Source organism: Mesoplodon densirostris, chromosome 3, assembly GCF_025265405.1.
Source record: "Mesoplodon densirostris isolate mMesDen1 chromosome 3, mMesDen1 primary haplotype, whole genome shotgun sequence".
Taxonomy (NCBI): Eukaryota; Metazoa; Chordata; class Mammalia; order Artiodactyla; family Ziphiidae; genus Mesoplodon; species Mesoplodon densirostris.
This window is the reverse complement of record NC_082663.1, coordinates 22,115,436-22,259,614: the sequence shown is the minus strand read 5'-3', so window position 1 is coordinate 22,259,614 and position 144,179 is coordinate 22,115,436.

The window sequence follows — 144,179 nt, the reverse complement described above, 5'->3', positions numbered from 1 at the left end:
GTTACCATAAAAAACTGTCAACACACAAAATTCTGCCACTGTACTACCTACAGAAACAGGGCCCTTGGTACATGATTGTATAGAAATAATAGACACAGTCGATTACAGTTGCCCTGACCCAGGAATTGAGCCTCTCCTGAACGCTGAAGAGGAATGGCTTATAGATAGGAGTAGTTTTATGAGGAAAGGGAAAAGGTTGGTGGGATACTCATTAAGCTCCCTCAGTAAGTTCCCAGGCTCAAGTCATAGAAGCAAGAAGATACCCCCAGGGGCTTCTAGGAGCTGATAATCCTCACCCAAGCCTTAGAGCTCAGGACAGGAAAGATATTAAATGTTTATACAGATTCCCAGTATGCATATGCCATCACACACACACACACACACACACACACACACACACAGAGCTATTTGGAAGGAAAGATGTATGATTACTGCAGAGAATAAACAGGTGAAACATGGCTTAAGCATATTGAAGACTGCTTCTAAAAAAGGGGCAGTGATTCATTGCAGTGGTAATCAAAAGGGGGAATGCAGAGATAATAAAAGGAAACAGCTGCCAAAAGAGTGACTCTAGAACCAGTAATTTGTCAAGTAAACCCCAATAACCAAGGAGGAAGCACCACCATCAGACATATTTAAGAGGAAATACCACCTCCTCCCAGCAGGTGATAAACTGTAAACAAATTGAAGTCTTAGCTGGTCCCAGTTGTGACACTTATGGACCAACAGCACCAACAATATGTGAATAAGGTAGTCCAATGAGGGAAGACACGGTTGAGTTTGGCACACGAGTGCCCCAATAGGACTCTAAATATACTTATGTGGATGAAAAACCAGAGCACCAACCCACTGAGGACTCAAGCCAATGGTACAAGGCCCATGTATTTGCAAAGAGGGTACATGTTCTTGGGTATGGCCCTAAACTCAGTGAGGGAGGGGCTGGGCATCCTAGTGTTTAGAATTGTCCTAGATTATCTATTAGCTGATCAAGGAGAGGTTTGTGGGCTTGTCAGTATGTCATGTTGCTTTCATGTCAGTGCAGGTGGCCTGACTGAGGAAAGTGCAGACAGGCTACTAGGAAAAGCAACTCAACTAACAGAAGCCAACCAGCCTCATCTGGCCAAACAAATTCACAATGGGATAAAACAGACCCTCCCCAGCGCTGCTTGGTTTCTATCTTTTCTGAGCTCCTTAATAGCCATTGCTCTCTGGCTAATATTTGGGAATCCATAAAACTTCAAATGGTGGTCACTCAGGGATATGAAAAATTTGGGCTAAGTAAGGCCTGGTGACAATGAAAATATCTAAATGTAGTTAGGGAAAAGTTCTTCTCAACATCTTTGGATGTTGTGTTATGACAGCATCCAAATTTGTCAGAAAGCAGTTACAGAAGAAAGACAATTACCCCTCAGCAGGGTAAAGAATAAGGAGCAGGACAAAAGACAGGAGGGATGTGTTAGTGGCAAAGCCCACTGGGGTCCCTGGGGGGAAAAATAAGATGATAGGTGATAAGGTCTAATCTCTTCTTTTGTGCTTAGTCTAGATTTACTTGCCGATTATAGGGGGCTGTGTGCAGAGACCTTGCACCTAACATGTAGGATTAGAGTTCCCAGTGCAGAACCACTGCACCCAACACACCAACTTGGCAGACTGTGTGTAGAAGAGCTGCACACAACACCTCAGTTCAAGATGTTGACCTGTAAGAACTGCACCCCTCCCTCCCCATTGATGAGAACCCTATAAAGCAACCCTGTCAATGGCCTGTTGGTGAAAGTGTGTACTCTAGAGCAAGAGCTCGCACCTCTCCATTCTTTAATCAAAGGATAAAACTTTCCTTTGCTTCTGAACCAAACTCCTTCTATTGACATGAGTGACACTGGGCAGGAGAACCCTTTTTGGAGCCCGACTTTAAAGGGTCAGTAACAGAAAGTAGAGTCTGAGGATCTACCTGTATGATAAATGTATGAAACAACTTCATTGCCTGGGATTGGAGAAAAAGGTGCTGACCTAAGTAACTTTGGAAATAAATGGAATCTTTTGGACTAAGAACAAAAGAAACTTCCCATCATCATTCTATCTAGTTGATAAAGTTGCTTCCCATGGAGTATGGGTCAGCATTTCTTATGCTGCTATACATGTATGCTGAAATTAAATAAATGGCTGGTGAATAATGGAAGCCATGTTTCTCACTCTTGTGGTGGAACTTTATAGATAAGCAAGGGGGGATGCTAGAGTGATTCATTTGGTTGGTAATGGATTAGAGTTGAAGTCATTAGTATGAACTCATGTTTAGGAGTACCAGAGTAGGAATACCTGAACTGTAATTGCTGAATTGCTAGCATCTCAATGGACAAGTCTGAGAGTTAAAAACTTCAGGGGGACACAGAGACTTCTCTGAGACTTACCTCCAGGAGCATGACCAGGTTCCCGCAGCAAATATTAGAGAAATGTTCCCTCCTAATTACTAAGAAGGCTGAGGGGAACGGGAACCATTTTGAAATAAGCCAGAGCGTTCAGCTCTTCTTAACAAGCTTGTCCTCAGGGGAAACTAGTTAACAAGAAGCCTAACCTGCTGGGGTTTTATCAGAGCCTAATTCACCTGGGTGAAAGGAAATAGCCAGCTCCAGTCACTGCCAGCCTTCCATAGAGAAGGGAAGTATGCAACTTCAACCACTTCTAGCCATCCTGTCCCACCTAAGAAGGGAGAAGAAAAATAAAATCACTTGTGACGTTCACAGTCCATAGGCATAGACTCACTAAAAAAAGTGAGACCTAATCATAGGACTATAGAAAGTGTCCCCTCATCCCATGCCTCACCACCACATTACTAAAGGCTTATTTGCAGCCATTCGTTTTATGTAGTACATCATGTCTGGTTATCAAGAAAAAAAAATAAAAATATTACCAAAAGGTAAAAGGTACAATTTGGAAAAACAGAGCAAGCATCAGAACAAACATGGCAGGGATGTTAGAATTATCAGACTGGGTATTTAAAACAACTATGATTAATATGCTAAGGGCCCTGATGGAGGAAGTAGACAGTATATAAGAACAAATGGGCCATGTAAGCAAAGAGGTGAAAATCCTAAAAAAAAAAAAAAAAAAAAAAAAGACACATTAAAAAAATGCTACAGATCAAAACCATTGTAACACAAATAAAGGGTGCCTTTGATAGGTTTTCAGAAGACAGGACACAGTTGTGGAAAGAATCTCTGAGGTGGAGGATATATCAACAGAATTCTTAAAAACTGAAAAGCAAAGAGAACAGACTGAAAAAAACAACAAACAAGCCAAAAAAAAAAAAAAAACAGAACAGAATATCCAGGGACTGTGGGACAACAACAGAAGTTGTAGCATATTCATAATGAGAATACCAAAAGGAGAAGCAATAGAGAAAGGGACAGAAGAGATATTTTGAAAGAATAATAATGGAGGATATCCCCAAATTAATATCAGACATCAAACCAGAGATCTAGGAAGCTCAGAGAACATCCAGCAGGATAAATTCCAAAAACAAACAAACCAACCAAAAAACACTACAGCTAGACATAATCATTTTTAAGCTATAACAAATCAAAGATAAAGAAAAAAATCCTGAAGGAAGCCCAGGGGCTGGGGGAATACATTACCTACAAAGGAGCAAAGAAGAATTACATCTCCTTCTCTTCAAAAACCATATAAGAAGAAGAGAGTAGAGTGAAATATTTAATATGTTGATAGAAAAAAAAAACACATCACCCTAGAATTCTGCACTTTGTGAAATTATCCTTCAAAAGTGAAGGAGAAATAAGGACTTTCTCAGACAAACATTGAGGAAATTTGTTTCCAGTAGAACTGCCCTGCAAAAAATTCTTAAACAAAGTTCTTTAGAGAGTGAGAAAATAATATAACTCAGAAACTCAGATCTATGTAAAGAAAGGAAGAACATAAAAATGAATAAGTTAAAAGAAAAACCTTTAATTTCTTATTTTTATTCTGAATTGAACTAATGGACAATAGTTTGTTCAAAATAATAATACAATCTAGATCTCAAAGAAGAAGTCTGGGTTGATTATGTGTGTGTATATATATATACATATTTATATATTTATATTTGAAATATTCCAACATGTATATGGTATTCAAAATCATTAAAAATGATAATACCAATAATATATTTGTTTATGGAGATATATACATAAATTTCAGAAACAGAGACCTGATTGAAATAAAAAGGCATTTATTTGGGTTTTTTTAGGACTGCAGCCTAGGAGACATAGATTCCAGAACACTTGCATTGTGTTCCCATGAGCTAGAAAATGCGGGAGGCTTATAAAGGTTACTGCAAGGTTACATTAAGTTGTTTGTCAAGAACTAGAACTGGAGCTGGCAAGAAGTAAAGGTGCTGGTTAAGCCAGGATTGGTTGGGGTTTGAAATTATTACAGAGTTGTGAAGCAGGGAGAACTTTGAAACTACAAGGTTGCAGCTAGCAGCTGCTTGCAGGTACTGTTTTGAACGTGGCTAGTGGTGTCCTTGAGTGTGATACAGTTCTCAGTGGTGCAGGGGTGTGTCTGAGGCTAGATCCTCAGTGAATGCCTGACTCCATTTTTGTATGCCTGAACAATAATTACTTCATTATAATTTCACTTGTCATATATATATATATGTATATATGTACATATACCTATATCTATCTGCCTATCTATCTATATATGTACATGCTTACATATATGATTACACATGCTTAATTATAAGTGAAATGATTGACAACAATGATACAAAGGATGAGAAGGAAGAATTGGTATCATTTTGTTATGTAAGGTACTCACATTACCTGTGAAGTAGTGCAGTGTTACTTGAAAGTGGACATGGATTAGTCGTAAAGGTATATTGCAAATTCTAGGGCAGCAAGTCAAAAAAAAATAGAAAGAAGTATAACTGATATTGTAAGAAAATAGAAAAAAAACAGAATTATATAAAATGCTCAATTAAAAGCACAAAAAAGAAGAAAGAGTGAAAGACAACTAGGAAGAAAGAAAAAGAGTAACAAATGGAAAAGAGTAACAAATATGGTAGATATTAATCAAACTATACCAATAATCATTTTGAATGTCAATGTTTTAAATGCACCAATTAAAAGAGATTGTCAAGAGCGGATTGAAAACAAAGACCCAATTAAATGTTGACTACAGGAAACCCACTTTAAATATAAATACACCTATAAAGAGAATTTTTTTTTAAAAGTAAAATATTTCATTCTTTTTTATGGCTAAGTAATATTCCATTGTATATAAGTACCACATCTTCTTTATCCATTCATCTGTCAATAGACATTTAGGTAGCTTCCATGTCTTGGCTATTGTAAATAGTGCTGCTGTGAATATTGGGGTGCATGTTCCTTTTTGAATTAGAGTTTTCTCTGGATATATGCTCAGGAGTGGGATTGCTGGATCGTGTGATAGTTCTATTGGATGGACCTAGAAATTATCATATTAAGTGAAGTAAGTCAGAGAGAGAAAGACAAATATCATATGATATTGTTTATATGTGGAATCAAAAAAATGATACAAATAAACATATTTACAAAACAGAAATAGAGTAAAAGGTGTAGAAAACACACTTGTGGTTACCAGGGGGAAAGAGGGGGGAGGGAGATTGGGATTGAAATATACACACTACTATATATAAAATAGAAAACTAATAAGGACCTACTGTATAGCACAGGGAATTCTACTCAATACTGTGTAATGACCTGTATGTGAAAATAATCTAAAAAAGAACGGATATATACATATGTATAACTGATTCACTTTGCTATACAGCAGAAACTAACACAACATTGTAAATAACTATACTCTAAAAAATAAATAAAATAAATATAAATACATAAAGGTATACCATGTTTATAATAATCAAAAGAAAGAGGAGTAACTATGTTAATTTCAGACAGAGCAGACCTCAAGGTGAGGAAACTTATCAGGGATAAAATATAATGGAATATCTCTAATACCTTAGTAAATGTTGAATAAAGTATCCACTACCATGCTGCTTGTGAATTGTAAGACTGTAAGTTAAACACTTCATGTAAAACATGTTTACTTATTTATTTTTAGTTAATTTAATTTAATTTAATTTACTTATTTTTGGTTGCATTGGGTCTTCGCTGCTGCACGTGGGCTTTTCTCTAGTTGCAGAGAGCAGGGGCTACTCTTTGTTGCAGTGTGTGGGCTTCTCATTGAGGTGGCTTCTCTTGTTGTGGAGCACAGGCTTTAGGTGCACGGGCTTCAGTAGTTGTGGGATGCAGGCTCAGTAGTTATGGCTCACAGGCTCTAGAGCACAGGCTCAGTAGTTGTGGCACACGGGCTTAGTTGCTCCACAGCATGTGTGATCTTCCCAGACCAGGGCTCGAACCCGTGTTCCTTGCATTGGCAGGCGGATTCTTAACAACTGCACCACCAATATGTATGCATGTGGATGTGTTTGTATGTGTTTGCATGTGTCGACTGCACATTTCCAACATAGGTAGCAAACTAAGTAGCTTGTTACATCTCATCATTTTGACTGGGCAGTTTGTAAGAGAATTAGGCTTATTAGTCAATCAATCTTGTGGGTTTTTTTTTTTTGTTTGTTTTGTTTTGTTTTTTTTGCGGTACGCGGGCCTCTCACTGTTGTGGCCTCTTCCGTTGCGGAACACAGGCTCTGGACGCGCAGGCTCAGCGGCCATGGCTCACGGGCCCAGCTGCTCTGCAGCACGTGGGATCTTCCCAGACCGGGGCACAAACCCGTGTCCCCTGCATCAGCAGGCAGAGTCTCAACCACTGCGCCACCAGGGAAGCCCTTGTGTATGTTTTTAACTCATCCTAATCATGCATTATTTTTACAATAGTAATTAGTTTCAATAATAGTCAATAACTAATAAAAATAGTTCCTAGACGTTTACAAATACTATGAAAATTATGAAATGGCTTTCAAAGCAGGTTAGAGCAGAGAGAAATGAGATTAGAAACATTTAGAATAAAAGGAAACTGTGAAGAATAAGAAGAATAGAAAATTAAAGAATTAACAGTGGTTACTCCATGGACTGAAATTACATCGTGATGCTTTGGAAGTTTTATTCTGTATCAACCAGGAAGTGATAGACTCACTGTGAAGTTTAGCTTCTGAGTCTTTGACTTCCGGAGAATTGAATACAGAGATTATCCCCTGCACTTTTTCAGGTTGAATATATGACTAACTGATTTGTAATCTGAAGTGTCTTATATAGCAAATTAAAAACGTCATGTCTGTTCATTATAATTTACCTACCACGTGCCAATGCCTTCCACACTCACTATTCCACTGCAAAGTCCGTCCTGTGTTTACCTGAATTTACTAGAGTTTTCTTGTTGAACATATTATTTTTCATATAATATCACCACCTCCTGTTTTATTGAAAGACTACACTTCACAGTTTTTTTCTATCTCTATTTTTCAACCTTTTTAACATACTTATTCTTATCTCATGTATTTTATTAGATGTTCCTTTTTTTATGTTTTATAGAATAAAACAAGCAATTCTAAATTAAACTGTTCTGCATCTTATGCAGCAATCACATGTCTATGCTTACCTATGTAGCCAACTTCTTCAAACAGTTGGTAAAAGTTGCCATACCTATTTTTTAATCACTCATTTTTCACCTCACTGTAATTTGGACTTCCTCCATCCCATTCCCTAAAATATATTTTGCTAAGATCAATAGTGATTATATGACACTAAATCCTACAGCTGTTTATATTGCTGACCACTCTCTTCTTGAAACTCTCACCTTTTTTGGTTTCTTTGATTTTTTTTTTAACACTGGCCTCTTGATCTTCTCCCCCCAGCCCCACATCCTTTTTTGAATTTCTTCAAATCTTTTTTTGTAGAACATCACTCTCCTTATTTCAGTTTTTCCCCAATAAAAAATATTCGTGTCTGTGAATTCAATTGCCACTTTTATCAGATTTTTTTCACATTAATACTTTTAGCCGAAATCTGTCCTCTGAGCTTCCTACCTATGTATTTATATTCCTCTGTGACAGCTTTCTTTGAAGTCTCAATTCACCTTAAAAAGAAGATGTTTGAAATAAAACCCATGAACTCTCCTTCCACAATTTTATATTCTAGTAGGTTTCCTTATTTTAATACATGACACCACTATAAATTTTAAACTTGAAAACCTAGGAACCAAATTCAACATTTTCCAATATGTTTTAGTCATTTTATTACTTAAATATCCCTTGAATCTATCAGCTTTTCTTCTTTACTATCTAGCAATTTTCAGCTACCATAATCCTTAGTGGGAAATATTGCACATACCCAATGGGATAATTCAGTCTATCTCAGTATATACAAAGCTGATTCTAACAAAGCCATTTCCTATGTGACAAGTAGAATCCTCCTATCGAAATTCAGATCTGATTATATTGCCCTCTGCTTAAAATATCTCAATTATTTTCATTTGTTCTTAGATAAAAGGCAAAATGTATTAAAATAGAAAACAAGACTAGATATTCTGACCCTACCTACCTGTCTACCTTCATCTAAACATATTCCCATCTTGATCATGGTGCTCCAGATACACTACAATTATTTTATTTGTTATGTACTCCATGTTTGCTCCAGCACAAGGCCTTTGCTTTGCTTATACTCTCTTCTTTCAGCCTAGAACATTTCCATTCATTCCTCCATTTTCCATGTTAATTTCAATTCTGTCTTCAACTTCAGCTCTATCATTTCATTAGATAATCCTTTGCTAACCTCCCTAACTATAAATTTTCTTCATGATGCATTTTCATAACACCAAGCGTCTATTTAGCACTTTATAAATAACTTTTAATTTTATATTTATTTGTGTGATTCATTAATATCTGTCCCTTAGTAGATTCTGTGCTAAAGAATTTGTCTTTTCATTTTTCTTTCATTATTTTATTCCCAGTGTCTAGAAAAAACCGGATAGATGGAAGGTGTCCCTTATATATATGTAAAATGGATTAATAGGTAATGTATGAATAAAATAAGTTCCATGATTTTTACTAAATATCTTATTATTCTCATATATATGTTATTATGACATGAATTTTCATGGTATTCTTATAGAGTGTGAAGTGGTTTTGTATTTTGGAAAATAAAATATCTGTCAGACTTTCCTATTATATTACAAACACTTAATCCCAAGCATTATCCATACCAACTCTATAGGAATTTGGGAAGGGGACATAGATCTGAAAGCTCTTTATTTGTAGTTAGATACCCAGATGAATAGACTAGTCTAGATTTTTCCAGAAACAGAGCTCCTTCATGGAACCACACACTCAGTATTAGTTTAGTAGGGAAATTGTGACTTTTGATTTAATTTATACCTAGTGGTTCACTCAGTTAAAATGGTATTTGCATAATGTATACCCTTCCAATATTCATAATCAGCATAGGTAAAAAATTAAAATGTCAAAAGGTCAAAAGAAACTCTATAACTGACTGTATTGCTACTCAGTTAAAAGACATCTGGGGACATTAGTCAGTAGGACCAACCACAGAATAAATTAGTGGATTAAAAATGGATATGGTTATTCAGGGAATTGTCTGAGATGATAATAAAATACCTGGGAAGGTTTAATGATGAAAATTTCCCTAAGGAAAACTGCTGAACAATCATTAAAAGTATACTCTAACATCTTTTATATTTTTTATCATTCCTCCCAGTGATTCAAACGTTAATAATCACATTTCTAAAAAGGCATGTAATGATATCTATAATAGAAACTGTAGGAGTAGTTATGCCTGAAAAGACATAGGTGGCATTTTAAGAGTCCTGCAAAGAGCAACCCTTTTTGAATTAAAAAGCATGCTACCTTATAATGTAATATTGATTAAATCTAACAATTAATGAATGCAGATTATGCTCCATACATTCTCTTAGGAGCTATCTTGTTTAATTTTTATAATAACATTCTTTTAACTTATTCATAATTCACAAAAAGGAAACTGAGGCTCAGTGGAATAGAATGCATTTGTGAGTTTTTGTAGCCGAGATGAGGCTGAGCCAAGGTATAATTAATTGACTCCAAACTCTAGGTATGTTTCATTATGCCATATGATCCTTAGAATGCCAAGGCATTTTTCCCCTTAGAGAAAGATAAAATGTTAATACCCACAAGATTGTATCTCTGTTCTACACTGTGCATAATAACTAATAAAACTGCTTACATTTTAAATTATTCTCTGTCACAATGTTACCACTTAACCTGAGAAGAACACACTAATTTACATTCCAAAGGCAGTTTGTGATTTGAATTAAACATGAGTATACATAAGAAAGGCATCCTATGATGTCTTCCAGGAAGTTAACTTCTAAGCACTCATTAACTAATATATTTCCTTGGCAGATAAGTGGTAAACTAAAATATATTGTGCTGTCAGTGGAAAGACACTGAACTGAGGGCTATTCTGCCTTCTAGTCTCAGCTATGGCAATAACTTGTATGACCTTGGAGAAGTCGTCATTTCATGTTTCTGGGTCATATTCTTTTTTTTACTTTTAATATGAGGGAATTGACTAGATAATCTATATGCTTATTTTGAGCCTTAAAATATATATTTTTTAATTTAATTAATTAATTAATCTATTTATTTTTGGCTGTGTTGCGTCTTCTTTTCTGTGCGAGGGCTTTCTCTAGTTGCGGTGAGCGGGGGCCACTCTTCATCGTGGTGCAAGGGCCTCTCACTTTCGCGGCCTCTCTTGTTGTGGAGCACAAGCTCCAGATGTGTAGGCTCAGTAGTTGTGGCACACGGGCCTAGTTGCTCTGCAGCATGTGGGATCTTCCCAGACCAGGGCTCGAACCCGTGCCCCCTGCATTGGCAGGCAGATTCTCAACCACTGCACCACCAGGGAAGCCCCTAAAATAATTTTTTAAAAATAAAATGATTATAGAACCCTTCCTACAAAGTTGACAATCCTCCTAGTTCCCGCATCTTAATCAATCCACTTGGACTGTCTTCAAACCAGAAAACATTTTCACTTCATTCCTTTCCCTTATCTCCAATGGAATAATGAGACATAAGCACAAAGAAGGTTCCTATCACATGGACATATTGCAGATTGTTCTTCCATAAAGCCTTCCTATCCCACTGCTGCCCAGCATTTTTCATAACAGATGTGTGAAGGCGGTGGATTTTGTTAGCATTCCAATGACCTGGCATACAGGATGGGGTCATTGGGACCTTGGGTGCCAGCTGCTTAGCGAGATACACGCAGCTCTGTACAAAGTAGCTACCAAGCAGAGTTGCATATTAGTGCCTGTTCCTCTACAGCACCCTACCACAACTGGGGGAGGTGAAGCTACCTGGGTATTTAGGAAGTGGGTTGACTTTGTGGCTTTTTATGCTGTAACTTCATGTATTTACACTTACCGAAAGTTTTTTGTTTTACACTTCCAAAATTTGGCCTGAATTTGATCACTTCTCTTCATATCTACAACTGTCACTCCAATCAAAGCCTACCTGATCATGAATACAATTTTGTTAATTGCTCCTTGGTATCATTCTTCATCTGATATGATCCATTTTCTTTATAAGGCAAAAATATTGATGCCAATTCATCCTTTCTGACTCCGACCATCCACATACTACATTGCAATGCTAAATCCGCCTTTAACACCAGCTCCTTTGCCCGTTCTGAATTAGCTACTGTCGACTTGAAAAAAATGCACAACATGAGAGTTGCGAGTTAAGTTTTACTTGGGGCAAAATGAGGACTGCAGCCCGGGAGACAGCATTTCAGATAGCTCTGACAATCAGCTCCAAAGAGGTAGGGGGGAAGGTCAGTAAATATGTGATTTTGGTGAAGGAGAAATACATGCAATCAAGCACATATTTTTTTACAGAAGGTCTCTGCTAGTCTCGTGCAGGTTACTGCTAGTCACGAGAAGCAGACGTCACCATGAAGGATTTTTTCTAGATATGAGGAGATACAAGAATTTAGCTCATAAAATTGGCTCCTGAAAATATCGACTATCTGAAGACCTATTCTGCCAGTTTTTACCAGAGCACAGAGGGCCTCATTTCTGCCCTTCACCTGAACTCTTTTCAGGGGGTGTTGAAAGTCAGCAGCTGCAACAGCACATGACTTAATCCTTGTAGAGGTAAATAGCAAGTGCCAAAGGGAAAATGCCAATTTGTAGTTGACACCACACTACCTTCTATGTGTTCCCAGATTAAGTTAAACCAGTTCTCACCTTAGTTTTTGGGCCCTGCTCATTCTCTTTTACCCCACATTTTACATGGTTACCTCCTGTAATTTTTCATGCCTCAGCTTTCAGAAAATCCTTCTTGAATACCTGTTTAATATTTCCCAACTCTCTGCCCCTCCCTAATTATCACTCTGTTTTATTTTATTAATTTTACTAGTCACTCTCATATTATTACTTTTGTGTGTGTGTGTGTGTGTGGTATGCGGGCCTCTCACTGTTGTGGCCTCTCCCATTGCGGAGCACAGGCTCCAGATGCGCAGGCCCAGTGGCCATGGCTCACGGGCCCAGCCGCTCCACAGCATGTGGGATTTTCCCGGACCAGGGCACGAACCCGTGTCCCCTGCATCGGCAGGTGGACTCTCAACCACTGCGCCACCAGGGAAGCCCTATTACTTATTTTTTAACATTAATATTTTTTCTATTAGGTTGTATCCTTCATGAGAACACAAGATTGTCTTGTTTAATTGTGAATTCCTAGCAAAATCATTTTAATATATATTAGATTATATAATAAAGAAAATGAGAGGCAGTAAGAGGTAAATGAGTACAGGAGTAAAGACACACCAAAGTACAGCTAGAGATTTCTGTGGCACTTGGGACACAGCATTCTTCTTGCATGTGTTCATTGCATGTTTTCCTATTCATGTGTGATGTACATCTGATTTAAATTGTATGATCTCTATGATCTCTTCCCACTGTAATATGCTTTATGTATATTCATATATAGTTAAAAATCCTACCTTCAGAAGAAAATAATCTCATCAGAGTCAACATTATGAAAAAGTATAAAACACTGAATGCTGAACTTGTTCCTTTTAGATTAATATTTGCTTAATAAGAAGGTGAAAATTTCATATTTCCTTAAAATGCTACAGTTCTTCTACTTAGATAAAAATACTCAGATACTTAGATCTGGATTTACTTTATTATTAAACAAAAAGTTTTAGATAAGATAGTCTAGCTTGCCATGTTTTACACATCACAAGTAGTTTATTTGCTGATGCAAGTTGATTTGGATTTTTTGTAACTTTATTTTTTGCTATAAAATAAAATATTGGAACTTGGCTTGTGAGTAGCAGAAATTCTTTAGAATTGTTCCCTCAAGAGAATGAGTCCTCGGGCCTCCCTGGTGGCGCAGTGGTTGAGAGTCTGCCTGCCGATGCAGGGGATACGGGTTCGTGCCCCGGTCTGGGAGGATCCCATATGCCGCGGAGCGGCTGGGCCCGTGAGCCATGGCCGCTGGGCCTGCGCATCCGGAGCCTGTGCTCCGCAACGGGAGAGGCCACAACAGTGAGAGGCCCGCATACCGCAAAAAGAAAAAAGAATAATAATAAAAAAGAGAATGAGTCCTCAATAGAATGTTGTTCTGAAAAGATGAATAGTATTGCTGGAACATAGAAATCTTTATTGAGATATATTTTTGTTTTGTTGTATTGTAGTGTTATTCTTTTTCTCCAAGCATCATTTGGAATATTAGTTTAAAAATTATTCTGAAACTTAGTTGAAATAAAGACAGAAAGAAGAAAAGCAAGGTAACAATGATAAAGTTCCAAAGACAGAAACTAAAAGTAGTCAAGGGGGAAAGATTAACTAAAATTGCTAAAATAAATAAATAAATGGATAAAAGAAATGTCACTTTAAGACATCAGAATAAAATGAAAGACAGATAGATTCAATTTAACGACTACTTGGTGGCTTATATGAAATGGATTGATTTTCCCAGTCTAACATTTAATAGAAAATCATCTATATTCCAAGATAAGGCTAAAATTTGAGTTAAAGAAAACTTTATGCATTAAAGACTTCACATGATGTTTTCCACTGAAACAGCTATGAAAACTTCTTAGAAAATATTTTAAAAGGCTAGAAGAAAATTCTAGGTTTTATTTGATAATTTTTATTGTTCTCAGCTCTAGATGAAACTTTATGCATCAAAACCTATTAATGAAATTACCTGTATTTGTCTACAACATGTTTAAACATTTTTGACTCATTTTATGATTGTTATAATTTAAGTCACTGGTAATGATGTCACCATTCATTACAAAAGAAATCTAATTTAAATTCATCTTACTTTAAAAAAGATATTCTTAGTAGTGGTATAATTGTGTTGGCCATAGTTTCAGAAAACTAGATAGAAGATGTCAAAACTTAAAGTATTGTTATGATAATCTTTTCAAAAATGATGATAAAAATTTATTTAGTAATAACTTGCTTTCTTGACCAGTATTCACAGCTTTTCCACCACTAATCAATTTTAACATTTTTAAACCGATTCATTTTCATCAGCTTTATCAATATGAATTTTTTGGAGGGCTTAAAATTTATCTATGCTATGTGTCTTAAATGCTAATGAACATATAGAATCAGTGTTCTTATAATAAGGTAATATTTTAAGTTAAAAGCAAAGGCACATCTTTTATTAACTTAAATGACTTTGTTTTATGTATACTATAGAATTTCATTTTAGAAACTAATTCAGATATAGTGGGTTATCTGATAATCTTATATCCCATAAAACTAATGTTTTTAAAGTGATATTAATTATAAGGACACCAATGACATTGAATTTAGGACCCACTCTGGCCCAATATATCTTATCTTAATTAGTTACATCTGTAGAAGACACTATTTCCAAACAAAAACACTTTCTAAGGTACCATTAGACATAAATTTTTGAGCACACTCCTCAACTCACTGCACACGGTGTAAGGAGAAAGAAAAGATCCACACAACTTGTATTAAACCTAAAAATTTTACAAGCCAGTTTTAATAATCTTCAAGAAACAGATATTGTCTTATAGAAACTCAAGGGTCTAGAACAGGAAATTTACTCACCTTATATGAGACCCATATAACACTGCTCCAAAGTGGGGAAGAACACCACTGCAAAGGAAAAGGAGATCTATATGTATATGTATATACCTATACATATAGATATCTATCTATATCTATATCTATATATCTATATAATTATGTAAATAAATTACTTATGTAAATATATTATATATATGTAAATATTAGGTTAATGAACAGCAATGCATTAAATATATATCTGTCAATATCAGGGAAAGTATATCTTAGAAGAATTCCTTATATAACTCAATACATTAACAGATTAAAGGAGATGAAGCCTATGCTTCTTTTAGTTGAAGTTAAAAAATTCTAACTTGATAAAAATTCATCATCTATTCATAATAGTTTTATTCAAGCAACCAACTATAGAGGAGACATTTCTCAATATGATGCTAGGTATATAGGGAAATATAAGCTTTAAAATGAAATAAAAGCTTTAACTTGAAGGCATATATCTAGCCAGCATCCATTTATTACCTTTTATTTTTCAAGAGACACTTAAGCAAGTGTCTAGATGTTTTCTGTCTAGAAAGAGAAGATGTGTAATTTTATTATGGTGGAGTAATCAATGTAAGTTTATGTTTAATAAGTTACCCATCAAAAGCAGAGATGTCCTATGAATGATTCACATAAATTTCCCCTAATAAGCATCCTTGCAAACACTATTGACTACAGCAAATTTGAAATTAAACACTGAAATAATTTTACCCTTGCAGGTGATGTCTGTTTTCCATAGGATCTTTCTGTACATTTTTTGTAACTAATTGCAGAATATCACATGGAAGCTATTTTTTTTCCTGGAAAGAAACATCTTAAATGCAATTTAATTAGAACAATTACAGAACATATGTAAATTTAACACAAGATATTCATCTCATTTACAGTTACCCTTATGTAACCATCTTCTTACATTCTCCCCTACTTTTGCATCCAAGCACAGTAATTAATCTGACACTTTTTATATTCAAAATATTGTGTAAACAATTTTATTTCCTCCCATGTTTTGCCATTAAATGCAAAAGAGATTTGTGGTCTCTGGTTTCTTTTCATTTTAATCAAGAATGAATGAGGATATTTCAGTCTTATCATTTTCTAATTCCATTTTTCAGTTCTAGTGCTTCCTTTGAACCAATTTGCTTCATGATCAAATGTTTTGAGTAGAAGCATTCTCCTGATTATGTCAGTCTTGTAGCCTAGGTAGCATTTTATCACCATTTCTGCCACATTTAAGACAGAGATATAATATACCATGCAATTTACATTTTAATTTCCCTTATAATTTAAGGGACACAAGGACACAATCCTACCTTCTAATCTGGTGAGATATTGCCCTTCCCTTTCTAACAAAATTAGTAAACAATTTTGGATAATTTCTGAATTATCAGGAATGTATTTTAACTGGTCTTTAAGAAAGAGGACATACTCCTTCATTATTCAACTGAATAATACCAAGAGATTAAGAATTATCAACCATATATTTTATTTTAATTATGTCCTGAGAGTTAGATTTGTTAATACTAAATTCCTTTAAATTGTTGCCCTTTCTTTCCTCCAAAGAGATCACACAATCCATATGTTGGGAGTGCCTGTATTTTTCGAAAGTTCCATGAGCCAGAAAATCTCATGATATCCACAAATAGGTATATATCCTAGGAAACAAATACATTCCCTTATGAGTTGCTATACCTTCTTTTTTGGAGCACATGAACTAGGATTAGTTCAGTCAAGTGGGGAAAAGGCTTATTATCGTTAAGGTGGCTCTATGACGGAGGTATGAATATAGTTAATTAGGAGAAGAAAATGCCTTTCCCCTTATTTGTGGCAAAGATAAGCATTCTGGGAGTGTTAAGCCTTGTATTTGTACTAGGTACATGAAAATTCATTATGTAATAATTAGCATCACATGAAAGACAGTTAACAAGTCACTTCCACAAGGCATCAATTGCACAAAGATATTGAACAAAATAATATGATATATGATCTACAGCATTGCTTGATACAAAACTAGTTTTTTGATACAGTGTTTAAAACATTCAACAGATAATACGTCTCCAAAAATACTAGCCTTCCTGACAGGTGGATTGCGCAGTCTATTTTGGAAAATCAAAAAGAAAACAAACCAAAACAAAACAAAAAGCTAATAATTAGGAGCAAGTGAAAACACCTCTAACTCTCAGGATATAATTTAAAATGATCACTAATAATAAGCAAAAAATAATAGTAAATTATATGACAATATAATGAAAATTTCTTTTTATCATTATCTCAATAATTTATCATTATCTCAATTATCTCAATTTCAAACATTTATCTCAATGTTTTTTCCCATATGAAGTTTTAAGCATATGGGAAAAAACATTGAGAAATATCTAGTTGAGAACATTCTTGCAGCCTTTTAATAGCTCATCAAAATGATCTTTATGAGAAAGAGTCTTTCTAGGATTGAGAAAATTCTCCTCGTGTTATGAGGGAAGACAATTCCTAAATCAAGTACATATTATTCTGAAATTCTATAGTCATGTATCTGTTTTTAATAAGTTACTTCTGTCAATATTGGGGTTTCAAAATCTCAATTAATTGGATACTCCTTAGGGATATTTTTATAGACCAAATTAAAATATACTAACTCAAATAATCAGCTTCCTATAAAACAAAATGAATATATTTATAGTAGAAAATTAGATGCTACAGTAGTACATATATGTTTCCTAATGTTAACCCTACAAAATATAAATAGAATACATTTAAAGATTATTTAAATATATATCAAGATTCACATATTTCCACAAGTGTAGTATCAAATATTCAATACATTTGCTATCAAATTTGTAATAAAGTGTTAAGGATATTACTATTTCTTTCCTTGAATGCATAGTGAGGATTAAAAGATACTGGCTCTAATTAACAAAGCATCCGTGTATGTACATTACTCAAGAAAGACCTTTGAAGAGCCTCGTGTTAACTTTTAAAAACACGTTTCTGTTGCAAACAAAAGACAGAAACTTCAGAATCTTTTCCTATCTTAAGAAGGTACTGCCCTTATCTACTTTATACCAGGATGGAGGAAAGATTATTCACATTTTTGGAAAAAAAAAATTGCACCCTATTATATAGCCTGAGACCAATCATCTGATCTGAAATTGATTCCTCATGTGACATTTTTCATATATTAAATACATCCACAATGAAAATATGTGCCCTGATATTTAAATCCAACTCTTTTCTGCACTTCCCTACCTCACTAGACCTCCGAATGCTTGAAGCCCATCTGTGCAAGGTCACCATTTAACGTGTCTTTGTGTCATAATTTCCATTCACATCAATACTCACGGTATTCAGTGTGCAACATAAATTACTTAAATAGTGTTAATCCAAGTCCATACACTGTGTATGCTGTAGAAAGTATGCACTTAATTTTTTTTTTCAATAAAGGGCTAACTTGTTAGATAATACACATTTTCTGATTTGAGGTTTGGCATCATCATTTTTGAAAGTCCATGGAAATGCAGAAGAGAATTGACAGAGTGCTCCTGTCAAAATGCCTTCTAAAACTTTATTGAAAGTATAACAAAATTATAGAAAGTATTATATATCAAAGGGGAAATAAGTCAAGTATAGACCTTTTATACATTTAAAAAAAATGTTTCTCCAAGGAAACAATTTTTTGATTAAACTGTGTTTGGTTCTGATTCTTATTAGGTTATTATTTGTACTATAGTTATAAAAAACATGCTATTTAAATACTTGGTATATTATTATGGCTAACTAAACTCACAAGGGATTCCTGTCAAAACCCATGATTTTATATGTTTTTGTAAATATTTCTAGGGACCTGGTAACTCTGTGTTGTTCAATCTACTAACAGCTAAAAATATATAAAATTGATTTTATATTTAAACAAAAAAGTAATTAGTCATAATCACTCAAAATACAAGTTACTTATATGTATAATGCTAAATATTGTTAAAAAATAAAAACACAACTGTATTTATTTATTCTAGTACCCTAAGTTAGGTATGACCTCTAAACCTTTTCTTCTTTTAAATCTCATATGCTTTCATATGTTTAGTGTTTCATATTACACTCAGTTCATGAAGGAGAAATTAATGCAAAGCTGCATGCATGTTTAGTGTTACTTCAAAAAATGCTTTTTGAAGAAAATTGTTTTCTTATCCATGAACATCCCAATAAGGCACAAAAATCATTGTGAATCTACCTTAGATTTAAATTTTATTACAATGTTATTGATTACACCCTTTACATTTACATTATATTTGGCAAACCCAGTATATGTTCTGTGATTTTTAAGGATTTCTGATACAACATATAAAGGACTATCAAAAACTCTTCCAGGGCTTCCCCGGTGGTGCAGTGGTTGAGAGTCTGCCTGCTGATGCAGGGGACACGAATTCGTGCTCCGGTCTGGGAAGATCCCACATGCCACAGAGCGGCTGGGCCCGTGAGCCATGTCTGCTGAGCCTGCGCGTCCGGAGCCTGTGCTCCGCAATGGGAGAGGCCACAACAGTGAGAGGCCTGCGTACCGCAAAAAAAAAAAAAGGAAAAGAAAAGAAAAAAAAGAAACCTCTTCCAGATCAAAGCCCTCTAGCAGAATTAGATATCACTAGCAGTATAATAGAAGTGTTCCTTTATGCAAACATCACATTAAAATGAGATAAGTGCAAGAAATGGTCACATAGGCACATGTGTAAATATCACATGGCGAACTAATTTGAAGTAGGTATTAAGTACTCTGAGAAACTGTCGCTCTAAGGAAAACCAGATTTTACAAAAGCCACATTCTTTGAGGTGATGATGGTTACCCAAATGGTAGGGAAGTGCCAAATGCCTCTTCATGGTAATGTTAAATACTATAGTTAGAGCTGGGAGCACCAAGAATCAAGCAGCAGGCAAACTTCTGGGAAGGGGAAACGTGAGTCTCCTTGAGGGAAAACGTTAATAGAACACCAAGAGAAGCAGGGACATCTGATACAAAACTTACAGAAGTAGTAAAGTGAAATCCCTGAGCCTGGATCTCTGGTTCTCCACTCTCTGTCTGTCTGTCTCTCTCTTTCTTCCTCACCCACCACACTCACTGAGCCAGGTCATCCATTGCATCCAAGAAATCCCCAGTTTGATGTTGCTTCTGGTTGCAATCCAAAGCCGAGGCAGATTTTCTATGGAGGAAAATGTTCCCATTTTAAGTTCATAGGACAAATATTGAAGGAATGAGTGCATGTGCAGAGATTATCAAACCCAGAAAAAGCAAACTACTTTAAGTCTGGATTATCAGAAACATACAAAGAAAGCAAATAATGACAAAACAAATCTAGATCCTTGAAGACTGTAGACTTAAGTATCAATATCTATATTAGTTAGGGTTCTCCAGAAAAACACAACCAATAGGAGATTTTATACATATGTTAAGTAACGTGTTGGCTCACACAATTATGTAGGCTAAATCCCCACAATCTGCCATCTGCAAGATGGAGACTGTGGTGTAGTCCGAAGGCCTGAGAGCCAGAGCCAATGGAAGGTGTTTATGGTGCCTGGATCAGCTGCTATGATGAAAGCCAACATACAAGAAAGGACAGAGTCAAGAAAACCACAAAGAAATTGTAGTAGTGCTTCCTTAACACCAGACTTGATATCTTTTGATTCATAAATTTCCTTCATTGTTTAAGACAGTTTGAGTAAGTTTTCACCTCTTTGATATACAATATTTCTAATGAATAGATGTTAAATTAGCTCTCTTGTGTATAAATAATTTTATAACAAAAATTAACACCATATTTGTATAAGACTATACACTATGTGTTATATTAGCTACTCATTCCTTGAGAATTATATGAATATAGCAGCAAAATATGCTTTCTTCACCACGAAAGTTTATAAAAGGACAATGTAGGATTGATCTTAATCAGTTAATTTTATATACTTGTGTACAAAATGGAAACAAGATATTCAGAAAACCATGATAGATTCCTCCTTTCTGAGTCTCTCTAAGGAAAACATCTAGTCCAATAGGCGAAGGGCATTATCACAAGCCCTTTAGATATTAGTAACTAAGAAACTTTAGAAAACTGATAGCCATTCTTTACAAGTGCACACATAAGGAGATTAGAGATGACTGCTGAATCAGCATAGTATTATGAACTGACAATCAGCCTGAAGAAGACAGCTCATTAGCAACCTAAACCATGAAAACACACCACAGAGAACTAAAGATCTCCATGGGTGACATGGAGCTGAAAGCTGTCAGTGAATACTGCTTCTTCTTCAGCACAATTGCCTTTAAAAGGAAAGTTAATGGGAAAAAATAGCAAACCAGATCAATAAGATCAGCATGACCTTCAAGATGGCAGGAGGCAGAGCAGTTATCCAACCAAGTTAATGGTTTCCCGAGAAGAGACTCCACTTATTTTGAGGATTTTGTTATTTGTATCTGACTTGAATATTATACACAACTTTGAAACATAATTACTTAAAAATTGACCAAATGTTCTATATTTGACAGGTAATCACAAGGAACCATCATTACGGCCATATAAAGATTAAAAAGGCAGAGCATATTTGAAGCAGTTTTACAGAAGTATCAAATAAAACAAGAATTTTTAATGAAAGAAAAAGAATAGGTGGGGTATCTGTATAGTTTGTGTTAGAAAAATAAAGAAAGGGGAGTATTTGTTCAAAAGCATAGATATAATTGGCAAGTTCACAAAGAGGAAAATGTCAAATAACTGAGAAATAGTTATGCTTTATGATTAAAATGACTATATAAAACCAATAAGTAATTTCAGACTGTAATAATCTCTATGATATAATTCTACATTTTCTTTGAGTTTGTAAAATTTAAACACAAGTGAAGAGTACAAATATAATCAGTAGTCATTAAGGTATAAATACATATATATAAAAGAAAGATATATATAGAAACATATTTGTGTAGATATAAAAACATCTAAGTTTTGTGAGTAAAATTAACACATATATACACATATACATATAGATAAAAGGAACATTATATATAGATATGCACATATAAAGCATGTCTGTGTCTATATATATGTTTATATATATATATATATATATATATATATATGATATAAATAATATATCATTGGTTACTATACTTAAATATAAAATAGAATTTCTGTTAGCAGGGAAGTAAAAATGTTACCTTAAATCTAAATCACAAATCTCAGAATAAGTATTACTTTTTAATCATTGTGCATCATAACAATTGACATACATTTATTTGAACAAAAATAATAAATAAGTTAAAAAATAAGTTCAAAATGCCACAAATAGACTTACAGTAACACTTTGACACAAAAGCCTTGTAGGCTTAGAAAAGAAAAATTACTGTTAAAAACAATATTTCATTTTATAGAAAGGAAAATGAAACAAAATTGAGATCTATGCTAATATTCTAAAGATGCATAAATGTATTTCATACTTTGGCTTTTCAAGGTAATGCTACAAATAAAATATAATATGGCAATTAGACAATATACAGTTGCAGAGTATAGCAGTTATTTTCATAGGAAAAGTGCATACTCATAAGAATATTATACACTTCAAAAATCACCATGTTTTCAAACTTTTTCTAAAATTAGAGTGAATTTCTTTGTTGAAACCTATTGCAAATCCTAAATCTCTTTTTTTTTAATGAATGTAGAAACAGATTATAGGCAAATGACAGATACTTGAATCAAAAGTAGCTTGAAACAAGTGATCCGCAGATGATTCATATTTGTAGGAAACAGTCTATCATTAGGCATTAAGAGAAAAGAAAGGCTGCATTGTTGAAAAAAATAATTCTTCAAGTCAGTTGGCTGGGGAGAAATAAAGACTAAAACTTTTTAAATAGGGAAGTTCTCAATTAGTCAGGAATCTTGCTCTAGCCTCTCTACAACACAAACTTCCCTCAAATAAGTGGTCCAGAAAAAAAAAAAACTTACCTCCTATAAATATTAATAACTTAAAAATGAGTCATATAAATTTAAAAAATAAAAAGGAAATGAAAGAAGTGAAATATGAAGTACACTTATTAAGAAAAATAATATTGTTTGAGGTGCTGCATTAATGTTTTGAACAAATATTATTATTCAAAAATCATAAATCTGTATCCTACATAAAGGGTTTAAAAATGTAAACCACAGTATATCAGGACAGAGAGTGATAATACATGGAGAAGATGAAACTTGCATTGGCAGAATTAAGAAAAGAGAAAAAGAAGAATAGATTGTCCAAAAATAAATGAAGGCAAGGTCTTCCCAGGTGGCGCAGTGGTTGAGAGTCCGCCTGCCGATGCAGAGGACGCGGGTTTGTGCCCCGGTCCGGGAAGATCCCACATGCCGCGGAGCAGCTGGGCCCGTGAGCCATGGCCTCTGAGCCTGCACATCTGGAGCCTGTGCTCCACAACGGGAGAGGCCACAACAGTGAGAGGCCTGCGTACCGCAAAAAAAAAAAAAAAAAAAAAAAAATGAAGGCAAGCCTCAAAAGATCCAATGGAAGAAGAGATTCCAAAAGAAAATCCATTCTAGGCTATGTTACTAAAACAGACACCATCTTTGGCTTCCAGGTCTAAAGGTTTTAATTATAAGACAGTGTTTCTTAAACTTTTTCATCTCAGAAATCTTTTACTTTCTTAAAAACCACTGAGAATCTGAAAAAGCTTTTGATGATGTGGGATATAGGCAATAATATTTACCATATTTGAAATTAAAACTGAGATATTTATATTTATTAAGTGATATTAAAATAATCTTAATAAGCCCAATTTATGTTAACATGAATAGCATATTTTTATTTATAACACATTTTCATTATAAAAATTGTCAAAAGAATAGCATCATTTACATTGCTGTCTCCCTTAATTGAAGACAGGTGGATTCTCATATCTGCTTCTGCATTCAATATGTTATACCATGTTATTTTGTTGAATGGCATTTTAAAAAAATCTATCCTCACAGAAATATGTAGTTGGAAAAGGGTAAACATTTTTAAAAGACTTTTCAGATAATTGTGGATATTCTTCTTTGATACTACAGCAAACATGGTGTGGACTCTAATCAATAATAAAATCCATTGGTCTATCTTGTACTTTGAATGCATCTTTAATCAAATATGATTTTGTTTTTGTTATTGTATTTTCTTATCACCCATCTTTCCTAATCCTTAAGACTTACGTTACATACTTGTGGTGTGACTGAGTGGGTATGATGCCTAGTCACTATCACATGAGTGGATAGTGTAGTGATATGACATTGATGTCATAGGAATTATTTCTACCCAAAACTGAGATGCTAGGTCTGGGTAAAATAGCTCACCATATAGAGATTTTTGAAAATATCTATATAAGAAGATTATCCTGGAATTACTTGGGTATGTGGCTAGGCTACAAGAAGTCTGAAAAGCTCGGCCCCAACCTGAGATTGTGGACTCCACCCTACTCATGCTGGCAACCATTGGCAAACAGAGTGACTGCTCATAAAACTAAGGAGTAAGGAGACACAGCAATGTATGTTCATGAATATTCCTCAGGCTGAAACCTATGAATAATAAAAGTAACGTTTATTTTGTGCACATTTTGTGTGTGTGTTGGGATGTCTATTTTTGCCAGTCCTTAAATCCACTTCTCTATGGAACTGATTCACATCGTAAGGGATGGCACGGTAAAATTACAATCCAAGGAGGAAAGACACTTATGATGTAAAACCTAAGTGTGTACCTCTCTTAAATTTCTTATAAACATTGATATATGACATTGGGAATATTTTTTGAAACAGCATAAAACTTTTTATGAAATCTGTCAGGGTGTATACATGGGAAGAGTTATCGCCACCGTTCTATAATATGACAGTTTTGTAATTATTTAGAAAAGTAAATCAAAAAGTTATTTATGCCTTTTAAAATCCACTCATAGCTTAATAACAGTAAACACTGCTACTGCTTTTCTCCCTCAGATGTGATTTTATCTGTTTATAAATATATAAACTAGATAAAATATACGGGAAATGCAGTTTCTTCTAGAGAAAATTCTAAAACCTCTTTCTTGGGTTGGAAATTCAAATAGGTAGTTAGTGATAGTCAATATTCTGGGATATTATTATAAATAATAATCTAAAAGATACAGTGAAATTGAATTTTGACCTCTTATTCACCTCTGGGTAAAAACGATAGAAGTCCACAGGGACTAGGGAATTTAAACTGAAGGGAAAAAAAATCAATAAAATTAAGTAGACTTTCCTTAGTAGCCTGGAGTGTATTTTTATGTCTGTGCTAAACTGCATTTAAAATTGTTTTTTTCTTTTTGCTTTGACAAAAAGCTCTTTACGGTATTGTAGAAATTAAAACCTTTCATAGCCATTTCAGGTTAATATCTTTAAAGGAAATTATTTAGCTTTCCAAAGTTTTTGCTCTGTTTTTTAGTTTAAGTCACTTCAATAATTCTTGAAATAATTAAAGAAAAATTATACTTTAAGAAAGAATTTTTATTTGTTATTTTCTAATCTAGTTCAAAAAATTTCTTTTCATGGGTCTTAGTGATTGTTTATTTTTTCAGATTTCTTAAACATTCCAGTTGCTTATTTCTCCATGTCAGAAACATTGGTATGAATATTCTTAAACAACTTGCTACAGTCACTTCAAACTAAAGCAGTTCTCATTTTTGATGCTCTTTATTATATCCTAGGTCATTGAACATATATGTGTATATACACATTAATATGCAACATATGCATTTTTGCACATTAAACATGCATATTTCAATTTGAAAACTATATGTGCTTAAATTTTGAAGACTGAATTTGATGTGTAAACGAGAATAAGTTATAAAAACATGCCGTCCAAATGACACTGTAGCTCAAAAAGTCATATTCGCTCATGAGCTGTCTTCATTTCATGTGTATATTTTGTTTGATTTAGTTATTAACATTTTAAAGGTTTTTTGTTTTGTTTTGTTTTGTTTTGTTGCGGTACACGGGCCTCTCACTGTTGTGGCCTCTCCGGTTGTGGAGCACAGACTCCGGACACTCAGGCTCAGCAGCCATGGCTCACGGGCCCAGCCGCTCTGCGACATGTGGGATCTTCCTGGACAGGGGCACGAACCCGTGTCCCCTGCATCGGCAGGCAGACTCTCAACCACTGTGCCACCAGGGAAGATTTTATTGGTATACCCCATAGGCTGAATTTTTGACTTTTGTTCTCCTACGGCTCATTGATGAGAAAAGTTGAGGAGGTGGGGAAGAAGTAGTTCTCACATTATTAAAAAATTAAATATTTCAATGTGTCAGTATGAGATAGGTTGGGACCTTGGACTCTTTGCTGCAGTGCTGCAATGCTTGTACCTGGACAAACATCTCCTGGAGCAACAAAATACTAAGAAACTATATGGAACTAAAAACAACTGCATGCATGTGCAGTTGGGGCAAATTCTGGACCAAAGATACAAAAGACCAATAAAAAACTCAACTGCTGCTTCTGAAAAGCTGGGGGAGCAAAAACTGGGTGTTGGGAGCAAAAGTAGGGTACTGCACATGCTCCCTGCACACACCACCACCTAAGGGATGGGCAAACCACCTAAGTCACACTTCCAGCCTGACCCCTAGACACACCACTACCCTCACCCCATATAAAGGACAATGTTGCCCCCACTGACCTAGTGGGCAAACAAGGGAACCTGTTGTTTGTTCTCACTCCTCCCTGCTGTAGCAGGGATATCAGTAAAGCCTTGTCTGAATTTGTTGTCTGACCTCTGATCAATTTCTATAGATTAAAGAGGCCAAGAGCCCTAGCCAGCAACAAGTAGAGAAAGTTTCCATATGGAATTCATGGCTGTTAAAAAAAAAAAAAAAAAAAAAAAAGCTTAAGAATTGTTATATACCTCTCTTAGCTCATGCTGCTGTATATTATAGAGTGTTTGGCTTAAACAACAGACATTTATTTCTCACAATTCTGGAGGTTGGGAAGTCCAAGATCAAGGGGCAGGCCAAATCATTTCCTGGTGAGAACTCTCTTCCTGACTTGCGCAGGACAGTCTTCTTGATGAGTCTTCACATCCCAGAAAGATCTCTCATATCTTTTCTTGTCAGGATATTAATTCCATTCTGGGGACTCTACCTTGATGACTTCATCTAACCGTAATGACCTTCCACTTCCCAATACCGTCACATTGTGGATTAGGGCTTCAACATATAAATTTGGGGGGCACACATTCAGTCCATAGCAATACCCATAAAAACCTACCTCTTTTTCTCTCTTTTAATATAAAGGCAATATAAAAGGATTTTCTAATAAACCTTCAGAATAGGAGATTCTTAATACCACTCAAAATGACTGTGAAGATGTGATCTTATATAAAACAACTTATTTAGAACATTGAAATTTCCTCTTACCTTCTCTGCAGTTCTGTATGTTATATAGAATCAATGAGCACAATATCACCCTCTAAATCAGGTTTAAAAATAAAGTAAGCTAGGGAATGAAAAGTAACTGAAGTCAGATTTCACTAAGTGCAGAATTACAAAAGTGAGAGGTAAAGGAAAATGGCCCCCCTAAATTGAATGATTTACAATTACCATATTTTTCTAAGATGGTATAAATTCTAATCCCTCCCAGCAAGGAAGGATTAGAAATCAACATCTTATTTCCATATTATTCCAAAGTTTAGCTGCTTCTAAACTTGGAGGAAATTATAGAATCTGCTCTCCCTGTCATTTATCAGTTTGTTCTTTGGAGAAAAAGCTGGTATGGAGCACTGCCAGGAATGGTGTCAGAAGAGAGTCTTCACACTTGCCCCACCTTACTTCACCCCCCATAGTGCATTCAGAATGAGAATTCTTATAAAATCTCATCTCATTATGTTGAGCCTACACATTGCTCTGAGTAAAGAAGAGATTCTTCTGCTGACCCTACCAATATTCCATAGATTCTCCTATGGAGTTGGCATCATTTTGTATGTCACATATTGTCACTAACTTGGCAAGGCCCAGAAATCACTTGCATCAAGAAGCAGAAGCAGGAAAGAACATTTGTAAACGCACATAGTCACACTGGTTTTTGGAAAGTCATTTTCATTTGCTGAAATTACATTTAAAACTATTTTACCCATATTAGAGACTATGCTTCTGAGAAATAGCCAGATGGTAAATCCCTGTGACTTTACCAAATGTCACACTATAGAGGGTAGGATTACAGAAGCAGCAATAAATAACATAAACACTTGAAAAACATTTTATATGTACAATCTGATTTAATCTTCTCAACCAGTTTGTAAACTGAAAATTAGATTCTCCTTTTTCAAGGATGAAAACTGAGACTTTATGGTTATGTAAGTAACTTCAACAGGAGTATGAATCTAGTAAGGGCTGAGATAAAAATCCAGTTTTATTTCATTTCAAAAGCATACTCTCTTAGTGACTTTACTATTCTTCTTTCTAGAAAATGCAGAGTTGATGATACAGAATCACATATGTAATCATTCACAATCCTTCTTTCATTTCCCCACAATGACCTGTCTAAAAATAAAACAAAAAACAGAAACACACATAAACAAACATATCTGTATTTCAGAATCTCTCTATTTCACCTCACTCTATTAAACTAGAATCAGAATAAGAATCAGAAATCTATATTTCTCTTCATCTTCAGGTGTGATGATTTATTTATATTGCCTCATATATAGCTAACTATTTTATGTATAATTAGAAATTTGTCATTTTAAATCATAATTTACCATTTCCAAATTTGTATCTTAAACAGTATTTTAAGGTGATGCTAAAACATTGTCTTTCAGGAACAAAGTATTTCATTTCTACATGAATTAATTTAAAACATTTTTACATTCCTGGGACCATCATAATATGCAGCCAAAATAGAGAATGACTGATACCTCAAGTGACCAGAAAGAGCAATTTATCTGAAGCCTTATTCCTAAGTGGCTCGTATCTTTCTTTGATAACAGAAAAGTACCTAGGTTTTCTGATACTCATTTCCTTCAAGCTGTGCCATTCATATATAAAACAAAACTCTCATTTAGCCCAAATCTCTACCATTCCACCTCTATAAGAAGAGAGGAAATTGAGAGTTTAAACCAAATGTCTCCCTCCACAAAGCTAAAAGGTTTTTCTTAAATTGTACCACAAAAAGTTAGTGTGGTAGAAGGAGATTTATATGGAAATCCGATTCTCACATCTCACCATCTTCTTTTCCTTATAACTCTAACCTTGAAATGAAGCACGTCTGGATTGGGAATAGTTTTGAAAATAGTGCATATGTATAGGGATTTTTCCTTAGTAATTTATCTGTATTAAATTGGAAGCCAATAAACTGTGATAGAGCTAAGTCCATCTCATCACCTGTTTCCTTCCCCTCATCTATGTTACCCATGGGTACCTGAGTGAGATATAGTTGGCCTGACTAGATGTTTAAGTAAAAGCATAAAATACTTTTACAATCATTAAGATGCATAGAATTAATACTTAAAATCCAATTTCCAGAGGTTTGTACTTAGACTTCTGCAAAATTTTGTGTATCAGTACTTTCTTATTATTACTATTTTATCACTGAGTCTCATAAAAAATAGAGTGTCTAAAACTCTGCATAAGTACATTCTTGCCAATCTTTTCTAATAACTGTAATATCATTCAATCAAAACTCTAAATGGCTTTATTCAAATGAATGTTAACTTGCCTTATTATAAAATAGTTGGGATTAACTAATGTGCAATTATTATAATGACAAACACAGCTAACATTAATAAAGTTTTAATAACAAAGACTTCAGTAACAAAGTAGCAAGCCTTCAGCAAATATTAAAAGTCATCGACTCGTAAAAGCAAAATGTAATGTGAGATCCTAAATAAGATCATGAAACAGAAAAAAGAATTCAGTGGAAAAAGGAGGTGACTTCTAAATAAAATCTGTAGTTTAGTTCGTAATATTATATCAATATTACTTATTTATTTATTTTTAGTTTTGATCATTATACTGTAGTTATGTAAAATGTTAACATTAGGAAATCTGGGTGAAGAATGTGTGCAACTCTGTACATTTTTGCAACTTCTTCCATAAATTGAAATTATTTCACACTAACAAGTTAAACAAAAATGTCATCACAGTTTGATTCTATTTTTGGACAGTTCTAAAAGTAAAGAAATAGAATTTTTATACTGAGCCATTATTTGTCTTCCTGAAGCTTCCACCTGTACAGTCTAACCTTATCTCTTGAGAAACTATAAAACACAGTTAATCTCTTATCTGTGACGGATAGTTTCAGATATTTGAATGGACTTAACCACATCACCAAAATGTTAACTTTTCCACGTTAAACACTCTCTAGTCCTTCAGCTTTATATCATGTAAAAGGTTTTTTTTTTTTTTTTTTTTGCTGTACGCGGGCCTCTCACTGCTGTGGCCCCTCCCGTCGCGGAGCACAGGCCCCGGACACACAGGCTCCGCGGCCATGGCTCGCGGGCCCAGCCGCTCCGCGGCATGTGGGATCCTCCGGGACCGGGGCACGAACCCGTGTCCCCTGCATCGGCAGGCGGACTCTCAACCACTGCACCACCAGGGAGGCCCCATGTAAAAGGTTTTTAATACCTTCACCATCCAGTTACTTTCTCTCTAAAAGTGAAGGTACAGGATCTGCCTTGTCCTCAGGGCTGTGCTAACAGCAGTGCCTCTTGGCAGATGAAGACACACTTGACAGAAACATTTCCTGATGCAGACCCTCAATAGCTAGGCCTACCAGCAGTGTCTCCCTCAGCTGTCAAACCATCCTAGAGACAGGAGTTCCTGGCTGCTTGTGAAACTAACAGTGACAGTTCTTGTTAATGTTAGCTAGTAATGTAAGTAGCAATTTATAGCAGTATTCAGGGCTTTTCAAAATTTCCTTGGGGTGATTGGTATTTTTGAAGAGTCCTTCTACTCGTCACCATAGCTATATTATATCTAGTCAGAGGCTTCTTGGATACCAGGGGAGGGGATTCATGTGGCTATAAAGCTCATTGTTTTATCTTACTCAGGCAGCCTTAACAAAATACTATAGACTGGGTGGCTTAAACAACAAATTAATTTCTCACAGTACTGGAGACTAGGAAGTCCAGGGTCAAGGTGCCAGCCAGTTCAGTTTCTGGTGATAGCTCTCTTCCTGCCTTGTAGATGGCTGCCTTCTTTATGGTGTTCTCACATGGCCTTTCCTCGGTCCTTGCACATGGAAAGAGAGCTCAGGTGTCTCTTTGTCTTAGTAAAAGTACAGTTCTATCAGATTAGGGCTCCAATTTATGACCTCACCTGAATCACCTCTTTAAATCCCTAATCTCCAGTAAGGTTCATGGGGGTCTGGGGAGGAGGGAGGGCTACAACATATGAATCTGGATGGAGTGGGGCGGGGCACCACAATTCAGTCCATAGCATTCTTACCCTGAACCACCAAAATTCAGGTCCTTCTGGCATTCCATCCTAACGTCTCCAAAAGTTTTAACTCATTCCAGCATCAACTCTAAAATGTGTCATCTAAATCTAAGTATGATTTGTCCTGAGGAAAAATTTCTCTCCAGCTGTGAACCTGTGAAACCAGACAAGTTATGTGCTTCTAAAATACAATGGTGGACATGTGTAAGATAGACCTTCTCAGTCAAGAGGAAGGGGTGATGAGTCCCCTGCAAGTCCAAATCCTAGCAAGGCAAATTCCATTAGATTTAAGGCTTGAGAATAATCCTCTTGAGTTCAATACTTTGCCCTCCAGGCTTAGGGCAGTGCAAAGTCACCCCTAGGGCTCTGTGGGTGGTGTTGACCCTTCAGCTCTTACAAGGGCAGTCCTACCGATGAGGCGCTGGGCAGGATCATCCTGGCTCCTTGAAACGACAGAGGTAGCCCTACGCTCTGATCCAAGCAAGGAAAAGACCTTGCCCACTAGGCCAATGGGGAGAGTGCAGATATGATGTTCTCTGAATCACCTTCTGGGTCATTCTTCCCTTTCCTTGAAGAATAACACACATTTGTAGAAAAATAGCTCTATGATCTGGTCCTGCAGGATTCAAGAGGTCCAACAGCCTTCCTTAACTTCATCCTGATTTTTCTGCCTCCTATAATTCAAACTCTCTGTGTCCCTGTTGGTATAACCTCATTTTTATTCCTGATTTCTGCAGAGATTGCTAAGTAAGTTCATAATTCATACCCCTGATCTGTTAATCAAATGGTTATTCAGCCACAACCATAGTAAAGAACAAGCTTTTCATTTTTTTCCAATATGGATTGGATGAGAATTTTCCAAAATTTCAAGCTGTATTTACTTTTTGCTTAATAATTCCTTATTAAATTTTCTCTCTTTTTGCATTTTACTATAAACAGGAAGAACCAAGCCACTCCTTCAGCATTTTATTTACAAATCTCCTAAGATAAATTTCAAATTTCATCATACACAAGTTCTAACTTCCACAAAACACTAGAACACAGTTTAGCCAAGTTCTTTGCCACTTAATAACAAGAATTACCTTTCCCCCAGTTTCCAAATAAGATGTTCCTCATTTCTGTGTGAGACCTCACTAGAATTGTCTTTAGTGTCCATATTCCTAACATGCATCTCAAAATTCTTTTAGCCGCTACCTATTACCCAGTTCCAAAGCTGCTCCCGTATTTTTAGGTATTGCACCCCACTTCTCAGCTCCAAAATTAATGTTAGTCAGGATTCTCCAGAGAAACCTTCCCAATGTAATATGCTTATATGTACACACACACACACACACACACACACACATTTATTTATTTATTATAAAGAAGTGGCTCATGTGATCATGGGGAGATCTCATTTGGCAAGCTGAAGACCCAAAACGCTAATGATATAAATTCAAATGTGAAAGCTGGCAGCCTTAAAATCCAAGAAGAACCAGTATTTTGGTTTGACTCCAAAGGCAGGAGAACACTAATGTCCCATCTCAAACAGTTAGGCAGGAGTTCCCTCTTATTTTTAGGAGGACCAGCCTTTTTTTTTCCTATTCAGACCTTCAGCTGATTCCATGAAGGCCAACCATATTAGGGAGGGAAATCTGCTTTACTCAGTCTGTGAATTCAAATGTTAATCTCACCCCAAAACACTTTCACAGACACTCTCAGAATAATGTTTGATCAAGTATCTGGATATCTCATGGCCCAGTCAAGTTGAAACATAAAATTAACCATCACGCTCACGTAGTCAAAATTCTGCTTATAAGATACATATTTCTTTAGATAGAATGGCTGTGGTTTACCATTAGCTCTTTCTCAGAAAAAAAAAAAACACACAAATATTACAAAAAACTTGTAAATGGCTCCAATTTAAAAGGCTCCTTTCAGTAGAGTTCCTGCTGTGTTTTCTAGTGGCAACCACAGTGTGGCTCATTTGTTTCTCAGAAATTGCATTAGGAAAGCAATGTTCTCTGTATAACAGAATCTTAGCTGCCATTTAAGTATTCTTTGAAAGGGATCATTGAATCACTCTGGGCTCAGCTGAGCAAGTGTTCCCAAATTGGTGCCCTTCTAAAATTTGTAGTACAGTATATTTAAAACTCTCATGGGGAGTTTGAACTCAGGTAACTAAAGGAATTGGTAGGAATCCCATTTTCTTTCTACATGGTTGCTTCTAAATAAAAAGAATTACATTTAAGCATTAAATCATATTCTAAATAACATTTCAGGGCATATTATTGTTCTCCAATTTAGATACACAAACTGTCACAGAGTAATCCTGTGTTTCATAGTTGTTAAAAATAATATTTTTCATAATTTTGCCACATTTGAAAATAACTTTTATTTTTATTTTATAATCAGTACATATCCATTATAGAATATTTCAAAATGAAAAAAATAGAAGGTAGAAAAAAAATTTCCTGCCACCAGAGACAGGAAGTACTAACAACATTTTGTGTTATGTTCTTACACACACATGCACACACACACAATCTAATGTAATTCTTTTTTTTTTTAATTAATCAATTATTTATTTATTTGGCTGCTCCGGGTCTTAGTTGCAGCACACGGGATTGTTAGTTGCTGTGGCATGCGGGATCTAGTTCCCTGGCCAGGGATCAAACCCAGGGCCCCTGGCATTGGGAGTGCAGTGCCTTAACCACTGGACCACCATGGAAGTCCATTCTGATGTAATTATTTAAAAAACATTTAATTCTTTCAACTGAGTAATTTTTTCTGCGTCGTGTGTATTACTCATGCCATTTAATGATTCCTTTTAATTTTAGGTGCTTCACTAATTTCCTTTAAATACATTATAAAACATTTTAGGCTTATAAAAAGTTGTAAAGAAGAGGGTAATAAGTACCCAACACTGATTATTTCTGTAAAATTTTTTAAAAAATATAAAATAGTTGATTATCACTCTTCAATCATATCACTTTTCCCTCATCTGAGAAGTAAACCCTATCCTTAATTATCATCAATAATCACAATAGCTTTCCTTATACTGTTATTAGTGCATGCATTCTTAACTATAAATATTTCTCTCTTTTTATGTCTTTCTTGGGAAGTAGGGACATTTTTCATACTCTTCTTGTCTTCAGCTGGTTTTGAAGATATACTCTTTATTGATATTTACCTCTTTTACCCATAAAATTTTAAAATGCACATTAACCTTGTAAAGACTAAAAAAGTTCCAAAAATTTAGCTCTCATTATTCTTCTCACATTCTGATGTAGATAATATTGCTGTCCAGTATTTAGGTTCTGTCTTGTGTTTTGTATTTCACCCTAAAATATTACATCACCCTTACTGCTTTAAATGATATTACAATGCCAACTTAGATTTACCTACATAGCCCTTAGTGTTGTAAGTCAACTGACCTTCTTATATTTCAAACTTCCCTTCTAAGCTAATTCATATCCCATATTAAGTACAACTATTTTTGTTTGAGGCATCTGGAATCAGAGCTTGAAATAAGGATGAAGATGCAGGCAGTTTTGGAGACTGTCCCAGAAAACAGGCCTGAAGGAGCTGAGAGAGTTAGAAAAGGGTCAAGATGGTAAAAGTCCTCCCAGAATCGTCTGGTTGTTTGTCTACCAGCTACTATTCCTCTTATTTAAGAGGGGGCTCTGAAGCTATTTATTTCTTAGCTTGTTTGCCGGCACATCCAGAGAACTCTGTAGAGGATGCCTGGAGGAAGAAAGCAGAAAGCAACAAGGCTGGTATTAATTCTGGCAGCTGTGAAGAGAACGTGAGTGCACAGGGTACTGTCCAATGCAGGTCTGGCTGAAATCACAGGGGGGTTAACCTTCTGTCAAGAACCACTGAAAATACTTCAACAACATGATTTAGAAGTTCTGCTTGTCACTGTTAAGGGGTCACAGTTAAATTTTTGTTTTTCTGAAAATATCTATTTATATTCATGATTAAAACTAAATTTGTTGAAAATTCAATTCAGTGTACAATAGTTTGTCTCAAAACTGTAAAGGTAAGGAGAAGTCATTTATCTTTCATTGTCGAGGTGAGCAATCTACCAGTAGTATACTTGGCATTCCATTTGATGTGATCCTCCTTTCTCTTTGGCTGTTTTTAAGATATTCTCTTTTATAGGATGGTTTTGACACCCATTTCCATGCATCTAAGAGTGCGTTTCTTGTACTTTCTTGTCTGAAATTCATTGTGATTCTGGAATTGGAAGACACCAATTTAACATTTTTGGAATTTTATCAGATATAACTTCTGTGAATGCTACCATCCTATATTGTCTCTATTCCTTTTGTCTGCAACTCAAATTAGATGTGTTTTAGACCTTTTCATTTTAATTTGTAACATAACTTTTTTCATATTTTCTATATTTTGTACTCCAAACTCAATACTATGTAATTTCTTCTGATATGCATTTTGGTTAGGTAATCTCAACTTCCTCTGTTTCCAAATTGCAACTTAACTCAATTTAAATTGTATTTTCCATATTTTGTTTTTATTTTAAGATATATTATTTGGTTTTACTGCAATCTATCTTGTATTTATTATTAGTCTGTCTTTTGTTCATGTAATTTTTTTCTAAGAAACAAACACTTTTATATTATTTAACTGATAATTCTGTTAACTAGAGTGTTTGGGTTTTGTTTTGCTATTTTTTGATGTTACTCTCAGATGTGTAGATTTATGAAATATGTGTGTTTTGTGTACACATGATTATTATTGTATGTATACCTGAGTGTTTTTATATGACACAATCACTTAAAGCAAGGCTAAGGCTTCAAGCTACTAGTGATAATTTACATTTATTTTTGTTATATTCCCTGAAATTATGTATGAGCACACAGACCCTATTAGAGGGTACTACCAAAAGTGAATAGAAATTCAGAGACCACTCCTGCATCTTGACAAGGTTGTGATTCCAAAATTTCAAGAGGAGCATTTTATTGGCTTGATTTTTGTATATTTCTTTTTTGTTTGGTTTGGTTTTAGATTCTGTTCCACAAGGAGCTCAGAACAAGCTAAGCATAGTATGCTGTATTGTCTTAAACCAATAAAATAGCACAGAATGGCAGTTTTTGAATGTTCTGTAGAATTCCCTGTGAAGCCAGCTGGACCAGTTGTATTTCTGTGAGCTGGCTCTTTAAAAATTTTCTCTATTCCTCCCTTGGAAACTTATCTGTTTAAAAATGTTACCTTGGGGCTTCCCTGGTGGCGCAGTGGTTGAGAGTCCACCTGCCGATGCAGGGGACACGGGTTTGTGCCGCGGTCCAGGAAGATCCCACATGCCGCGGAGCAGCTAGGCCCGTGAGCCATGGCAGCTGAGCCTGCACGTCTGGAGCCTGTGCTATGCAATGGGAGAGGCCACAACAGTGTGAGTCTCATGTATCGCAAAAAAAAAAAGTTATCTTTAGGCCTGATTTTAGAAAATATATTCTTTTGGAAATTATACATTTAAAATAATTTGAAAATATTTGCATAAAGTTTTAGAAATAAATATTTTATAGACTAAATTATTCTCATTCCAATAATTATTTCTCCCTTGTAATTTCTTATATTTGTAATTCTTCTTTTTCTTTCATTAGATTGGTGAATAGTCAATTTTGTATATATTTTTGGACATATTTAGCATTTTCATTTACTTAAAAGCTCCATTTTATGGATATTTTAGGTCAGTGATTTTGACTTTTTATATTAGTCCTTATTTCTGCTTCATTTTGGTTTACTTTGTTGAAGTTTCATATAGTTTTGAAGTTGTTCCTTAACCTATTTATTTTTCATTCTTTCATTTCACTTATATGAATATTAAACAGTACTCTCTAACTTTATTTTGCTCATGATTTCATTTATATTTTATATTCATTAACTTTAAAAATATTTTCCATCTATTTTTATTTTTGCTTCAATCTAAAGTGTTTAACTGAGTGGGAAATCCATTATTTTTTCTTACGAATATTTCCTTCTTTGTACTTTGATCATACACTGGATTTTATTAGATTTACTTTATGGTGTGTATTGTGACTTTTTAACAAATACTTTGATATAGATAATATGGCTTTTGAAATGTTCATGAATCCTGGAAAAGATTTTTTTTTTATTACAAGGATTCAAAGACACATAAACATAACTATAAATAAGTATAGAAACACATACTCATATGTGAAATATCTTGATTATATTAAACTTACTGCATATTGAATCTTTTTTTTTTTTATGGTATGTGGGCCTCTCACTGTTGTGGCCTCTCCCCTCTCCCATTGTGGAGCACAGGCTCAGTGGCCATGGCTCATGGGCCCAGCTGCTCTGTGGCATGTGGGATCTTCCCGGACTGGGGAACGAACCCATGTCCCCTGCATCGGCAGGTGGACTCACAACCACTTCGCCATCAGGGAAGCCCCTGAATCATTTTTTGTGTGTGAATGAGAGGAACTGATTCTAGCATTCATATAGGAAAGTAAATAAGAATAAATAGCAAAAATAACCCTAAAATGATGTGCTATCGTACAAGGTGGAAGATACTGTACTAGAAAATAAAATATATGATAAGATTCCCACGTTATGGACTGAATGTTTGTGTTCCCACAAAATTCATATGTTGAAGCTCTACCTCCCAATGTGACTGAATTTGGAGATAGGGGCTTTAAAAAATAATTAGGTTTAAATGAGATCTTAAGGATAAAATCTTTATCAGATAAAATTGGTGTCCTTCTAAGAATAGATACCAGAGCACACTCTCTCTATCCTTTCCCCTTCTCCTTTTCCCTCTCCCTCTTCTCTCTCACATATGCACTGAAGAAGGGCTTTGTGAACTCATCTACAAGTCACAAAGGGGGCTCTCAGTAGAAACGAAATTATCCAGTACCTTGATCTTGAACTTCCCAGCATCCAAAACTGTGAAAAATTAATTTGTTATTTAAACCACCCAACTTGTGGCATTTTGTTACAGCAGCCGTGGTAGACTAATACATCCCATAATAAAACATGTTTTGGAATTAGTTTATGATGAATATTAAAAACCAATGGAATAGAATAGGAATCCAGAAATAGAACCAACCTATTTTGAAGATTTGTTACATACTAAGGAGAATATCTCAAATCAATGGGGTTAAGAAAACTGTATAAAAGATATTGGTAAAGTAGAGAGTCATTTGAAACAAGATGAAATTGGATCCATACCATGACATATGCCAGAATAAACTCAAATGGAACCAAATGTATAAAACAAAAAGAAAAAAGAAAAAAATATATATTTTATAAATATTTATGTGAAGCATTAAAAAAATTTTATCTATACTTGGACATACATTGTTTATGTTGTATGTAGAACATGTATTTTTAGATTTGGAGTTCTTGGATCAAACTCATTTCCCATCAAGTTTCTGACACTGTTACCTGTTAATTTATAGATTTTAGAATTATAGAAAACACTAAACCCATCCTGGGTTGTAGGGGTAGAAGTTAAGCAGATGGCCTGAAATCCATGTCTCTCCAAATTACAAAAGAATGCCGTGGGGAAAAAAAAAAAGTCCTCGGGAAGGAGATTGGTGTCTTGGTCTTATTTTCTTGTAAATATAGTTATATCTTGATCTACTGGTAAATAAACTTCTGATATTTGCTAGGAAGAGAGTACTATCTATCATTTAGCCCTAGCAGAATGATTATATTTTAGGATTGCTTAAAGTAAACAAACCTAGAATCTATGGATTTATGAAGCATGACTCCTTGGAAAATGTCATACAAGTCCTGAAATCATCTGGGTATAAAACAAGGTGCTTCACAATTTAAACTCTGTTGGGTGAGGTAACCCACAAATTGCACTTAGTGACCTCATCGATCACACTGAGCCAGAGCAAATGTGTCCAATATGAGACTGGAGTATCAAGGAGCTATGCAGAATATGCCAGAGCCCTCCCACCTTTTCCTTTGCTTCTTGCTTGATTGTACCTTTCATATTATTAGTAGTATTTAATGCTGGGTAACGTCTCTGATTTGTGTGAGTCAGGACTGACAATTCAATTTTTGTTTTAGCTTTCAGTAGCATTGTGAACAGGATTACTTTACAGACTCATAAATCATAATGGCTAGAACACTTTTTAAAAGATAAGGGTGGGGATGGGAAAATGTAATGAGGTTCTGATGACAGAATTACTACCTACCCATCCTTTGTATGAGGGAAATAATGGGGTAACTTCATGTGGGATATCTTATCAGTGGAATTTGGAGAAAATAGATCCAGTGGAACTGGCTAAATAGATTGCTGGGCAGTATAAGGCTGAAGGAAAAGTAGCAACATTTCTATTCCTTAGTTTTTACTAACAGCTCTTGTCCAGTCTAAAAATTTAAAACAAGAGTAGATGGAATTGGCAGAAAGATCCATATATAAGACTAATTTTTCCTGTCACTGGAAAGCTTTCTTAAGCCTTTGGCATAAGCAGCCTTATGGCTGTGGGGAAATGTAGTATTCACCTACAAAATAACTCAGTAAAGGTCATCTATTATCTGTAAGAATATACAGATATCTGGATGTCAAGGAGAGTATTTTTTTTTTAATAGTCAGATTGTTTCATAGAACAATACTAGCAGAAACCTAGTGAATTATACAGGCTTATATTCTCAGAAGTAATGTTCAGAAGGCACATTACTAGATTTTGATTCTACTGAATAGAATGGATTATTTGAGTTGATCCATCCTCAACAGATAGCAAACTTTTTTGGGTAGGATCTTCCAGAAATATGCCAGCTAATCTGCAGCAGTAGCTAAATGCAACTATTGGGCACATCTACCCTGAGAGAGGTAACTGCCCTTTCGTTTTCCATACACAAAAAGAATCCTTCTTAAGAGGTTGAAATGTTAGCAATATGTGACTTTACACTACTTTTATAATGATCATAGAGTAAAACAGTTTAATGCCATTGAGAGGGATGTTGATTGGGCTTTTTGATCTTGGATGCCTTGTGTAAGCTTGCTCTTGGGAAACCAAGGGAATAGTCATCAGGCAGGATCTTAACTGGTTAAATACCATACAGAGGGACTGTATAATGTGGGGAAAAGTCCACACCTTACAAAAGAAAGAAAGCATGAAGAGACTTGAAAAGGCAGGCGAGGAAATGACAGCCAGATCAGCTGGGTGGACTTGTTTGTTTGGCTTATAAAAATGGAGTGATAAAAATAAATATGTGGAGTTTTTCTATTAAGAGTTTGACATTTTATGATCAAAATTGGATTGGTGAAGGGAGCAGCTCCAGCTCCACTTCCTACTCATTAAACACCTTGGCAAACTCACTCTCTCTATATCCTACTCTTAAAGAATTCAAATCCAGTTATGAGGATCATGATTCATAATAGATGATTCTCAAATAAGGTGCTGAATTTATTGCTTTAATTAAGGCCATAGAATCTGAAAAAGACTGAACAAAAAGCCAATATCTTACCCTAGCACTGAGACTGAAATGGAGGTGGAATATTAGGCTGTATTCAGTAGTTTGGGGAAATGGCCTTTGGCTAGTAAACAAGAGGGGAAGCAGCCTATCAAAGCCCACTCATAAAGTAGATTATATTAAAGAACACACTAAAAGGAGCAGAATTCAAGGGGAGCTTACTGCCTTCAGGAATATGTTGATTAACTACCTAAATGGCCAAAGATAGAAGCATCCAAAGACCTTTTCCTCCCACCACTCTCTGATCAAGGCCTTATGACTCTGTTCCAGCCAAGGCAAAGCTGAACATCTGATTCACTGATGATAATTTCTGGATAGAGTGAAACTTTACTCTTTGGAAATCAGAAGCAATACACCTTAGAGATGGTACAGCCTTAGTGGAGGAGGGCAAGGCCAAGTTTGTACAGTGGTTGAAGTTAAGAAACATTTTTTTTTAAAGCAGTGGAGGAAGCACCAAGCTCCCACTCTTAGTGCATCATTTGAATATTCACAGGATCTTAGGACAAAGACAAGCCACACTTCTATATATTTAGGTAAATAGGCTCAGAATGAATGGAAATCTTTGGGGACATTTGAAGAAGTAAAATGGATAATGTATATGGCCACCAAAAAAATACATAATTGCGGACTCAGGAAGGATTGTAAGGCCTAATCAGATGCCTTGGTCATATCTCCACCCCCCCCCCCAATAGCTGCCTGTTTCTATGTATGTGATAAATTAGACTTTGCATTTGTGGACTAAGAGATGACAGAAACACATGGACTAAATCACCAAACTATGAGATTATTGATCCATCCAAGGAACGGTGCCCCATGTAAATAAGAAAGATCACTTTTTCTTTTGTTTTTCAGATCTAGTGGTCCCAGGCCTGAGACTAAATAAGCATTCCCATAAAAGCTGATGCCCCAAACATCATAGCAATAACATTATTTTTGACAGTATGTATTCCAGAGGCATATTGGTTTGTGACATAAATTTACCTCATCGAGCTTCATTAAGGCTCACTGAGAATCCCTCCATTACCAAGTGGCAGAGATAGTTCTATGAGTGTTTATTTATCAAAACACATGCTATGTGCCTGGGATCAGGGATCAAGTATAATTTCTGTGAAAATATTGTTATTATTAGCTTTGTGGTAAATCTTACATTTACTGAGCTGGAAAGTCTGACTTAAGGAGAAGGTAGAAGGCATATAGTCAAAATTACCGTGTTGGTAGGGGAAATCATTATTTCCCATTAAAAGGTTCAAATCCTGGTTGTCTTTTGGTTGTTAACTGCCTTATCATTTTGTAAAAGATTTTGGAGAAAGTTTTCAAAGCCAAATAAGAACAACAACCTGAAAAATATATGGCAAGGGATACTGGACTAAAAGGGATACACTTGGGAGGAAAATGTTAAAGCAGCTGGATTGTGTTTCATCTCTCCTGAATACTGGAGGAATGTTCCTGGAGCAAGAGGAAGGTGACCTGGTTTAAATACCTTGTAAATGTGTTAAACAAAACTCCTCCTTAATAAGACTGCTAATATTGTTTAGAAGGAAGGAGAGGACTTATCTGAGAAAACTCTTAGCTGGATATTTTTGGCTTAGGATTCCTTAAAGTAAACAAGGTTAAATCCAAGAATTTAGGGAAATGTGCCTTCCTGAAAATATTATACAAAATACTCAACAATTTTGGTATGAAATGAAGATGTCTGTTATCTTAAATGGTGCTGGTTGTATGAAGGAACACACAAGCCTTAGACTTCTTTCTCTCTGGGGCAGAGAATGTGTGTCCAATTCAAGAACAAGAGACATGGAAAAAACCCCAAATCTCCCAGGTGTATCAGAGTCTCTTTATTTGTCTACTTCTTTTATGTTATTAGTAAAGCTTGATCCTGGGGAAGAACTCTGATTTATATGAATCTGATTTGACAATCTGATCCTCTGTGTTCACGCACATACTTATATCTGTTTCTTTCTTTTTATAAACCATTTCCTCTTCCATATGCAGATGGGATTTTTTTTTTGTCTTTGAAATTTACAATCAGATTTTCTAAATTTTGGAGTCACATTTTGTTCATATTAACTTCGCTTTTTTGTGAGCCTTTTTGATTTGAAAATCTAAGTTTAGTTTGCTTTATTATTTGCTTCTACATATAAATGCTCTTTTATAAAAAAATATATATATATATTTTTTTTGGCTGCATCGGGTCTTCGTTGCAGCTCGCGGAATGTTTCCTTGCGGTGTGCAGGCTTCTCTCTAGTTGTGGTGCATGGGCTCCAGAGAGTGCAGGCTCTCTAGTTGTGTCCCACGGGCTTAGTTACCCCGAGGCATGTGGGATATTAGTTCTCCAACTGGGGATTGAACAGGTGTCCCCTGCATTGCAAGACGGATTCTTAACCACTGGAACATCAGGGAAGTCCCCATAAATTCTCTTTTTAAATAGTTATTTTGATTCTTGTAATCTTTTATTTCCTTCTAAATTCCTATTATACAAGGTTAAATTTGCTGTATCTTTATTCTTCCTTACCTTTTTTTCTGTGTATTTATTCTTCCTTACTTTTCTTATTTCACTTGACTTTAAAATACCATCTCTTTCAGAAAAAAAATCTTGACAATATTTTCGACTTCACTGTTCTGACTTGTTGCATCATTAAATTGATTATTTGACATCTCCAATATGTGTTTAATGTACCAGTCATATTTTCTGACTCTTGTGATATTTCCCAATTTAAATTTTTCTCTTTTTATGCACAGTCCTTTTAAATTTTTGATAATAAAAATTGTAACATTTTCATAAACATCCTATTTTTTGCATTAATTCAATTATTGATCTACTTCCTCAGAGATTTTATTTTAAAAACAAAAATTTTCATACATCTGATTATTTTACTTAATTACTTATTTATTCTTCCAAAGGAAATCCTCTGCTTTGTCAGTATTTAAAATTGAGATGAATTTTGTTAGTGATTTAATTGCTATAGAAATAGTTCAGGACTAGGTAGCATATAGAAAATGTTGAAATATAGGGTAGTTTAATTTTGTCAATTCAGAGAACCAATACGTAGAATAAGTAGAGAACTCTTTTTCAGGGACGTTTACTGTAGAACCATCACTTTTATGATGAAGAACTATTTAAAGTTTTGTGTAGCGGTTAACAATTAACTGGTACTATTTTCTTTTATTTACCCCCTTTATGTGGTAAAGATGAGACACATTGTTCTTGCTTGGTAGGGCACCAGTATCAGTGCACTGCCCACATGTACTCTGTAACTGGATAGCTGTACAATGGTTTCTACCACTCACTCACTTTAGAAAATGGTTAATGTAGTCTCTAGTCTTTTCTATGTACCTCTCAGAAGGCATTTGAGAATAATTGTAGATCATTTGGCTCTTCTTTCAGATAGTCTTCCTTGGCAGATAGTTTTCTATACTGTTGGTGGGTACACTAACCTTTTCCAATGTGTACTTCAAGCACAGATATGTATTAACATCCTTATTTTCACATAAAAACAGTGCTTTCAATGTTAAACTAGGAACTCCAGAATAAGACACCAATACCCAAGTCCCAAGATCCCTCAAAGTTGGTTTAGTTGCCTAAATGAATTTCTATATTGTAAGTTCACATCCTAAGAACATCACATCATTATTGCTGAAAACGAAATTGCTTAATAGGGGCCAGACATTTTGTAAATGGCTGTACGTGTATTATCTTATTTAATTTGTACAACTTGATGAAATAATGTAGTAGATAATTGATAGTTGCTCTCTGAGCAACAATGAACCTCTCTGTCTTCTTATAACTACCCGCCTCACCCCTACCCACACACACTTTAGGAACTGAATATCTTCTTCCAGGAAAGCTACTTCACTTCTGGTTCAAAGTGTGAAGCTCTTTACCTAAGTTAAGCTAATCAGTCTGTCCATTTACCTGACAACTCTGCATTATTCTGGGGTAGACAATTGACTTTATCTATCATAGTAAATTTAGATCATTTTCTGGGAAGGTAGGAATTGTCCTAGAAACAGAATGATATGGTTTTTTAAGAACTAAAAGTCACACAGTAATTTTTGCTATCATGAAGAGTACCAGCATCAAACTGAAGCCAAAACTCAGAGGAGCAAAGAATTGATAAGGAAGAAGTATTCTGACTGCATTGGGAAATTTCAGATCAAAATGTGCCTGATTTAGTTCCACCCCTGGATTTTTGAAGTTACATTACCATAATTTTGGGAAAAAAATTGAGTTGTGTTTTATGTGTGTAATGAAAATAAACTGTTATAGAAAATGAATAACTTGTTCAAGTGTACACACTCAGGTGGCAAAATTGAATGTTGAATTCATGTTGATTTCTCCATGCATTTGTTTTAACATTTTCAAGTATTATGTTAGGTAGAAAATACAGCTCTTGAGAATGAGGCAAAATAATAGAATAGATTTATTTATTTGTATTTTATTTAATTTATATTTTCACAAGCTATATTTGCACAGGGTAGCTTATTTTAGTATCCATTTCCTGATTAAGGCTTAATGAAGTACTTTTGGAGTTCCAAGGATTTTCTTGCACATTCTTATAAAAGGTCTACTCATCTACCTGGTCTTCTGACTTGTTTTCTTTCCTCTCACACTATTTAACAACACTGCCCCATATTCTGCCATTGCGTACAAATAAGTTTGGTGATTGTTATGTTTTCTGGATATCCTTGATGGTTTTCCTGGTTTCTCTGCCAGCCCATTTGGTGCTCTGTGTCACAAGTGTGAAAAACATCCCTTTTGCCAATAAACGAGTGCTGCTTGGAATCTCGTGTCATAAATTTTCTTAAGTAAATGCAACACACCTTAAAATCATAAGTGATAGACTAAATTTCATTCATGTATACAATCTATGATGACATGTTTCCTACCCAGCCCTATTTTAAATTAATGTACCAAAAAATTCTCTTATTCTTCTTCCAAGAATTTCTCCCATAAACTGATTACTTAAGTACCCATCAGGAAATTTGTCAGACATGTGAACAAAAGAGTGATACATTCTGGAACCCTTGCTTCACTTGCATAATAAAAGAACAACATATATATATATATATATATATATATATATATATATATATATATTAACATTTAGAAATTTGTTTTATTTTTATAACACAAAATAATAATGTAAGTTAGGAAAAAGCCTCACAAGTTCTAAAATAGCTTGTAGACTAACACAGGCCTTATGTTTTTTGGGTTTTTTTTTGTTGTTTCTAACACATTTATTGGAGTATAATTTCTTTACAATGGCATCTTAGTTTCTGCTTTCTAACAAAGTGAATCAGTTATACATACACATATGTCCCCATATCTCTTCCCTCTTGCGTCTCCTTCCCTCCCACACTCCATATCCCACCTGTCTAGGTGCTCACAAAGCACCGACCTGATCTCCCTGTGCCATGCAGCTGCTTCCCATTAGCTATCTATTTTACGTTTGGTAGTGTATATATGTCCATGCCACTATCTCACTTTGTCACAGCTTACCCTTCCGCCTCCCCATATCCTCAAGTCCATACTCTAGTAGGCCTGTGTCTTCACTCCCGTCTTACCCCTAGGTTTTTCATGACCTTTTTTTTTTTATTTTTCCTTAGAATCGATTTATATGTGTTAGCATATGGTATTTGTTTTTCTCTTTCTGACTTACTTCACTCTGTATGACAGATTCTAGGTCCATCCACCTCATTACAAATAACTCAATTTCGTTTCTTTTTATGGCTGAGTAATATTCCATTGTATGTATGTGCCATTTCTTCTTTATCCATTCATCCAATGATGGACACTTAGATTGCTTCCATCTCCTGGCTATTGTAAATAGAGCTGCAATGAACATTTTGGTACATGACTCTTTTTGAATTATGGTTTTCTCAGGGTATATGTCCAGTAGTGGGATTGCTGGGTCATATGGTAGTCCTATTTGTAGTATTTTAAGGATCCTCCATACTGTTTTCCATAGTGGCTGTATCAACTTACATTCCCATCAGCAGTGCAAGAGTGTTATTTTTTCTCCACATCCACTCCAGCATTTATTGTTTGTAGATATTTTGATGATGGCCATTGTGACTGGTGTGAGATGATATCTCATAGTAGTTTTGATTTGCATTTCTCTAATGATTAATGATGTTGAGCATTGTTTCATGTGTTTGTTTTCAATCTGTATATCTTCTTTGGAGAAATGTCTGTTTAGGTCTTCTGCCCATTTTTGAATTGGGTTGTTTGATTTTTTGTTATTGAGCTGCACGAGCTGCTTGTAAATTTTGGAGATTAATCCTTTGTCAGTTGCTTCATTTGCAAATATTTTCTCCCATTCTGAGGGTTGTCTTTTCGTCTTGTTTATGGTTTCCTTTGCTGTGCAAAAGCTTTCAAGTTTCATTGTGTCCCATTTGTTTATTTTTGTTCTTATTTCCACTTCTCTAGGAGGTGGGTTAAAAAGGATCTTGCTGTGATTAATGTCATAGAGTGTTCTGCCTATGTTTTCCTCTAAGAGTTTTAGAGTGTCTGGCCTTACATTTAGGTCTTTAATCCATTTTGAGCTTATTTTTGTGTATGATGTTAAGGAGTGTCCTAATCTCATACTTTTACCTGTCCCTGTCCAGTTTTCCCAGCACCACTTATTGAAGAGGCTGTCTTTTCTCCATTGTATATTGTTGCCTCCTTTTTCAAAAATAAGGTGACCATATGTACATGGATTTATCTCTGGGCTTTGTATCCTGTTCCATTTATCTATATTTCTGTTTTTGTGTCAGTACCATACTGTCTTGATTATTGTAGCTTTGTAGTATAGTCTGAAGTCAGGGAGCCTGATTCCTCCAGCTCCATTATTCATTCTCAAGATTGCTTTGGCTACTCAGGGTCTTTTATGTTTCCATACAAATTGTGAAGTTTTTTGTTCTAGTTCTGTGAAAAATGTCAGTGGTAGTTTGACAGGGATTGCATTGAACATGTAGATTGCTTTGGGTAGTAGAGTCATTTTCACAATGTTGATTCTTCCAATCTAAGAACATGGTATATCTCTCCATCTATTTGTATCATCTTTAATTTCTTTTATCAGTGTCTTATAATTTTCTGCATACAGGTCTTTTGTCTCCTTAGGTAGGTTTATTGCTAGATATTTTATTCTTTTTGTTGCAATGGTAAATAGGAATGTTTCTTAATTTCATTTTCAGATTTTTCATCAGTAATCTATAGGAATGCCAGAGATTTCTGTGCATTAATTTTGTATCCTGCTACTTTACCAAATTCATTGATTAGCTCTAGTAGTTTTCTGGTAGCATCTTTAGGATTCTCTATGTATAGTATCATGTCATCTGCAAACAGTGACAATTTTACTTCTTTTCTGATTTGGATTCCTTTTATTTCTTTTTTTTCTCTGATTGCTGTAGCTAAAACTTCCTAAACTATGTTGAATAACAGTGGTGAGAGTGGGCAACATCGTTTTGTTCCTAATCTTATTGGAAATGGTTTCAGTTTTTCACCATTGAGGATGATGTTGACTGTGGGTTTGTCATATATGGCCTTTATTATGTTGAGGAAAGTTCCTCCTATGTCTACTTTCTGCAGGGTTCTTATGAGAAATTTGTGTTGTATTTTGTCGAAAGCTTTCTCTGCATCTATTGAGATGATCATATGGTTTTTGTCCTTCAATATGTTAATATGGTGTATCATGCTGATTGATTTGCATATATTGAAGCATCCTTGCATTCCTGGAATAAACCCCACTCCATCATGGTGTATGATCCTTTTAATGTGCTGTTGCATTCTGTTTGCTAGTATTTTGTTGAGGATTTTTGCATGTATATATTGGCCTGTAGTTTTCTTTCTTTGTGACATCTCTGTCTGGTTTTGGTAATAGGGTGATGGTGGCCTCGTAGAATGAGTTTGGGAGTGTTCATCCCTATGTTATATTTTGGAAGAGTTTGAGAAGGATAGGTGTTACCTCATCTCTAAATATTTGATAGAATTCACGTATGAAGCCATCTGGTCCTTGGCTTTTGTTTGTTGGAAGATTTTAATCACAGTCTCAATTTCAGTGTTTGTGATTGGTCTGTTCATATTTTCTATTTCTTCCTGGTTCAGTCTTGGCAGGTTGTGCATTTCTAAGAATGTGTCCATTTCTTCCATGTTGTCCATTTTATTGGCATAGAGTTGCTTGTAGTAATCTCTCATGGTCTTTTGTATTTCTGCAGTGTCAGTTGTTACTTCTCCTTTTTCATTTCTAATTCTATTGATTTGAGTCTTCTCCCTTTTTTTCTTGATGAGTCTGGCTAATGGTTCATCAATTTTGTTTATCTTCTCAAAGAACCAGCTTTTAGTTTTATTGATCTTTGCTATTGTTTCCTTCATTTCTTTTTCATTTATTTCTGATCTGATCTTTATGATTTCTTTCCTTCTGTTAACTTTTTTTTTTTCTTTCTTTCTCTAATTGTTTTAGGTGCAAAGTTAGGTTGTTATTTCGAGATGTTTCCTGTTTCTTAAGGTAGGGTTGCATTGCTATAAACTTCCCTCTTAGAACTGCTTTTACTGCATCCCATAGGTTTGGCTCGTTGTATCTCCATTGTCATTTGTTTCTAGGTACTTTTTTATTTTCTCTTTGATTTCTTCAGTGATCACTTCGTTATTAAGTAGCATATTGTTTAGCCTCCATGTGTTTGTATTTTTTACAGATCTTTTCCTGTAATTGATATCTAGTCTCATAGCACTGTGGTTGGAAAAGATATTTGATACAATTTCAATTTTCTTAAATTTACCAACGCTTGATTTGTGACCCAAGATATGATCTATCCTTGAGAGTGTTCCATGAGCACTTGAGAAAAATGTGTATTCTGTTGTTTTTGGATGGAATGTCCTATAAATATCAATTAAGTCCATCTTGTTTAATGTATCATTTAAAGCTTGTGTTTCCTTATTTATTTTCATTTTGGATGATCTGTCCATTGGTGAAAGTGGGGTGTTAAAGTCCCCTACTATGAGTGTGTTACTGTCGATTTCCCCTTTTATGGCTGTTAGTATTTGCCTTATGTATTGAGGTGCTCCTATGTTGGGTGCATAAATATTTACAATTGTTATATCTTCTTCTTGGATCGATCCCTTGATCATTATGTAGTGTCCTTCTTTGTCTCTTCTAATAGTCTTTATTTTAAAGTCTATATTTTCTGATATAAGAATTTGTACTCCATCTTTCTTATGATTTCCATTTCATGGAATATCTTTTTCCATCCCCTCACTTTCAGTCTGTATGTGTCCCTAGGTCTGAAGTGGGTCTCTTGTAGACAGCATATATATGGGTCTTGTTTTTGTATCCATTCAGCCAGTCTGTGTCTTTCGGTGGGAGCATTTAATCCAGTTACATTTAAGGTAATTATCAATATATATGTTCCTATTACCATTTTCTTAATTGTTTTGTGTTGGAAGCCATCCTGGAGCCATTGCACCATGACAAAGTCATGAGCAACGGAAGGCGAAATTGCAAGGCAGCACCGTGCCAGGAAGGTGGACTACAGCTCTGTTGTTATGTTTTATGATAATAAATTTACATATAGGTGCAATTTTGGGGAGATGTTGCTCCACGTGAAAGAAAAATTCCTCTAGGACTCCCCCTCCTGAAACTACCACAGAATGGGAAGTACCCACTAAAGCCCCAGGGAAATGGGTAAAGAATTAAGAGCCTGGAACTAAGGGGATGTTTTTTTGAAAAACACCCTCTAGTATGGAGTTATGGCCATGGGCCGGAGTTCCTGATGACATAGGAAATTTATAGTTCTATTATAAAGGAAGATTAATTATAGAAAAGCAAATGCAGAGCAGAATTGGTTGCTTGCATAGGGAGAAAACACTGTCTCAGTTGAAGGAAACAATGAGAAAGAGCATGCAGGTATACTGTAAATATTTTCATGGAACCATTGTAAAAGGTTGCCCATGCGAGAAGAGAAATAGGAACAAGTAGCTCCAACTTTTTGCAATTAAAATAATCATATAACTGTTTGGTTTGGTTACTAAGAAATAACCTGTGATTAATGGGAACTTGGGGAAATATTTTAATAGGACATCTAGAAACTAGGGGATATATATATTTTTAATCTTTATAGATCATTTTGAGGTTTGATTGTGCTAAGATTGTTTGGCCATGTAGCTGGTAATGTAATCAACTACAATATATAAACCTGTGATTGTAAAGAATAAAGACATGAGAAAGAGACACATTCAATGCTGAGACTTTAAGAAGTGTAATAGAACTATTTCCTTCGCCGACACTATCCATCCTCGGGTATCCCTGGACTCGCTGGAGCTCGACTCCGGCAGTTTGGGGTTTGTTATTGTAGGTCTTTTCCTGCTCTTGTGTTTCTTGCCTAGAGAAGTTCCTTTAGCATTTGTTGTAAAGCTGGTATGGTGGTGCTGAACTCTCTCAGCTTTTGTTTGTCTGTAAAGGTTTTAATTTCTCCATCAAATCTGAATGAGATCCTTGCTGGTTAGAGTAATCTTGGTTGCAGGTTTTTCTCCTTCCTCACTTTAAATATGTCCTGCCACTCCCTTCTGGCTTGCAGAGTTTCTGCTGAAAGTTCAGCTGTTAACCTTATTGGGATTTCCTTGTGTGTTATTTGTTGTTTTTCCCTTGATGCTTTTAATATGTTTTCTTTGTATTTAATTTTTGAGAGTTCGATTAATATGTTTCTTGGTGTGTTTCTCCTTGGATTTATCCTTTATGGGACTCTCTGTGCTTCGTGGACTTGATTAACTGTTTCCTTTCCCATATTAGGGAAGTTTTCAACTATAATCTCTTCAAATATTTCTCAGTCCCTTTCTTTTTCTCTTCTTCTTCTGGGACCCCTATAATTCTACTGTTGGTCCATTTAATGTTGTCCCAGAGGTCTCTGAGACTGTCCTCAGTTCTTTTCATTCTTTTTTCTTTATTCTGCTATGCAGTAGTTATTTCCACTATTTTATCTTCCAGGTCACTTATCCGTTCTTCTGCCTCAGTTATTCTGCTACTGATCCCTTCTAGAGTATTTTTAATTCCATTTATTGTGTGGTTCACCATTGCTTGTTTCCTCTTTAGTTCTTCTAGGTCCTTGTTAGATGTTTCTTGCATTTTGTCTATTCTATTTCCAAGATTTTGGATCATCTTTACTATCATTATTATGAATTCTTTTTCAGGTAGACTGCCTATTTCCTCTTCATTTTTTAGGTCTGCTGGGTTTTTTCTTGCTACTTCATCTGCTGTGTGTTTTTTTGTCTTCTCATTTTGCTTATCTTCCTGTGTTTGGGGTCTCCTTTTTGCAGGCTGCATGTTGGTAGTTCTTGTTGTTTTTGGTGTCTGTCCCCAGTGGCTAAAGTTGGTTCAGTTGGTTGTGTAGGCTTCCTGGTGGAGGGGACTAGTGCCTGTGTTCTGGTGGATGAGGCTGGATCTTGTCTTTCTGGTGGGCAAATCCACGTCTGATGGTGTGTTTTGGGGTGTCTGTGGCCTTATTATGATTTTAGGCAGCCTCTCTGCTAATGCGTGGCATTGTGTTCCTGTCTTGCTAGTTGCTTTGCATAGGGTGTCCAGCACTGTAGCTTGTTGATTGTTGAGTGGAGCTGGGTCTTAGTGTTGAGATGGAGATCTCCGGGAGATTTTCGCCATTTGATATTATGTGGAGCTGGAAGGTCTGTTGTGGACCAGTGTCCTGAATTTGGTTCTCACACATCAGAGGCATAGCACTGACTCCTGGCTGCAGCACCAAGAGCCTTTCATCCACATGGCTCAGAATAAATGGGAGAAAAAGTAGAAAGAAAGAAGGAGGATAAAATAAAGTAAGATAAAATAAAATAAAGTTATTAAAATAAAAAATAATTATTAAGAAAAATAAATTTAAGTAAAAAAATTAAATAAACAAACAAACAAAAATGGACAGACAGAACTCTAGGACAATTGGTGAAAGCAAAGCTATACAGACAAAAATCTCACACAGAAGCATATAGATACATACTCACAAAAAGAGAAAAAGGGTAAAAATTAATATTTCTTGCTCTCAAAGTCCACCTCCTCAATTTGGGATGATTCATTGTCTATTCAGGTATTCCACCGATTCAGGGTACATCAAGTTGATTGTGGAGATTTAATCCACTGCTCCTGAGGCTGCTGGGAGAGATTTCCCTTTCTCTTCTTTGTTCACACAGCTCCTAGGGTTCAGCTTTGGATTTGGCCCCACCTCTGCATGTAGGTCTCTGCAGGGTGTCTGTTCTTCGCTCAGACAGGACGGGGTTAAAGGAGCAGCCAATTCAGGGGCTCTGGCTCACTCAGGCCGGGTGGAGGGAGGGGTATGGATGTGGGGCGAGCCTGCAACGGCAGAGGCCGGCGTGAGGTTGCTCCAGCCTGAGGCGCTCCATGCGTTCTCCCACAGAAGTTGTCCCTGGATCACTGGACCCTGACAGTGGCGGGCTGCACAGACTCCCCAGAAGGGTGGTGGGGATAGTGACCTGTGCTTTGCACACAGGCTTCTTGGTGGTGGCAGCAGCAGCCTTAGTGTCTCATGCCCGTCTCTGGGGTCCTCAGTGATAGCCGTGGCTCACGCCCATCTCTGGAGCTCCTTTAATTGCCTTGTAATCCCTTCTCCTTGCCCACCAGGAAACAAAGAGGGAAAAAAAAGTCTCTTGCCTCTTCAGCAGGTCCAGACTTTTTCCCGGACTCCCTCCCGGCTAGCTGTTGTGCATTAGCTCCCTTCAGGCTGTGTTCATGCCGCCAACCCCAGTCCTCTCCCTCTGCTCGACCAAAACCTGAGCCTAAGCTCCCAGCCCCGGCCACCCCTGTGGGTGAGCAGACAAGCCTCTCAGGCTGGTGAGTGCTGGTCGGCACTGATCCTCCATGCGGGAACATCTCCGCTTTGCCCTCCGCACCCCTGTTGCTGTGCTCTCCTCCGCTACTCCGAAGCTTCCACCCTCCACCACCCACAGTCTCTGCCCGCTAAGGGGCTCCTAGTGTGTGGAAACCTTTCCTCCTTCACAGCTACCTCCCACTGGTGCAGGTCCCGTCTCTATCCTTTTGTCTCTGTTTTTTTCTTTTTTCTTTTGCCCTACCCAGGTACGTGGGGGAGTTTCTTGCCTTTTAGTAGGTCTGAGGTCTTGTGCCAGTGTTCATCGGGTGTTCTGTAGGAGTTTTTCCACGTGTAGATGTATTTCTGATGTATCTGTTGGGAGGAAGGCAATCTCCGTGTCTTACTCTTCTGCCATCTTCCCCCTCTCCCAAGAGCAAAATATTTTTGTGACATGTATTCAAGAAATTTGAAGCTGACTTGAGAAAAATAATCCTATAAAACTGCCATTGTACAAAACACTAAAAGAATCAGTGTATGTAGGCAGCTTTTGTAATGTCTTAGCAAAATGAAAATCCACTGCATTTTATATATAAATAAACTATACAATTAGCAAAATGATGCGTCCAAATTAAGTAGATAAAAATAAATTTTAGAGAAACTTTTGACCTTAGCAATGCCCTAGGATTTTATGAATTTTTTTTAACAGTAAGGAATCATGATAGGCACTAATGTGACAAGGGCTAACAGTAAGCCCACAGAGTCTTTCAAAAATTACAACTTATCACTGAAAGGGGAGTGTACAGTGAGAGTGACCAGAATAGTAATGTGTTTTTAAAGGCAGCAGACCATAAAGTGAATGCTGCAGAAAATAACGGAGGCATATGGAAGGAGAGTGTCCTCACCTATTCACCTGTATATGAATATAATGCTGAATAAATACAAACTGTCATTAGTGCACATAAAAATGAAATAAGAACCTTGAACACCTTTATGGTTGTATGCAACATAAACTGTGTTTTGTATTGTTAACCACTTCTGTACCTCCATAGTTATAACTGGGCAGTAATATGAATAGTTTAAAACTGATGGGAGAATCATAAGATCACTGTTCTAATTCTTGCATTAAAGAATACTCATATGGCTTATATAATTAGTAATTGTGAGCCTTAGTGTCCCCATTTATTGATTTTTACTTGCATGGTTATATAATTCCTACACTGTCTGTTTCATGTCTAATTTTGAAAAATAAAATAATTCATGTGAAAATGCATTTTAAATCACACAACGCTGCTTTTGTAGATACTTTTGTTTCAAGAAACTAAAATAGGGCTTCCCTGGTGGTGCAGTGGTTGAGAGTCCATCTGCTGATGCAGGGAACACGGGTTCATGCCCTGGTCTGGGAGGATCCCACATGCCACGGAGCAGCTGGGCCCATGAGCCATGGCTGCTGAGCCTGTGTGTCTGGAACCTGTACTCCGCAATGGGAGAGGCCACAACAGTGAGAGGCCCGTGTACCACAAAAAAAAAAAAAAAAAAAAAAAAAAGAAACAAACAAAAATAGAACATAATTCAGATTGGAGGCCTCTTTGTCATGATGATCTATTGAAGAATTCTGGGTATGTTGGCAAAGAATTATTATTAATGCTAGTTTCTTTTTTAAAAAATTTTATTGGTGTGTAGTTGCTTTACAATATTGTTAGTTTATACTGTACAGCAAAGTGAATCAGTTATACGTATACATATATCCCCTCTTTTTTGGATTTCCTTCTCATTTCAGTCACCAAAGAGCACTGAGTAGAGTTCCCTGTGCTATTCAGTAGGTTCTCATTAGTTATCAATTTTATACATAGTGTCGGTAGTATAGATATGTCAATCCTAACCTCCCAGTTCATCCCACACCACACCACCCACCCCCGCTTTCCCCCTTGGTATCCATATGTTTGTTCTCTTCGTCTGTGTCTCTATTTCTGCTTTGTAAACAAGATCATCTATACCATTTTTTTCAGATTCCACACATATGCATTAATATATGATATTTGTTTTTCTTTTTCTGACTTACTTCACTCTGTATGACAGTCTTTAAGTCCATCCACGTCTTTACAAATGACCCAGTTTTGTTCCTTTTTATGGCTGAGTAATATTCCATTATATATATGTACCATGTCTTCTTTATCCATTTCTCTGTTGATGGACATTTAGGTTGCTTCCTTGTCCTGGCTATTGTAAATAGTGCTGCAATGAACATTGGGATGCATATGTCTTTTTGAATTATGGTTTTCCTGTGTTTATTGGCCATCTGTATGTCTTCTTTGGGGAAATATCTATTTAGGTCTTCTGCCCATTTTTTAATTGGACTGTTTATTTTTTTGATATTGAGCTGCTTGAGCTGTTTGCATATTTTGGAGATTACTCCCTTGTCAGTTTCTTCATTTGCAAATATTTTCTCCCATTCTGAGGGTTGTCTTTTCATCTTGTTTATGGTTTCCTTTGCTGTGCAAAAGCTTTTAAGTTTCACTAGGTCCCATTTGTATATTTTTGTTTTTATTCTCATTATTCTAAGAGGTGGGTCAAATAAGATCTTGCTGCAATTTATGTCAAAGAGTGTTCTGCCTATGTGTTCCTCTAAGAGTTTTATAGTGTCTGGCCTTAAATTTAGGTCTGTAATCCATTTTGAGTTTATTTTTGTGTGGGTTTTTACAGAGTGTTCCAATTTCATCCTTTTACATGTAGCTGTCCAGCTTTCCCAGCACCACTTATTGAAGAGGCCATCTTTGCTCCATTGTATATTTTGGCCTCCTTCATCATAAATCAGGTGACCATTGGTGTGTGGGTTTATCTCTGAGCTTTCTATCCTGTTCCATTAATCTATATTTCTGTCTTTGTGCCAGTACCATACTATCTTGATTACTATAGCTTTGTAGTATAGTCTGAAGTCAGGGAACATGATTCCTCCAGCTCTACTTTGTTTCTCAATATTGCTTTTGCTATTGGAGGTCTTTTGTGTTTCAATACTAATTGTAAGATTTTTGTTATTGTTCTTTGAAAAATGCCATTGGTAGTTTGATAAGGATTGCATTGAATCTGTAGATTGCTTTGGGTAGTATAGTCATTTTCACAATATTGATTCTTCCAACCAAAGAACATGGTATATCTCTCCATCTGTTTGTGTCATCTTTGTTTTCTTTCATTAGTGTCTTATAGTTTTCTGCATACAGGTCTTTTGTCTACTTAGGTAGGTTTATTCCTAGGTATTTTATTCTTTTTTTTTTTTTTCTGTAATGGTAAATGGGATTGTTTCCTTAATTTCTCTTTTTGATCTTTCATTCTTAGTATATAGGAATGCAAGAGATTTCTGTGTATTAATTTTGTATCCTTCAACTTTACTAAATTCATTGATTAACTCTAGTAGTTTTCTGGTGGCATTTTTAGGATTTTCTATGTATAGTATCGTGTCATCTGCAAAGAGTGACAGTTTTAGTTTTTCTTTGCCAGTTTGGATTCCTTTCCTTTCTTTTTCTTCTCTGATTGCCATGGCTAGGACATCCAAAACTATGTTGAATAATAGTGGTGAGGGTGGGCACCCTTGTCTTATTCCTGAATTTAGAGGAAATGCTCTCAGTTTTTCATATTTGCACAAAATCACCATCAATTCCATGGTGTAATGTGAACAGGACTTGAGTGAAAGCTAGAGACCAAGGCGTTGAGAGTTCTCCAGAAATACTTTTACAATTATAGGTTAAACCAACTCGTTGACCCAAAAGTAATATAAGAAATACTTGGAAGTATTGATTTGTCAAAACATACTCAGTTATAATTAAACATGTTATACAATTATTTTATCATGTTTATTATTGTACTTAAATATTCATAAAATATGTGTTGTTTGGCATTTATTAATTCATTTATTTAATAGCAATAGCAACAACACAAAACAACTAGAAGTATAGATTGAAACTGCTAAGACACAAAGTTCTTTGTGCTTGGACTCAGTGCTGTACAATAGCTATAAATCTTCTCTCCTCACACAATTTTCCATCCACTGAAAGACATTTCCATGATTTCCCAATGTTACATTATTTTTAGTGGTACCTGGATCCCTATCACCCATACCAATATTGCTTTTCTTAGCAGGAGATTAGCTATTCTAAGTAACAAGTCATTTCACCACTTAGAGACACATGGGTTTATAAACCAATCCTAAAATGGATTTCTGAGGGTAAAGGTTGAATAAGGAGAATCTTGTCACAATTAGCCTTCATCTAATTTTATTAAAAGTAATTCCTGGCAATATTTAGATTTCTGTAACTCTTGCTGGCTCTTCCTACTGGTTGCATCAGTTTTCTGCTTGAATAGAGTAAAAGATAGTCTAAGTTCCTTTGAAAGCTAGGAAAAATCTAATGAGTGATTTTATTATTTTTTTACTTTTTATTTTATAGGACCTGTTGGTGAATATCTGATTTCTTATATTATTTGGTAACCATTATGTATTACCCAAAGATTGGCAATTTAAATAGGGTTGTAGGAACCAGATTTTTTTCTCAGATGGGACACACTTCATTTGTTTTCTCTTGGATCTTTATACTTTTTTGCAAAATAACAAAATATTTTCAAGAGAATGAATAAAATAGTGGTTTCCCTTTAGTCTGTGAGTGAGAAAAGTGGTATGGGAAAATAATATTTTAAGCATAGAGCCTTTTTTTCTAGTTCAGAAGTACCCTTTGAAAATCTATGGAATTGTGGAAATCTCTATTCTTTACATAGGTAGAACATCATTCTCTCAGACTTTGAGCCCAGTCAGGTTTTTATATGCCATCACCCAGGAGAGAGATATGAATAAATAGGGTTGCACTGGACTCCTGGATTCTGACTCACTCTTTTCTTGACTCCAGCAGGCCTCTGTATTAAGGATGAACACAAGATTTATCAGGTTTCCACAGTAAAATGACTTAAATGAAGCTGTGGAGTTACTGAAAGCAACCAACATTCCCTAGCAGATGGATGAAGTTACCTGTCATAAGATGATTAATTTGAATTAAGTAGAAAATGTAATATATAAAGCATTTAACTTGGGTTAATAATTAATTATACTTAAAGGTTCACTTTAGAAAATTCTAGCAGTACTATGTGATCCTAAAGATTTAAAGAGTGCAATTCTAATCTTTTTATTATCACATTATGTGAGGTATTCATGAATTTTGACAACAAGGGGCACATAATATGATTTCTTTTAGCAGAATTACTGCACATTGTGTGTATGATTCTGCTTCCACTCTGCAGCTCAAATTTGGGCTGGGCAGCCTGAATAGGTGCAGAGTGATGAGCTCTCTAAGCAGCTCTCCACATATTCCAGGACTGGTTGAGAACCATTGGATGGATATGGTACTACCTTGCCAAGAGGGAAATCTCCCCAAACAGGAATAGATGTTAATATGGGCAAAATGTTCTGTAACAATAAAATTTTTATTTCGACGTTTATAGGAATTCTTTTATTCCCCCAAATGCTTCAGCATTCTATTTTCTTTTAAAAACATCTTTATTGGAGTAAAATTGCTTTACAATTGTGTGTTAGTTTCTGCTTTATAACAAAGTGAATCAGCTATACATATACATATATCCCCATATCTCTTCCTTCTTGCATCTGCCTCTCTCCCACCTGCCCTATCCTACACCTCTAGGTGGTCACAAAACACCGAACTGAACTCCCTGTGCTATGCAGCTGCTTCCCACTGGCTATCGATTTTACATCTGTAGTGTATATATGTCCAGGCCACTCTCTCACTTTGACCCACCTTACCATTACCCCCTCCCTGTATCCTGAAGTACATTCTCTAGTAGGTCTGTGTCTTTGTTCCCATCCTGCCCCTAGGTTCTTCATGATTTTTTTTCTTTTAGATTCCATATATACGTGTTAACATATGGTATTTGTTTTTCTCCTTCTGACTTACTTCACTCTGTATGACAGACTCTAGGTGCATCCACCTCACTGCAAATAACTCAGTTCCATGTTTTTTATGGCTGAGTAATATTCCATTGTATATATGTGCCACATCTTTATCCACTCATCTGTCAATGGACATTTAGGTTGCTTCCATGTCCTGGCTATTGTAAATAGAGCTTCAGTGAACATTGTGGTACATGATTCTTTTTGAATTATGGTTTTCCCAGGGTATCTGCCTAGCAGTGGGATAGCTGGGTCGTATGGTAGTTCTATTTTTGGTTTTTTAAGGAACCTCCATACTGTTCTCCATAGTGGCTGTATCAATTTACATTCCCACCAACAGTGCAAGAGGGTTCCCTTTTCTCCACAGCCACTCCAGCATTTATTGTTTGTAGATTTTTGGATGGTGGCCATTCTGACTGGTGTGAGGTGATTCCTCACTGTAGTTTTGATTTGCATTTCTCAAATGATTAATGATGTTGAGCATTCTTTCATGTGTTTGTTGGCAATCTATATATCTTCTTTAGAGAAATATATGTTTAGGTCTTTTGCCTATTTTTGAATTGGGTTGTTTGTTTTTTTGATATTGAGCTGCATGAGCTGCTTGTAAATTTTGGAGATTAATCCTTTGTCAGTTGCTTCATTTGTAAATATTTTTTCCCATTTTAAGGGTTGTCTTTTCAGCTTGTTTATGGTTTCCTTTGCTGTGCAAAAGCTTTTGAGTTTCATTACGTCCCATTTGTTTTTGTTTTTATTTCCATTTCTCTAGGAGGTTGGTCAAAAAGGAGCTTGCTGTGATTTATGTCTGAGTGTTCTGCCTATGTTTTCCTCTAAGAGTTTTAGAGTGTCTGGCCTTACATTTAGGTCTTTAATCCATTTTGAGTTTAATTTTTGTGTATGGTGTTAGAGTATTATAATTTCATTCTTTTACATGTAGCTGTCCAGTTTTCCCTGCACCACTTATTCAACAGGCTGTCTTTTCTCCATTGTATATTCTTGCCTCCTTTTTCAAAAATAAGGTGACCATGTGTGCATGTGTTTATCTCTGGGCTATCTATCCTGTTCCATTGATGTATATTTCTATATTTGTGGCAGTGCCATACTGTCTTGATTACACTAGCTTTGTAGTATAGTCTGACATCAGGGAGCCTGATTCCTCCAGTTATGTTTTTCTTTCTCAAGATTGCTGTGGCTGTTTGGGGTCTTTTGTGTTTCCATAAAAATTGTGAAATATTTTCTTCTAGTTCTGTGAAAATTGTCACTGGTATTTTTATTGGGATTGCATTGAATCTGTAGCTTGCTTTGGGTAGTATAGTCATTTTGACAATGTTGATGCTTCCAATTCAAAACATGGTATATCTCTCCATCCATTTGTATCACCCTTAATGTTTTCCTCAGTGCCTGATAGTTTTCTGCATACAGGTCTTTTGTCTCCCTAGGTAGGTTTATTCCTAGATATTTTATTCTTTTTGTTGCAGTGGTAAATGGGAGTGTGTCTTTAATTACTTTACAGATTTTTCATCATTAGTGTATAGGAATGCAAGAGATTTCTGTGCATTAATTTTGTATCCTGCTACTTTACCAAATTCATTGATTAGCTTTAGTAGTTTTCTGGTAGCATCTTTAGGATTCTCTATGTATAGTATCAAGTCATCTGCAAACAATGACAGTTTTACTTCTTCTCCAAAATGGATTCCTTTTATTCTTTTACTTCTCTGATTGCTGTGGCTAACACTTCCAAAACTATGTTGAATAACAGTGGTGACAGTGGGCAACCTTTTCTTCTTCTAATCTTAGTGGAAATGATTTCAGTTTTTCACCATTGAGGACAATGTTGGCTGTGGGTTTGTCATATATGACCTTCATTATGTTAAGGTAAGTTCCCTCTATGTCTACTTTCTGGAGGGTTTTTATCACAAATCGGTCTGTAATGTTGTCAAACGCTTTTTTCTGCATCTATTGAGATGATCATGTGGTTTTTATTCTTCAGTTTGTTAATATGGTGTATCATATTGATTGATTTCCATATATTGAAGAATCCTTGCATTCCTGGGATAAACCCCAATTGATTATGGTGTATGATCCATTTAATGTGCTGTTGAATTCTGTTTGCTAGTATTTTGTTGAGGATTTTTCCATCTATGATCATCAGTGATATTGGCCTGTAGTTTTCTTTCTTTGTGACATCTCTGTCTGGTTTTGGTTTCAGGGTGATGGTGGCCTTGTAGAATGAGTTTGGTAGTGTTCCTCCCTATGTATATTTTGAAAGAGTTTGAGAAGGATAGGTGTTAACTCTTCTTTAAATGTTTGATAGAATTTACCTCTGAAGCCATCTGGTCCTGGGCTTTTGTTTGTTGGAATATTTTCAATCACAGTCTCAATTTCAGTGCTTCTGATTACTCTGTTTATATTTTCTGTTTCTTTCTGGTTCTGTCTCAGTAGGTTGTGCTTTTCTAAGAATTTGTCCATTTCTTCCAGGTTGTCCATTTTATTGGCATATAGTTGCTTATAGTAATCTCTCATAATCCTTTGTATTTCTGCAGTGTCAGTTGTTACCTCTCCTTTTTCATTTCTAATTTTATTGATTTGAGTCTTCTCCCTTTTTTTCTTTATGTGTCTGGTTAAAGTTTATCAATTGTGTTTATCTTCTCAAAGGACCAACTTTTAGTTTTATTGATCTTTGCTGTTGTTTCCTTCATTTCTTTTTCATTTATTTCTGATCTGATCTTTATGATTTCTTTCCTTCTGCTAACTTTGAGTTTTTTGTTCTTCTTTATCTACTTGCTTTAGGTGTAAAATTATGTTGTTTATTTGAGCTGTTTCTTGTTTCTTGAAGTAGGATTGTATTACTATAAGCTTCCCTGTTAGAACTGTTTTTGCTGCAACCCATAGGTTTTGGTTCAGCGTATTTTCATTGTCATTTGTTTCTAACTATTTTTTGATTTCCTGTTTGATTTCCTTAGTGATCTCTTGGTTATTAAGTAGTGTATTGTTTAGCCTCCGTGTGTTTGTAGTTTTTACATTTTTTTCCTGTAATTGATATCTAGTCTCATAGCATTGTGGTCAGAAAAGATATTTGATACAATTTCAATTTTCATAACTTTACCAAGGCTTGCTTTGTGACCCAAGATATGATCTATCCTGGAGAATGTTCCACGATCACTTGAGAAGAAAGTATATTCTGCCATTTTTGGATGGAATGTCCTATAAATATCAGTTAAGTCCATCTTGTTTAATGTATCATTTAAATGCATCTTGTCTTTCTGGTGGGCAGGTCCGTGTCCGATGGTGTGTTTTGGTGTTGTCTGAGACCTTATTATGATTTTAGGCAGCCTTTCTGCTAGTTAGTGGGGTTGTGTTCCTGTCTTGCTAGTTGTTTGGCATAGGGTGTCCAGCAGTATTGCCTGCTGGTCATTGAGTGGAGCTGCTTCTTGACGTTGAGATGGAGATCTCTGGGAGATTTTCGCTGTTTGATATTACATGGAGCTGGGAGATGTTGGTGGACCAATGTCCTGAACTCAGCTCTCCCACCTCAGAGGCACAGACCTGACACCTGACTGGAGCACCAAGACCCTGCCATCCACACAGCTCAGAATAAAAGGGAGAAAAAAAGAAAGAAAAATAAATAAATAAATAAATAAAATAATGTTATTAAAATAAAAATTAAAAATAATTAAAAAGTAAGAAATAAAAGAAGGAAGAAAAGAAAGAAGAGAGCAACCAAACCAAAAAATGAATCCACCAATGATGACAAGCGCTAAAAACTATACTTAAAAAAAAAAATGACAGAACCCTAGGACAAATGGTAAAAGCAAAGCTATATCGACAAAATCACACACAGAAGCATACACGTACACACTCACAAAGGAGAAAAAGGACTTTGCTCCCAAAGTCCACCTCCTCAGTTTTGGGAGGATTCATTGTCTATTTAGGTATTCCACAGATGCAGGGTACATCAAGTTGATTGTGGAGATTTATTCTGCTGCTCCTGAGGCTGCTGGGAGAGATTTCCCTTTCTCTTCTTTGTTCGCACAGCTCCTAGGGTTCAGCTTTGGATTTGGCCCCGTCTCTGCGTGTAGGTCGCCGGAGGGCGTCTGTTCTTCTCTCAGACAGGACGGGGTTAAAGGAGCAGCCAATTCAGGGGCTCTGGCTCACTCAGCCCGGGGGGAGGGAGGAGTATGGAATGCGGGGTGAACGTGCAGCTGAAGAGGTTGGCGTGACGTTACAACAGACTGAGGCACGCCGTGTGTTCTTCCAGGGAAGTTGTCCCTGGATCACTGGACCCTGGCAGTGGCGGGCTGCACAGCCTCTCAGGAGGGGAGGTGTTGATAGTGACCTGTGCTTGCACACAGGCTTCTTGGTGGCGGCAGCAGCAGCCTTAGAGTCTCAGGCCCATCTCTGGGGTCTGCGCTGGTAGCTGCGACTTACACCCGTCCCTGGAGCGCATTTAGGCAGTGCTCTGAATTCCCTCTCCTCGGCACCAAGAAACAATGGTATCTTGCCTCTTAGGCAGGTCCAGACCTTTTCCCAGACTCCCTCCTGGCTAGCTGTGGTGCACTAGCCCCCTTCAGGCTGTGTTCACACAGCCAACCCCAGTCCTCTCCCGGCATCTGAATGAAGCCCGAGCCTCAGCTCCCAGGCCCGCCATCCCAGGCGGGTGAGCAGACAAGCCTCTCGGCCTGGTGAGTGCCGGTCGGCACCAATCCTCTGTGCGGCAATCTCTCCGCTTTGCTCTCTGCACCCCTGTTGCTGTGCTCTCCTCTGTGGCTCTGAAGCTTCCCCCCAGCCCACCCCCCATCTCCACCAGTGAAAGGGCTTCTAGTGTGTGGAAACTTTCCCTCCTTTACAGCTCCCTCCCAGGGGTGCAGGTCCCGTCCCTATTCTTTTGTCTCTGTTTATTCTTTTTTCTTTTGCCCTACTCAGGTACTTGGGCGAGTTTCTTGCCTTTTGGGGTTCTGAGGTGTTCTGCCAGCGTTCAGTAGGTGTTCTGTAGCAGCTGTTCCACATGTAGATGTATTTCTGATGTATTTGTGGGGAGGAAGGTGATCTCCACGTCTTACTCTTCCTCCATCTTGAAGATCTCCTCTCAGCATTCCATTTTATACAAGAATCATTTTGTTGCAGAATTTCTGTCATTTCAAGGCAATCATTAAACTGCTGCATAGTAGAGAATGGTAGTAATTTAGAAAGTAAATGATCTCTTTGAATTATTGAATGTGGATCTCACGGACTCCTGCACGTTGATTTTAAAAATTTGATTTAAAGTAATCCTGTAATAAGAAATTATGTGAAACTTAGTTGGAGAGATAGATATATGTTTGATGAATCTCTGAAATAGACTTTATACATAACTCATTCTTCAAGGAAATCCATACTGCTCGGTGAACTTCCAATAAATTTTCAACTCCTTAAGTATTTCCACTGCTACATTTTAAATTCATTTAAATGAACACTTGAAAGTGAAAATCACCTTTGAAAACTACTTTTTTTCTGGTCAAATATATGGTTAAATAAATAATTTTCAGGGCATGATGTTAATATTGAGTTGTCCTAGCTGTCACTAGCTTTGAAATACTTCTCAGTTATTTTAGATAATCCTTTCCATTTAATAAGTAAATGTATTAATATTAATTAGTGACTAACAAAATGGTGATTTTGGACTATTTTTATTTGTAGAACAATGGTTTAGCACAGAATTTTCATAGACAGTATTCATTTAAATAAGTATTCCAGAAACTTGCATGACTGCAATTTTAGATGTGACAAAATTGAAATTTAATTTTAGAAATGGACTTTATTACATATATAGACATTACAATTATTACTGTTATCTCTGCTTTTATATTTACCATATTTTCTTTCATTTGGAAAACATTTAAATCATTAAAATAGAGAAAAGTTTCTAGAATGTCAAAGGTGTTAAAAGATGGTTTCAAAATGTAAACTCGTTAATTTTTTCTGAAAATGATAACTATCCACTGTGTTATTTATGAGTTTAAATATAGATTCACAGGAAATATTTGAATTCAATGCATTGTGTATGACATCAAAAGAGTTGAATGAGAAAAGCAAATATAAAAACTTAAAATATTTTTCACCTAGTATGCCACAGATATTTGACTAATTGAAAGTTTCAATTATTTGCTTAGTGTCATTGTCATGTAAACACAAATACACTTCTTTAGACCAACAAGTATAAAAATGATAGTATGTCAAGTGTCAGATATTTGCCAAATTATGGTAGGCATTTAATTTCAGAATGAGGGCAAACAATCTGAACAATCTAATTCAGCTTCTGGAGCCAGGGGAAACATTAAATATTGTTTTACTACAAGCATGTTAGGACCAAAATATTGTCTCCGTGGTATTCCTTTTAAAGAACAGATCGTAGATATCCTCAATGAGATCCACTTAGCCTCAGTATGGTCAGAAAAAAAAAAAGTGCTTTTTCTGAGCAGGTGAAGTTCAGAGAGACATAAAAAGACAGATTTTCAGGCCACTACAATTTGTCGCTGTGGGTTCATTTAAGTAATTGTATGTGGGCAAGTTGGACACATAACGTCCCAGTAACCAGCAGCTGTGGTTTGTAGTTTTCATTTTCAGGTTGATTTGAAGTAACCATATCCAGTTGTATTCTGCACTGAACGAAAAAAAAAAAGAAACTTGCATATTGACTAGAAGGAAAAGAACACTTTTGGCTCCAGCAGTTTATCAACTGAACATATTACATTTAGAGTGTGACATCTGTCTAAATGAGGACAGATTAGTACACTATATAATTGGTATTCAAAGTGCTAATGCAAAGAATTGATAGATACGAATTGATATGGGTTTTGGACACAAGGGGTTCAAAAGATCAATGAATACTGCAACTCAGAAAAACAAAGGGAGAAGGTCCTGACTAAACTAAGACAATATTTATATCTACCCTTACTGAAGAGTTTCAGCAGTTCCCTAGTGTTTAAGGATTGTATGCTATTAGCAAAACCACACATATATAACATTATAGTTTGACATTTATTAATTTGAGTCTTTGGTAGTCACTAATAAATTGTATATCATTTGTTCCCTAACCATAATTGTCATTATTAACAAATTCTGTATTGTGTTTCTAAATCCTGAGTTATTGAGCCTGCCCAGATATTATCTGATAATTATTTAAAATGGGTTGATTAAGATGAATGACTCAAAAGAAATTCATGGCTAATAACTGTTACTCCCTGAGCACATAATGTATTATAATGACATTAATAATTTCCTTTTATTTTGTGTGTTTCCAGTTCCATTTCGAACCCTACCATTAAACACAGGAGTTGGGCACTGTAACCTACTGCAGTAAGAAAAGAAGAATAGATTATTAGAGCCTAATAATCTTGAGGTAAGGTAATTTCAGGGGAAAATTTGACATTTATTTGGGGAATCTTGATGAAATAGTGAACTTTGAGGTGTTTAAAAAATACAGAAAGTCCCCTCCATTTGAACGAATTCTGTTGCAAGAGTGCTTTCAAGAGTCCACTTTGTTCATATTTCCAACAAAGTTAGCCTAGGTACCCAACTAACACAATCAGCTATATAGTACTGTTCTGTAATAGGTTTATAATACTTTTAACACAAATAATACATAAAAAACAAATAAACACAAAAAAATAAAGAAAACATTTTATTTTATTTATTTTTGTGGTATGCAGGCCTCTCACTGTTGTGGCCTCTCCACAACAGTGGAGCACAGGCTCTGGACGCACAGGCTCCGGATGCGCAGGCTCAGCAGCCATGGCTCACAGGCCCAGCCGCTCCGCGGCATGTGGGATCCTCCCAGACTGGGGCACGAACCCATGTCCCCTGCATCGGCAGGCAGACTCTCAACCACTGCACCACCAGGGAAGCCCCAAGAAAACATTTTAAATCTTACAGTACAGTACCTAGAAAAGTACAGTAGTACAGTACAACAGCTGGCATCCAGGGGCTGGCATCGAGTGAACAGGCAAGAAGAGTTACTGACTGGAGGAGGGAGAGGACGTGGGAGATGGTAGAGCTGAAGGATCATCAGCAATAGGAGATGGAGGGCAAGGTGCAATTTCACTCACGCCTGACGTCGATGGCACAGGTTCCATTTCCTTGCTCGATTCAATTCTATCTACCCTCTTGAAAAAACGGTACAGTGGGCTTCCCTGGTGGCACAGTGGTTGAGAGTCTGCCTGCTGATGCAGGGGACGTGGGTTCGTGCCCCAGTCCGGGAGGATCCCACATGCCGCGGAGCAGCTGGGCCCGTGAGCCGTGGCCGCTGAGCCTGCACATCCGGAGCCTGTGCTCCACAATGGGAGAGGCCACAACAGTGAGAGGCCCGCATACTGCAAAAAAAGAAACAAATAAACAAAACAAAAAAAAAAAGAACGATACAGTGATGTCTGGTAGTAGCTCTTTCTTTTTCGTCATAGATGGCAGAGTAGCCCTGGATTGCATTCTGAACCGCTGCTGCAACCTTTGTGTACCATCCTGCGTTCAGGTCCTGTCCCTCAAAAACTAACGGTGCATCCTCAAATAAAGAAAATCCCCTTGCCATTTCCTGCATCATGAATCTCTTTGGTTCTTCAGTTACTTCTTCTTCCTCTTGTCTTTCTTCGTCCTTTCTCTGGGCCTCCAATCCTATCAGGTCTTCATTAGTAATCTCCTGTCACAGAGCAAGGAGTTCAATGTTATAAGAACAAGCGACTTCTGCCAGCTTTTTGCTTTGCTCCACTGTCTCAATTATTTTCACTTTTGTTTCCATCATTACCTCTTGGAGTTTCTTAGCAGTACCAGCCACATTACTGCTGCTTTTATGCTTGCTTCCGGACATCTTGGGCTTAAAATAAAGATACTGTACTACTGTCCTCTATACAGTACTATATAGTAAAGTACACACAAAAAAACAACCACTTGTAGAGGATGCATGCACATGACAATGTACACCAGACACGTGAACTAACTTACGTGATTGGACATGTGAACGCATGTTTGTCTCTTTGAAAGTTTGCAACTTGAAGTTTCATATGTAGGGGACTTACTGTAACTATAATCAATTGAAGTATATTTTTCCTTGCAGTTCCTCTGCCATTAAGCTTGGATTAGTGGATTTCTGTGTGGCACTAAGAAGACATTTCGTAGGAAAAAGGGAGACTATAATGTAGAGGATATTTCCACTAGGTGAAACAAAAAAGGCAATGCTGTGACAGGGTGGAGAGACTTTGAAAGTAAAACTTATTTGTTTTTTGATGATTATAGCACTAAAAGGCACCCAGATAGTGAGGAAAACATATTGGAACATATAAGCTGGGACTTTGTGTCCCCACTACATCCAGCAGAGTGTTGGAGCAATAGAAAAGCCAAAGTTTAAGATGGAGACTAGATTGGTAAGTACCAAATGGTACCTTGATCTCCCATAGCCTTGATTTGGTGTACAAGAAACCAGTATGCCACATGATGGACACACCTGTGCTGAGATAATTAGTGGCTGCTCAATAATGTGAGGTCATTCAAGGAAGCCACAAGAAAGACCTAACATTTGAAGGAAAAAAGTAAGCACCTGAACTTAGTGAGTGTTAACATGACATCCAAAAGGACCTGGTAAAAATGGACAATGAGACTCCTTACTGCAGGATCACAGGGATGCAGTTGTGACCATCCACTGTGCGGCAAATTCGAACAAAGATGTGAAAGAAACCATTTGGACCAAGGTCTTTACCCCTACCATCATGAGGGTACTATCCTTGAGAAGAGAGATTAATAAGGTAGACAAACCCCTGATAGGGAAATGGGATATAAATTAACTGTATTTTGCTACTAGGAACTGATAATGTGAGACATTTTTTATCTCCTTACAGCAAAATGCTTCAACTGTAAAACACTGACTGATGAACTAGTCAATTCAGTGACAGTGATCAACTGACAATTTGACTAAGTTAACTGGTGAAGTCAATACAAATATATTATTAATATCTTATTATGTGCATAGTCAAGTCCAGGTAAAAGTGGTATATTAAGTTGAAACTACATTCAAAGTTTTATCACAGAAAATTATATAAAGAGCAAAATGAGTTAACCTGTTTCTACTGAGAATCTTTGGCACTGATTTTTAAAGAGGGAAACAAAATTTAACAGTTGTACCCAAGTAATAGCTTAAAAAGCATTCATTTATTTTCTAAAAAGTGACAAATTATAGATAATGAGTGGCTTACTTTTATCTTAATCCCCCAGTATTGTAGGTTTTAGAGGGCAATGTTTAACTACTATATCCCTCTAAATTTGTTCCAGATCTTAACCCCTTACTATGTAATTACTTTGTGTTGCCCCTTAGAAAAGCAATTTAGTTCAGTCTTCTGTTTCTTCTTTCAACGGGCCAGTAATTTCCCCCTTGCTTTTGGAGTCAGAGAACTTTTCAGATATTTTTAGAAGAGATGTGAAGTGTGTAAGAAAGTAAACAAGACTGTTACATTGGGAGAAAAACACATGAGAACTTTTAATATGGTCACAATTCACTATAGAATCTCTCTCAAAAAGAGAATTTTGTCATTACCACTCACCAGACTTGGAAACTCATTTACTGCTAAACATGGTAGTTAAAAATATCCTCTCTGGTTTCTAACAAGGAGCACCTTTGAAAGAAAAGTCTCCATATTTTGAAAGCAGTGTGTAGGGGGCAAAAATCAATTTACACTTTGTATTTTTTTCTCAGCATGTCCTTGTCCATGTAACCCTGTCTTTACAGAAGGTATACTCCATTTTTTGTTACTCATATTTGAATGAGTTGAATTTTCCTGAATTGTTTCAAGAGGTTCCTTAGGAAGGAGTGAAGGTAGGGAAGAAAGCTTTCAAGCTTTGCCACTCAAAGCCTCCCTCCTGTATTGCGACAGTAGAGACTGTTGTTACTTTATAGCATGGATCTTTGTGCAGCCACAGCTCCTCTGACACAAAGACCAACCTGGGGCAGGAGAACTTGTGCAGCTCCAGTGCTTCCCTCTCTTCTTCTCAGACTACCTCATGGGCCACCAACATCAAGAGACACAGCCCTTAATTTCCGAAGCCATGAACTGAATTTGTTTTCATAAATGTTAGTTCACTAGAGCTTTCTGACATTGAGATATTTAGGTCACTCAGAGAAAACTTCTTGCCTTCTCTATTGGCTTTCACTAGCGCTTAAGCCCTATTTGTTCTCCATCCTGGATTTGGCAGTTTCCTTTCTGGTGGGATCCCCTCCTTCCTGGAGTGACTACTCCACCGAGACTAGATCCCTCCTGTCTCCCAGTTTTTCCCCACCATAGCTCAAGGACTCCTGAGGACATGTGGGGCTCCAATTTTGGTAAAATTTTTTGAAGTATCTCAGATTACCATTGTCACATAGCTACTTTGTAAATGGAGATTTTGGGGTTTGTTGTGCTTCGGGAAAAGTTCCAAAATTCAGAACCAAACTGTCTCTATGTTTTACAGATATCAAAATTCTTTATAGGCATAACTTTATATGAATATCTATGGGGAAAATTACTTTCCAAAGGATTCATGGGATGTTATAGGGATTTCAAATTTTGTAGGTTGAATTCTCATCCAGAATTTGGAAAGATTTTCCTACAGGACCATGTGGGATCTTCAATTTAAATCATAAAGTCTCAGAAGAGCAGAAGGGTACTTACAGGTTATTTAATTAAAATGCCTAGCAAATATTTGAAAGTGCTAACTAAAATATAGTTTACATACTTTCTAGGAACTTTGAGAGTCTACTTCTGGCATTCCTATATATTTGATTAATACACCGTACTTTACTGTATGCTGTCACACATCACAAATGATTAGAATATAGTTTGATAACTGTATGTCAACTTCACTGAATAATAAGCTCTTTGAGAGTAAACATGTCCTCTTTACCCTTGTTGGTCTAGCACATAGGAAACCACTTGGAATAAAGTACATGCACATGAAACAATCCTCCTCCACCCACCACCCACCTCTAATCTTGCATTATCTCCATAATTTCTTCATATTTTTCCCTTATAGGTCTTATGAACATTTACATTGTATATATTTTAATTATTTTTTGTGTATACTGCTGCTAAAAATACCTCATATGGCTGTAATATTTGGGGGTTTTTTGCACATTATGTCTTGTATAGTGTCTGTCTGTTGTATAGTAGGTACTCAGTAAGTATTTATTTTATAGATAAATGAATGCAGAGGATAAAGTGAGTCAATGAGACAGAAAGTAGAAGAGTTTACATATGCACAAACATTCATAAATATGATCTTAGAGAGGAGAGCTTAAGCAAATATATTTATTCTTTTTATTATTATTATTTTTTAGAAGATGTTGGGGGTAGGAGTTTATTTATTTATTTATTTATTTATTTTTGCTGTGTTGGGTCTTCATTTCTGTGCGAGGGTTTTCTCTAGTTGTGGCAAGCGGGGGCCACTCTTCATCGCGGTGTGTGGGCCTCTCACTATTGCAGCCTCTCTTGTTGTGGAGCACAGGCTCCAGATGTGCAGGCTCAGTAGTTGTGGCTCACGGGCCCAGTTGCTCCGCGACATGTGGGATCCTCCCAGACCAGGACTCGAACCCGTGTCCCCTGCATTAGCAGGCAGATTCTCAACTACTGCACCACCAGGGAAGCCCCGAGCAAATATATTTATTCTTAAACTTTATACCACAGGTTACAAAATGGTGTCCTACTGACTTCTTTTTTTTTGGTCCAAACACAGATTTTTTATTTTTTTTTTTTAGTTTGTTAGAGGGGAAAGGGGTATGTTGCTGCCAACTGATTCCCAGATAAAATCAAGCAAACAAACAAATGAACAAACCAGATTTTTTGTTTTGTTTAAAAAATGCGATATTTGGCCATGTTCAACATTTTTGTCAACTGCTGGATTACAGATGACCCTTCAATTTGCCACACATCCTATAATATTCTGCTCTCTTTACTTAGTTATATTTCTTTGCTTGGCATTACAGAAATTTAAATTGTCATCTGGACCCTACAGAGAGGTTGAGTTGTTGCAATTACAAATTATTTTTAGAACACTAGTTATCATTTTGTAAGACCATATTGTATTATTTTTCTATTGCTATGTGACAAATTACCACACATTTAGCAGCTGAAAAAGATTACATTTATTAGCTCATAGTTTCCGTGGATCAGGAGTCCAGGCACAAGTTAGCAGGGTCCTCAGTTCAGGTTCTCAAAAGGCTAAATTCAAGGCACTAGCTGGGGCTGCAATCCCATCTGAGACTCAACCCTCTTCCAAGCTCTTGCAGCTTGTTGGCAGATATCATCTCCTGTGGCTGTATAACTAAGGCCCTAAGTGTGCAGTTCTCAGTGTAGTTCATTAATATAGCCAATTTGTTTCTTTCCTCTGAGTTTAGCAGGAGAATCTCTCAAAACATCACTTTCATTTAAGACATTACATGACTAGGTCAGGCCCACCCAGAATAATCTCCTATCTGATTAACAAAAGTTAAATGATAAGAACCCTAATCATGGGAGTGATACTCCATCATATTCATAGGTTCTGCCCACCCTATGCACCCTAGGTGCATGGGTTTCAGTAGTTGTGGCTTGTGGGCTCCAGAGCTCAGGCTCAGTAGTTGTGGCACACAGGCTTAGTTGCTCAGCGGCATGTGGGTCTTCCTGGACCAGGACTTGAACCCGTGTCCTCTGCACTGGCAGGTGGATTCTTAACCACTGTGCCACTAGGGAAGCCCTAAGACCATTTTTGAAAACTCTATAATATATATCATTCACATTTTACTGGTTGGAAAGTATTTTTACACATATTGTATATTGTATATTCTTACTGATTCTATTTAGTTTAGAGTATTCTGGAATGTCCTATTAAAAATATGGTGGAGGGCTTCCCTGGTGGTGCAGTGGTTGAGAGTCCACCTGCTGAGGCAGGGGACATGGGTTCGTGCCCCGGTCCGGGAAGATCCCACATGCCACGGAGCAGCTAGGCCCATGAGCCATGGCCGCTGAGCCTGTGTGTCCAGAGCCTGTGCTCCACAATGGGAGAGGCCACAGCAGTAAGAGGCCCGCGTACCACAAAAAAAAAAAAAAAAAAAAAAAAAGATGGTGGAGTACCATGATAGAAAATGGGGAAAAGAAGTCTTAGTTAATAGGATTAAGCACAATTTTATGAAAAGTATTTCACTGAAAATATATTTTTGACATTTAACAGCAACTCCTACTCTAACAATAAATGGAAATATTAGTGTTTGATGCTCTTGTTTTTTTCTTCTTTTAGTTGTTGTTGTTCTTAAAGCCCTACATGTATTTGTACTGTTTCCCATATGGTGACTATTGCTTTCCTAACATATATCCCCAAGTTGATTCTTATAAGTTCCTTTGATGCTTGGTGTCAGATACTGTCAATCAAATATTCCTTTTACATATAGAAACCATATTTTAGGGTGTTTCATGGTGTGATCGTTTTGAGCCACCATACTGGAGATTTTGGCCGGTAACTCTGAGAATAACTGGTATGACCTGAAGAAGCTATAGTGTTAGTGAGCAACACAATTTTGGGCAAGATAATTTGTACTGTTGTTAGTAAGGCCCAGTGCATTGATCTCACTATATATATTATAATGTTGGCTCTCTAGTTTCCCTGGAATTCCTAATATATTTTTAAATGTTTTAAATGTTACAAGTTTTCTGTTTTATCTAGCCACAGTGAATCCTGTTGTAGGTACTGAGAACCTTAACAAATGGGAGTTTTTATTAAACAAGGTATGTGTCTATAAATATTTTTTAAATATATCCATCTCAATATGATTCTTTATTTTGTGTCTTCCATTAAAATATATAAATACATACATATATATTTCTATGTATAATTCTTATTGCCTCTTGTTTTCATAACATTTTACCATGAACCTAGCATGTAAAAGCAACACAAATGTAATACCTCACTGTTTATGGGTCAGAAGACCCAGGATGCAGAGCCTCACTCGGGTCCTCTGCTTAGGGTCCCACAAGGCTACAGTCAAGGTGTTGGTAGTGCTTTGATCCTTTCTGCGTGTGGACCCTCCAGTTTAACCAATTACCATGGGCTCTAAGCCTCACTTGTTGGTTTGGTAACTGATAGGTAAGTAAGCGAGGTCTTTGGGCTGCAGGGCTTGTATGAACCAAACTCAATGGCATTTGGGCCTTAGCATTTGCCATATTTGGTTGAAATAATAGCTTACTTTGACTGTTTAAACCGGATCCCAAAACAGTAAAAGCACCCAGACCAGTAGTAACAAGACCAACAGTTAACAGCTTGCTGTGCAGCTGCACTTGATATGCTTTTGTTGTCTAATGTTGATTTTTCTCCAGCATGTATTATAAGGAAGGTAATAAAACAATGTGTGGTTTACAATTATGGAATATTGTGCTGATTTTAATATTATTTCTGAATGTGATTTTTATTTATAAAACAAAGTTTTTAAATCTCCCTTTTTGGTAGTTTACACTGTCTTTGAAAATGGCTCTGGAGAACTCACTTCAATTTCTTGGAGGGAATTTGATGGAGAGTCTGGATTAATTAACTACACCTTTTAACGCCAATACTGAGGAGGTTTTTTAATTGACTGAAGTTTAGGTTCACACGGGTTCCACCCCATAGGGACAGGCGATGGGTAACAGGTCCTCAGAGAGTATGCACCCTTGATTTGACCTCCAGCCCTATGGCATGGGAGCACGACGAAAAATCCATAAAGATAAGGGGCAATTTTATTGAAGGGCCTCATGTAGAGTTACTCTTTATTTACATGGCAGTGAGACATATTCCCCTTTAAACAGAGGAAAGGGCAATGGGAATGTATTTTCATAGTTGGTGTGAGGTGTGAGTCAACCAAGGGGCCTTGCACGAAGAGAGATTAAGGCCTTGGGTCAAATAGAGACCCATTTAGGAATCCCATTTGTCAAACCAAAGAGTTTAAAATAGGAGTTGACTGAAGAAATCCTTATGTCTCTCAACTAAACAGGCTGCCTGAGACCTACTGGGGAGATGAACGTTCCATTGGAAACCTTTTAAAGATCACAGGATTTTGCATCCAGGGAGTGAAGTGTGTACCTTGGTTAGCAACATCTGAAACTGCAAGGGGATAAGAAATATCCCATTAGACCTTCTACATGGCCTTAGTATATGTAGAGACATATATTGATTTCTTAGTATATGTAGAGACATATACTGATTTCTTAGTATATGTAGAGACATATTGATTTCTATTTTGAGTGTCTGTGGGGCAAGAGATTCCCAGAAATTTTTATCCTGATAGGGTAAAGAGCCCAAGAGTTTTAAAAATTGCGCAGATGGAGCCATTTGCTGACATCCAGTGCTAAAATGACTGCCTGAAGTTTGGCCACTTGTGCTCACTTTGGGGCTCATTATTTATTTGGGACATCCTTGTTAAGGTATGGAAAGTGGCTACTTTTCACTTAGCTCCATCATGTTTATGATGGTGGTAAGGCTATTCACACAAGTCTATGAACTTTCCTTGGTGTTGACTCAGTTAATCTCAGGGAGTTCCCCAGGTAGCCAATGGGTCTTGGGGAGGATTGACCCCTTCCAGCAGTGGTATCTGGCCAGAGACTAAGAACAGAAGAGACCACCCCCTCCTCCAGGTGGAAAATGCCACAGGGCCCAGGTTTGGTATCATACTGAATCAAGGAAGATTTGGCAGCCTTGTGGAGCTTGTGGGGTGCTGCTTCCATGGATCAAGGCATAATGGGCAGGTGGGTAGAGAGGGTCATAGGCTCAGCATCTGTGAGAGTCTCTGTTTTCAAAAGAGCCCAGTATGTGACCAGCAATGTTCACTTTAACAGTGTATAGCACTGGGTAGAGAAAGAGTCTCTTGAGTCAGAAGCCATTAACACCTTATGTTCATCATAGGTGGTCCAGAGATTCCAGAAAACGTGAGAGAAGGTTGTTAAAGTCTCCACAGTGAAGGAGCCCCTGGGGGCACTAATAGAAATGTGTGTTGATTTTAATTTGTATAAATTTTAGAGCCTTTGTTGGAGAGAGCACCTTTTATAGTGAACTGATTTGTAAGTAGAGACATCAGTGAGGCTAAGTAAAATTTGTAAATGAGGAATATGTTGCCTCCAGAACTCAAAAAGGACTAAAATATATTAGACATGTAGATCCTTAAGCACTGTGTCAAATCAAACTCCTCGGAGGAGGATGTCTTCAATGTAATGTCATACATGTGCTCCTAGAGAAAGTTGGATGCAGTTAAAAATCTTTCCTGCAAAACTTGTGTGCAAAGGCAAGGCTGCTAAGGTAACCCATGGGTAGTTTGAAAACGATGTATTGTGTCACTTTGGAGGTAAAGGTAAACTGCAGCCAAGAGGCTGTTGAAATAGACACTGAACAGAATGTATTAGCTAATCTACTGTAGCAAAATTTTCACCAGTTGTTGAATGGATGATATTAGTAACTTCAATAATACTGAGTATCAGGTTCAGGGACCTTAGTGGATGAGACCATAGCATTAAGCTTGCAGTAATCCACCGTGAGGCACCATTCTTAATTTTTTAATGTTTAAGAACAGGCAAAATTGGATTTTCAGATGGAGAAGCAGTGAGGATAATCTCCATTAATTCATTACTTAGTTCTTATATAATAAGTTTTAACACTTGAAGGCCTTATTATAACTTACATTGAACCATCTTAACCAATTTAAATGGTGGTTCCATAGAGTCTTATTTTGGCAAGCCAATTTGTAATTGCCCAGGGCTTAATTTAATTTTAATTTTGTACAAGTGTCATATTGTTTATACCCAATATGGACTCTTATATGACAATGGGTAGTATGACTAGGGGAAATTTAGGCAAAGCTAGAGTTAAGGTGAAGTATACTTAGTTTTCTCTGTCATATTTAATCACTCTCTTCAAATTATAGGAGGCACCATGTATAAATTCAAAGTGATCCCCAGATATATCTTTAATTTGAACCCCAGTATTGATTAATCCATGAAGCCTTATCAGTTGGTGCATGTTGGCACATGTGAAATGTAATTTAGAACTTCTGATGTAAAGGCACAAAAGCCAGTCAGTGCTGTTTTTACCTTTATCTTATACAAATTCTTCTAGTAAAGTTTGGATTTTCAATTGTGCCAAATTATACATCCACACATGCACATAATTTTTTCTAATTTTTAAAATTTCCTCCCACTGTATCTAGATTTTGTTTTGTTTGATAACTTCTTCTGCAAAACTTCTGGGTGCATCCTAGGAACTTGTAGGAAAAGGGAGATGTCCAGCTGTCTCTCTCATTCTAAAGAGAGTGAGACTAAGCTTTTGTACTTAGACTAAGTGTAAGGACTAGTATTTGTACTTAGAGTACTATAGCACACTCTCCTCGGGACAGCAAAAGTAACCCCCTTGTTGGAAGTATGAGTCCCTTGGCATGTTGATATGCAGAGGAATTCACTAAGGCCCAAGTGAGGCCACTAAAACCCACTGAAACTGGTCCCAGAAACTGCAGTTCAAGCGATCCATCATTCCTCCTGTCCTAGGTTAAGCCTGTTTGGGTGAGTGTCTGGCTACCAGAGTTTAGAAATTAGCACTGCTAGTTTTGAATATTCCCACCCTGAGGACATTTGGGTCTGGCGATGTGGCAACCACCAGTAGACACAGCAGCAAGCAATAAGTCTCAAGCAGGACTGAGCTCAGTGTCAGGAGTATTTCCTTTCCAAGCCACTGTTGTGGAGGTTTATAGATAATTAGTAACCCAAGAGCCATCCCCCAAGAAACTATCTAAGAGTCAATGGTCATGGCTTCACAGTTCACCTCATGGTACCAATGTCTTATAAACTTTAAAGATTCTTCTGATGATAATTCAACACACATATACTATGAGGTCGATGTGAGGTAGAACTCTGTAATCTACAGCTCCAAGCAGAGAAGGCTGCCAGGCAAGGCCACATATAGGTTTGCATCTGGTGAAAGTGTAACAGCAGTCTGAAGCTTAGGGGGCAGTTTGTGTATGGTGAGTGGGTAAGGGTTAGCTGGGTTTGGTCCTGTTTCCCAACAGATTATTAGCTAATTTGAATAATTTTGTGGGCTCCTGGGCATAAGGACTGTCCTTAGTTATCTAGTATCTGGCCCTGGGCTCATTAGTGTGGGTGCTTAGTGGCCTGGAATGTGAGAATCAGATAAGGAAAGTGACTGCAGTGAGGACTAAATCAGCTGCTCAAGAACTGACAAGATGTTAAAAATAAATAAATAAATAAATAATTCAGAAGGAAAAAAGAGTGGATATATGTATATGTATAACTGATTACTTTGCTGTATGCCCAAAACTAACACAAGATTGTGAATCAATTATACTCCAATAAAAATTAAAAAAATAAAAGAATAAAAAAAAATAACTGACAAGCCTTTGGGTAGGACCTCAAAACTAGGTCAAGATAGCATTAAAACAAACAAACAAACAAAAGACTATATCACAGGTGGAAAAATGGCTTGAAAGGAAAAGGGAAAAAAAGAAGTAGAAGGCCTATTCCAGCAGATTATAGATATCATCTATACACATAAAGAATTATAAGACTCAACAAATTGTATTGCCTCACTGAGGAAGGAGGTATTTGGCAGGAATTATGAGGGGTTGAGATAGAGGAGAAAGATTGACCAAGAAAAATTAATAGATAGGAATTCATTATTTGATGCAGTGGCTCAAGTACCTGAAAGTCACTTTAAGAATCTGCTAAATTGGCTAAATAAATCCTGGTTTCAGTGGTGACCTATAGTTAATGAGATTGAAATTCCAATATATATTCTACACTATAATGCAATTGGTCCAAAGTTTGAGGGAGATGGGAATGTTGGAACAAATCTGTTACATGCAGTCTGCTCAGCCACCCTTTATTCACATTACCAGGGAGAGAGAGCCTGAAAAAGATTCACCCTTTACCAAGGCATGGAGAAATGCTTTGATGAGAGGGCTGCCAGAGCCCTCTTGAAAGGTTTTATTGTGACTGATCTCTAATATGGAGATGATGGTAGGAGATGCTACAGTGGAATTGGGTTGCTTGATCTCAATGGGAATAATGGGATTTTTTTTTATAGGCTGGTGGTAGCCTTTAATTTTAGAGACATGATAGGAACAATTAGAGCCATAAGCCACATATTGTGAGTTATTTACTTTTTGATCATCAGCGATGTAGTGTGCTGCATAGTTTATTTGCTGGGGTTTAGAAATAAATAAGATTACATCCTAGTACAAACTCATGACCTCTTAACCCATTTCAAAAATGAAGCCACTTTATAGACCTACAGTGTCTTGAGTGAGGGGAAGCCAGAACCAACTTGAGGAAGAACCTTACTATATGGTCACAGATATATACCTTGAATCTTACTTCAGACCTTCTCAGGAGGAAGGAAAATACCAAATCTAATAGGGATTATTAGCTCCTGACTTTAAACTGTTTCTGGAAACTAATAATGAAGTGGGGGACTTATGGAGATCAGGTGATAAATGGAGTCTTGACCCAATTTACCTCCAGTGCAATCCTGACCCATTCTATGGTTATTTCTTTCAACCCCAAACATATAAAGGGAACAAAAATAAGAAATAGTTGTCAAAATTTCCACATTGATTTTCTGATCCATGGACAAAGGACTGTTATGGTAAGAAGGACCCAGTAGAAGCCACTGGAATTGCACCTGCCCAATGCTGACTTGCTAGAAAACAAAACAAACAAAAATATCACACCCCTAAAGGAATACAAAGATTAGTGCCACCATCAATGACTTGAAATATTCAAGAATGCTAATTTCTACCATATCCCCATTTCATATGCTTATTTGGAGAGTGTAAAGCCAGATGTGTCAAGGAGAATGACAGTCGATTATCACCCACATAATTAGGTAATGATTCCAATCACAGCTGCATTTCCAGATATGATATCTCCCCTGGAGAAAATTAACACAGACCCTGACACCTGGCATACAGCTATTGAAATAGAAATGCACCTTTTCCCCCCTATCTCTGCCAGCAAAGGAAAACATAAGCAGTTTGCTGTCACATGATAAATACAAGGTCATACCTTTCCTGTCTTGTTTCAGAGCTATGTCACCTCCCCAGCTCTCTGTCATAAAATATTCTTGACTAGGGACATGTGTTGATACTGCACAGAATACAACACTGGTCCATTATAATCCTGGTTGTATGATTACTCCAAAACAAATGCACAGGTAGTAGCCAGCATCCTAGATCCTTAGTAAACTACAGGGTGCTAAAGGTTGACAAATAAGCCCCTCAGTATTCACAGATCTGTAAAACTGATGAAATATCTTGGATTCAAGTGGTCTTGGAGCATGTTTTCTTATGCTGTAGAAAGGTAAAAAAAAATGTTGCACCTTTCAACAATCACTATCAATAAAGAGGCACAATATTTAGTGGATCATGTTTATGGATTTTAAAGGCAATGTATGTCACATTTGGCCATCCTATTCCAATCCTCTTCCTGGGTAATTTGAAAGGCTGCTAATTTTGAGTTGAGCCCAGAACGAGAAGAGCCCTGTAATAGATCCAGGTTGCTGTGCAAACTGCCCTGCTACTTGCACCTTATGATCCAGAAACCTATTGTTATTGCAAGTGTCTGTGTCAGAGAGAGAATTTTCAAGGCGCCTTGACAAATCCCAGTGAGAGACTGACTCCTAAATCAGAGAATTTTGGAGTAAGGCCATTCCCTTTTCTACTGACAAATTATTCTCCATTTGAAATGTTGTCTGGTTCATACTGGGATTTGCTCGTGAATATGTTACTTTACATGGCAAAAAAAGGCCTTTGCAGATATGATTAAGTTAAGGATCTTGAGATGAAGAAGTTATCACTAATTATCTAAGTGGGCCCAGTATAGTCACAAGGGTCCTAATAAGCAGAAGGCCAGAGTTCCAAGTCAAAAAAAAAATAGAGTGGGGGAGATTGGAATGTTCTACACAGCTGATTTTTAAGATGCAGGATGGCTCCATGAGCCAAAGAATGCAGGTGCCCTCTTACAGTTAGAAAAGGCAAGAAAACAGATTATCCCTTAAAGCCTCCAAAAATAATGCAGCCCTGTCAACACCTTGATTTTGGAATACTGACATCCAGGACTGTAAGAAAATATATTTGGATTGTTTAAGCCACTAGGTTTGTGGTAATTTGTTATGGTGGCAATCGGAAACTGATACAATGAAATACAAACTCATTAAGTTCAGCTGCTCACTATGTAGTGGTTGTTATTCAATTCACAAAATAAATATCACATACAAAATGAATCCATTCATAAATACTTTCATAAATTAAAAATGGATATGCACAGCAGCATTAAATTATTAATATAAATAGTATTTAGGAGATTGGACCTGAGTAGTTCCTGAAAGCTCAAAAAAAAAAAAAAAAAAAAGCTACATGAGCAGATATCACAGATTCCTGCACTAGATCTCTTTTTGTTTTTCTTCTTTCCTATAAGCTCATACCTGTGACCTCTGCTCAAAATTGATAAAACAGAGAACAACAGGAACTTGATTTGTGGATATATCTGTACGTCCTGCCACCACCAGTCAGAAATGAATGACTTCTTCCCTAAAGCCCCAGTCAGGGGTAGCTCTAAAGACAATGGAGAAGAGAAATTATCCTTAAAGATAGATCTCTGGGTGGTGCACCTGTTTGTTCAATCCATGGAAAGAAAGAAGACCTTCTACACAGAGAGGCTGAATTAGAAATTCATAATTAATAGTTAGTGCTTTGACAAGGTGACCAGTGGTTCACAAAACAAAACAAATAAACACAAAAAAACTCTAAATATTGGAAAGGGGTGCAAAAAGTTTGGGAGAAAGATGTGTAAATGCATGACATGGAGTGCAAAAATATCTATGTTGAACATAAATGCCTACCAAAGAGCATTTCCTGAAAAGAAAACATGCAGTTATCAAATATATCAGATGGAGGACCAGTGCTAGAATTATCAACTTCTTTTCTCAGTCTCTCCATCTTACTTAATGACCTGATGTATAAAGTTGTAATGGAGGCAAGAAACAGGGATAGGCATGAGTTCAACATGAACTTCTCATCAAAGCTAATCTGGATGGCACCACTGTTGAGTGTACAACGTGCTTATAGCATGAGCCAATGCCAAATTCATGAGGCATTCCCCTTTATCTGAGGAAAGTAGCTGATCACTTCATGAAAATTTGATTTTGCACACTTTTTTTTTTTTTTTTTGTGGTACACGGGCTTCTCACTGCTGTGGCCTCTCCCGTTGCGGAGCACAGGCTCCAGATGCGCAGGCTCAGTGGCCATGGCTCATGGGTCTAGCCGCTCCATGGCATGTGGGGTCTTCCCAGACCGGAGCACGAACCTGAGTCCCCTGCATTGGCAGGCGGACTCTCAACCACTGCACAACCAGTGAAGCACACACATTTCATTTTTGAGGGAGCATGGAGAGGAAATTTGACTTTATAGCAATTGTGTTATCTATTTCTATGGTTTTACACACAGTATTTCCTCTGACCACTGGACATATTTTATAAGAAGTGAAATGTGGCAATAGATTTTCACTCACAGAATCAACTGGTCTTATGTGTTCTATTACCTAGAAAGAGCTAGCTTGAAGGAAGTGTGCTGATGTCTAAAGTCAGAATTCCTACAAGGTTGAGATGTCATTCTACAGGATATGGCAACTGCCATAAACCAGCAAATGATATGTTATCTTTTTCATAATTAAAATGCATAGCTCTGGGAACCAAGGGATAGAGGTGACCAATTATATAATCACCTGCTAAAAAGTCATTTGAAGATTTTTTTTAAAAAAATTTCAACCTCACAACTTTAGGCCTGGTTAGCTTAGAGGTCTTTGAGCCCAATAAAGAAATGCTTTCACTGAGGAATATAGTCAGAATTCAAATACATGACTGTTGTTTGGCCAGACTGGGTTTTTCATGTTGTTGAATGAACATGAAGAGGAGAATATGTGCTGGCCAGGGAGAGTGATCCCAGTCACTAGAATAAAATTGCCTTCTGATACACATGGAAGATAGCAGGACCAAGCCTGGAAACCTAAGTATTCACTGGGGGTCCTTATTATTAATTTATTAGTTAATAATCCTGGTTAATGGAAAACTGAAGTAAACTCAAATAGAAAATAACTCCAGGATATGAAGGTTAAGCTCACCCAATTGGTTAAATAGTCCATCTAACTGATTGGCTACTTGAGGAGAAGAGAAATAGTAGAAAGTACTAGCAATAGAGGAACTTGATTACAAATTCCGTTCTTCTGATCAGCTAAAGAAGGAAAGATTGTACTATATTAATGATTGATTCTTCCTGCCACCTTAAGCCCACTGCCTTATATGGAGAATATTAATGATGTCTAATATATTCAGTTTCAGGCTGAAGTTGAACTGAGTTGACTTCAGCAAATGCATTGTGGTTGCTGGTGGGACTTTGAGTTCTCCTGTGCTGTAAAAATTCAATTCTCACCAGAGTAAAATATAAGAATGAATGCTGAGAAGTTATGGAGTAGACTGTTCTGGAGATTTTCCCTTTGCGACTCTTGATTCATTCTCTGTTTTCTTCATCTGCTCTCTGCTCTGGGAGGCTGACCTGTCTGGACAGTGTGGGATCACTTGTTATCTAACTTTGGGTGGTTAGAACAACTGGGAACACTAGGAAGCCCAAGTAAGGTCGTGTTACTTATTCTCTTGGCTCACTGCTTTAGTGGTGGCTGAGACCTGCTGTACCCCTCCAGGAACCCTCCCTTTCTGGAAAGGCAGTTCTCTCCTATAGCTACTTGCCTTGGAAAGTGACCTTGATGTGTTGCTGTACTTTAAGACCTAGGGGTAATTACAGCACCCTGGGGTCCTGTATTTTACTTTTGCTTTCTCTATAATTTTGTCATACTTTAGTCCCTTTATTAAACTCTTCTCAAAGTTTGCCAGTTTGACTTAGCTCCCTTTTTTTCCAGCATGCTGATGGATGGATTTCTTTACAATATTCCAGGCACCAAACATACATCAATGTATCTAGATGCAAAGGGGGAAATCTTTAAAATTATACTTTATTTTTCAATTGATGTAATGTCCACATTTCAAGGGGGCAGGCATTTTCTCTCTGCAAGGTAGAAAGACACAAATACTTGGATGAAACTCAATCCACTGATTATCTTGTTACATGTGAATAAAGGACACTTCAACTTGTTCTTAAAAGCTTAAATTTTGTGAAGGGGTTAAAATGCAAATATGGTGGAAATAGGTGTTTAGTATCAAATTAAGAGAGAAACTAGTACAAATAGTTCATAATTTGTTATATTTGAATAATCATTTATTTTTCAAAATCCCATTTTAATTTTTAATATGAGAAGGCCCAGAGATTCACTCATAATGAATGTCCCAAACATTTTTTTTAAATTAGAGTATACTTGCTTCACAACATTGTGTTAGTTTCTGCTGTACAACAAAATGAACCAACTATGTGTATACATATATCCCCTCCCTCTTGGACCTCCTTCCCACACCCCCTTATCCTACCCATCTAGGTCATCACAGAGCACCAAGCTGAGTTCCCTGTGCTGTACAGCAGGTTCCCACTAGCTATCTGTTTTCCCCACCATGGCACCCTGGAAACTTGCTATGAACTAGAAAGTAGCCCAGATGTAGACTAACAGTTTATATTTCATGAAATTATCTAATATTGTTTACTATATGATTATTTGCTTGCTGTAAATTTGAATTGAGAGAAAGAATAACTTGTAGAGTAATAAGCTGGTTTGAGGTGATTTCTTTCTTTTTTTAATTAATTAATTAATTAATTAATTTTTGGCTACGTTGGGTCTTTGTTGCTGTGCACCGGCTTTCTCTAGTTGCAGCAAGAAGAGGCTACTTTTCGTTACAGTGTGCAGACTTCTCATTGAGGTGTCATCTCTTGTTGTGGAACACGGGTTCTGGGCATGCAGGTTTCAGTAGTTGTGGCTCGCAGGCTCTAGAGTGCAGGCTCAGTAGTTGTGGTGCACGAGCTTAGCAGCTCCGTGGTCTGTGGGATCTTCCTAGACCAGGGCTCCAACCCGTGTCCCCTGCATTGGCAGGCAGATTCTGAACCACTGAGCCACCAGGGAAGTCCAAGATTATTTATTTCTTAAGCATGAAAACATTTTAACAAGATTCCCAAAAATGGTTTGAGAAAACCTGGGCAGGTGATCAGATGATCCAGTGTAGTTAGTAGTTTCTTCTACTATGCAGGTGGGAGATAATTCAGAAGAATATATTAAGACTGTATTGTGATGTCCAATTAGGAAAGGAGACAGGAATATCAGCCAATGACAACAATTTAAAAATGAGCTTTAAGATTTGCACAGGCATTGGAAAGGATCATCTAGGAGCTATGAAGAAAATTTCCAGGAAGACTTGCAGAAATTCACACTGATGCTGAGTTTTGGAGGAAGATTACGATTAAGTTTAATTAAAAAAAAAAAAGAGCACAGGAAAAGATAGTCTATTTTTGAAATAATACTATATACTTAGATGCAGAAGTGTTAAATTGTCCAACATTCAGAAAAGATAATTAATTCTCTAATATGGCTAGAGATGAGTCAGCATGTGGAGTAAAGGTGGGCTTAGAAAGGGAAAGTTAAACAGAGATGTGTTTGTGGAGGAATTGCATGTTTAAGACAAGGAATGTGAAAATCATATTGAGATAATGGGGGAGAGCACATCATAATTTTAATAATAGGACTGACATAATTAATGTAGAATTGTGACAAGTTTCCTTACAGCAATATCAGATGTATATGAAGGGGACAAGCTGGAAAGTGGAGGGTAAATTAGAAAACTGTTACAAAAATGAAGGAAGAATGCAGAGGCAAGGATGAATTCAAGCGTAGAATGTAAATGAACTGAACTCAGTAGCAAATTGGTTTAGGAGATCATGAGAGTGTGTAACGGAAAGTGATGTTCTGGTTTCTGGCTTGTGGGATGAGTGTGTAAGATAGGAAACACTCTGAAGGAATAGATTCTGTAGAAAAGAGTAATTTGTCTTATTAGGCTTAAATTTGTCAGTTTCCAGTGGGAGAAGTTTAATGTTATATACTGGTGTACAGCCATTAAGAAAAAAAATGTTGAAAGAAAGTGGAAATGTGGAAGTTTGGGGATAGGAAGGTGCTGAAATCAGTTCCGTTCAGTGAATCTACATCAAGGAATGAGGTTATCCCCCTGACCCCCATCTCCCTCAGCCGGTTGTTGCCTGTCCCCATCTGTGATTGATGCCTATGTGAAAGTTAGGCAGCTTCAGGCTCTTTGCCGTTAATAAGATTAGGAGAAAAGAGGAAGGGTGGCACTGGCTACATTTGTTTCTCTACTCGGGTGCTTCTGCCTGTCATCTGGATCATGATATTTAAAGGAGTGGTAATTGACAAAATGTGGTCGCTTTAAAAGGGAAAAGAAGCTTAAGCATAGGTTTGGGGTTAGTTAGTCAATAGTAACTGCCATCAAAAAATCAGGTTGTTATAAATGGGATAGCTGGGACTTCCCTGGTGGTGCAGTGGTTAAGAATCCACCTGCCAATGCAGGGGACACGGGTCCAAGCCCTGGTCCTGGAAGATCCCACATGCCATGGAACAACTAAGCTCGTGTGCCACAACTACTGAGCCTACACTCTAGAGTCGGCAAGCCATAACTACTGAAGCCTGTGCACCTCAACAAGGAGTAGCCCTCGCTCGCCGCAACTAGAGAAAGCCCACATGTAGCAACAAAGACCCAACACAGCCAAAACTAAATTAATTTTTAAAAAGTCAATTAAAAAATGGGATAATAAACAAATCTAAATACATCATTAATTTTTATTAATGTAAATAGAGTAAGCATATCCACCAAATGTCACCTAGCTTCAGTTTTTTATAAAAAACCTAGCAATAGCTGGAATACAAATCTAAAACATGATAGATAACCCTGAAAGCCTGAAAGTAGGACAATGGAAAATGATATAAAAAATACAAATCTCACATAGAGAGAGTAAATATAAGATAACTATGTTTTAATATGGTCTATTTGTAGAAATTAGAGAAATTTAATAATTAATAAGATGGATTTCATAATTATTTTAATAATTAAATAGTCATTTACTTTTTAAATATTTGGAGTTTAATAACAATTATTGTCAACTAGTTATTAATGATATTACCACAGAGTTAGTGAACTAAAAGGAACAATTGCTGTAAGAAATTATAGCAATTATATCTTTGTATGAATATTGCAAACTAGCTTCTGAAATACACAAAGCAAAAAATATATATATGTATACAAAAGAAGTTATAAATGTTATGAAGTTGGGAAACCACCTTCACATTGAAACACTTGCAAACAAATTTTTCAGAGACAGACATATCAAGTACATATATTTTAGTTAGTGTATATAGCAATTGAATAACTCAATTAACAGCTTAAAACTAGTGTTTTCATTTGAGGTCACATGTAATATTCATAAAACATTTACTGCAAAATTGATCATAAAGAAGTTATTTAAGAGTCCATAAAGTTAAATACCACAGAGAGGACAATCCTTGATTACAGTGCAATGTAATTTAAAATCAATAATTTTAAAAAAGTGTATGTTAGAAAACCAAAACAAATTAATTGGTTTAAGAAAGCAATATAACCATCAATATGTCTGAGAAAATACAGACTTACATACACAAATTCATAATAATGTTAAATAAATAATACTACAATTTTAAAAACACTGTTGAGCTCAAGAATGAAAAATAAAAAATAAATGAACAGATTTCTTGTATTTCATACTCAAAGAATGACCAACATGTAAGTAGAGAAACTCGTGATTTAGAGTCACAGAAACTAGGGTGTTTGTTGCTAGAAACATTGCCCTTAATATCTAGGGATTAAGTACTTAACGTCCATGCAGGACCATCTGAATGGAGAAGTGGAGTAGGGACCTCTTAACCCAATTGTTATAATAAGAGTAGAGTAGGGACCACTAACTGAATGAGAAAATAAAACAACTGTGCTAAGAGAGGTGGCATAGAAAGTTTATCTCTAGGACTCTGTTAGAAGGAAATATATTCTATGAAAAGGAGAAGCTGCATGACTTTTGTAGGAATTCACTAGTTTTCCTGTAAGTTGAAGAATTTAAGGCTTCATTCCATTTTGTTGAAAACTCTGGAATTACCAGCAGAAGTGTGTCTAAAAATGTTCTGTATTAATATACACTGATTGGATTAAGGATCCAAACAAAAAAGGAAACAATTTTAAAAATATAGAAGAAAATGCAAGAATATCATGATGATTTCAGTTTATGGTAGCTTATTTGAAAAAAAAAAAAACACCAAATACACATTCCACATTTGAAAATATCAGAATATTTAACTACATTCAAATAGTAATTTAAAAGCCTACATTAAACAACAAAATCAAAGACAGGGCTACCCCATAAAATTGATGATATTTTAAGTTTATGTATGCAAGAAAAGATTAGTGTTTATAATGTGTAAAAACTACGAATCAAAAACAAAGTGAGAGGCTGTTAAAAGAATGAAAAGATACAGACTTGGAGAAAATATTTGGAAATTGCATATCTAATAAAGTATCTTGGTATAAAAACTAGTATCAAATCTCAATTAGAAGAAACAAAATTAAACATAGGCACAATATTGAATTGAAAGCTCAGCAAAGATGATAAAAGAGATGGCAAATATGCACATAAAAAGATGCTAAACTGCATTAGTCATTGGGAAAATGCAAATTATTATCCCCAATGAGATATCACTACTGTCATTTGAAAGTCTTAAAGTTACAAAGGCCGATTATACCAGTGTTGGTGAGCATGAGGAACACCTGGAAGTCTCACACCCTGCTGGTGGGATTGTAAGAGGGCACAACCAATACAGAAAACAGTTTGGCCGTTTCTTGTAAGGTTAAACATACACCTACCACATGACTTAACTACTGAACTTCTAGGTATTTAACCAAGAGTAATAACAGCATATGTCCCCACAAATGTTTATACCAATTTAATTTGGGGGATGTAAATAACCAAACAATAGGAAACAACAACAAATAGCAGTCAGTAGGTGAATGAATAAGCATATTTTACATATTATCACTGCAGGCAGAGAAGTGGAGAACATGTAATTGTATTGAACATAAACAGACTTATGGTCGAGAGTTTTTCATATACAATATTTTCATAGTTGTTTCCTTTCTTAGTCCAGGAAGTGAAACACAGAATAGGTAGATTGGCCCTATGTAACAGTTCATAGATAAGCATTCATTAATCGTGAAAATCCCCGTTTCTGTCTCTACAAATGAGTTATGTAACATCTTCACACCAAAACACATTATTCCATTTTGGGAGACCATAAGAGTGAGAGAGACAATTAGGCATATTATACACTCACTGAAACTTATCTTAGTTAACAGTAGGATGCTAAAATAAAGGGAAAGAGGCTGAGAAAATACTCCTTAGTATCGCCAGGAGGGAGAGAAATCCTGTAGAAGGTTAAATTGCTTATTTTTTTTATAATAAAGAATCTATTAATCAAATGAAGCAGTGTTGTAACTATACCCACACTTCAAGTCAGATCAGATAATTCAAAAATGGAAAAGAAGCAAAATGCCAACTAAAACACAAATGGATAAATAATTTGTATATATCCATGTAATTGATATTATTATATTGATATAAGTATATTAGTTGATTATTGCATTAGTTGGTAGTATGTTATATTGATTGATACGAGTATATTAGTTCACACAGCACCATGAATTTCAAAAAAGGTATGTTGAGTGAAGGAAGCCAAACATACATGGTGTATGATTCCATTTAATTATTTTCACAAAGTGGTATAACTAACTGATGTTTATAGAAATCAGAAGGGTGGTTATACAGAGGCAGGGGATGTAGACTATAGGGTGCATGAAGGAACCTAATGGGATGCAAGAAATGTTCTGTACCTTCATCTGGATGAGGGCTACTGGGTACAGAATTATTGGAATGTACAAATAAGATTATTTTATTAGCTTTACTACATGTAGGCTATCTTTCAAAAAAAAAGATAGAAACTTTATCTATCTATTTATTTATTGTAGTATAGTTGATGTATAATATTATACAAATTAGAAGTGTACAGTATAGTGATTCACAATTTTTAAAGGTGATATTTCATTTATAGTTATTATAAAATAATGCTTTTATTCCCCATGTTGTACAATATACCCTTGTAGCTTGTTTTATACATAGTAGTTTATACTTCTTAATCCCCTACTATTTTATTACCCCTCCCCCTCCCCTCTTCTCACTGGTAACCACTAGTTTGTTCTGTATATCTGAGTCTGCTTCTTTTCTGTTATATTCACTAGTTTGTTGTATTATTTAGATTCCACACGTAAGTGATATCATATAGTATTTGTCTTTCCCTGTCTAACTTATTTCACTAACATAATGCCTTCCAAATCCACCCATGTTGCTGCAAATGGCAAAATTTCATTTTTTTATGGCTGAATTGTATTCCATTATATATATACCACATCTTCTTTATCCATTCATCTGTTGATGGACACCTTGGTTGATTACATATCTTGACAATTGTAAATAATGTTGCTATGAACTTTGGGATGCCTGTACCTTTTTGAATTAGTTGGTTTTTTTTGTTGTTTGTTTGTTTTTTCAGATATATTCCCTGGAGTGTAATTGCTGGGTCATATGGTAGTTTTATTTTTAGGTTTTTGAGAAACTTCCATACTGTTTCCACAGTGGCTACACCAATTTACATTCCCACTAAAAGTGTACAAAGTTTCCCTTTTCTCCACATCCTCCCCAGCATTTGTTATTTTTGTTCTTTTTGATGATTGCTGTGAGGTGACATCTCATTGTGGTTTTTATTTGCATTTCCCTGATGATTGTCAATGTTGAGCATCTTTTCATGTGCCTGTTGGCCATCTGCATTTCCTCTTTGGAAAAGTGTCTATTCAGTCCTTCTATCTATTTTTTAATCAGGTTGTCTTTATTTTTTGTGATGTATGAGCGTTTATATATTTTTTATATTAACCCACTATCAGTCATATCATTTGCAAATATTTTGTCCCATTCAGTAGGCTGTCTTTTTGTTTTGTCTATAGTTTCCTTTGTGGTGCAAAACTTTTAAGTTTAATTAGGTCCAATTTGTTTAGTTTTGCTTTTTTTTTCTGTAAATTATGTTTGTCTTTTTTTATGCATCTTTACTGGAGTACAATTGCTTCACAATGATGTGTTAGTTTCTGTTGTACAACAAAGTGAATCAGCCATATGCATACATATATCCCCATATTGCTTTATTTCCTTTGTTTTAGGAATACAGTATGGTTATGGGTTGGAGGTTTGAATGTCATAAAAATATCAATGCTCCATGAGCATTATTCTGAATAAGTGGGGACATTTTTAATGGCATTATTTATCAGTAATGTGTTTGTAGTGTCTAGTTTATTTTATTTTTGGCATAATCTCCAGGAAAACCACTGGTTAGATATGCCAGCATTCAATGATTTCTCTTGAATATGATGTTATGGAGGCCTAAGATTAGGTGTGAAGAGATGATGTTTGCCTACAAACATGCTGGAAGCACATTTTATTACATGAAATGACCTACGGGTTCAATTAAATCCCCAAAAAATGTTCCAATAGGTGTTTTGGTAGGATTTTATAGGATGATTTGAAAGGTGTATGGGAAATAAATGGACTGAAAATAAATATGCAACTATATACTTAGGACCATAGCCAAAACACTCCTGAAGAAGAAAAACTAAGTTGGGGATTTATACTACCATATAGTGACAATTATCATTAAGTATTGATACTTAAAACAATGTGATGGAAATGTAAACTTAGATGAAATCAACCACTGAACATAAAGAGATAGCAGAAATAATTGAAAACAAAATGGTTACCAAATTTAGGATAAGAGTCTTCTGAAAAACCATGGGGGAAAGTTTTTTTTCTCCTTTTGTAAAAGGTGGTGGATGAATTTGACACCTTTATTAATTAAAAAAAATCAAGAAATTATGACTTTTATGTTGTTCTTTAAAGCAGTAATAATTAATCAATTTCTGATGGATCAAATACTTAGAATGTCTTCATGAACTTGGATTATCAAAATTACATTAAGAAAAGGATTTACTTTAAAGGAGAATATTGATAAATTGAACTTCATTAACATTAAGAATGTTCATTAAAATATACCTTTAGGAGAATGAAGAGACAAGTCATAACAATGAAGATGATACTTTCAATACAGACACTTGAAAAAGGTTTTTATCCATAACATATAAATCAACTCCTATAAATAAAATACAATTAAAAATGGCAAAAATATTTAAACATACACTATATAAAAGATAATTAATTATAAATCCTAAAATCATATGTTTTAATTTTAACTCTGCTTTCTTTGAGAAATGTTCTCACAGGTTGAATCATTTCATCACAAAAATGAAGAGCAAGCACTGTGTTTAATCTTTTTGGTTTGAGCCTTGCCCCTGGCCATATTCAGCTCTTATCATGTAGCTTTAAAATCAATAGGAACACTAGAGGTATTTATTGAACTAATGCGAAATATCAAGTCTGGTGTGGGTACTAATCTATTTTAACTACTCTGATTTATATTTGATTTTATTTTCTCTTTATACTTGGAATATCAGTATTATATATACAGAGTCCCACTAAACATTAGAATTTATGAAATTCAGTGCAACAGTTGACAGTTGACCTCCTTCATGACCTCTTTTGAAAATCTCTTGGTATATTTCAGGATACCTTAACTTATATAAATATAGATAACAGCCTATATATTTAATTCAAAGACAGATGGAGCACAAAGCCTTGACTCTAAACTTATATTTCCACTTTGGAAAAAGGCAATTACTTTAAGAAAGTACATCTTACTGAAAGAATTGGGAAAAAAATTAAAATTTAATAGTTGGTGAATACAGAAGTTAATTATAATAACAGGCAGATTAATACAAGTGGCTTAGAAATTAGTGATTTTTCATACCGAATAAATTCAACGTGGAAAGAATGTATTTTTCCATGTTAATTATCACAAGACTCCAAAGTAGTAGTTTCTTTTTTAATATGATGCTAGCTTTCTTTCATTCTTTCTGATTTTTAGTTTGTGTTGTTAATAGCTTTCTAAAATGTTCTATGTCAAATAAAGCTGTCGGCATAGTTTGAGGAGACAGATGAAATGTTTAACAGTCCACCATTCCATATATGTATAGGTATATAATTTTTGGATTATGGCATCATGAAACAGGAGATCATCAAAGTAACTTCCAAATGTGAAAGTGACAGGAACCTCCAAGAAAAGGTAGATTGCCTGCTATAGCCTATGAAATATGTATTAACTGAGGAGTCTTCTATTGAAGATGAAATTCATAAAGAATCATTCCATTCTCTGCCATAAGAAAACCTCATATATCACTCATTGAAAAGGAAGAAGAAGAGTTCACTGGAATTGTGTAATAAAATGTCAGTACTGGATGGTGATTAAGATCACCATCTAAATTCTATTTGGGTAAGGTACTTGAAAATCCAGATCAAATAGGCCATGTAACAAGAGAGCAGACTAAATGTCACAATGTTCCACTGTGACAGATAGATAAGTGCCAGAGAATATATATAGGCATGAAAAAAGAATTTCTAAGCAGACATTTTAAGACGTTTCATAATCATTATTCTAAATAAGTAGGAACATTTTAAATAATGATATTTATCATTAATGGGTTTGGAGGATCTTTTAAATTTTGTTTAATTTTTGGCATAATCTCAAAAAAAGCCACCTGTGAGATATTCCAGCACTCAATGATTTATTTTGACTATGATGCTAAAGAAGTCTAGGCTTAGATATGAAAATACAGTGTTTCTATATAAATTTGATGCTTTCCATCCTGAAACGTTTTTCTTTTATTTTTTTAACAAATTTTTATTGGAGTATAGTTGATTTACAATGTCACATTAATTTCAGGTGTAAAGCAAAGTGAATCAGTTATACATATTGTATATCCATTCTTTTTTAGATTCTTCTCCCATGTAGGCCATTACAGAGTATTGAGTAGAGTTTCCTGTGCTATACAGTAGGTCCTTATTAGTTATCTATTTTATATATAGTAATGTGTATATGTCAATCCCAATGTCCCAATTTATCCCTCCCCTGCCCTTACCCCCAGTAACCATAAGTTTGTTTTCTACATCTGTAATTCTATTTCTGTTTGGTAAGTAAGTTCATTTGTACCCTTTTATTAGATTCCACATATAAGTGATATCATATAATATTTGTCTTTCTCTGGCTGACTTACTTCACTCAGTATGACAATCTCTAGGTCCATCCATGTTGCTGCAAATGGCATTATTTCATTCTTTTTTAGGACTGGGTAATATTCCATTGTATATATGTACCATATCTTCCAACATTTTTCTATTATCATCTTTTTTTTTCTTTTGATGCCTTTAATGTTACTCCCTGTATATCTAGTTTTATAATGAAATTTTATCTAAAAACTAATTTAACAGACATTCAGATAGGAACTTAAATTTTTGAAGAGGTTAGGAGATAACCAAACAAGAGTGCTTGACTAGGGCCAGTCACTTTTGAGGAGGAAATAGAGGGAATTTATAATGAGAGAAATAGATGGGGCCATCATTCTCCTGCTACCCTGTAAATTCAGAATAACTTAAATTCTCCACCCCTATTCTACTCATAAGTAAAATGAGTGATCTATTTTTCATTCATCATCATATGTCTGAATTCAGGTATTTCCTCTTCTTTTTTCATTTCTTCTATATTGCTGCCTTCTGATTTCTGTTCCATTGCTGCCTAGTATATAGCTCAGTGATGTTTATACATGATTAATTTGATAGAAAAAAAAGTGACACTGTGATCTACTATAATTGTATTTTGTGAATGAAGCTAATACTGATTTCCTTTTTTTATTGAAGTAATATGAGTAAAGTGAACTTACCTTAACACTGAAATTTTTATTTTGCATACATCGATGTAACTAAAAATTAGGGGAAGAAAAGATAAAAATAATTCCAGGACCACAGACAGTTGCCTGTTGTCATATCCCAGTTAATGCTCATGCCAAGTTAACCAGTGAGCTGGCTTCTATCAAAATCACTTAATTTTGCCTGTCTTTGAACTCATATTAATTGAATCAATGAGTGTATAATCTGTACATTTCAATCTAACTTCCCAAACTTCTGTGAAATCCATCCATGTATTCTATGTAACTCTAATTTTGTTTTAATTACTATGTAGTATTCTATCCTTGAAATATATCACACTATATTAAAATATTGTCTTTTTAAAATTAATAGCCACAGTCTTTATGCCATTTTAGGTTGACAGAAACTGAGGAGATGCTACAGAGAGTGCCCATATACTCCCTCTCCCCATCGCCTTCAAACTTCCCCTGTTGCTAATACCTTGCATAAGTATGGTATATTTGCTGCAATTGATGAACAAATATTGATATGCTATTATTGACTAAAATCCATAGTTTATATTATGGTTCACTCTTTTGTTGTATATTCTACAGGTTTTGACAAAATATCATGTATTGACTATTACATCATCATACGGAAGAGATTTATTGTCCTAAAAGTCCTCTGTGCTCCATCTATTCATCCTTTCCTTCCTCTCTCCAGATTCCTGACAACTACTCATCTTTCTATTCTCTCTTGTGTTGCCTTTCCAGAATGTTATATAGTTGGAGTAATACAATATATAGCCATTTCAAACTGTTTTTTTTTCACTTTGCAGTAGCCATTTAAGGTCCCTCCATGTCTTTTTGTGGCTTAATAGCTCATTTCTTTCTATCACTGAATAATATTCCATTGTATAAATATATCACAGTTTACCCATTCATTTCTTGAAAGATATATTGGTCATGTCCATTCTTGGGGAAATTATGAATAAATCTGCTATAAATATTCATGTGGAAGTTTTTGTGTAGATATGAGTTTTCAACTTATCTAGGTAAGTAACTAGCATTGAATTGTTGGATCATATGATAAGACCATGTTTAGCTTGTAAGAACTAAACTGTCTTCCAGAGTGAGTGTACCATTTTGAATTTCTATCAAAAATGAATGAGAATTCCTGCTGCTCCATAAACTCAACACATGTGATGTTGTCAGTTCTTTTGAATTTTAGCCATTGTAACAGACATGTAGTGGTATCTCACTGTTGTGTAATTTGCAATCCCCTCGTGGCATATGATGCTGAACATATTTTCATATACTTATTTTCCATCTGCATATCTCCTGGATGAGGTGTCTGATAGGATCTTCTTCCAACTTCATGAAGTAGGGGATTTTTTTTCCTTATTTAATTTTGAGTTCCTTATGTATTTTGGTTGCAAGTCCTGAATAAGATATATGTTTTGTAATTTGTTTTTTCCTAGTTAGTAGCTGTTCTTTTTATTCTCTTAATATTGTCTTTAACAGAGAAGAATTTTTTAAAAGTAAAATCCAACTTATCCTTTTTTTTTGTGGATTTTGTTTTTGATGTTGTATTTAAAAACTCATCACCAATTTTTTAAGCCAATTTTTTAAATGCTTTAAGTATATTTTTCAATGCTTTACTTTGTACTTTGTGTTATTTTACAAACATACTTTTTGGTAAGACACAAAGTGGGTCTTTTCTCTCATTTTTTAAACCATTTTTGTCTCATATTTGGAATTTGAATTAGTGCACTATTGCAGTCCACCCTATTGGTCACAATGATTTATAACCACCCCCAAGTGAAAATATATTCTTTTCTTCCCCAAACCACAAAATTTCATCCAGTTATGAAATCTAATTAAATGCTAAGAGTGCTATTATTTCGATCATGTCTAATTCTGGTTGTCTTTGTTTTAGAAAACTGTGACATAAAAAGATCATTTCTATGTCCTGATATCCGACAAACAATGGTCAAATGGGAAAGGGTAAACTGCAAGCAGCACCTCCATTCAAAAAGGGAAAGACCATAAAACACATAGTCGCCATTAGGACTGGTGACTTAAGCAGTCACTTGTATCCAATAATGCCTCCAAACTAGAAGTAGGAAATGCTCTGCTTCCTGGGAGTGGCTCCATAGAACATCTTTCTCCATCATACTTCCATTCAGTTTCTGAGACACCTTTTCATTTCCATTATACTATTTTGTCAGTATTGAAGAGAGCTTTGAAAAATATATACCATTTGGCATCTGAGAAGTTTTCTTAATCTAATTCTTGCTGGTAAATAGAAAGATGTCTTTTTGCACTTCATAGAGATCTATTTTCTTTTAACCAAGATCAGTGCCACTTTTTCCTCTAAAGTTCTCTTTCTCAGGAACACTGTGACTTTTTCTGTCTATTCATTTATTTTCTGTATTTCAAAGCCACACCCATGATTATTTTACATATATGTCTCTGTCTTAAAATGTAATTACATGTAGATTGGACACATCAGACTTCTCTCATACCACGTCCTTAAGCTTTCTAGAAACATTTTATTTAAGAAACCATCTACTAGACAGCATCTTAATGATTTCAGAAACTATAATAAAGGAAGTTTCAGATACACTTTGCTCCATAAAAATAACAGTCTCACTGACTTGGACTTAGGCATTTGTTTTTTGCCCATCCCTCTGCTTGGCTGATATTCAACTGATGAATGCTGGGCTTCATTGCTCTTGGCTTCCAAAATGCTGGTTTGTTTTAGGTCTGGTTCATGTATCACTCATTCTTCTTGAAACAGCAGACTGAAGCATATTTGTCATAACAGAAATAAAAGGTTTTCAGAGAACTTGAAGCTTTTGATTTAAAAAAAAAAAAAAACTAGACTTGAAACTTTTACATTTCATTTCTGTCTCACTATATTGGCTGAAGAAAATTCACATGGCCAAGCCACTCATCCCTGGAGCAAGTAATGTCCTCTGTCTGTATTAGACTGAACTGAAGACACATGGTAAGAGGTAGACACAAGAAAAAGTAAATAATAGTGAGCAATATGAAATATACCACGGAGCAGTTTGTCCATTTTCACTTAATACAGACATGGGCCCTGCCTCTGTTTACCCACATCCCACCAGTAACCATGTTCTTGCATATTTTAATACCACATATTTAATCTACTAGTACATAATTATCATTATTTTACAAAGTTGTTACTTACAGACATTCACATATCTTTCCTGTGCTTTTCATTCTCTACTCTTCCCTCATTTTCTGGAATATTTTTGGTTTGAGCTTTGCTTTTTATGACTAAATATTATTACTCCAAATTAAATTCTCATCCATATATCAGAATTACTACTATTTTAATAAATTTTGTTGAAAAATATCTACTGCATACCTGGGTGGCCTGTGGGAAGTGAGGTTGAAATCATTATTATTATCTTTGACTTCTATAAATAAGTTATTAAAATAGGTGAAAGATATTTGAATAACTGTTTGACTCTATGGAAATAAGAGGACAGTTTAAGTCATATATACCCTATTGGTAGAAAATATGAACTGTTAAAAGACAAATCAAGTAAATTTGTAGGATAATTTTTATAAATCATTTAAAATATAATTTTATATATATATATATGTCATATATTAGAATAATTATCTTTAACTTTATTTCAAGCATGACAGGCGTTTCCACACTGCAACCCCTTTCTATCTCATCTCAGGATACCACAGAAAGCCTCTCTTTCTTTTTAACAGAAAGAGTTTAACTAACAGATAAATTATTGTAAACCTGTTCCAGCTTTGTTCATTAAAGAGCTTTGTGCATAAAGGGGATTTTATTTGAAACAAAAGGAAATTTGATTCATGCAATCCCTGGTGAAATCTTTCGGGGTGTTCAAAATGCAGAAGCAGGCAAGTTGTTACATCATGATCTGGTCAAGGAGATTAATAGAAGTCTTTGAAGCACAGAAATGGGTGAATTTAGACTCAGGAAACCCTGCATATAATTGGCTGAGACTTTGACTGCAACAATACGTAGAAACAGTAATAGAATTACAGCTTCTAATGAGTAAGTTGAACCTGAGATCTGGTTATTGGCTTGGTGTATTCCACTGCTGCTGCTATGAGTCGTTGTCCTCTTCACACATGATCCTGGAATTCGAGAGGTAAAATGGCCTTGCATTACAGGCATAAATCCCTGTATATACGTAGGGCCTTTTCTACAAAAGCTATTGTATCATTTAGCATTTTATTACATCTGCATGTTTCAGATACTCCTTAGTGGTTTAACCAAGTACAAGGATTTGTCTCACTTTGTTCAGTGATTTGTGACCCATGGCTGTTCAAAAGCAAATTTTTTCTGCTCTGTTCTTCTTAGTATATAATTTTTATCTTCATAATTTTAAGGGGGTTTGTCCTCCTTTGCTTATAATTTCCTAATTGCATCAGGAAAAAGAGAGAAGGGAAAGGACAAAAGACATGCACAAACTGATTCTGTCCCTTTTTACAATAAAATGAAAAGTTTTATGAAAGATGAAATGTGGGCATGTGGACACAGGGGAGAAGGGGATGGTGAGATGAATTGGGAGATTAGGTTTGACATAAATGCACTACCATGTGCAAAATAGATAGCTAGTGGGAACCTACTGTATATCACAGGGACCTCAGCTTGGTGCTCTGTGATGACCTAAATGGACAGAATGGGGAGAGGGGGAGGTCCCAGAGGGAGGGGATATATGTATACATATAGCTGATTCACTTCGTTGTACAGCAGAAACTAACACAACATTATAAAGCAATTATTCTCCAATTAAATACAAAACATAATGCATTTTTCTTATGTATCATAGGGCAGAAGTACAGAGATGGCTAGATGAAGCTACAAGGAAATCAGGTTTATAAAGTTAAATGCACTGATTTTCTCATTAACCAAATCATTGTTCACTTAATGAACTAGACCAAAAAAAAAAAAAAAGTGAATCAGTAACTAACTTTATCTGTAACCCTCCCAATATAAAAGCTGTTACCTGCTATTTGTGTCTTACAGTTACTTGCCTGAGAGACCCAGGTCCTAGCAACATGTACTCCAATAATTCAGAGATATTTACCATCATGGAAACCCACCCACAAAACCACACAAAATATTTTATGATATGGTTTGTCTCTGAGTTATAAGGACCTAAAATACAGCGGTTAAATATGGTGCGGATCTATCTCTTTTTCAGTTACTATATCCTGGATCGATATGGCAGTGTTGCACCACAAAATATCTCAGGTATCCAACTTCTTCCATGTTTCCACTTCACCATTACTAGCCGTGACCTTCATCTTAGTACTCCAAAACAGAGCTCATTCCCTCAGTAAAATAGTACAGATTTATCTTTCAGAAGGCTCTTGCAAGCCACTGAACAGTTCTCCTGTTTATCTTCAGTTTTCTGAGGTTTAGTCACTTGGTATACTCACCATGAAGGGAGTCTGAATTATTGGAAATCAGATACTGAATGAACATTGAGGGTTTGAGGAAAACTAGTAGTCTCTGCAACAACAGTCTTTTAATACAAAAGTCATCATCCCCACCCAGCTCCTGGAATGCCTAGCAACCAGTTAACCTCCAAGAAGTTTGGATCTATGCCAGTGCTATACAATGAAATTGTCTGTGATGATGGAAATGTACTTCTGAACAATCCAGTATGGTAGCCACCAGCCACATCTGGCTATTAAGCACATGGAATGTGTTTAGATTGACTAAGTAATTTAGTTTCCTTTTTAAATTAATTTTAGTTAAATTAAATTTAAATTTAAAAAGCCACATGTAAATAGCGGCTACCATACTGGACTATGCAGGTCTAGATTTTCCAAATAAGGAAATTAAAGGATTAAGTTCCTCAAATGTGTGTTATGATTTTGCAATAAAGGTAAATCTTCAAACCGCTTTCACTAGAACAAAGAAAATAATGTAAAGATCCATCAAGATATTTTTAATTCAATAATTTGCTCTTTACATTTTTATTTTGTCATTGGGTTATACTTTCATGTGATAGAAAACTAAGAAATCAGTGCTTCTATTGGCAGTTGACTCAGTAAATTTTAGATAAAAACAAACAGAAAATGACAAAAAACTTTATTGTGTGTGTTTTTTTGTAGCTCTGTTCATGTGTATTTTGAGGCAGAACTTTAACCCAGGTTTTCAGAGAGTAAGAACATTTCCACAAACACTCTCTCCACTGTAAGATCCTTATATAAATCTGCTGCAAAACTGACCTGCAAAGCTATAACTTACTGAAACGAGCCCTCAGAGTCTTGCTCAGGATCTGGAGCCCACAACGAAGGATTATTGATGTTTTTAGCAAAGAAGCTGTCAATTAGATGTACAGTTTGCCATAACAGCTCTAGGGTATAAGCCTGGACTCTTCTGTGAATTAACTGGATCCACTTTGCAGCCACAGGGCCTAGCACACAACTCTCCGTTTGCTTCAGGAGATCCAGATGTTCACCTTATTTGGATGTGTGCCAGAAATTGGATTGTAAATCTGATGCATTCTGGCCTTATAACATTATCGGGTTTTGGCTTAATTGCTTATTTTTAAAAGTATGTTAATTTTTTTCTGACTATAATGTGTTACGTGTTGAACGTGGCTAATTTAGAATGTATGAAAAATATGAACACAATTATTGTTACTTGTAATTCTACAACATAGTCATAAGGACTGTTATCATGTATCCTCTAAGTTGAGAAAACTGTTATTTTCATTAACTTTGCTTTGCTATGGAACATTTTAAAAGTATTTTCTTCCCTCTGTCTCTTGCTTGCTCATTTATCATTCACACTTCTCCGTGCACTGCCACCTGACTCCCTTTCTGTCAATCCATTGTGACTTTTGTTGCCAAGATCACCAATGATTTTTAGTCACAAATTTGAATGGACGCTATTCAGTCTTTATCTTACTTGACTTCTCTGCAATAGCTCAGAATCCTGCCCAGTCACTTAGGGAAGTTTGTAAAAGCTGCTGAGTCAGACTGATTCCAAATTACTGCTTAAGCTTCTGAGACTCAACTCAGTCAACTTTTTGTGCCAAAAAGAATAAAGACTAAGTCTATTTTGCTTCACATGCTAGTTTACCTGAAAAAATCCCCAAGGGGCAAGTATATCTGCTCAAGGCTTATAAAGTAGTCATCGCTGGCATTGCTTTTTGCCCATTTCTCCCCCATGGTTATCTTATCTCCCAGAACTTGCTTTTCTGGGGCAAAAAAAAATGTGGTTAACTGCACCCGATACAAGAATGGACATATAACTCAGACCCCTCTTCTTGAATTCCAGTCTTCCACAATAGTGGTCATTACAGAGTCGAGCGTAAGTCTCTGCAGTGTCGGAGACATTTGGGGGCACTGAATGTAGGTGTGGCAAATTTTAAGGACTTGAGGTGCAGAGAAGCTGATTTTTGCACGTTGGAAGGAAGTTGATGGAAATTGAAGAAAACAAAAAGCGAGAAAAGCAGAAAGGAGAAAGCAAACTATACCTGATAATGTAGTTTGAGCCCAGGAATCTAGCTAGCTCTTGATCTTTTCATTTATGAGTCAGTGAACTACTTTTCCAGCTTTTTCCTTTTTCTTTCTTTCTTTCTTTCTTTCTTTCTTTCTTTCTTTCTTTCTTTCTTTCTTTCTTTCATTTTCTTTATCTCTGCTGCCTCCCTTCCTCCCTCCCCCCTTCCTTTCTTCGTTCCTTCTATTTTCCTGTCATTCTTCATGTATGTATGTATATATGTATGTGTGTGTGTATGTATGTATCTATCTATCTATCAAATCATCATGGTAAAGCAACAGAGCTTGGACTGATGACTCTTGAACACTTTGCATAACTTCATATGCACCAACTCTCATCTCTCTCCTCTTGCCATATTTCCCCTATTCCATCTGGAAATCCTGAGCCATAATGACAAAAATCATATTTATTTTATATTTCCTTATTAATTTCTCTGCCATCTCTTCACTTTTCTGAAAACTGACTATTAATTTGAGGACCTACAGCTGTCCCAAGCTGCTAACTTTGGCAAACATTGGAACCACCAAGATGGCTTGTTAAAACACAGATTGCTGGCCTCCCCACAAAGTTTCTATTTATTCTAGTAAGAAGCCCAAGAATTGGCACTTCTAAAAAAATATTGATGCTGCTGATCTGTGATCACAGTTTTATCTGTTGTTGTGATAGAGTGATGATTCCTAGTTCCTTATTTGCCAGACTAGAAACTAGAAGTTTCTGTCAGTCAGACTTTATCAACTTATGTGAAGGTTAACCAGTAACCTTCTTTTCACTAAAGGTATGCTGAAGAAATTACCACAAATATGGAAGAACTTTAGGAATAACAATAATCCTTATACAACTAAAAAAAATAAGTAATAATAATTTGAACATAGAAAAGCTAGCAAACATCACATTTATATTGAATCAAAAGTAAAAAAGCAATTATAATAAAAATTATGAAAATTTTATGTTATTTGAAATATATTCATAAATTAATAAAACAAATGTGATTAAAACTGACATGATTAAACTGTATAAAGAAGATAATAATAAACCAAAAAATACAATTACACAAAAATATTTACTTGTAAAAACATTTACAGTGCTAACCATTCTTTGCGTTTTGTGATTAGGGGATTTTCTAATGTAAAATCTTTGTACAATATCCACATTTTCTTTTTTCTTTTTTTGCGGTACGCGGGCCTCTCACTGTTGTGGCCTCTCCCATTGTGGAGCACAGGCTCCGGATGTGCAGGCTCAGTGGCCATGGCTCACGGGCCTAGTCGCTCCACGGCATGTGGGATCTTCCCGGACCGGGGCACAAACCTGTGTCCCCTGCATCGGCAGGCGGACTCTCAACCACTGCACCACCATGGAAGCCCCACATTTTCTATACTGAGACTGTTGCTGTTACAACAAAGATTATTTCTTTATATGTTATGAAGAAAGTTAATTGCTCACTCCTTGCATATCTTCAAGGGAACCAGGAATCATGTTGACCCTTGACCAACTCTTGGGGATGTGGCCTTCAGAAGGGTCTTACTGTTAATTATTAAGGATTTTGTTGTTTACACCTAGAACAATGCACCATGCTGCAGCAGCTTGCCGGGCTTCCTTGGCACAAGCCTCAAGAGTGATGATTTGCATCATGGCTCAGTTGGTTAGAGAATGGTGCTAAAAAAAAATTGATGATTTGCACTTTCTGTGCTTGTTGGGGGTCCTGACTTTTTGTTGCCATGGCTGGGAATATAATAGGATGGACCTATGTGACCTGCCTTCCATACATCCCCAGATTCTTAGACTTAAATGGATTTCTATGGGCAGAGAAATTCCACATATATTCTGGTAGTATGCTTCTTGAAAAAAGCATATTATGTGTAACCTTAGGTGAGAAAGAACTTAGATGCCTGTGTCTTTTCTTTGTGGACTCCACCCAATGTACATTTGTTTTCTGCTTATTTTGATCCATATCTGTTGCTGTAATAAACCTTAGCATTGAGTATAACTTGCTATTTATGGAGATTTATGTATCCTTACAGTGACATCAAATTTGAAATGATCATTCAACCACCAAACAATATCTATATATGTATGTATGAATGTAGGTGTGTACGTGTGTGATGAACATACAGCAAATGATTATCCAATAATTCTATTCCTATTATATACTTTATTAGAAATAAACGGTCCCTGGGAACTCTACTCAATACTCTATAAGGGCCTATATGGGAAAAGAATCTTAAAAAAAAAAAAAAAACAAGAGTGGATATATGTATATGTATAACTGATTCACTTTGCTGTACACCTGAAACTAACACAACATTGTAAATCAACCATACTCCAATAAAAATGTAAAAAGTGAAAAGAAATATAAAGAGTAAAGTATACAAACTGTTAAACAAGTTAATCAGTCACACCTGTAAGTTTCCTGAAAATTTTCATTTATTTATGCATGAATTTGTTAACTTATTTTAAAAATACTTTGTTAAATAAATATATTATATGCTATATACTTGGTATATAGTAGACAACAAAATAGTCCTGCCTTCATTTTTACAATTCTTATTTTTAAAAAACTAAAGACCTGGGCTTCCCTGGTGGCGCAGTGGTTGAGAGTCCGCCTGCCGATGCAGGGGACACAGGTTCGTGCCCCGGTCCGGGAAGATCCCACATGCTGCGGAGCGGCTGGGTCTGTGAGCCATGGCTACTGAGCCTGCACGTCCGGAGCCTGTGCTCCACAACGGGAGAAGCCAAAACAGTGAGAGGCCCACGTACCGCAAAACAAAACAAAACAAAACCGACAAACAAAAAAAACTAAAGACCATACACAGAACACTGCAATGCAGAGTTAAAAGTTACATCAATAAAGGAAATCAATAATATCTTCCTTATTGTTAGTGCTAGTTTATATTTGTTGAGGAGTTACTCTGTGCCAGCCAATATTCTAAACATTACCATATAATATTTCATAAGTCATATAAATTTCTATGATGTATGTCTAAATATGATTCAGATTCTGCAGACACGGAATAGTGTCACTGAAAGATTGAGTAATTTGCATACCATCACAAGGCCAGTACTGAGTATTGTGATTTAAATGCAGACAGTTTAGTCTGATCCTGGAAACCATACTCTTCACCTACATCAATACCACAAGTTGTTTCAGAAGTATATAGAGATTTCAAGTCTTTTGAAAGGGTTAGTTGGAAAAGGAGCCATAGATGAACTATACATTTGAAAAACCCGAAGTATGAGTAGAGCAAAGTTTACAAAGGGCACTGAAGTTTATAGGAAGGAAGAGGATAAGTGTTCTAGACAGAGGGAAGAGCATGTGCAAAGACCTAACTCTGAAAGCAGGGATGGCTTCAGAGACATGTCCTTAGAGGGACTGTGTACTTGCATCTTAATGATCTGTGATTACCATCTTGAAATGCTTAATAATTTTATCTTCGAATTTAAGTTTCAAGAGAAGTCTGATCAGCCAATACAGAACGTGCACTGAACTCCCATTGCCTCTCTGTCTCCTTGGAAAAATTCTCTGTAGTTCCCCTATCCCGGGAGCCACAGGTATCCCACTTGGCTTCACTTTCTTGGCCCTGATCCAGTGAAGTCTGCCACACTTAGTCTTTGGTGGGGATCTGGGCATGGGTGCAGGGAGGGTCAGAATTGGCAAATCCCCTGCAGCCTTGGGGCAGAGCATGATGGAAGACATCTCTATCATGGGGTAGCAGTGCCATACACTTTTCCAAGGCTGCTTGGTGGGAGTGAGCCTGTTGCCCACCACTGATTCAGGAACATGTCCTGACACAGAGTTTCCAGTCTCTTGGGTGTTCCTTTGTGGGTAGAGAGGGGAATCATGAGACAGGGAGATCCTTGCATGAGGCAATTTGATATTAAATAGCAAATGAAAAACACTATGTTGGGTTGAGAGTGAGGGTTTAGAAGAATGGAAAAAACTTTTGTATATTAAATATCATCAATGATACTCTTTACTGGATTTTGAACAAGGGTACCAGCAGTCTTTCATTTTGCACTGAGCCCTTCAAATTATGTTGTAGCCATGTGTGAGAGTCCATGGTATGCTATGCTTTAATAACCAAAAAGATATCAGTATTTGTATCAGATGGTCTTTAATGATGTGACTAAATTCTGGAGAGAAAAAGAAAACATTAGATCATACAGGAAGTTATATTCTAAAAGCAATGAAGAATGAGTGAGATGTTTTAGGTATAAGAATCTGGTGAACATATTTGTGAAATACATGGCTAATTCTCACTTATATTCTTGAGATGGATTGTTATGGAATCAAGACTAGAATCGGAAAGGCTTGGTAGGATACAATTACTCTCATTTAGATAGTAGATTATTATGACCTGAATGGAGTGATGACAATGGAGAGAACTGGACTGCCTTAAAACTTTTTTGGAGATGAAATAGACAGAAATTTATGAATGAGAGGATATGGGGGGTGTTACAAGGTCAAGAAACATAACTTGGATTCTTGCTTGACCACAAATATATAGGGGTGTAATTCACTAAAATTGTGGCAAAGTCATACTTTGAGATAATAGTTTTGAAATTCAGTAACATAAAAACAATTATTTAAGCAATGAGAATAAAGTAAACGACCTGTGGATTGTGTCTTATTTGAAAAGATAGGAATGATTGAGTCATTACCTCTAAAACCGTGCTGTTTATTACATTAGTCACTAGCCACATGTGTTTTTTTTATAAGATTAATAAAATTTAAACATAACTTCCTTAGATGCACCAGTCACATGTTAAATGTTCGATAGCCACATGTGGCTATTGGCTGCTGTATTGGACAGTGCAGATTACAGAACATTTCTTTCACTGCATAATGTTCAACTGGACTGCACTGTCTAAAACTTCTGGATTTCAAGGGTAGACAAAGGGATAGTAATTATCATACAAGACTGAGAACTGGTAGCTAGAAAAAGAGGAGAAAAACAGGAAGAAATTATGTGAAGGAAAGAGGTTTTCAAGGAGAGAATGTTCAACCACATCATACGCTAAGGGGAGTTCAAACAGCGTTAGAATAAAAATGGTCCTTTCTCAATCCTGAAACATTCAACTGGTTTTATTACTGACTTTCAAAATCAAGCATATAATATATCAACTGGCTAGAAGATGCTTAAACAAGTGAGATTTGGAAGTTACCTTTGATATATATATATATATATATATATATATATATATATATATATATTCTGAAACTTCTGAAATTTTTGCTTCCTCACTAATTTTTCTACATTCAGTAACCACTAGTACTAGACAGTACATTACAAGAAGGTGTAAAGGGCAAGATATAAATACTTAATGTTTAAGTAATGAACCAACAAATTTTCAAAGATTGTTTTGTTCATCTGAGCAGATTAAGATATATGTACACAGGATCATTTCCAGGAAAAGTTAAGGGTCATTAATATTGTTAAATAGAAATAATACTGTTATGACAATAGAAGAAAAGTGGGATTTTCTAGAAAAACACATGTTACCTTTCTACACTTTAGAAACATTGCTGAAGTGGAGGCTGAATTTCTCATATTTTATTCTGCAGAATATTGGTTGTAGAAAATAGTTTTGGGAGGTACTAAAGTATATTCCACTTGCTTTTATTTTAAGGTGAGAGTCCTTGAAAAATGCTTTATATACCTCTTGTTACACATAATCATTTCATTCCTGGAGACTTTTGTTCCTTTTTTATTGTGTTGCTGGTATTTTATTTCCATGCAGGCTTTACAGATTTCTTCTTTCAATATGTAATATTGAATATTTCCTTTCTTTAATATTTGATATAGAATTATCTTCACAGCTGTCTGTGAATGCCAAATTCTCCTGACATTCACCTACCTTCTCCATTTTCTCCCTCTATTTTATTTTGGCTTGAAGATCTATTTATTTTAGGAAAATCTTTTCACATTGCTAAAATGATAACTTTCTGGGGAAAAAATGAATGTGTAGGAATAAAACAAGCCAAGGAGAAATAAAAAGAGGTAAGAGCATATCAATAACATATATACACCAGGAAGCAAAGAGACAGATATTTATAAGTGTGTTTACACACACACACATACACATATATATATATTTACATACACATATTTACATACACACATAAATAAGTCTATTTAAAATCAACACAAAGGAAGGTTTGAAATAGGAGTGAACCATTTTATAGGATGTATAATAATCATAGAAGTTCTTGAAGAAAAAGAAAATGCAATTAGAGTTGTGAAAACTGATTTAGGATTTATGAAGCATAATTATAATTTAATAAAATGTATATTTATGTGATACTTATTAAAACAGTTTATGATTTCTAGAAACAAATGGACTTGTATTTAGCATGACAGTGAAATATTAAAATTAATGAAATAAGATCATTTGTGAAAAATCATTTTGGAATTGATACAGCAAATAAATAGTAAAAGCTAAGAAAATGATATGTGTAATCTACCATGTTTATTTGACTTTGAAAAAGCTGCTTAACTTAGTCAACACTGTAAATTCTATTAAAACTTTTAATTTGTTTATGTACATGATTTTTTAATGTGGAAATTATAACTTTTCTCACTAAATACAGGGGCTTTATGATGAGACAAGGCAACCATAGAATGAAATAATCAAAACATTTGAGTCTATACTTAATTATTTTTCTTAATTGATTTTCTCCTTATTGACATGGCAGAAGAAACAAATGCTGTAAAATATTTATTGTGCCAAAGTGTGCCTTTTAATGTAGCATTACTTTTGAATAAATATATCCAAAACAGAAATATTCTTTGTACAGTATTATGCAAAAATTAGCAACAGATAAAAGCTAATAAATATTTGAAAAATTCTCCTTCAATATTTGTCTTGTGAGAGTTATTCAGATGAAAATAATCTATTCTCAAAAATTCTCCTTTTGAGTGGTATAGAACTTTTAGTATACCATTGTGCTGCACGTTAAAATGTACCCTGAAATTACAGGCTTAGGCTCAAATCTTCTTGCTTAATTTTTGCGTGTGACTTTGGGAAGGGTTGGTTCTTTGCCTTAATCATTTGCAAAATGAGGATAATTATGCCTAACATGCAGGACCATTACAAAGATATTAAGTAATAATACACTTAAAACATTTAGTGCAGAATATTGTACTAAATATCTGTATGTTATTTCTCTTAAGTACATTCAAAACACCTGCAAATAAGTGGGTATGGTTTGACATTAAGGAATTGTTGGCAGGCATTTTTTTGTAAGTCTGCTGTATTTTTGCATTTCTTACTATTGTGAATAACAAAGATGTTTGTATTCAGTGAAATGAAAATGTCTATACTATAAATGAAAGACACACTTGTAAAGTAATAAGGAAGATAGAAAATGCTTGCACAAGATGATTATGTTACTATTGTGAACATTTAAAAAATTATATGATATAATTGATTGAACATATAAGTTTAACCATATTTATTATATTATTTAGTCCTCGGGGGTCACCTTTTTTTTTTTTTAAACTGGGGAGAATAATAGTAAACAGAATCTCACTGAGATGTGATTTCCCAGATTGAAATTTGAATCTGGATAAGCCAACTCACCAAGTTTCCTTTGGCTCTCCTTTTGAAAGGACTGTTCATTGTCATTTTAATTCATGAAGTAATCCAATTTAATACTGAAAAAGGAAATCTAAATTCTCAAAGGCACAAGAAATAAGATTGTTGATAAGGTTATTTATGTATGAAACATAGAATATTTTTTCTACAAAACAGAATAATCCTCAAAGTCTTTCAGTACTTAAAGTGGCTTATTATTCTTGGTATTATTTGAATAACACACACATATGCACAAACTAAAGAAAGATCATTTTTCTTTTACAGTCTTTTCATTACAGTCTTATGCTGTAATGACTCTTGGCTTCTGGTTGTTAAGTCTTTATCATCTTAATAAGAGTAATGTTAAAATTAATGAAAAGCACATATGGCTCTAGAAACATTTGATAATGTAGCAGGATAGAATTCTCCTAATAGCAGTGATTATTCTTTATTTGTGTTAAGTCAAGCTGGATTATAAGAAGTAGATTTTATTTCATACTATTAATTTATCCTGGTAATTAGTAATTAAGTTGATCTGTAAAATCAATCTAAAAATCATTTTTTTCACCTTTATTATTGTTTTTTAAACATATTATGATTATTTTGTTCATATTTAGTTGAACATCAAAAACTTTAATGAGTTATATTCTCTGAGAAAAATTCTTCTATTACTCTATTTTTAATATTTCAACTAAACATAATGCTAATTTCTAAAGTGTTCACTTTTTTCATGAGTGGGTATTGTGCAAAATGGAATGATCAATTTTGATATTATCAACCATACAGTTCTAATTGTGATTTATTAATATGATCTAGAAATTGGCCATTATTCTGTCAGACAATTAAAAAACACAGATTGCAATATGTAAGACAAAGTGTTTTTTATTTTATTTTTTCAAAGGATGAATAGCTAAATACAAATATTCTTAAAGAAGGGCAGAGAATAAGCAATGGATAATGAATGAACAAACCAACAAATTGAAAAGCTAACAGACATGCCATATTTAAAAGTTGAAGGTTTTTAGTGATTTTTCTAAGGTTTGGATAGATCTCAGATTTATTATTATAAGTAATAGTAGCATGCAGTCATATTTAAACAGCTTAGGTGAGAGCATGAAACATGTACCAGTGTAATACCTCTGAAACTCCTCACCCTCTCACTTCACGTATATCAGAACTGATCTAGAGGCTCATTTGCAAATAACACTGTACATAAGATACTTGGAGGTAGTATAATAACAGATCTATACCACCCTATACCTTCAAGAATTTCCTATATTTTTCTTCGTCTTCACCTGAATGTGTTCCTTTCTAAGGGCTCCACAAATAATGCCTAAGAAGCTCAAGTCCACAGTGTGCTTTATAGGTTTTTTTGTTAAATGTCAGACCAGTTGAAGCCAGTTCAAATGTCTTCTCATTTTAGGAGAGAACTTGGACTTATTTTACAATAACATGGCATTCATGGGGTTTGGATCATATTACACTTATGTAGACAAGGCTTTATATAACAAGTATGCAATAAATATATTGAATTAATATATCATTATCTTTTCATGGAATTTGCATGAATTTAGGATGTCTCTAAAAGTTACATATATTTAAAAACTTTCTCAACTTCTGATTTGCTACAGTTCCATGCTCTCAGGCCACTTAGAAAGGATCAAGGCCCTCAAAGCAGTTTATGTGTTCAACAGGGGGATTATTTTTTTAAGTATTACATAGCTAAAATTATTTTTAGAAAATTACCATATGCCTCTAGGTTACAAAAGAACTAATACGTTTCTGCTTTCAGCTGATTTTTTTTCAACACCTAGTTTTTTTAAGATAAAGGGTATTTTTAAAAGTATATTTATTTTTCAGAGCCTCAGTCATTTTCTTTTCTCCCAAAGTAATATATGGATTCGCAAGCATTTTTACATAATCTGCTAATTTCTTCTGTGTTGATGAAAATGAGTCCTTATTATTCCCCGTTGGGGTAATCAAATTTGATGAGTAAGTTAGCTGTCTACAGTGTTAAGGTTGTATGGGTCTTTATGTATTTTTCACAATAGATTTGCTTATTTAGCCTAGAGATATAGTTTACTGTTGTAATTGGCATTTAGTGAAATTTGTTTCCGGTAACCTTCAACTCTCTTAAATTTTTTTCATTTCTCTTTTTTAATAGTACCTCTTTTATTAGCTTTATGGTTTCCCTTTCAAATGCCTCATCAGTTTTTGAAAATCCTTTTTTTTAAGTTAAAGAAAATTGCCAATTACAGAGAATCTCTTAACCCAGTATAACCTACTTGACCTATTATCATTTTTCATAGGAGTTTTTTACTATAATTTTCTTGTGATCATTACACACTGCCATAGAGAATATTTTCAGAGTTCTTTCCTCAACAAACAACAAAGTAACAAGGAAAACAAACGATAACTTCAAACATGGGCAAAGTGAAATAAAGAAATTTTCTAAAGACACAAGTTTAAAAGCAGAGAGAAAATAGAATATTAAAAAATGAATATATGGAGATGAAAGATGATGAAAAGAGGCTTTTTAGCTCACCAAATGGAAATATCAATACATCCATATTTGCTACTTTACTAATCAGTGTGAGCCCTGCTTATAGAAGAGATTAATGTATTCATATCTAAAGTTATTTGAAAGTTTAGTTTTTATCTCATTGTTTGTCAGTAAATATAAAAACTACTTATAGAATTAGTTATTTACAAAGAGAAACTTTAAAACCTTCTGAAAGGTACACAGAAATATATTTATACACACACATACTCACAAACACACAATGATGGACCTAAAAATATCAGTGCAAATCCTAAATACATGTTTTCTCTCATATTCTCAATAAAGAGCTATTGGTAATGAAACTATGTAAGTCAACAGCTACTTCTACCTTCCTAGAAATAAATCTTACCTCTAGTGAGTATCTTTTAACACGTTATTTAAGGCTCTTTACATTTACTTCTATACTTTATCTACATTAGTTAATTTCTTATGTAAAACGCATGTATTTTGTATGATATCTAAATCAATTTCTTAACCTTGAAATCCATATGCTGATTTATCCTCATTTATATGAGTCTGAAAATTAAATTTGTTAGAGAAATTAAACACTATCTAATAGTGTCCTCATATTCTAGGAAAACTTGAATAAGACAATTTGAGATCACGTGAAATTATATATACATGTTGTATTTCAGGCTTAGCAAGAGGAGAAAGCTACTTTTCTGCCAATGATGCAACACCAGTGAAGAATACTGTTAGCTAATTACTAGGGAATTTTATAGGGAAATATATTAAAATTATAATAAAATGTAGAGTTAAAGCACAGACAAGTGGACTATAGTAATGAAATGTGGAAACTCTTACTCATTCTATAAAATGTAGTGATCCAGAAAGGTAATTCCTTTGCTATTTCCCTTGTGTGATTTGACCTTTTCAATTATTTTCCCCCTGGTGATTTTTCCACCGATTATCTCTTCCACTAGATGTCAGGCAAGAGGAGGGAGTGGTAATGAATCTAAAACTAAGAACACATTTACTTTTAAAAGTGTTAAAATTATGACTAAATGTGGCCCAATGGAATAGTGATTAGGCACATGGAAGAAAAAATGCTCTGATAATTAGTTTGAACTAAATATTAATAACAGCAGCTGCAGGAGGAACCATATTCTTTTATGATAATATTAGTCTCTATTTTGTCTTCCTCTGGGAAGTATTCCCTGTTTAGAAAGTTTAGCTCCACTTATGCTTTCCAAAAACAACATGTATCTATCCTTTGTAGCACTCAATACAATTTTAATTGAATAATTAATTTTGTCAAGGTCGATTTAATGCACATCCCACTACCACCTCTCACATGTTAATCTCGTAAGGTAGGGACTAAGTCTGTTTTGTCAATTTCATTATCCACAGACTCAGCATAATACATTGGGAGAGTGTAAATGAAAAAAGAAGTGTACTGAAGAAGTGACTAAATTTAAAAAAGGAATAAATATGAGTGAATGAATGGATGGCATTATAGAGTTATCCACTTCAAATAGAAATACAGGCTAGATTCATTGTTTGAGCTTGATTTACATATATTATCTTAACAAATAAGACTCATAACAGTGATATACCAAGGCTTTGTGGTCTCTTTATTAGACAGCCTATAATATTTTGGTTAAGATGTCTTCAGTAGGACATAAATGATGGTATTGATACCACATAAAAAAGACAGAAATTAGGAAGATGTACCCAAAGCACAACAGGTATATGAGCTCTCTGAGCGTATTTTCCATGCTTTACCATATTATAGTTCACTTTGTTGCATGCCAATTCCTCTGATGAGGACTTTAAAATTGTACAACAGAAGACAACTTAACGATCCTTCCTGCTTCTTGTCCAGCTCATGTCCCGTGCCATTGAATAAACTATCTCTTCTCCCTAGAAAATTCATCTTCCTCATTCTTAACAGCTGTGAAGATTTTCTTACTGATTCCTCAGGGGACATCTACATACTACCTTCTCAATAAAGCATTTCCCAGTTTCCTAGGTATATAATTGCCCAGTCCTCTGTTCCCATTGCACATTTTATAGCCTCTGCAATTAAACTGAGAAAATTTTATCACAGCTTAGCAGTTTACTTGCATGTTCCCCACTAACTATTGAATCCCCTTATAAAATGGCCACCTCTGCATCTATAGTACTTTGCAGAGTTCTTGACAGGAGATGAACTCGTAAATTTGTCAAATAAATTAATAAAGTAATCAAGTACATACAGGTTGAGGGGGGAGCTAAGACCTTCATCATTTAGAGTAGGCATTGAAATAGTATAATCAATCAAAGATTTAGTCCCATTAAATTTTGTAATTTGAGTGTAAGACAATTATCAGGTTTTAAGAGTTGCATCCCTATTTTCCTTCTTTGATCTGATATTTAGCTCTTTTCCTTCAGGACTATGACATATCTTATTTTGCTACAGTTTCCAGGAATAATTTTCCTTTGCTTCATGACTTTAAATTCTATATTCCTTTGATGCCTTCACCACTCCACAACAAGTATTTCTTCTTTAGGACTTTGTGTTCTTTTTCAGAGTTCTAAACATTTAAACTGTAATATACATGGTTGCCAATCATCAATCAATAGTAAATTTAATATTAATAAACTTCACATTCTCTTTCATGTACAGGAAAACATGGTTATAGCATACTACAAAACATGAAGTTTAAGTGGATTATTTATGCTCACAAAAATCTGGCGTTTTCTATTTTGAGAAAATTCTATTATGGTAATAAATGTATGAAAATAGACTCAAGAATGGATGAATAACTTCTATACAGAAAAAGGAAATGATTTTGTAAGTTTTTTCTCAGTGCATTGATTAAATGGGAGACTAAGGATTTCAGTAGAATAAGCGTGTTACAGTGTCAACCAAATTTATCTCAAGCATGTATCATTTTATTATGCTTCATTTTATTGTTCTTCACAGATAATGCATGTTTCACACATTGGAGGTTTGTGACAACCTCTGTCCAGCAAGTGTACAGGCACCACTTATCCAATAGCATCTGCTCAGTTTGTGTCTCTATGTAACATTTTGGTAACTCACATAATATTTCAAACTTTTTCATTATTATTAGATTTGTTATGGTTATCTGTAATCAGTGAACTTTGAGGTTACTATTATACTTGTTTTGGGGCACCAAAAACCGTGCCCATATAAGGAGGCAAACAATTGATAAATGTTATGTGTGTTCTGCCTGCTCCACCAACTGGTTGTTCCTCCTACTTGGACCTCCCTATCCCCTGAGAAATAATAATATTAAAATTAGGTAATTAATAATCCTACAATGGACTCTAAGTGTTCAAGTGAAAGAAAGAGTTGCAGTTCTTGCACTTTAAATCAAAAGCTATAAATATTCAATCTTAGTGAGGAAGGCATGTTGAAAACTGAGATAGGCTGGGCTTCTTGCACCATATACTTAGCCTAGTTGTGAATGCAAAGAAAATGTTCCTGAAGGAAATTAAAAATGCTGCTGTAACAGGGAAGAGCCAAATCAGACTACATGTTGGACCTGTTTCTTTTACTTTAACCTTTGCTTTCCACTGCTTTTGTTCACTAAAATGATACTGTCTATATATAATGGCCTGCCTCAGGGAACCCTGCCCCTCTGCCTGAATGTTAAACCAAAGTACCTTTGTTCAGGGAAACATCCAGACCCTGTTCCACCTGCAGATGACTACAGGAAAGAAGATTTTTTTTTAACACATCCCCTCGCTGAGGCTGACTATTCAGGGGATATTTGCAAAACTTATAGCCTTTTTACTTTACTTCCCCATCTCCTCCCCGTCTCTGTGCTATAAAAGAAACTGGCATCCAAACCCTGATAAGATGTTTTTTTTTTTTTTCCGGAACGCAGTCCTCTCACTGTTGTGGCCTCTCCCTTTGAGGAGCACAGGCTCTGGACGCGCAGGCTCAACGGCCATGGCTCACGGGCCCAGCCGCTCTGCGGCATGTGGGATCTTCCCGGACCGGGACACGAACCCGTGTCCCCTGCATCGGCAGGTGAACTCTCAACCACTGCGCCACCAGGGGAGCCCAAGATGGTTATTTTGAGACTGTCTTCTTCTCGGTCTGCCTGCTTTCTGAATAAAGTCTCTATTCCTTGCCTCAACACCTCATCTCTGATTTATTGGCCTGTCGTGCGGCGAGCAGAGTGAGCTTGGACTCGGTAACACTACTCCAGTGAACACACAAATGATACGAAAATGAAACCGCCTTATTGCTGGTATGGAGAATGTTTTAGTGGTCTGGATAGAAATCAGGCCAGCCACATTTCCTTAAGCCAAAGCCTCATCCAGAGCAAAGCCCTAGCTCTCTTCAATTCTATGAATGCTGAGAGTTTGAAGCTAACAGAGGTTGGTTCATGAGATTTAAGGAAAGAAGCCATCTCCATAACTTCAAAGTGCAAGGTGAAGTAGCAAGCGCTGATGTAGAAACTGCTGCAAGTTATCCAGAAGGTCTAGATAAGATAACTAAAAAGGTGGTTATGCTAAACAAAAGATTTTCAATGTAGACCAAATAGTCTTCTGTTGGAAAAATTATGTCATCTAGGACTTTCATAGCTGGAGATGAGGAGTCAGTGCCTGGCTTCAAAGCTTCAAAGGACAGGCTGACGCTTTTATCAGGAATGACTGCAGTTGGTGTCTTTAAGTTGAAGCTAGTGCTCATTTATCATTTCAGAAATCCTAAGGCCCTTAGTAAATTATACTAAACCTACTCTGCCTCTGGACTATAAATGGAACAACAAAACCTGGATGACAGTACATTTGTTTAGAACATGGTTTGCTGAATATTTTAAGCCCACTGCTGAGAACTACTGCTCAAAAAAAATAATCTCTTGCAAAATATTAGTGCTCATTGACAATGCACCTGGTCACCCAAGAGTTCTGATGGAGATATACTGATACAAGGAGGATAACATTGTTTTTATGCCTGCTAACACAGCATCCATTCTGCAGCCCATGGATCAAAGAGTAAATTTGACCAAGGCTGCCATAAATAGTTATTCCTCTGATGGATCTGGGCAAAGTCAATTGAAAACCTTAATAAGGGCTTCCCTGGTGGTGCAGTGGTTAAGAGTCTGCCTGCCGATGCAGGGGACACGGGTTCGTGCCCCGGTCCGGGAAGATCCCACGTGCCGTGGAGCGGCTGGGCTCGTGAGCCATGGTCGCTGAGGCTGCGCATCCGGAACCTGTGCTCTGCAACGGGAGAGGCCACAACAATGAGAGGCTCACATACCGCAAAAAAAAAAAAAAAAAAAAAAAAAAAAAAAAACTTAATGAAAGGAGTGACCATTCTATATCCCATTAAGAACATTTGTGATTCATGGGAAGAATTCAAAGCATCAATATTAACAGGAGTTTGGAAGAAGTTGATTCCAAACCTCATGGTTGACTTTGAGAGATTCAAGACTTCAGTGAAGGAAGTAACTGCAGATGTGGTGGAAATACCAAAAGAACTAGGATTAGAAGTGGAGCCTGAAGATGAAACTTAATTGCTGCCATCTCATGATACAACTTTAAAAATGAGGACTTGCTTCTTATGGATGAGCAAAGAAAGTGGTTTCTTGAGATGAAATCTACTTGTGATGAAGATGCCATGAAGACTGTTAAAATGACAACAAATGTTTTAGAATATTACATAAACTTAGTTGATAAAGCAGTGGCAGTTTTTGAGAGGATTGACTCCAATTTTGAAAGAAGTTCTACTGTGAATAAAATTCTATCAAACAGCATTTCCTGCTACAGAGAAAATCTTTCATGAAAGGAAGAGTCAATGGTTGTGGCAAAGTTCATTGTTATTTTATTTTAAGAAATTGCTACAGCCATCCCAACCTTCAGCAGCCACCACCCTGAACAGTCAATAGCCACCAAAACTGAGGCAACAGTTTCCACCAGCAAAAAGATGAAAACTTGCTAAAGGCTCAGATTATGGTTAGCATATTTTAGCAATAAAGTGTTTTCAAATTAAGGCATGTGCATTTTTTGGACATAATGCTATTGCACACTTTATAGACTACTGGGTAGTGTAAAAATAACTTTTATGCATACTGGGAAACCAAAACATTCATGTTATTCACTTTATTATGATATTTGCTTTATCATGGTAGTCTGGAACCAAACCCACAATATTCCCCAGGTATGCCTGTATCCTCACTTAAATGTATTTTCAACACCTTGCATTTACAGTTCAACTGCATCCACATGTTGAAGTGAGTTCTAGTCTTTATCATTAAAATAAAGAACAAAATGACATGCACACAGAGCAATAGCAAAGTATCTCTTTTTTTCCCATACTCCTGTACTCTGTTATTAGCTCATTTCTTTTCTCTAAAGTTCTATACTCATGATTTCTCTTTTGCAACTCTTATTGACATATCATTACACATCACTGAGCCTAAATTTTTATCCATAAATTTACCATTGACTTCCATATTATTAAATTCAGTGGACATATCAGTTTTCATGTTTGGATTGGCTCAGCATTGTTCTCCTGCACTGGAACTTTTTTCTGTGTGTGTGCGTGTACACATATGAGATGAGTTTTTAGGGATTATGTCTTCTGTTCTTAACTGTACATGAAAAGACTGCTTAGCCTATAAATGCTTCTCAATAAATACTTATTGAATGAACAAATAAAAATGTAAATTAATAAATTATTGAATTGGAGTTACAAATTTTCCTAGTGGAATAATTTTAGAGATGTTAGTCTCTAAATTTATGTTCACAGATATAGTAAAGGGAGAGTAAATTTATGTTCACAGATATAATAAAGGGAGAGATGTCTTCTATATTGAAACATTGGTATGAAGATTACATTTGACTCTCTATTAAAGGAACACTTAACATATATAGTCATTTCAGTTTGTTGACCCTAAGGTACTTATGGTACATCTAAGTGAAAGTCCAAAACTACCTGGCAAAGTATTCAGGAGAAAGCTACTTAGGAAGTAATTAGAGGGAGAAGTCTGTACATTTGCTCTCAGAATTTCTCAACCATTCTGCATTGTATAAAATGTGTGTGTGTGTGTGTGTGTGTGTGTGTGTGTGTTTCTGGCAAGATTCTGTTTTTGAGGTTATGTATTATTAAAAGTGAAAACGCTTAGGCAAGGTCTTAGGTGCAATTTTTTTTCTACGTACATCACAGGATCTCAGTTGTCTTTAAGTGGCTAAAAGAAAAACCATCCTGTAAGTTATTAGGACCATGCTCTATCCTAGTGAGGTTACTGACCCAAAACATTCTGTTCTTATTCTCATACAGAAAATGAGAAAGCTGAGACATTAGCATCATGTCACATGTTTATGGTATTTCCTCACAATTAGCATATCTTTTGTTGAACTAAAACTAGTGATAGCTATTTCAGAATGAATGAAATTTTACTCACATATAGTCTATCATCCATCATTTACTGCTTGCCTTCTATAGAATAATATGGTCAAAGCTGTTGTCTTATGAATATGCTTTATGTTATGAGTATACTTTATGTTATGCCTCATTTTTTCATGAATATATTTCTAAATGTCTACATTGCTGCTATTATTTATTCATAACAATCTCCAAAAGAAAAATAAAAACAGCAGATTGCATAAGCAATGGTAAGCTAACATGTTGACAAGGAAAACATTTCACCAAAATTGCATTACACAGTTGAGGAGTTGAAGACAACATTGTCACCCATCAAATGCATTGATGATGTTTATTTAAGAATCGGAGTTTAGAATTACAGCAGATATTCAAGAGGTATATGCTCTACATATGAAGAAAGTGTTAGGATAATTTTTGGTATCTGTAAGAACATAAAGCAAATATTTTGATTTTAAGTATGTGATACCAAGATCAAGGCCTCAGTAGGAAATGGAAGCTAATACTGAAATATGTGGAGTAAAAGTACAGATGTGTTATAAAAGAATAAGAAATAGTAAGTGGTTATTTAAAAAAATAATAATACTGAAACATTTGTAGGAATAATATATATCAATAATTCTCCTAGGTGCCAGGATATCAGGGATATATAAGATAAACCAGTCCTTTACCAAATAGAACTTACATTACAATGGAAGAGTTAGAAAGTAATATATATAAAGTAATTTATATATACACATGTATATATACAAACATACAAATATACAAGGTGGAAAATATACAAAAGCAGTAAAGTGGTAGAGAATTACTGGGGTGGAAATGTTAATGTAGAAAATAAAATCAGCGAATGTCTGGTTAAGGAGTTTTCATTTTATTACAAACCTGAATGAATGAAGTGAGACTGAGAAACAAGTGAAATTACTGGGAGAATGTTCATACTAAAGCCAGTACACAGGTGTTAATAGCAGCTTCATGTGTAATAACCAAGAACTGAAAACAACCAAAATATCTTTTAATGGTGAATGGACAAACTAACTCTGGTACAGCCATATGGTACAATAATACTAAGGAACAAAAAGGAGCAAACTATTGACACACACGAGAACTTAGTGTATTTCAAGTGCTTTATGCTGAGTGAAAAAGTCAATTTCAAAGGGTCATATGCTGAATTATTCCATATATATAACATTCTCAAAGACAGAAAATTATGATGGTCACAGATAAGTGTTTGCCAAAGTTTAGGGTTGGTGAAAGGGTTTGACAATTAAGAGCTTATGTAAGGGAATTTCTTTGTGGTGATGGATGGAATCCATATACTGATTGCGGTGATAGTCATTCAAATATATTCTACTTATGTGATAAAACTTCTCAGAACTATACGCCAGCCAAATCCGTACCACTCCCCAAAATAGTGCATGTAAAACTTGTTGAAATCCAAATAAGTTATGTAGCCAAAATAATAGTACTATACTAACATCAATTCCCTGTGTTTGCAATGTCCTGTGGTTATGTAAGATATTATCCTTTGGTACATTTCAACTCTGTGCTATTTCTACAAGTTCTTCTGCAAAATAGTCAAACTATTTCAAAATTAAAACAAAATAGTAGAAAAAGAGCAACTGTTAGGTATCTAGGTGTGAAAAAACATAGCATGTTAGAGGAACCTATTAAACTTTTACTGCCCACGAAGAGTACTATGCTCATATTTGTAAAATAAATAAAAGTAATTAAACAACAAATCTTCAAATATAATTAAAGTGGGATAATCAAGGGATACATGTAGAAGAAAAGGTTATAGGTAACGAAGGTCTCATTACTATTCAAATTTTATCTTAACTGTTACAGGAAAAAATTAAAGTATTTGGAGCAGGAAAGTAAATGGAATTCACTTAGACTTTACATAGTAGCCAGGTTTCCCTCTGAAAGCAGTAATATTCAGCATTGTACTAGTGATTTTAGCCAGTGCAATAGGTGAAGAAGATAGAGGAGGTATAATAAACTTAAAATAATTGTAATTACTGGAAGATAGTATGATCTATTCTTTGAAAACTGTAAAGGGACTTTCAAGTAATTTTTATTTGATTTAAGTGGATCTAAAAAGTTTATTGTCACAAGGCCACTGATTGCAATCAATGTACTTCTATATGTCAGTGATACAAAACATAGTTTTCAAAAATTATATAATACAACTGAATGAAAAATATCAAATGTCTATGTAAAGAGTCTAACAAAAGATATGCCAGACTCTGAACAGAAAATTAGAAAGCATTACTGTGAGACATTATTGAAGACCTAAATCAATGGATGGTTGCTTAAAGTATTGTAAGTCTCATTATCGTGAAGATTTAAATTTTCCTCAGATTTATCTATTTATTCAATGTAATTCCAATCAAAACCCTATTGAATTCTTTTGGCAGATTTTGAATGTCTGATTCTAAATTTTATATGGAGTACATTACTCCAAGAAGAGTAAAAATATTCTTGAAAAAGAAAAAAAAAATAGAAACTTTACTAGATATCGTTAAATCTATAACAATGAAATAACGTGGGTTTGTCACAATTATACACATATAGCCCAACATGTATTATAAAGAGACCAAAAGTAGACCAATATTTACAAAAGTGGCATTTCAAAGCAGCATAAGAAAGACAGACTTTTTAATAAATGGTAATTATTAAATTGGAATATCCATATGAAATGTAAATAAATAAAACTTGGTACATACCTCAACCTTTCACAAAAATTGGACTTAGAATTTATATCTAAAACGGAATGTTAAAAAATGAAGATTACATTAGATGACATATGAAAATACCTTCACTAATTGAAGAAATAGATTTAATTATCAACTCAAGTTTTTGGATTATGTTTCTGCCATTTCTCCTTCTAAAGAGATGAAGTACATTCACCTGTTGTCCCCTCTTGACTTCAGATGTGACCATTCGACGTGCTTTGTTGATTAAATGATCCAGAAATGACAAGAAGCCATTTGCAAGCTTGGCACTTAGCAGACTTGACTGTTTTATCTTCTACTCTGCTCTGCGTAGAGAAGAAGATGCACCAGCAAGCCCTCTAATTCTAAGAGGAGGATGAGAGGCACTTGGAGGGCCATCCCAGCTGAGCTGAATCCTGAAGCAGAGGCAAAACAGCTGCACCACACATGTGCAGTGAGAAGCAGTGTCACCTTGCCAACCCTGACCCTCTGCATACTTGTTAATAAAAATTAAATATCGTTGTTTGAAGCCACTGAATATTGGGGTGGTTTGATAGTGATCATTAGAATAAGTTAGCATAAGTTAGTATCGGGGATAGCTACCATGAATTTGTGGAAGAAAACTCTATTTTTTAAAACAGAAATCAGACAAGTCTCAACATAAAGAAAATATTGATAGAATTACATTTAAATTAACAACATTAAACATTAACAACATCAAAAACTACATACAAAAGTAAAATTTAAAGGAGACTTTTTTCCAGGAAACACGAAAATATTTTACAAATCAATAGGAAAAACACATTAAAATCGAAAAATGAGCAAGAAGTTTTCACAAGCACTTCATTAAACAGCATATCCAAATGAACAATAAATATTTGAAAAGATGCCTCATTTTATTATAAATTGCATTAATGTTAATTAACCACAAATCAATGGAAACTCATGATTTCATTAATGCAAATTAAAACAAATATGAGATACCACAAAACACCCCCAAATTAACAAAACTTAAAGGCCTGAAATAACAAGTATTGGATGCGAGGCAACTGGAGCTGTCAAGTGTTGCTTGTGAGATTATAAATCAGTAGAGCAATGTCAGAAAAACATTTGACACTTTTTAGTAAATTTAATAATACATGCACTCAAGATTGATAATTCTACTCATAGGTATACATAAGTGTTCATGAACACTGAGATAAGAATGTTCAGAGCAGAATTATTTTTAATGACAAATATCTGGAAACAGACAAAATATTCACTGACAGTGTAATGATGGAAAATAAACAAAATATATTTACAGTCAGCAAGGATAACTCTCATGAGATAATGCTGGGAAAAGAAGTCACACAAACAAAGTATACATATTTTATAATTCATGCTATATTTATATTTTAAACCAGAAAAAACTAATACATAGTGTTAGAAGGCAAGATGGTGGTTATCTTCATGGAGCAGGGAGTTTGTATTTATTGGGATGTAAAACTAGGGTGGCTTCTGCAGTGTGGGTGATATTCTATTTCTTGAACTGTGCCATGGTTATAAGAGAGCTCTCAAACTGTGAGGTTCATTCAGTTGTTCATTAAAAAAATATACATTTTTGAGTTTGATTATTTTGCTACAGTGAAAATTTACCCATAATAATCTGTAGAGAAGAGACTATAGTGAGTCTCAAGTGGAGTTAGAAATGCCCCTCAAGTGCTGACTGGGATTATGTTGTTAGTGGAGGGGACTAATAGTGATATGCTGTAGTAGGAAGCTATGGATGCAGTTAACCTTAGGTTAATTAATTATGATCATAGGGATGATCATTTAATGGTTTGTCGCAACCTATGACAACTCCAACAAAATGCTTTTTTTTTCTCCTACTTTTAGGCCCACATTTTTCCCCCCAGTGATTTACAACAACATTTATTTATTTATTTATTTATTTATTTATTTATTTATTTATTTATTATTTCAGTTATATATATACATGTATCTATTCTTTTTCAAATTATTTTCCCATTTAGGTTGTTACGTAATATTGAGCAGAGTTCCCTGTGTTATACAGTAGGCCCTTGTTGGTTATCCATTTTAAATATTGCAGTGTGTACATGTCAATCCCAAACTCCCTAACTATCCCTTCCCCCCACCTTTCCCCCCTCATAACAATAAATTCATTCTCTAAGTCTGTGAGTCCTGTTTCTGTTTTGTAAATAATTTCATTTGTATCATTTCTTTTTATATTCTACATACAAGCGATATCATACAATATTTGTCCTTCTTTGTCTGACTTACTTCACTCAGTATGACAATCTCTAGACCCATCCATGTTGCTGCAAATGACATTATTTCATTCTTTTTTAATGGCTGAATAATATTCCATTGTATATATATACCACATCTTTTCTTTATTCATTCCTCTGTCGATGGACATTTAAGTTGCTTTCATGTCTTGGTTATTGTAAACAGTGCTGCAATGAACACTGGAGTTCATGTATCCTTTTGGACCATGTTATTCTCTGAATAGATGCCCAGGAGTGGGATTACAAGATCAAAAAACAAAACAAAACAAAAAGACAGAACTAAAAATAGAGCTAGGCCCATCTTTTTGAAACTTAACAGAAGATGTTTGTTCTGAGGAGTGTAAGTGTTGACATTGTTGCAAAAAAGGAAGATATTTTGATTTTAGAATATAACACTTTTTAGCCATTGATTAGTTTAATTAATTAATGGGCTTTTTGGACTACTCCTCATTCTCTAGCCAGGCACACCATAAATCCATATGGACAAATTTGTATATAATAGACTATCTTGATGGACCATGTATGCCTGCTAAAGCTTTTTATAAATCAAGGCCCTCCATTAATATTCCACTGGTAAATACCATAAGAATGTTTATCAGGAATTCTGATATATTGCATTATTTTTCTCCAAGAAGATTTGACTTAGATTATTTCTTCTTCTGAGACTTCTGTGATGGAGTAGCCAATGGTAATAGTCCTCATGTTTACCTCCATTTCTTTACCGTATGTAATTGCTTTTTTTAAAATTATGGCTTATACTCTCAAATAATATGTAATAAAAGGCATTAACTCACCTATTTAGGTGTTGATATAACACATATTGATTCATTATATGAGATAAATATTTTTGTTTTATTTTGTATAATATGACTGGCCATATATTTTTTTTAAAATTACTTTTTAAAATATCTAATTAAGTTTTATTCTAACAATTTATCTCCCAAAAAGAAGTGCGAGATAAAAAGAAATGACTTTAAGGTCTAATTTTTAAAGATATCAATGAAGAAAGTTGTAAGAAATGATTTAAATATTTAGTTGAAAAGACATGCGTTAAAATATCTTCAATTCTATTATGAAATGCTACATTATATTCCAAGATTTATACTCTAATTAACAGCTTTATCTAAAATAATTAATTTGTAGATTTTCCTGATGTATCCTACAATATTTTATCATTATTAAATCTAAATTTCCTCAACTTAAATTCCCAATAGTAACAAAATCGATTAGATGGGAACACCACTTCATAATTATACTGTAAGACTAACACATCTCCCAGGAGCAGATAAGATTAGTAAAAAAAAAAAAAAAAAGGAAGAATATAAAATATCTAAACAACATAGTAAACATGATCTAATTTAGATATAATATGTACTAAAGAATGAGAATTCCCATTGTTTTCAAAGATATATGATACATTTACCAAAATTGACTATATGCTGTGTCATAAACTATTGAAATCATTAAAATATGTTATCTGTTTACAGTGGATTAAGCTAGGAATAAATATCAAAAAAAGATAATTCATCCATTGGGGACAATTCACTTCTAAGTAACCTATGATTTATAAGAAATATATAAAAATTTAAATAAAGGATAATGAAAAAACAACATATAAATCTTGTGGGATGCAGTTACACTTTACTCAGGGAATAATTTTTGCTTTAAGTGCATATATTTATAATGAAAGAAGGTAGAAAATCATGGACAAAATATTTCATTTCAGAATGCCAGGAAAAAAATAAAATCAGGTATAAAAACACAGAATAAGGAAATAATAACAGAAGAATATCATTAATAAAATAGAAATTAAATGTAAAATATAGTAACATTGAAAAAAGAAAATAGTTGTTTCTTTGAAAAGATTATTAATTTTGATAACTCCTCCATAACAATGATGAAGAAAATTAATTAAAAAATACAAAAATCAATTTCAGCAATGAAAGAGGAGACATCCTCATACATTTAATAAGAGACTGTTTAAATAATTTAGGTTCAATAAATTTGGCAATTTTGAGTAAATGGAAAGTCATTTTTAAAATAAAATTATAAAAACTGTCACAAAGAGTTGAAAATCTAAGTGGCTCTAAACATTTTTAAGGAATCAAACAACTTTTTTAAATTAATTTATTTTTGGCTGTGTTGGGTCTTCGTTGCTGTGTGCAAGCTTTCTCTAGTTGAGGCAGCAGGGGCTACTCTTCGTTGCAGTGCATGTTCTTCTCATTGTGGTGGCTTCTCGTTGCAGGGCATGGGCTCTAGGTGCACAGGCTTCAGTAGTTGTGGCTCACGGGCTCTAGAGTGCAGGCTCAGTAGTTGTGGCACACGGGCTTATTTGCTCCACGGCATGTGGGATCTTCCTGGACCAGGGATCGAACCCATGTCCCCTGCATTGACAGGCCATTCTTAACCACTGAGCCACCGGGGAAGTCCCCAAAGATACTTAATCTTAATGTATGTCTTCCTGATATCAGTGAGAGTGAAATTCCCTTTATATGATTATTGACCTTTTATGTGTCCTTTGTGTGTGTGAACTGACTGCTCATATCTGTTTCTGACTGGTAGAAAGACTGTTCAAGCCACCATTTGGATAAATCATATGAGGCTAATCTGTTCCAAGAATAAAGAGGGCAGACTGTCAGAATACCTCATGGAGGGATCAGCACCATCCTCCAGGACAGTGGAGGTTCAATGGTCGGAGCCCTCCAAAGGAATCAAGAAATTTAAGAGAAGAGACCATAAATGATTGTGCTGCACTTTAGATATACTTTTATTTGGAAGAAAAATAATAACAAACATATCTTGTAAAAATAGAAGAAACCATTAAATAAACTTTTTCTATCAGAAATTTTGTAAGAATGATTTTCTCAGACTGGTCAAAGTTATGAATGAAATTTCTTTTGAAATGGAAGTGAAAGAGATTTTGTATTTTTATCAACACCTAAAAGAGATTTATATTTTTACATTTTCTGGAAGAAAACAAAAACTATACTTTCTCATGGCTGAGTGTAACTTCTGTTTCTATATTAAGAAATGAAAAAGTTCATAGCTGACACACATTCATTTTTAATACATTTATATGAACATCTGCAAGCTGCTCAGCCTCCAATTACTTTTTTATTGCTTTTTAAGGAAAGTGCTATATTCTGAAAGACTTAATGCCCTGTATTAAATTATATTTTATATTTTACAAGGAATATTAATCCTCAAAGTAATAGTACAAAATTACTACTATGACTTAAATAAATGATACCAACTTGAGAAACACAGCATTGTCACTGTGCCAAAAAAGGGCACTCTTTTCAAAAACCAGAGTTAGGATACAAAAGAGAATATCAATCAAATAATGTCTTCATGGCAAAAACTGTTTTTTTCCAAATATTAATATATTACTTCAAAAATTTGAATCCAGCTATATAGAATTCACGAAGTCCAACAATTATCATTCAAAATTATTCTAACTTTATTCACTTTGAAGTAGTTAAATACAAGATCTTTTTTACTACTTATAGAAAATCTCACACTATCTTGACCCAACAAATTCATCAAGATGTATGACTTATACCATCTAGGAGATATTATTTCAAATATGTTTTATCATATGATATGTGAGTGTTTTATGTCAGGTAGTACAAAAAATTAAAATGTTACCACACTCTTTCATTCCACAACTCAATTTCAAAATATAACAACATATGTAGTATAGATAAAATGTACTTTTCAAAATAGTAATTACAAACTTGCCATTCTATTTCTAAATAATAACAACATAAAATATGTTTTAATTTTACATTATATATTGAAGGTAGTTATCATTTCTTAATATACTTGTTTAGGATAGTTATCAAACAATACTAAATTAAGAGAAGGAACTCTCTAACTGCAAAAGTAACTTTGTGCCCCTTGGACATTAGGACAATATCAAATGGAGAAGCAGCAATGATTAGCAGATATTTTAATACAATTATGTTCAGACACTATTTTAATACACTGAGATAACTTCTTATACAGCTATTTGATCTCTTAATTTACATAATTCCATTAATGACAACATTACTTGAACTTCATTTTAAATATGGATTTTGATATGTTTCTGTGAGGGTTTCTGCATGGTTACATTTTGATAAATCACATAGTACAGCTTTATACTTTTCAAATTGCCAAAACAAAAAAATCAGTACTAAAAGTCAGTATGTTGGGCTGTGAAAACAATAAGTGAAATTATATACATATATATATATAATATGGTTAACAATTATATCCATACACATATGTATGTGTATAGATATTTGTATATGTGTGTATGTAGGTGCATATTTGTGGATTATGGATTAAACAGAATGACATTGGTTTTGGTATCAGAATGAATGTGCAGGTGTTTATTCACTTTTCGACCCTCAATTAATTTTAGTTGATTTTTTCTTTTTAATTATCTCCTTCAAGGCGTTGGATGCTACTTGGTCCTTGTACGTTATCATAATGTATTTTCTACCCCCATGAACTCTCGGTAAACATCCAGTAATTACAGGAGAGCTGTGTGAATGTGTATGGACCAGTAGAAAGAGCACAGGCTATGGAACTAGTCAGAATGGATGCCTCTCCTTCTAGCGTAGATACTTCCTTTAATAACAGAAAACACCTGTTATTAATTTTATTCATTTTTCTTTTACCAGACATAGTTCCTGCTATTTTTAAAGCATTTGCTAAATACGTTTGTACATGAAGGAGAAAGTGGATGAATATATAAACAAATGTGTATGTTCGCTATTATAGAATTAGACTTTGAGAACTTTATATATATATATTGCATGTATGTCTTTGTTTTTGCTGATGCTGATGCTGTTTTTAAAATAATTGTGTGCATTCACTGATCCTATCTTAATATTTAATGGTTTACCTAGTATTTTTCAGGAACTGATTGAGAGGATGTAGGTGATAACTTACAATTATAGCCATGATGATGATGATGAAGAAGAAAAAATAAAAACATTGTCTCTCTATTCATTGAACTTCTATTAAGGAAGAAGTTACAACAAATGCAGAAAGAAGATTAACATGCAGTATAGCCTGAGAAATGTCATGGTTAATATCCAGAAGTAGTTGCATTTCATCTCTCTCTAGTGAGCGGTCTCCAGATACCAACAATAGTTAGAAAAGTCTTCCTGAGTGAAGTGATAAACAATCTTAGTCTTAAAAACAAGGAATTTTTAGTTTTCCAGTAGTTATTGGGGCCGGGTAGGGAATAGGAGATTAAACTAAAAAAGTATGCCAGGATCAGTTGTGGAAGGTTTTATGCCAGTACACACACAGATACACACTCTTAGGTTGCTTCCATGTCTTTGTTGTTGTAAACAATGTTGCAGTGAACATAGGTGTGCAGATATCTCTTTGGCATCGTAATTTTATTTCCTTTGGGTACCCAGAAGTGGAACTGTTGGATAGTATGGTAGTTATATTTTTAATTTTTTGAGGACCCTCCATACCATCACTATACCAATTTACATTGCCACCAACAATGCATAAGTGTTTCCTTTTCTCCACATTCTCTCCAGCGTTTGCTACCTCATGTCTTTTTGATGATAACCATTCTACCAGGTGTGAAGTGATATCTCATTGTAGATTTGCTTTGAATTTCTCTAATAAGTAGTTATGTTAGGCACCTCTTCATGTACCTGTTGGTCATTTGAATATCTTCTTTGGAAAAATGTCTATTTAGGTCCTTTGCCCATTCTTAATTGAATTATGTTTTTTGTTTGTTTGCTATTGAGTTGTATGAGTTCTTTATATGTTTTGGATATTAACTCCTGATCAGACATAGGATTTGCAAATATTTTCTTCCATTCCATAGGTTTCCTTTTCATTCTGCTGATTGTTTCTTTTGCTGTGCAGAAGTATTTTAGTTTGGTGTTATTTCAGTTGTGGATTTTTGATTTTTCTTCTTGTGTTTTAGGTGTTATATCCAAAAAATCATTGCTAAGACCCATGTCAGGAAGATTTTCCCCTAGGAGTTTTTTAGTTCCAGGTCTTACATTTAAGTCTTTAATTAATTTTGAGCTAAATTTCATGAGTGGTGTAAGAAAGGGGTCTAATTTCATTTTTTACATATGAATGTTCAATTTCCCCAGTGCTACTTATTAAAGAGGCTGTTATTTTTTGTTATTATTTGTGACTCCCTTGTGAAATATTAGTTGAATGTATATGCATGGGTTTATTAAATTTATTTTCTAAAATTTTACAAGGTGAAGACAACTAAATAGAGAGCTTAGATAATAGAAATTGGGGACAAATAAATGTATGACTTTTGGCCAATGATAATAATCATTCTTGTATGAATTAGAAAATTATTGTTCTTTTTATAAAATTTTGGCATGTCACGTGACCAAACCAATTTCATTCCCATGAACAGTGGGCACTGTGCAATATGTTATCACAAATATTATTTCATGGGGGTTGGGATGGACTGGGAGTTTGGGGGAAAAAGGAGAAAAAGATTTTCTTTTAATTCCCATAAATGATATCCACCTCTTTTCACATAGATATGTATTTGCTGGATAAATAAAAAAACATCACTAATAATTCTATTGGTAATCTAAACCCTCTGAATTGAGAGAGGCACCGACCTCAATCATTTTCATTTGATTCTGTGTTGAAAATATATTTTTCTGTAAATCCATAAAAACTTTATCTTATAGTTTTATAATCTAGTCTTAAACTGTCCATCTTTAATTAAATTATTTTAAAAATTGGGGTATAGTCTCAACATCTAGTTTTCTACAGAAATGCTGAGAAGAACATAGCTTCACATTATGAGTAATATTATTTTACCATTGCTTTATCTAAAATCAAGAAATTATGCTAATGAAGGAAGCAACAACTTATTCTCCACAAGAGTATTCAAGGTATTTTAACATTATATTATGGTTTATTTCACAAATTTTTGTCTGAAATCCTAAGGAAAAGTAATGTCTTTTTATTTTTAATTTTTTTTTTTTTTTTTTGCGGTACACTGCTGGCCTCTCACCGCTGTGGCCTCTCCCGTTGCGGAACACAGGCTCCAGACGTGCAGACTCAGCAGCCATGTCTCACGGGTCCAGCTGCTCCACGGCATGTGGGATCCTCCCGGACCGGGGCACAAACCTGTGTCCCCTGCATCGGCAGGCAGACTCTCAACCGCTGTGCCACCAGGGAAGCCCAGTAATGTCTTTTTTAAAGTTTTTACAAGATCCTCTAACTATATAGACATATCTATTCAAGACATTTTAAAATTTGTTTTAGAATGTCTTACTGCCTTAAGAATCAAATATCTAGATAAGCCATGGTGATTTAGAAATGGAGAAGAAAGATTAAGGTACATAATTGTAGCATTAGTAATATAAGTTTTAAGAAAATCTACTTATGGTAGCATATGAATTCAAGAAATGCTAACCTTAAGGTAATGGAGCTATAATAAATATGTTCAATATCAGTTTAGGATCAACTAAATATAAACTAAAGTTGAGGATGGTATTTTCTCTTATCTTCTAAAAGAACATAAATTAATTTTAACATAAATTTAGCAGTTATATTACAAGTGCCCACAGAAAAACTCTGTGGTGTTTATTATAAAGTGTTTTCATTAAATTTGAGGATTGCATTAGGTCCTTGTCTTATTTAGAAAGAACAAAATAAATGGTATATGAATAATGAAAATATTATATGATAATTTGTACAGCTATATCATCATAATGAAATACTTGAAAATGCAATTCCTTCCTTAAAGTGCATATTTGAAGGAAATTACCATAATGACTTGTTATGCTTATCTATGTTATGATATGCATGTAAGAAAAGTATTATTCACTGGATAAATTACCATTACCATGAATAGATGATGATTTACATATATTCTCAAGCACCAAAATATTATATTAAACTTAAAGGTATTGCATATTTCTAGCTCCTAAAAATAGTGTTTCTCTTATTAAAACATGCTAAAGGTAAAAATAAAACTCACAGTATTGAACCCCATAGTTTGGAATCGCAATTAAGACAGAAATAAGTTATATTTCTGCCCATTCCCTCTAGCTGAAAATAAAAGGGATAAAGGAAAAACAGAAAAGAAAGCTATGTCTCCTATGCAGCAAGGAAACACATAATTCTAATAAGAGTTTATATATGAAGAGTACATGTTAAGTAATATGAAATAAAATCCTAGGAACAGGCAGATCATGCATCAAGGAAGAATTTATGTGGAAATCTTGGGCACAGACAAAAATAGTAAAGCCAGATCAAAACTAAAACTCAGAAAAATTATACTATGAAACATATATAAATTACTAACAATGGAGTGACATCATGGAATTTGGTGGAGTAAGAATCTCTAAGAATCCGTTCCTGGACTGAAACAGCTATTGAGCTGGCAAGAACAGTCAGAATAAAATATGTCAGAACTCTGGTGTCTAGGTGTCCAGCGGAGTGTTTATTAAAGTGAGAGGCCGATATGTTTCAAATGTTGGTATTTCACACAGTAGCTATCATTCCCTAATTCCCAGCCTATGGAAGACATTCCTAGGGTTAGCAGACAACATTCTTTATGTGGTTTGTTGGTGCCAAGGTGGACATAAAGACCTTGTAGTCTAAAAAATGGGGTTATGTGCTTTAAGCATCCTGGAGGTTCACTGGCAGCACAGGCTGGCCTTTGTTTTCACCCCACTGGGCTGAAGTGACCTCCTGGGAAGCATCTGTCAAAATAATTCAAAGAGGCAGAATGCATTTTTGCTTAGCTTGTCTTTTTGGATCCAGACGTTTAAGAAAATCACTCTGAGGTCACTGACTGACTGAAAAGTTAATGAAACAGAGATTTGAGTGACCACACACAACAAGGAATATCGCCATTGCAAAATATTTTGAAAAGGTCACTAAACAAATGGATGACTACAGCTCTCAACCAAACAACAGCAAACAGTGGGGAAAGGGAGAATCTGATTTCCAAGTTTACTAGACTACAATCTTCACTATGTCCAGTTATCAACAACAACAATTACAAATGACAAAACACACACACACACACACACACACACACACACACACACACAAGCACAAAAGAAAAAGAAAGAAGAAAAGTGACCAGAGCCTAAGGGACCTATGGAACACCATCAAAGGTACCACCATACACATTATGTGAGTTTCAGAGGAGAAGATGGAGAGGAAGGGGGAAAAAAATTGGAAGAAATGATTACCTGAAACTACCTGTTGAAAGCCAAACCCAAAGAGAGTATCTTGCAAGTAGCAAGAGAGAAGTGGCATACAGGTGTATCAATCAGGGTTATCCAGAGAAAAAGAACCAATAGGATATAGGAGATCTATAGAGAAATTTTATGGAAATGGTTTACAAGAAGATTGTGAGGGCTGGAATATCCAAAATTTGTAGGACAGGCTGGCAGCCTGAAAATTCAGATAAGAGTCAAATAACCCAACTGAAAACTGTGCAAAATATTAGAATAGACATTTCTTAAAGAAGATATACAAAAGACCAACAAGTACATGAAAAGATGTTCAACATCACTGGTTATTAAGGAAATGCAAATCAAATCCACAATGAGATACCACTTCACACTCAATAGAATGGTTACAATAAAAATAAAGGAAAATAGCAAGTGGTGGTATGTTTGCACTTTTAACCCTCCCACCTAGTTAGAACAATCATTATCGGACCTCACTCTGTTCCTGTTCAGATCCCACTCAACTCACAAATTTTCAAGCTTCAGTGCTCTGTGACTCTGCAATTACTTTGTTGACAAATTACCTGCCTAACCTTGGGATTTATGACTCTTGTATCTGTGGACTCTATACCTGTTCAAGGCAACCTGTAGTCTGTGCATAATCCAGCCACTTAACCACAGAGACCCTTAGATCTCACTAACCTGTCCTCTTGTGAACATTAGTCACCCACTGACAATGTACCCATCTCATTATTGGTTGTTTTGAACGCAGTCTTCCACCATCGTTGTACCTGTTCTGTTCCTTCGGCCATGTAATAGCATGGAAAACCACCTCAAATGAGCAGCTACACTGTGTTGCCTATGAATTCATCAGCAAGTATCACAAAGAAGAATTAGGCTGTTACTCATCAGCAAGAAATCAGCAGGTACATGGACAAGATCCTGTGGAGAAATATACTTGAACTGGGACACAACTGTGTGCACTGTGGGTCTGGAGTCCAATAGAGAACCATCCCTCTGTGGCTCTAACATTTTATAAAACATGCTTGAGGGGTAGTGGCTGGGTTATAGGGAGACAACTGTTTTGGGTTAAGGCACCAAGCAGTCTAAGAAACATTCAGAACAAAGAAAATTTATTTTTGATGCCATGGGAAGTTGGGTCTAGATGGGAGTTGTAAGTGGGAATTGAAAGAGTTAGTTGGCAGACAAAAAGAAAGATGGTTAAGTAAGCAATCATATTTTTTTCAAATATTCCACTGTAGTCTATGAATTTGGTTTATTATTATTGTATAAAAGAACTATAAATTTTAAGAATAAATCAAAAATTTTATTATTTTTTAACTTCAGAAATTTTACAGAGTTTGAGTTACCTTTACACTATATAAATATCCACAATTCAATAAAGGATTATAGACACTGGGAAGACACATTTAAAATAAGGAGAATGAATTCAATTACCATATTTTTGAATACAGTATATAATTGAATGCACTCTATATTATCAACTTAAACTGAGGCCTGGATGTTCACAGGGTCTCCAACTCTTCACTTTATTTCTTTTTTTTTTTTTTTTTTTAGTTTCTGCTTTATAACAAAGTGAATCAGTCATACATATACATCTGTTCCCACATCCCTTCCTTCATGCATCTCCCTCCCTCCCAACCTCCCCATCCCACCTCTCCATGCGGTCACAAAGCACCGAGCTGATCTCCCTGTGCTATGCGGCTGCTTCCCACTATCTATCTACCTTACGTTTGGTAGTGTATATATGTCCATGCCTCTCTTTCGCTTTGTCACAGCTTACACTTCCCCCTCCCCATATCCTCAAGTCCATTCTCAAGTAGGTCTGTGTCTTTATTCCCGTTTTACCCCTAGGTTCTTCATGTCATCTTTTTTTTTAAATTCCGTATATATGTGTTAGCATACGGTATATGTCTTTCTCTTTCTGACTTACTTCACTCTGTATGACAGACTCTAGGTCTATCCACCTCATTACAAATAGCTCAGTTTCGTTTCTTTTTATGGCTGATTAATATTCCATTATATATATGTGCCACATCTTCTTTATCCATTCATCCGATGATGGACACTTAGGTTGTTTCCAGCTCCGGGCTATTGTGAATAGAACTGCAATGAACATTTTGGTACATGTCTCTTTTGGAATTATGGTTTTCTCAGGGTATATGCCTAGTAGTGGGATCACTGGATCATATGGTAGTTCTATTTTTAGTTTTTTAAGAAACCTCCATACTGTTCTCCATAGAGGCTGTACCAATTCACATTCCCACCAGCAGTGCAAGAGTGTTCCCTTTTCTCCACACCCTCTCCAGCATTTATTGTTTCTAGATTTCTTGATGATGGCCATTCTGACTGGTGTGAGATGATATCTCATTGTAGTTTTGATTTGCATTTCTCTAATGATTAATGATGTTGAGCATTCTTTCATGTGTTTGTTGGCAGTCTGTATATCTTCTTTGGAGAAATGCCTATTTAAGTCTTCTGCCCATTTTTGGATTGGGTTGTTTGTTTTTTTGCTATTGAGCTGCATGAGCTGTTTATAAATTTTGGAGATTAATCCTTTGTCAGTTGCTTCATTTGCAAATATTTTCTCCCATTCTGAGGGTTGTCTTTTCGTCTTGTTTATGGTTTCCTTTGCTGTGCAAAAGCTTTGAAGTTTCATTAGCTCCCATTTGTTTATCTTTGTTTTTATTTCCATTTCTCTAGGAAGTGGGTCCAAAAGGATCTTGCTGTGATTTATGTCATAGAGTGTTCTACCTATGTTTTCCTCTAAGAGTTTGATAGTTTCTGACCTTACATTTAAGTCTTTAATCCATTTTGAGCTTATTTTTGTGTATGGTGTTAGGGAATGATCTAATCTCATACTTTTACATGTCCCTGTCCAGTTTTCCCAGCACCACTTATTGAAGAGGATGTCCTTTCTCCACTGTACATTCCTGCCTCCTTTATCAAAGATAAGTTGGCCATATGTGCGTGGGTTTATCTCTGGGCTTTCTATCCTGATCCACTGATCTATCTTTCTGTTTTTATGCCAGTACCACACTGTCTTAATTACTGTAGCTTTGTAGTATAGTCTGAAGTCAGGGAGCCTGATTCCTCCAGCTCCGTTTTTCGTTCTCAAGATTGCTTTGGCTATTCTGGGTCTTTTGTTTTTCCAAACAAATTTTGAAATTTTTTGTTCTAGTTCTGTGAAAAATGCCAGTGCTAGTTTGATAGGGATTGCATTGAATCTGTAGATTGCTTTGGGTAGTAGAGTCATTTTCACAATATTGATTCTTCCAATCCGGGAGCATGATATATCTCTCCATCTATTTGTATCATCTTTAATTTCTTTCATCAGTGTCTTATAATTTTCTGCATACAGGTCTTTTGTCTCCTTAGGGAGGTTTATTCCTAGATATTTTATTCTTTTTGTTGCAGTGGTAAATGGGAGTGTTTTCTTGATTTCATTTTCAGATTTTTCATCATTAGTGTACAGGAATGCCAGAGATTTCTGTACATTAATTTTGTATCCTGCTACTTTACCAAATTCATTGATTAGCTCTAGTAGTTTTTCGGTAGCATCTTTAGGATTCTCTATGTATAGTATCATGTCATCTGCAAACAGTGACAGCTTTACTTCTTCTTTTCCAATTTGGATTCCTTTTATTTCCTTTTCTTCTCTGATTGCTGTGGCTAAAACTTCCAAAACTAGGTTGAATAAGAGTGGTGAGAGTGGGCAGCCTTGTCTTGTTCCTGATCTTAGTGGAAATGGTTTCAGTTTTTCACCATTGAGGACAATGTTGGCTGTGGGTTTGTCATATATGGCCTTTATTATGTTGAGGAAAGTTCCCTCTATGCCTACTTTCTGCAGGGTTTTTATCATAAATGGGTGTTGAATTTTGTCGAAAGCTTTCTCTGCATCTATTGAGATGATCATATGGTTTTTCTCCTTCAACTTGTTAATATGGTGTATCACATTGATTGATTTGCGTATATTGAAGAATCCTTGCATTCCTGGAATAAACCCCACTTGATCATGGTGTATGATCCTTTTAATGTGCTGTTGGATTCTGTTTGCTAGTATTTTGTTGAGGATTTTTGCATCTATGTTCATCAGTGATATTGGCCTGTACTTTTCTTTCTTTGTGACATCCTTGCCTGGTTTTGGTATCAAGGTGATGGTGGCCTCGTAGAATGAGTTTGGGAGTGTTCCTTCCTCTGAAATTGTTTGGAAGAGTTTGAGAAGGATGGGTGTTAGCTCTTCTCTAAATGTTTGATAGAATTCGCCTGTGAAGCCATCTGGTCCTGGGCTTTTGTTTGATGGAAGATTTTTAATCACAGTTTCAATTTCAGTGCTTGTGATTGGTCTATTCATATTTTCTATTTCTTCCTGAGTCAGTCTTGGCAGGTTGTGCATTTCTAAGACGGTGTCCATTTCTTCCAGGTTGTCCATTTTATTGGCATAGAGTTTCTTGTAGTAATCTCTCATGATCTTTTGTATTTCTTCAGTGTCAGTTGTTACTTCTCCTTTTTCATTTCTAATTCTATTGATTTGAGTCTTCTCCCTTCTTTTCTTGATGAGTCTGGCTAATGGTTTATCCATTTTGTTTATCTTCTCAAAGAACCAGCTTTTAGTTTGGTTGATCTTTGCTATCGTTTCCTTCATTTCTTTTTCATTTATTTCTGATCTGATCTTTATGATTTCTTTCCTTCTGCTAGCTTTGGGGGTTGTTTGTTCTTCTTTCTCTAATTGCTTTAGGTGCAGGGTCAGGTTGTTTACTCGAAATGTTTCCTGTTTCTTAAGGTGGGATTGTATTGCTATAAACTTCCCCCTTAGAACTGCTTTTGCTGCGTCCCATAGGTTTTGGGTCGTCGTGTCTCCATTGTCATTTGTTTCTAGGTATTTTTTAATTTCCTCTTTGATTTCCTCAGTGATCACTTCGTTATTGAGTAGTGTATTGTTTAGCCTCCATGTGTTTGTATTTCTTACAGATCTTTTCCTGTAATTGATGTCTAGTCTCATAGCATTGTGGTCGGAAAAGATACTTGATACAAGTTCAATTTTCTTAAATTTACCAAGGCTTGATTTGTGACCCAAGATATGATCTATCCTGGAGAATGTTCCATGAGCACTTGAGAAAAATGTGTATTCTGTTGTTTTTGGATGGAATGTCCTATAAATATCAACTAAGTCCATCTTGTTTAATGTATCATTTAAAGCTTGTGTTTCCTTATTTATTTTCATTATGGATGATCTGTCCATTGGTGAAAGTGGGGTGTTAAAGTCCCCTACTATGATTGTGTTACTGTCGATTTCCCCTTTTATGGCTGTTAGTATTTGCCTTATGTATTGAGGTGCTCCTATGTTGGGTATATAAATATTTACAATCGTTATATCTTCTTCTTGGATCGATCCCTTTATCGTTATGTAGTGTCCTTCTTTGTCTCTTCTAATAGTCTTTATTTTAAAGTCAATTTTGTCTGATATAAGAATTGCTACTCCAGCTTTCTTTTGATTTCCATTTGCATGGAATATGTTTTTTCATCCTCTTACTTTCAATCTGTATGTGTCTCTAGGTCTGAAGTGGGTCTCTTGTAGACAGCATATATATATGGGTCTTGTTTTTGTATCCATTCAGCCAGTCTGTGTCTTTTGGTGGGAGCATTTAGTCCATTTACATTTAAGGTAATTATTGATATGTATGTTCCTATTCCCATTTCCTTAATTGCTTTGGGTTCATTATTGTAGGTATATTCCTTCTGTTGTGTTTCTTGCCTAGAGAAGTTCCTTTAGCATTTGTTGTAAAGCTGGTTTGGTGGTGCTGAACTCTCTCAGCTTTTGCTTGTCTGTAAAGGTTTTAATTTCTCCATCAAATCTGAATGAGATCCTTGCTGGGTAGAGTAATCTTGGTTGCAGATTTCTCTCCTTCATCACTTTAATTATGTCCTGCCACTCCCTTCTGGCTTGTAGAGTTTCTGCTGAGAGATCAGCTGTTAACCTGATGGGGATTCCCTTGTGTGTTATTTGTTGTTTTTCCCTTGCTGCTTTTAATATGATTTCTTTGTGTTTAATTTTTGACAGTTTGATTAATATGTTTCTTGGTGTATTTCTCCTTGGATTTATTCTGTATGGGACTCTCTGTGCCTCCTGGACTCGATTAACTGTTTCCTTTCCCATATTAGGGAAGTTTTCAACTATAATCTCTTCAAATATTTTCTCAGTCCCTTTCTTTTTCTCTTCTTCTTCTGGAACCCCTATCATTCGAATGTTGGTGTGTTTAATATTCTCCCAGAGGTCTCTGAGACTGTCCTCTGTTCTTTTCATTCTTTTTTCTTTATTTTGCTCTGCATCAGTTATTTCCACTATTTTATCTTCCACCTCACTTATCCGTTCTTCTGCCTCAGTTATTCTGCTATTGATCCCATCTAGAGTATTTTTCATTTCATTTATTGTGTTTTTAATCGATGCTTGATTCATCTTTATTTCTTCTAGGTCCTTGTTAACTGTTTCTTGCATTTTGTCTATTCAATTTCCAAGATTATGGATCTTAGAAATAGAATCTTGGATCAGCTTTACTATCATTATTCTGAATTCTTTTTCAGGTAGACTGCCTATTACCTCTTCATTTGTTAGGTCTGGCAGGTTTTTATCTTGCTCCTTCACCTGCTGTGTGTTTTTCTGTCTTCTCATTTTGCTTATGTTACTGTGTTTGGGGTCTCCTTTTTGCAGGCTGCAGATTCGTAGTTCCCGTTGTTTTTCGTGTCTGACCCCAGTGGCTAAGGTTGTTTCAGTAGGTAGTGTAGGCTTCCTGGTGGGGGGGACTAATGCCTGTGTTCTGGTGGTTGAGGCTCGATCTTGTCTTTCTGGTGGACAGGTCCACGTCTGGTGGTGTGTTTTGGGGTGCCTATGGCCTTATTATGTTTTTAGGTAGCCTCTCTGCTAATGGGTGGGGTTGTGTTCCTGCCTTGCTAGTTGCTTGGCATAGGGTGACCAGCACTGTAGCTTGCTGGTCGTTGAATGAAGCTGGGTGCTGGTGTTGAGATGGAGATCACTGGGAGATTTTCGCTGCTTGATATTATGTGGAGCTGGGAGGTCTCTTGTGGACCTGTGTCCTGAAGTTGGCTCTCCCACTTCATAGGCAAAGCACTGACTCCTGGCTGCAGCACCAAGAGCCTTTCATCCACCCGGCTCAGAATAACAGGGCGAAAAAGTAGAAAGAAAGAATTAGTAGAAGAAAGAAAGAGAGAGGGAAAGAAAGGAAGAAGGGAAGAAAGGAAGGAAGGATGGAAGAAAGAAAGAAAGGAGGGAGGGAGGGAGGAAGGATGGAAAGAAAGAAGGAATGAAAGGAGGGAGGGAGGGAGGAATGAAAGCAAAAGGAAGAGTGAATGGAAGAAGGGAGGGAGGGAGGGAGGAAAGAAAGAAAGAAAGAAAGACAGGAGGGAGGGAGGGATGAAGGAAAGAAAAAGAAAGTGGAAAGGAAGGGTGGGAGGGAGGGAGGGAGGAAAGAAAAAGAAAGAAGGAAAGGAGGAGCAGAGGGAGGGAGGGAGGAAGGGAAGGTAGGAAAAAAAAGAAAGAGCAGGTAAAGTAAAATAGAATAAAGTATGAAATATAGTAGCGTTATTAAAATTAAAAAGTAATTATTGAAAAAAAAAAACGGACCGACAGAACCCTGGGACATATGGTGGAAGCAAAACTATACAGAGAGAATCTTACACAGAAGATTACACATACACATTCACAAAACGAGAGCAGGGGGGAAAATCAAAAATCTTGCTCTCCAAGTCCACCTCCTCAATTTGGGATAATTCGTTGTAAAAAGAGGAAAAGGGGGGAAAGTCTTAAATCTTGTCCTCAAAGTCCACTTCCTCAATTTGGGATGATTCGCTGCCCATTCATGCACTCCCCCGATGCAGGGCACATCAAATGGACCATGGAGCTTTAATCCGCTGCCTCCAAGGCTGCACAGAGAGATTTCCCTGTCTCTGCTCTCACAGCTCCCGGGTCTCAGCCTTGGACCTGGCCCCGCCTCTGCACGTAGGTCGCCGGAGGGCGTCCGTTCTTCGCTCAGACAGGACGGGTTTAAAGGAGCCGCTGATTCGGGGGCTCTGGCTCACTCAGGCAGAGGGGAGGGAGGGGCGCGCAGTGTGGGGCGGGACTGAGGCTGCAGAGGCCGGCGTGACGTTGCAGCAGCCCGTGGAGCTCCATGCGCTTTCCCGGGAAAGCCGTCCCCGGGTCCCGGGACCCCGGCAGTGACGGGGTGCACAGGCCCCCCGGAAGGCGGGGCGGACAGTGACCTGCGCTCGCACACAGGCCCCGTGGCAGCGGCGGCGGCAGCAACGGCGGCGGCGGCGGCAGCCCCAGCGTCCCTCGCCCGTCTCCAAGGTCCACGCCTTACCCGCGGCTCGCGCCTGTCTCCGGCGCTTCCCCAAGCAGCCCTCTTAATGCCCTCTCCTCGCGCACCAGGAAACAAAAGGGAAAAAAGTCTCTGGCCTCTTCGGCAGCTCCAGACCCTTTCCCCGGACTCCCTCCGGGCTAGCCGTGGTGCACTAACCCCTTCAGGCTCTCTTCCTGCCGCCAGCCCCAGTCCTCTCCCTGCGCTCCGACTGAAAGCCGATACCCGAGCCTCAGCTCCCAGCCCCGCCCGCCCCAGCGGCCGAGCAGACAAGCCTCTCGGGCTGGTGTGTGCCTGAGGGCACCGGTTCTCTGTGCCAGAATCTCTCTGCTTTGCCCTCCGCACCCCTGTTGCTGTGCTCTCCTCCGCTACTCCGAAGCTTTCCCCCTCCGCCACCTGCAGTCTCCGCCCGCGAAGGGGCTTGTAGTGTATAGAAACCTTCCCTCCTTCACGGCTCCCTCCCACTGGTGCAGGTCCCGTCCCTATCCTATTGTCTCTGTTTATTCTTTTTTTCCTTTGCCCTACCCAGGTATGGCAACTCCCAGGGGAGTTTCTTGCCTTTTGGGGGGTCTGAGGTCTTCTGTCAGCGTTCAGTAGGTGTTCTGTAGGAGTTGTTCCACGTGTAGATGAATTTCTGATGTATCTGTGGGGAGGAAGGTGATCTCCGCATCTTACTCTTCCGCCATCTTCCTCCGGGCCCCCCTCACTTTATTTCTGTTCAATGAATGGGAAAACAGCATTGTAATGCAACAACTCAATTATTTTACTTTTTGTACCATTTAAATGAGTGAAGGGATATTTAGCTATTTCTGTTGTTGCAGAAAGGCAGTGTTTTTGATAAGGTATTATAATTTATTCATGTTAATTATAAAAGTCATACAATAAAACATCAGATTTAGAGGT